The sequence below is a fragment of the Lepidochelys olivacea genome, assembly GCF_965140295.1.
Source record: "Lepidochelys olivacea isolate rLepOli2 genome assembly, chromosome: 15".
NCBI lineage: Eukaryota > Metazoa > Chordata > Testudines > Cheloniidae > Lepidochelys > Lepidochelys olivacea.
The window spans coordinates 10,717,739-10,839,552 of NC_140425.1; the positions used below are offsets into that span (position 1 = coordinate 10,717,739).

Below are 121,814 nucleotides of genomic sequence, written 5' to 3' on the forward strand. Positions count from 1 at the left end.
GCTATTTCAGTGCAAAACTCCATAAAAGTGACAAGCCCTAAGAGCCAGAAGCGGGATCTGGAGCACAAGAGACAAGCATTCCGTGGCAGCTATTCACAGCAGGAAGGCTAGCTGCCACATTCTGGACAACTGGAACATTACTTCCACCCCGCAGTGAATTACAGTCATGCAGTCCAAAAGGGACAAATGCAAATCATTGTGACTAGCTCTGTTTGGGAAGGAGTGGGATGGAAAAAGGCATCAAAACTATTCATAAAGCACTCACTGATCTCCACTAATGTATTTGCTCCTCTACCCTGAGATTTTTTTTCAAACAATTTTAATTTACATTTGTTAAGCAAATCGTCCATCTACTTACCTGTAGGAAAAAGCAGCAATAAGAAGAGTGCATGGTCCCTCCCCAGCTTAAGTGTCTTGCTCCCGATGCAAATGATTTTTAAAAATGAATATTAGCATAGTTCAGCTCCGTAAGGGCTATTTCAGAAAAGTATGGTTGCCAAGTCAAGAAGATAAATGCAACAAATTGGAGAAATCAGCAAGGATGGCGTTAAGAGTTTTGGAGAGCCATAAGCAATAGCCAGAAGCTTGGCTTTCCCATTCCTGCCTTCAGTCCCAGTGCTAGAAGAGGGAATTGGACTTTGTGCACAATTGTAGCAGGTTGGGTGAGGGAGGAAAGAACTCAAAACACAACATCAAGACAAAATTGCTGAGGATTCTACAAGGAATCTAGAAGCAAGAGAGCCCGTGTAGTTACTAGATTTTCTGGTACTTAAGGCCAGCCATGGACACTAGTAAGCTGCTTTGTTTTTAGGGTCTAAGGCATATGCTTTAGAAAACTGAGCTTAATGTTAAAATGGAACTCCTGTCCACGTTGTAGAAAAACCTATTTTATATGCCTAATCAGACATACCAGAGAATGTAAAAAGAAGCATACCATATGGTTTCTTCTATTTCTGAAAACTCTTGGGGCATATCTTACCTATGGCATTCTTTACCCTTAAAAATGTTCCTAACAGCCCTTTGTGATCTGTTTTAAAACCCCACAAGCCTCTTGGTTTGTAACATGGTAGGTGGTCTGCTTTAGACGAAAAACAAATAGCCAAATTTTTAATCAATTATTTATTTTATTGGGATTTTCCAAGTCATAAGGGCCACAGGACATGGGGGGAAAAGTTGTCCGCACGTTGAATAAAAAAAAATTCAGGAAAAATACAAATTGGGAAAAATCAGAGCACCTAGAGAAACACGCGGATCATTAGGTATTGGACATTCCTTATCCATTATAAGAGAGATATGTAATGCTACGTTTCAGTGTTGTACAAGTGAAACATTGGCAAGAATCAAGGCCATTGCAGGCAAGTCTCAACATCCCCCAGATCCACTCGCTATCATCCTCATGTACCATGAAGTAAAAGTTACATAGCAATTTGAGTACTAGCATCCAGAACTGAGGTATCCAGTGCCCTGTCCCATCAGATAAATCAATACAAGAGTAAATCAGAGAATTCAGCACCAAGCATTTTATAGGTTTCAGAGTAACAGCCGTGTTAGTCTGTATTCGCAAAAAGAAAAGGAGTACTTGTGGCACCTTAGAGACTAACCAATTTATTTGAGCATAAGCTTTCGTGAGCCACAGCTCACTTCATTGGATGCATACTGTGGAAAGTGTAGAAGATCTTTTTATATACACACAAAGCATGAAAAAATACCTCCTCCCACCCCACTCTCCAATGTGATATATGCCATCATGTGCCAGCAACGCCCCTCTGCCATGTACATTGGTCAAACTGGACAGTCTCTACGTAAAAGAATAAATGGACACAAATCAGACGTCAAGAATTATAACATTCATAAATCAGTCGGAGAACACTTCAATCTCTCTGGTCACGCGATTACAGACATGAAAGTTGCTATATTACAACAAAAAACTTCAAATCCAGACTCCAGCGAGAAACTGTTGAATTGGAATTCATTTGCAAATTTGATACAATTAACTTAGGCTTGAATAGAGACTGGGAGTGGCTAAGTCATTAGGCAAGGTAACCTATTTCCCCTTGTTTTTTCCTACCCACCCCCCCGACGTTCTTGTTAAACCCTGGATTTGTGCTGGAAATGGCCCAACTTGATTATCATACACATTGTAAGGAGAGTGATCACTTTATATAAGCTATTACCAGCAGGAGAGTGGGGTGGGAGGAGGTATTTTTTCATGCTTTGTGTGTATATAAAAAGATCTTCTACACTTTCCAAAATCCACTTTCTAAAAAAATATATAAGTGCCCAAATAAAAATGTACACAAACAGGCTGTATGGGCTACTTTAGAGCTCATTTCATATCACTAAATTATAGCATATATTTAAAATGTGTCTCAATACATATTTACAGTTATAACTTGAGGTTAAATTTTTGTTTTAATGTTACCTTTGAAAGCAAAAGAAAACCAAGTCACACTGAAACACGCTGCTGAAATAAACTCCTATGTGACCAGAGCTTGTGTACGAGTTTAATTGCACGTGTACCATTGATATTCAATAACAGAATAAGAGTTTGCATTTATAAAGCACCTTTCAGCAGAGGATTTCAAAGCGCATTCCAACCATTTGCAAAACACCCTTGGGAGGTACTATAGGTAAATATTAGACCATCCATTCTGCAGATAAAGTGAGGCAGAGAGAAGTCACTTGCCCAAGGCCACACAGTGGGTAGTGGAAGAGCTGGGAACCTGGAAATCCTGACTCCTAGTCATCCGCCTCTTTCTACTAGATGTTTAAGAGTCAGATGCACAACAGCCTAGAAATTAAAACTGAGGGCAGTGTTCCCTCGTTTACTCAACTAGCAGAGTCCCTCCAAGCATGGGCAATTTTACAGGATAGGCCCTAAAAATTACATTTTCAACCCCTTAGAGACAGAGATTTGGAGTTTAGTTTGAAGTTTGCAGAGTTTGCACAGGGATTTAGCTACATTGCTCTCAAATCAGTGACAATTTTGTACCTAAATCCCCCTTCAATTCAGCTGGGATTATCAGAAAATTTATTGTAGCGTAATTTTATTCTTTTCTTTTTATTAGCACTATTAGGTTTTTTTCTGCTGCCTCTCTAAAGCGTTGAGGAACTTGCAGATCACGACAACTTTACTGTTGCTTGTTAAATATTTACACAAGACTGCGTGCAAATCAATGATTATCTTAAAAAGAAAGGTGCACGTTAGTGCACAGAGACATTTAAAATGTTAAAAGAATAAGGATTTCATCTTACTCTAAGTCTTCTCTCTATAACTATGTAAGTACAGCACATAGTAACTTCAGTAATTAGAAACAATGACTGCAGCCTGCCTAGAGTTATTAATTTAGAAACTAAAGTACTGTAGATATTCAATATCTTTGTAAATACTTTGCAACTTCACATCCAATTCTTATGTAACCCTAAAAGAACATAACCATGTACTATTTTTCTAGGCTTTGCAGACTCTACAGTGGCAGCCCCATTACAATTCAAGTGTCCTCAGTTTCTGAAGCACCTCCCTTGCAGAAGTCAGAATTTGGACAAATAGTTAACCCTTTTAACCCCCTCCAAAGGGCAGTTTTCTTTTGATCAAAAGAGAGAAGGCATCACGATATAGGAAATAAGGTCTTTATGTCTTGTTTGCCAGATGCTGGTGTCTATTGGCTTTCATGGCACAATCGCAATCTGACAGTATAGATAACGGCAGCTCACTAAATAAAGACTTCAGCAGTTTGCCATCACAAGATGGTGGTCCTACTAGCAAACTACAAAGTTTTAACAGTTTCAGCCGGGTAAGAGGAGACATGTAGAAAAATACATGTATGACCATATCACAAATTCAACACCATGAAGGGGACATAATGGAAGAAAAAGTACAGGTAGGAATCAGGGTCCCAACAAGAAGTTTATTGGGGCGAGAAAATTGCCAGGATCTTATTTTCTGTAACGATGTGTTCGTAACAGGTGGAAGCATTACACGGAGGAGGTCCATTTAAGTTACTGCTGAACTCACCATCATACGGTGTCTCATGATTCTTGTTCGAGAAAGTTGCCATGCCACTGCCAAGGCTGACAAGCCATTTCAGCACCGGAATGCTAGCAACACCAATCGTTGTCAGGGTAAGAGGAAAGTCAGAATCGAGGAAGCTATTGTGGAACTTCAGAGAGACCTTAAAACTACCACATACACAGAATATATACATATAAAAAAAATACTGCAAGTATGATCAATCTCCTTATCCATAACATGGGATTACTCCAGACTCCAGCTAGAGTCGTAACATGCTCAGATCCTAAATATGAAAAATAGATCATAAACACATGAGTGGTAAATGCAAGCACTCAAGGGGATAATACACTTCATTCATTATCTTGAAGTGACAATCAAAGTATGCCTTGTCTGGAATACCAATGGATCCCAAATTAATTGACTAGTGTTGGCAGATGGTGACTGAGTGGGTATTGGACTATTACAGGTTACGAAGTGTGATGCAATTCCTGGGGCATAAGCCTGAAGATCATTGTGAAAATTGGCTTCCATAATACTGTCCACAAAGAGGACACAGCAGCAGCTGTGATAAACTCTCTTCTGTCCTTGTGATCCAGTTACGCTCATTCCTTGACTGTACTGTAGATCTTTTGGACGGCTGCACAAGTAAGTTCCAAATCCTCAGGATACCTCATCTCCAGCTCTGCATTTGCCAGGTAGTGAGTGCCTGTAAATTCTGAAAAATAGCGGCCGATATCAGGGTGAGGGATTTCATTAGGCTCCAAGTTATATTCCAAGTTCTCTGTAGGGAGAAGAAAAAGCAGTTATCAGCACACTAATGCCCAGCAATGAAGAAGCTATTTGTCTCTGCCTTCAGTTAGTCAGGCTTCTGTTTGAGGGTTTTGCCTGCTTAGTTTTCTGAGCAGAGCGGATATATTTTTATACTACCACCAAACTACCATGCCTGAGAAGAGACCCGCGGGAATTAAACTAGAATGTCGGAATGCCAACCGGCTGTTGCTGTGAAGTCATTAATGGATATCAGTTCACTATGCAGAAGAGAAGGGAATGGTTCATATTGAAGAGAGAACAAGGACATCTGGGAATTAGGGCCCAATCCTATCGGCACTCCATCTATGTAGAAGCTACACAACTGGGCTCTAACTCCCACAGTCAGGAAGCCAATTCCCAGAAGAGGTCCTTACAAACTGCCAAATTGTTTGAAGAGCAAAGGAAAAGTCAGTTGTCTCAAACATGCACAAAGGAAGAACTGTATCTTCCCCCTTGAAGGCTCCCGAGGACCTGCTGGGATTTGAGCTACGTCTAGCACACAGAGATTAGCATTTAAAATTCAAATTTTCTGGAATAGCAGTCCTATCAGAAGTAAACGTTTACTCCTTACCACCACAGTATTTTCATGTTCTTTCCTATTTTTAAAACATGACCATTTAATCATTGCACACACAGAGATTAAAGTAAGATCAGAAGCAATGGTGCTACAGTAAGAAGATGAACCAAATGACTACTCGTTTATTCTGTCAGAGAAAAAGCTCTCATTTGTGTAAAGCAGCATTGCTGTGCAGTGGCCATTAGTGACTCTCAGGTGTATGATCCCTGTGGAGGTCTTGAATGATGTAATGTATACTTGGCAGCAACTGGAATACGGGTGAATACAAGCTATGCACAGCACTGTTTAGCTTATTTATAGTTCTTGGGGAGGATGCTGAGATCACTGCTTAGGAACAATCCATCCATCCCTAGCTCTGAAACTAGCTACAATTAAACTGATCTTTCACAAGCAATATGGTGAAAATCACTTAGAATTATTGGTAATGCATTTAGTAGTTAATTGTGACCCAAACCATATAAATCGCAACTGTTAAAACTTTAAAAAACAAACATATTTGTTTGAAATTCTCCCCCTCAAAATCCCACACTCTCTCCAAAGCACAAAACTGAAATTGATGCAACAAGCAAAAAGTGACCTGCACAGAGTTTGGAAGGGACAGGAAGCATGGGTGAGATATGGGATGGAAAGTAAGGACAAAACAACTGTAGCATACGAGATTGTGCTCCAGAACCAAAACCCCTGGAACTCACTAAAGATGAGAACTTGGGCTCTGCGACCAGCCAGTACTACAGTTACTAATTTAGATTACAAAAAGGGAAACAGATGAGAATATAACACATATAGTAAGATACTGGGGAAGATATTTTATTCTCATCCTAATAATGTGTGCAGAGAGAAGAAAATGTCATTTCTTAGAAAAAGCAGGACCTTCCAAAAAGTCTGCTTCATAAACACACAAGCATTGGGGCAGAGGCACAGATTCAAGAATCCCAAATACTACTTATTTTTGGACTACCAAGTGCAAAGTAAAATATTTGGGGAAATCTAGAACCACTAATCTCCCTGTATTTTACACCTACAAGTGTATCTGACCTTTACATTTAATTTTTAAACTTACCCTCATGTACTGTACTGCAAACTATGTTAGACAGCACCCTCTAGTGAAAGCTGAACCATATTCAGTCAAAATAAATTTTCATAATCAAAGTGCTTCAGAAACATTTAATCAATCTTTGTAACACCCCTGTGATGAAGGTATTGTCCCCATTTTATAGAGAGTGAGAGGAAGGCAAGTGAAGTAATCTGCCCAAGATCAAAGGGGAAGTTAGTGTCACAGGAAGGATCAGAATGCAGGAGTTCCTAGCACTCAATATTCCTGTGTTCGGACCACCACCAGATTTATTTTTTTATATAGTACAGTGCATTAAAAATGGCCAGAACAATTTCTATAAAAGGCATAGTGATCATAAAAATGAAACCTTCCATTACACAATGACTTTACTCCTGATTTTTGACCAAATCTCCTTAGAAACCTGACAAAAACAAGAAAAAAAATCCTCACAAAAGCCAAAAAATTCAGGGTTAAGGCTGAAATTCCATCATAGAATATCAGGGTTGGAAGTGTAACAGAAGGGACCTCAGGTGGTCATCTAGTCCAACCCCCTGCACAAAGCAGGGCCAATCCAACACTGAATCATCCCAGCCAGGGCTCTGACAAGCTGGACCTTAAAAATCTCAAAGGAAGGAGATTCCACCACCTCCCTAGGTAACCCATTCCAGTGCTTCACCACCCTCCTAGTGAAATAGTGTTTCCTAATATCCAACCTAGACCTCACCCACTGCAACTTGAGACCATTACTCCTTGTTCTGTCATCTGTCACCACTGAGAACAGTCTTGATCCATCCTCTTTGGAACCCCCTTTCAGGTAGCTGAAAGCAGCTATCAAATCCCCCCTCATTCTTCTCTCCTGCAGACTAAATAATCCCAGTTCCCTCAGCCTCTCCTCATAAGTCATGTGTTCCAGTCCCCTCATCATTTTTGTTGCCCTCCGCTGGACGCTTTCCAATTTTTCCACATCCTTCTTGTAGCATGGGGCCCAAAACTGGACACACTACTCCAGATGAGGCCTCACTAATGTCGAATAGAGGGGAACGATCACGTCCCTCCATCTGCTGGCAATGCCCCTACTTATACAGCCCAAAATGCTGTTAGCCTTCTTGGCAACAAGGGCACACTATTGACTCATATCCAGCTTCTTGTCCATTGTAACTCCTAGGTCCTTTTCTGCAGAATTGCTGCCTAGCCACTCAGTCCCTAGTCTGTAGCGGAGCATAGGATTCTTCCATCCTAAGTGCAGGACTCTGCACTTGTCCTTGTTGAGCGTCATGAGATTTCTTTTGGCCCAATCCTCTCATTTGTCTAGGTCCCTCTGTATCCTATCCCTACCCTCCAGCGTATCTACCACTCCTCCCAGTTTAGTGTCATCTGCAAACTTGCTGACGGTGCAGTCCACGCCATCCTCCAGATCATTAAAGAAGATATTGAACAAAACCAGCCCCAAGACCGACTCTTGGGGCACTCCGCTTGATACCGGCTGACAACTAGACATGGAGCTATTGATCACTACCCGTTAAGCCCGACGATCTAACCAGTTTTCTATCCACCTTATAGTCCATTCATCCAGCCCATACTTCTTTAACTTGCTGGCAAGAATATTGTGGGAGACCGTAACAAAAGCTTTGCTAAAGTCAAGGAATAACACGTCCACTGCTTTACCTTCATCCACAGAGCCAATTATCTCCTCATAGAAGGCAATTAGATTAGTCAGGCATGACTTGCCCTTGGTGAATCCATGCTGACTGTTCCTGATCACTTTCCTCTCCTCTAAGTGCTTCATAATTGATTCCTTGAGGATCTGCTCCATGATTTTCCAGGGACTGAGGTGAGGCTGACTGGCCTGTAGTTCCCAGGATCCTCCTCCTTCCCTTTTTTAAAGATAGGCACTACATTAGCCTTTTTCCAGTCTTCCGGGACCTCCCCCGACGGCCATGAGTTTTCAAAGATAATGGCCAATGGCTCTGCAATCACATTCGCCAGCTCCTTTAGCACTCTCGGATGCAGCGCATCCAGCCCCATGGACTTGTGCTCATCCAGCTTTTCTAAATAGTCCCAAATCACTTCTTTCTTCACAGAGGGCTGGTCACCTCCTCCCCATGCTGTGCTGCCCAGTGCAGTAGTCTGGGAGCTGACCTTGTTCGTGAAGACAGAGGCAAAAAAAGCATTACGGACATTAGCTTTTTCCACATCCTCTGTCACTAGGTTGCCTCCCTCATTCAGTAAGGGGCCCACACTTTCTTTGACTTTCTTCTTGTTGCTAACATACTTGAAGAAACCCCTCTTGTTACTCTTAACATCTCTTGCTAGCTGCAACTCCAGGTGTGATTTGGCCTTCCTGATTTCACTCCTGCATGCCTGAGCAATATTTTTATACTCCTCCTTAGTCATTTGTCCATTCTTTTTTGTGTTTAAGATCAGCAAGGATTTCACTGTTAAGCCAAACTGGTCGCCTGCCATATTTACTATTCTTTCTACACATCGGGATGGTTTGTTCCTGTAACCTCAATAAGGATTCTTTAAAATACAGCCAGCTCTCCTGGACTCCTTTCCCCCTCATGTTATTCTCTCAGGGGATCCTGCCCATCAGTTCCCCGAGGGAGTCAGGCTGCTTTTCTCAAGTCCAGGATCCGTATTCTGCTGCTCTCCTTTCTTCCTTGTGTCAGGATAAGTGCAGGGTCCTGCACTTAGGACGGAAGAACCCAATGCACAGCTACAGACTAGGGACCGAATGGCTAGGCAGCAGTTCTGCGGAAAAGGACCTAGGGGTGACAGTGGACGAGAAGCTGGATATGAGTCAGCAGTGTGCCCTTGTTGCCAAGAAGGCCAATGGCATTTTGGGATGTATAAGTAGGGGCATAGCGAGCAGATCGAGGGACATGATCGTTCCCCTCTATTCAACATTGGTGAGGCCTCATCTGGAGTACTGTGTCCAGTTTTGGGCCCCACACTTGAAGAAGGATGTGGATAAATTGGAGAGAGTCCAGCGAAGGGCAACAAAAATGATTAGGGGACTGGAACACATGACTTATGAGGAGAGGCTGAGGGAGCTGGGATTGTTTAGCCTGCAGGAGAGAAGAATGAGGGGGGATTTGATAGCTGCTTTCAACTACCTGAAAGGGGGTTCCAAAGAGGATGGCTCTAGACTGTTCTCAATGGTAGCAGATGACAGAACGAGGAGTAATGGTCTCAAGTTGCAGTGGGGGAGGTTTAGATTGGATATTAGGAAAAACTTTTTCACTAAGAGGGTGGTGAAACACTGGAATGAGTTACCTAGGGAGGTGGTAGAATCTCCTTCCTTAGAGGTTTTTAAGGTCAGGCTTGACAAAGCCCTGGCTGGGATGATTTAACTGGGAATTGGTCCTGCTTTGAGCAGGGGGTTGGACTAGATGACCTTCTGGGGTCCCTTCCAACCCTGATATTCTATGATTCTATGATCCTGAACTCTACTGTCTCAGGGTGACTGCCTCCCAGGTTCCCATCCACTTTTGCTTTCCCTACTAATTCTTCCCAGTTTGGGAGCAGTAGGTCAAGAAGAGCTCTGCTCCTAGTTGGTTCCTCCAGCACTTGCACCAGGAAACTGTCCCCTACACTTTCCAAAAACATCTTGGATTGTATGTGCACCGCTGTATTGCTCTTCCAGAAGATATCAGGGTGACTGAAGTCTCCCATGAGAACCAGGGCCTGCGATCTAGTAACTTCCGTTAGTTGCCGGAAGAAAGCCTCGTCTACCTCATCCCCCTGGTCTGGTAGTCTATAGCAGACTCCCACCACAACATCACCCTTGTTGCTCACACTTCTCAACTTAATCCAGAGACTCATGTTTTTCTGCAGTTTCATACCGGCGCTCTGAGCATTCATACTGCTCTCTTAGGCCTGGTCTACGCTATGAGTTTATGCTGATTTTAGCAGCGTTAAATCAAATTAACCCTGTACCCGTCCACACAAAGAAGCCATTTTTGTCAACATAAAGGGCTCTTAACATCGATTTCTGTACTCCTCCCTGAGGGGATTAGTGCTGAAATCGACATCGCCGTTTTGAATTAGGGTTAGTGTGGACGCAATTCGATGTTATTGGCCTCCAGGAGCTATCCCACAGTGCACCATTGTGACCGCTCTGGACAGCGCTCTGAACTTGGATGTACTGGCCAGGTGTACAGGAAAAGCCCTGGGAACTTTTGACTCATTTCCTGTTTGGCCAGGTGAGCTCATGAGCACAGGTGACCATGCAGTCCCAGAATCGAAAAAGAGCTCCAGCATGGACCGAACAGGAGGTACTGGATCTGATCACTGTATGGGGAGAGGAATCCGTGCTATCAGAACTACGTTCCAAAAGACGAAATGCCAAAACATTTCAAAAAATCTCCAAGGCCATGAAGGACAGAGGCTACAGCAGGGACGCAACACAGTGCCACGTGAAACTTAAGGAGCCTCAGACAAGCGTACCAGAAAACCAAAGAATCACACGGATGCTCCAGGACAAAGCCCCAGACATGCCACTTCTATGCTAAGCTGCATGCAATTCTAGGGGGGGCCGCCACCATTACCCCACCCTTATCTGTGGACTCCGATGATGGGTTACTTTCCATCATGCCTGAGGATTTTGCGGACGGGGAAGATGAGGAGCACGACGAGCTTGGGGAGAGCACGCAGCACATCGTTCTCCCCGACAGCCAGGATCTTTTTATCACCCTGACTGAAACACCCTCCCAACCCAACCAAGCTGGAGAAGGGACCTCTGGTGAGTGTACTCATTAAAATATAATACATGTTTTAAAAGCAAGCATTTTTTAATGATTCATTTGCCCTGAGGACTTGAGATGCATTTTTGGCCAGTACAGCTACTGGAAAAGTCTGTTAACGTGTCTGGGGATGGAGCGGAAATGCTCCAGGGACAACTCCATGAAGCTCTCCTGGAGGTACTCTAAAAGCCTTTGCAGAAGGTTTCTGGGGAGAGCAGCCTTATTCTGTCCTCCATGGTAGAACACTTTACCACACCATGCCAGCAGCAAGTAATCTGGTATCACTGCATGACAAAGCCTGGCAGCGTATGGTCCCGGTGTTTGCTGGCATTCAAGTAACATCCGTTCTTTCTCTCTCTGTGTTATCCTCAGAGAGCGATATCGTTCATGGTAACCTGGTTGAAATAGGGGAATTTAATTAAGGGACATTCAGAGGTGGCCGTTCCTACTGGGCTGTTTGCCTGTGGTTGAAAAGACTAACTCCCCGCAGTTAGCGAAGTGGTGGTGGGAGGACATTAGCATTGAGCTGTTCGCATTTGGCTAGCAGGGGGTAAAGCGATCATCACAGGGAACTGGATGGTTGGGGGGGTTAGTTTGGTTTCTGCTGCTGCATGTTAACACAAAAACCAGAGCACTAAATGGCCAACTCAACGGGCTTTGCTTGTATGGGAAAGGAGGGCGCTGCTGTTATGAAGGTTGCAGAAGCCAAAAGACCATGGCTTACCATGGCCGCCTGCAAGCCGAATTCTGTTGCCCGGCACTGCGTGTGTGATCTCTAACACCAAAGCCGCAGGCACTCAATATAAGATGCAGAATGCGACCTTGTACCAAAATCACACGTGCTATGTAATGTGAATAGTGTTGTTCACCGTGAAAGAGTATAGCTGTTGTTCTGCGAAATATATCTTTTTAAATACTTCACTCCCTTTTTTTCCCTCCCGCAGCTGCAAATGTTTCAAGCCTTCCTCCTCCGTCCCAAAGGCTATTTCAGATAAGGCGGTGAAAAAAAATGCACGTGCGATGAAATGTTCTCTAAGCGCATGCAGTCGTCCGGCACTAACAGAGCTCAGCAGAACGTGTGGAAGGACACAGTAGCACAGTATACGAAAGCGGCCAATGAACGTGAGGACAGGAGGGATGATCGAGATGAGAGGTGGCAGCAGGAAGATCAGAGAAGGCAGGATGCAACGCTGGAGCTACTGTGGGATCAAACGGACATGCTCCGGCATCTGGTGGAGGTTCAGGAACGGCAGCAGGATTACAGACTGCAGCTGCAGCCCCTGTTTAACCGCCCTCCCTCCTCCCCAAGTTCCATAGCCTCCTCACCCAGACGCCCAAGAACGTGGGCGGGGGGGAGGAGAGGAGGCTCCGAGCACCCAACCACTCCACCCCAGTGGACAGCCCAAGCAACAGAAGGCTGTCATTCAACAAGTTTTGAAGTGGCCTTTTCCTTTCCTCCTCCCACACCCCACCTGGTCTACTTTGTGAGTTCTCTCTCTATTTTTATAATCAATTAATAAAGAATACGTGGTTTTTAAACGATAATGACTTTATTTCCTTTGCAAGCAAGCTGTGATAGAAGCGGGGAGGGTGGGTTGCTTACAGGGAATTAGAGTCAATCAAGGGGGCAGGTTTTCATCAAGGAGAAACCAACAGAAGTGTCTCACGGTACCCTGGCCAGTCATGAAACTAGTTTTCAAAGCTTCTCTGATGCACAGTGGTTCCTGCTGTGTTCTTCTAATCGCCCTGGTGTCTGGCTGCATGTATTCAGTGGCCAGGTGATTTGTCTCAACGTCCCACTCCGCCATAAACTTCTCCCCCTTACTCTCACAGAGTGCTTGTGGAGCACACAGCAAGCAGCAAGAACAATGGGAATACTGGTTTCACCGAGGTCATAGCGAGTCAGTAAACTGCGCCAGCGACCCTTTAAACATCCAAATGCACACTCTACCACCATTCTGCGCTTGCTCAGCCTATAGTTGAACAGCTCCTTACTACTGTCCAGGGTGCCTGTGTATGGCTTCATAAGCCAGGGCATTAAGGGGTAGGCTGGGTCCCTAAGCATAACTATAGGCATTTCAACATCCTCAACAGTAATTTTCTGGTCTAGGAAGTAAATCCCTTCCTGCAGCCGTTTAAACAGACCAGAGTTCCTGAAGATGCGAGCGTCATGAACCTTTCCCGGCCATCCCACGTTGATGCTGGTGAAACATCCCTTGTGATCCACCAGTGCTTGCAGCACCATTGAGCAGTACCTCTTACGGTTTATGTACTGGCTGCCCTGGTTCTCCAGTGCCAAGATAGGATTATGCGCTCTGTCTATAGCCCCACCACAGTTAGGGAATCCCATTGCAACAAAGACATCTACAGAGTCACTACCTTTGATAGCAGCAGCTCAATGATTGCGTTGGCTACTTGCATCACAGCAACCCCCACAGTAGAGTTGCCCACTCCAAATTGATTACTGACTGACTGGTAGCTTCCACAGGGCTATTGCCACTCGCTTTTGAACTGTGAGGGCTGCTCTCATCTTGGTATTCTTGTGCTTCAGGGCAGGGGAAAGCAAGTCACTAAGTTCCATGAAGCTGCCCTTACGCATGCGAAAGTTTCGGAGCCACTGGGAATCATCCCAAACCTGCAACACTATGCGGTCCCACCAGTCTGTGATTGTTTCCCGGGCCCAGAATCGGTATTCCACGGCATGAGCCTGCCCCATTAACACCATGATCTCTAAATTGCCGGGGACCGTGGTTTGAGAGAAATCTGTGTCCATGTCCTCATCACTCTCGTCACCATGCTGCTGTAGCCTCCTCACCTGGTTTTTCAGGTTCTGGTTCTGCATAAACTGCACAATAATGCGTGAGGTGTTTACAATGGTCATAACTGCTGTGATGAACTGAACAGGCTCCATGCTTGCCCTGTTATGGCGTCTGCTTGGGGAATCCAAGGAAAAGGGCGCAAAATGATTGTCTGCCGTTGCTTTCATGGAGGGAGGGTTGACTGACGACATTTACCCATAATCACCCGCAACAAATTTTTGGCTCCATCAGGCATTGGGAGCTCAGCCCAGAATTCCAATGGGCAGCGGGGACTGCGGGATAGCTACCCACAGTACACCACTTGGAACGTCGACACTTGCCACAGTACTGTGGATGCACAAAGCTGAATTAATGTGCTTAGTATGGATGCATGCACTCGACTTTGTACAATCTGTTCCCAAAAATTGACTTCTGTAAAATCGGAGTAATTTCGTAGTGTAGATATACCCTTACATACAGTGCAACTCCCTCACCTTTTCTGCCCTTCCTGAACAGCTTATATCCATCCATGACAGTACTCCAGTCACGTGAGTTATCCCACCAAGTCTCTGTTATTCCAGTCACACCATAATTCCTTGACTGTGCCAGGACTTCCAGATCTCCCTGCTTGTTTCCCAGGCTTCTTGCATTTGTGTATAGGCACTTAAGGTAACTCGCTGATCGTCCCGCTTTCTCAGTATGAGGCAGGAGCCCTCCCCTCTTGCGCCCTCCTGCTTGTGCTTCCTCCCCGTGTCCCACTTCCCCACTTACCTCAGAGCTTTGGTCTCCTTCCCCTGGTGAACCTAGTTTAAAGCCCTCCTCACTAGGTTACATCCTTAACATATTCTGTTTAGACAATGAAGCTCACCTGCTACGTGTTCAGACTGTTCTGAGGCCCCTTACAGAATTGCATCAACTGTAATACTACCAAATAATTTTCAGATTTAAGTAAAAGTTGGATCTATTCTTCCAAACACAGCAATCAAAGTTTTCAGCAGTGTTTTCTTATCATGTAAACTATTAAAGGTATTTCAAAATAAAATTGGAGGGTGGCAAGTTAAACTGAAGTTAACTTTTCAGTTCATTCCTAGTAGTACTGATCTCATTGAGAAGTTATGGGGGTGTTCAGAAGCAAGGTAGGTCAATTTAAGATTTGAATATCAGTTTCCTTCTTGCTTTAATCTTGATTTTCAGAGTACATATTAATCTGTTTAAACAATAATCCCTAGTGTTTTAATATCCATATAACTTTAGCGTAAATATTAACATTGTTCAAATAGTAAGCAGAACAGATCTGATATACCACACATGTACAAATAAATGAAATGCACACGTATCACATCTACAGGCTGATTTATTTGCTCACCTTGAGCAGCGTATCTGCAGGATCCATCCTCCACCAGCACATTGTAAAAAGGTTGATGGGGGCCATGAGGTAGGCTATGGACATTCATATTTCTAATCCATTCTTGTCCCATCATGCAGGTGGGATCCCAGCCATAGATGACACAGTTATAGCCGTATCTAATTAGAAGTATTAAAAAAATTAATCAAAATCTTGGAAAGGTGCACAGCTAGATACTCTTCTTGAGAGAGGAAGACTACCACTAAAGGGTATGGGATCTGCATGCTGGCACTCATGAGCTCCTGGGAGAGATTCTGTATAAAGAACACCATTGACTGAAGTAGATTAAGAAATTCATGTTCTACCCTCAAACCGAAGACACAGCAAATAAAGAGTAATTCTGAGAACAAAAGATTAATGGAGTTCTCATGGTGCCAATTCTAATCCAATCCACCTGAGCATGGGACTGCAAGTGGAAGACTTGTTCAAAGAGATCCTTTTACAATATTCCTTCGTATGGGACGGAATTGGAACAGTCATCCCGTACTTTAACTCCGTGGTCAAAGAAAATATTTTGAATAATAAAGCAAACTCACATTTGTTTAACTGAACACAAACAGCCATTCTCTCCCCATCTCTGCTGATAAACCAGTAATCATTTTCACCATGGTTCTTGCCTCACACCCATCCAAATCACTTCAGAGATGACAACACCTTCTTTCCATTTCCTCAATGGCTGATCAGTCCCAGCCTATCCTTCACCATAGTATTTGAATGCCCAGAGCAGGACAGCATCTACTAGCTCACAGCCCATACACCATAAATCTTACTTTGCAGCAAATGGTCATATGGGATCATGCCACAACTTGTAAGCCCAAGGGCAAAATTCCAATAAAGAAGTTTTTTATGCAGAATTAGGTTACAAGAATTTCTAAAGGGTGAAGTACAACCTTGTAAGAGCCTCAGGTATGTAGTTCACGTATACTGCCCCCAATCCCACCTTCCTTGGTAACAAACACCTTGCTGTCATATAAGCACATAGGGACCACTGTGATCATCTAGTCTGACCTCCTGTATAAAACACACGCCATAGAACTTTCCCAAAATATTTCCTATAGCAGATTTTTTAGAAAGCCATCCAGTATGGATTTTAAAATGGTCAGTGATGGAGAATCCACCATAACCCTTGGTAAATTCATACTATGGACCTCGTCAAGTTTCCTTCAAACGAACTAACTCCCAAATGACAAATACAAATCATGAGTTAAATACTAAAAGACAAACAAACAGTTTGTGGCACAGATTAAAGTGAATTTGAAAACTACAGTGAAATTACAGTAAAACAGAAAAATTAAGAATTGGGAAGGAGAAAAGATGTAGTCTAAGAGTAAATTTGGGGAAAAAGCATATTTAGTTGCTATGCTCTGGTCAAATATTAAAACTGCAATCAAACCTATTACAATGCAAACTGACCTGCAGCTTACATTTAACACTCAGTTTAGAAGTCATTGTATGGGGAGGGACAATTATTGTCTATTCCTGCCATGTGACCCTAGGATTTCTGGGCAACGAGTTTCCAGAAACATAAAACCTATTATATTTTTCTAGCGTTATACGTGATTGTGTGGTACCCTCTGAGAAGTCAAAGTGACTGTGTCTGTCCTTAAACCTGCTCCTCATGCACTTATCAGGAACCGGGCCAGAAAAGCAGCAGAAGTAGCACATCACCAGCAGGTTGCATCCCCCAAAAATAAAGGCAGAAAAATGAAGTCTCCAGTGAATGGGGGGGGTGGAGGGGGAGGAGGAGAGATATTATGGGAGAAAGATGATGTATAAGATTTTCTTGTTCCTTCCCACTGTCCCTTCAAAGAGGACAGAAGAGCAAGAACAGAGGAAACAATGCGATATACTCATTGCTATCAGTACTATTCCAAGAGCTTAGCCATATAATCCCTGCCAACACATTAACACTTAGGGTTCAGATGGCTCATCTTCATGGTCCTCTTACTAAGCAAAGAATGGACAACACACTTGCGATCCATCAAAGGACAGCGAAGTATACAGAAGTCAGGCTTCATATCTCTAAAAGGATACATAAATAACTACACATAGGGGCAGTATGTTCCTTCTCAGACACTTCTCTAACCCTTCCTTAGCATGTAATAAAAATGATGATCAATCGCAGCAAGAAGGAAGCAGCTGAATGCATTATTCCATACACAAACAAGAGCACACAGTGTTACAGTAAAAAGAAAAGGAGTACTTGTGGCACCTTAGAGACTAACCAATTTATTTGAGCATAAGCTTTCGTGAGCTACAGCTCACTTCATCTTTTGGACACTGAAAGGTTCAGAGTTGATTACCTCTTGTGTTTCATGACCAGCCCAATAGAAAAGCAGATATCTTTGTGCTTCTCATCAGAACGGTGCTTCACCTCAGGTCCCACTTCCTCCTTACGGCGTTCAATATGCTCTAAGGTATGCTGAACTAAATATCCTACTGCCCCATGCTGGGATGGATCCAACACCTGAACATGCTGCAGGATATCCAGAACCTTCAGCAGGGAGAGAAAGACAACTAGGTTTATAAACAGTGTCTATAGTAGCTTTTAAAAGAAAAAAGAAAAGAAAACTATCTTCTCCATAGACCCTAAGTGCCCAATTCTAGATGTCTGCTCCTCTTCAGATCAGGGTTCTCAAAACTTTTTCCATAAGGTGAACCACATTTTGCTACAGATTTTGGACCAGTTGCCATCTATCCACCACGGCACAGACTACCTCCTGTCCCATTCAGCATCATGTAACATGCATGTGACAACTACTGCAATTACTTACCGGAAAAGTAATATTAGGAAAATATTTAACAAATCAACTGCCTTTTATTGCAGTTTAGCAAGTGAAAGTGAGGAACCAGCACCCTGCAACCAATCTTCAAAAACCAGCGTCTGCTCCAGACTGCCGAGCTAAAGAGCCCTTCAGAGTTGTTTCTCATTACAAGCACCCTTAATGCCCACTAATAGTCACTAGCCTCTTAGCCGGAAGGACTGGAGATAGTCCCTTCAAAGCCAACAAACATCACTCCTAATTTCTCAGAAAGGTCAGCGTTGCAAAACATGAGGTACGCCCCTGAAACGAGTGCACGAGCTAGGACTCATAAGCCTTACAACCGTTGAGAGCCAGGAGAAGGGTTCAGGATTCCAAACAATGTTTCTGAGATGGTGGGAGCTTGTTGTTGCTAGACTACCAGATCGCCCTTGTGAGACTATTCTAGAAAAATCTATTACCCAGACATGCGTTACAAAAATGGGATACTCAGTGGGGCCAGAGTCATCTTAAGTAGTCTGATTTGTCTTAAAGGGTCAGGGGAAGCGAAAATGCATCCCATTCCAGTATCAAATGCTTACACACCTCAGCAGCTGTCAAATACCTCAATTATCCCCTGCCCAGCATCCCCCTAATAGCTTCTGCAACATTATGCATTTTCATTACAAAAGCCTGAAGCACACTAAACACTGAAAATCTGGGATACGATAACAAGTTAATATCAAAGTAAACATTGACCTGCTTGACATATACTGACTCAGAGGCAGAGAGGGGACAGGCAATGATCGAGGGCATAAAAATACTTAGACAAGTAATAAGCAGAGGGCTTGGAGGGCAGTGCTGCATAGTTCAAGATCCTCTGCCACCTAATTTCGGTCAAATGTGCTGCATAGGACATGGGGTCTTATTTCCCATTTAATGTCTCAACCAGGAACATCAAATGCAAGAAATCTCTACAAAAGCAAAGTCCTGGCACCGTGATCAAAGCTGTCTCGGATCTTTTGCTATTTAAAAGCGACCTGCTCAATTTTTGTTTTAAACCTTATCTAGGAAGGGGAACTACACAAAAATGAGGAAGTTAGTTAAACAGTAACTAAATGGCACGGTGCCAAAAGTGAACTCCCTGCAAGCTGCATGGAAATTTTTTAAAGACACCATAATACAGGCTCAAATTAAATGTATACCCCAAATTAAAAGACATAGTGAGACCAAAAAAGTGCCATCATGGCTAAACAACAAAGTAAAAGAAGCAATGAGACGAGAAAAGGCATTCTTTAAAAAGTGGAGGTTAAATCCTATTGAGGAAAATAGACAGGAGCATAAACTCTGGCAAGTGAAGTATAAAAATATTAGGAAGGCCAAAAAAGAATTTGAAGAACAGCTACCCAAAGACTCAGAAAGTAATAGCAAAAATTTTAAAGTAATCAGAAGCAGAAAGCTTGCAAAACATCAAAGGGGCCACTGGAAAATCGAGATGCTAAATGAGCACTCACGGACACTAAGGCCATTGTGGAGAAACTAAATGAATTCTTTGCATCAGTCTTCACAGCTGAGGACGTGAGGGAGATTCCCAAACCTGAGCCATTCTTTTAAAGTGACAAATCTGAGGAACTGTCGCCGACTGAGGTGTAACTGGTGCATTAATTTTTCCATAACCACAACCTCATTTTTTTGAGCCATTCCTCTATGGTTGTGTTGTTTTCCTTTTTCTAATGAGAGGCTATTAGTAGCCGGAGCCGATAAGAAGTTAATTCTTCATTTCCTTTTGTGTGACCATTTCCGCTAGGAAGTCCAAGAAGGATTGCCAAAGGTAATAAATATTCAACACTTTGTAACCTTTGGTTACGAATTACAAACCAGTAGTCTTCAACGACTGGACACGTCCACCATATAGGCACGAAATCTGCACTTTCACCACAATTTTTCAAACATTTATCTTCAATCTATATTTCATATACATATATTATACATACATATACATTAACCTGACTGGTATGAGGTACCATTGAAACAGGATTTTAAAGAAATTTTGATTGCGTTACAGGCTGAGGCTTGCTGATCCTCTTTTCCAGATCAAATCCTATTCCTCTGGGGCAATCTTTCTATCCAGATCCTTTTCACAGCATGTCCTACATAGACTTTTTTTGTTAGGAAAGCTGCCGGCAAAGATTGATATAAATTAGTTATATAAAAAATTTTTGTTTCCCAACTGACCAGACACCATTACTTCTATTAAAGTTAACTTTCTGCATAAAACAGCTAAACTGAGAAACAATGCCTCATTTGAAAATACTGATACCATGGAAGAATGGGCCAGTTAGAGATAAAAAATTAAGTTAGAGAAGTTTCTTTACTGAATAGCCAGCCAACGTGGCACACAGTCTTTAAAGCTTTGTAGTTTGTGATCTGGGTTAAGATCTGGATTATTTACAATGGGTGTCATAGAATATCAGGGTTGGAAGGGACCTCAGAAGGTCATCCAGTCCAACCCCCTGCTCAAAGCAGGACCGATCCCCAACTAAATCGTCCCAGCCAGGGCTTTGTCAAGCCTGATCTTAAAAACTTCTAGGGAAGGAGATTCCACCACCTCCCTAGGCAACACATTCCAGTGTTTCACCACCCTCATAGTGAAAAAGTTTTTCCTCATATCCAACCTAAATCTCCCCCACTGCAACTTGAGACCATTACTCCTTGTTATGTCATCTGTCACCACTGAGAACAGTCTAGATCCATCCTCTTTGGAACCCCCTTTCAGGTAGTTGAAAGCAGCTATCAAATCCCCCCTCATTCTTCTCTTCTGCAGGCTAAACAATCCCAGCTCCCTCAGCCTCTCCTCATAAGTCATGTGTTCCAGACCCCTAATCATTTGTTGCCCTCTGCTGGACGCTTTCCAATTTTTCCACATCCTTCTGGCAGTGTGGGGCGCAAAACTGGACACCCTACTCCAGATGAGGCCTCACCAATGTGGAATAGAGGGGAACGATCACGTCCCTCAATCTGCTGGCAATGCCCCTACGTATACATCCCAAAATGCCATTGGCCTTCTTGGCAACAAGGGCACACTGTTGACTCATATCCAACTTCTCATACACTGTAACCCCTAGGTCCTTTTCCGCAGAACTGCTGCCTAGTCGCTCGGTCCCAAGTCTGTAGCAGTGCATGGGATTCTTCCGTCCTAAGTGCAGGACTCTGCACTTGTCCTTGTTGAACCTCATCAGAGTTCTTTTGGCCCAATCCTCCAATTTGTCTAGGTCCCTCTGTATCCTATCCCTACCCTCCAGCGTATCTACCACTCCTCCCAGTTTAGTGTCATCTGCAAACTTGCTGAGGGTGCAATCCACACCATCCTCCAGATCATTTATGAAGATATTGAACAAAACCTGGCCCCAGGACCAACCCCTGGGGCACTCCACTTGATACGGCTGCCAACTAGACATTGAGCCATTGATCACTTCCCGTTGAGCCCGACGATCTAGCCAGCTTTCTATCCACCTTATAGTCCCATTCATCCAGCCCATACTTCTTTAACTTGCGGGCAAGAATACTGTGGGAGACTGTGTCAAAAGCTTTGCTAAAGTCAAGGAACAACATGTTCACTGCTTTCCCTTCATCCACAGAGCCAGTTATCTCGTCACAGAAGGCAATTAGATTAGTCAGGCATGACTTGCCCTTGGTGAATCCATGCTGACTATTCCTGATCACTTTCTTCTCAAGTAAGTGCTTCAGAATTGATTCCTTGAGGACCTGCTCCATGATTTTTCCGGGGACTGAGGTGAGGCTGACTGGCCTGTAGTTCCCAGGATCCTCCTCCTTCCCTTTTTTAAAGATGGGCACTACATTAGCCTTTTTCCAGTCATCTGGGACCTCGCCTGATCGCCATGAGTTTTCAAAGATAATGGCCAATGGCTCTGCAATCACATCCGCCAATTCCTTTAGCACTCTCGGATGCAATGCATCTGGCCCCATGGACTTGTGCACGTCCAGCTTTTCTAAACAGTCCCGAACCACTTCTTTCTCCACAGAGGGCTGTCACCTCCTCCTCATGCTGTGCTGCCCAGTGCAGTAGTCTGGGAGCTGACCTTGTTCGTAAAGACAGAGGCAAAAAAAGCATTTAGTACATTAGCTTTTTCCACATTCTAGGTCACTAGGTTGCCTCCCTCATTCAGTAAGGGGCCCACACTTTCTTTGACTTTCTTCTTGTTGCTAACATACCTGAAGAAACCCTTCTTGTTACTCTTAAGATCTCTTGCTAGCTGCAACTCCAGGTGTGATTTGGCCTTCCTGATTTCACTCCTGAATGCCCAAGCAATATTTGTATACTCATCCCTGGTCATTTGTCCAATCTTCCACTTCTTGTAAGCTTTTTTTTTTTGTATTTAAGAGCAGCAAGGATTTCACTGTTAAGCCAAGCTGGTCGCCTGCCATATTTACCAATCTTTCTACACATCGGGATGGTTTGTTCCTGTAACCTCAATAAGGATTCTTTAAAATACAGCCAGCTCTCTAGGACTCCTTTCCCCCCTCATGTTATTCTCCCAGGGGATCTTGCCCATCAGTTCCCTGAGGGAGTCAAAGTCTGCTTTTCTGAAGTCCAGGGTCTGTATTCTGCTCCTCTCCTTTCTTCCTTGTGTTAGGATCCTGAACTCGACCATCTCATGGTCACTGCCTCCCAGGTTCCCATCCCACTTTTGCTTCCCCTACTAATTCTTCCCAGTTTGTGAGCAGCAGGTCAAGAAGAGCTCTGCCCCTAGTTGGTTCCTCCAGCACTTGCACCAGGAAACCGTCCCCTACATTTTCCAAAAACTTCCTGGATTGCCAGTGCACCGCTGTATTGCTCTCCCAGCAGATATCAGGGTGATTGAAGTCTCCCATGAGAACCAGGGCCTGCGATCTAGTAACTTCTGTGAGTTGCCGGAAGAAAGCCTCGTCCACCTCATCCCCCTGGTCTGCTGGTCCATAGCAGACTCCCACCACGACATCACCCTTGTTGCTCACACTTCTAAACTTAATCCAGAGACTCTGAGGTTTTTCTGCAGTTTCATACTTGAGCTCTGAGCAGTCACACTGCTCTCTTACATACAGTGCAACTCCCCCACCTTTTCTACCCTTCCTGAACAGCTTATATCCATCCATGACAGTACTCCAGTTATGTGAGTTATCCCACCAAGTCTCTGTTATTCCAATCACATCATAATTCCTTGACTGTGCCAGGACTTCCAGTTCTCCCTGCTTGTTTCCCAGGCTTCGTGCATTTGTATATAGGCACTTGAGGTAACCTGCTGATCGCCCCTCTTTCTCAGTATGAGGCAGGAGCCCTCCCCTCTCACGCGCTCCTGCTTGTGCCTCCTCCCGGTATCCCACGTCCCCACTTACCTCAGGGCTTTGGTCTCCTTCCCCCGGTGAACCAAGTTTAAAGCCCTCCTCACTAGGTTAGCCAGCCTGCTTGCGAAGATGCTCTTCCCTCTCTTCGTTAGAGTGTCACTGGTGAGGGAAAAGAACTTCTCTCTAGTTCTACCCCAAACCACAGAGTAGCCTTTGTTAAGGGTAAGTATAAACTTCTGGAGGACACGATTTTTTTAAAAATCATCATCCATGGTAGCCCAGCGAGGTTTGCATTGCCACGATTTTCTTGTTCAATAAAAACCCGGTGTTTGGCTGGGTTAGGGCATCACCAATCCACTACTACTTTGAGCTGGCTGGCATGTTAGTACCATTGACTATTTGGAACAGCTAGTCCATCCTGTTTAAAGATCTGTACAAAGTATCGGCACTCAGTCTTTCCTTATTCCATATAAATTCTAACAAACAGTCTCCTCTGTATTCCTGCGAGGGTTTTATCTGGGATGATTACAAAAATATTTTGAAACAAGACCATGCTTGGCAAAACATTCATTTTCATTGTGACTATTCTTCCCAACCAAGAAATTGCATATTTCCCTCAGCACTCCAGCTCCCCCGTCCCGCATTTACTGCGGTTCCAGTTTGACACTGAAATCTTACAGCTCTTCTAGGGTGTTTGAGATTTGAATTCCCAGGTATCTTATAGGACTTATTGCCCATTTGTATTCAAATGTTTTGTGGAGGAATGACTTCTCAGAGTCTGGCAAATTTATAGCTAGTATTTCAGATTTGGTATAACTTCCTTTAATACAGATTTCAGAGTAGCAGCCGGGTTAGTCTGTATCCACAAAAAGAACAGGAGTACTTGTGGCACCTTAGAGACTAAACACATTTATTAGAGCATAAGCTTTTGTGGGCTACAGCTCACTTCATCGGATGCATAGAATGGAACATATAGTAAGAAGATATATATATATACACACACACAGACAGATAAGTTGGAAGTTGCCATACCAACTGTGAGAGGCAAATTAGTTAAGATGAGCTATTATCAGCAGGAGAAAAAAAACTTTTGTAGTGATAATCAAGATGGCGCATTTAGACAGTTGACAAGAAGGTGTGAGGATACTTAACTTTAGGGAAATAGATTCAATATGTGTAATGACCCAGCCACTCCCAGTCTCTATTCAAACCCAAGTTAATGGTATCTAGTTTGCATATTAATTCAAGCTCAGCAGTTTCTTGTTGGAGTCTGTTTTTGAAGCTTTTCTGTTGCAAAATTGCCACCCTTAAGTCTTTTACTGAGTGGCCAGAGTGGCTGAAGTGTTCTCCTACTGGTTTTTGAATGTTATGATTCGTGATGTCAGATGTGTGTCCATTTATTCTTTTGCGTAGAGACTGTCCGGTTTGGCCAATGTACATGGCAGGGGGCACTGCTGGCACATGATGGCATATATCACATTGGTAGATGTGCAGGTGAACAAGCCCCTGATGGCGTGGCTAATGTGATTAGGTACTATGATGGTGTCACTTGAATAAATATCAGGGGGTAGCCGTGTTAGTCTGGCACCTTAAGGTGCCACCGGACTCCTTGTTGAATAAATGTGGACAGAGTTGGCATCGGGCTTTGTTGCAAGGATAGGTTCCTGGGTTAGTGTTTTTGTTGTGTGGTTGCTGGAGTGTATTTGCTTCAGGTTGGGGGGCTATCTGTAAGCGAAGACTGGCCTGTCTCCCAAGATCCGTGAGAGTGAGGGATCATTTTTCAGGATAGGTTGTAAATCTTTGATGATGCGCTGGAGAGGTTTTAGTTGGGAGCTGAAGGTGACAGCTAGTGGCGTTCTGTTATTTTCTTTGTTGGGCCTGTCCTGTAGTAGGTGACTTCTGGGTACTCTTCTGGCTCTGTCAATCTGTTTTTTCACTTCAGCAAGTGGGTATTGTAGTTTTAAGAATGCTTGACAGAGATCTTGTAGGTGTTTGTCTCTGTCTGAGGGATTGGAGCAAATGCGACTGTATCTTAGAGCTTGGCTGTAGACAATGGATCGTGTAGTGTGTCCTGGATGGAAGCTGGAGGCATGTAGGTAAGTATAGCGGTCAGTTGGTTTCCGGTATAGGGTGGTGTTTATGTGACCATCGCTTATTAGCACAGTAGTGTCCAGGAAATGGACCGCTTGTGTGGATTGGTCTAGGCTGAGGTTGATGGTGGGATGGAAATGCAGAGGCTTTCCCAAACTCTCACATTTCTTTAGATACTAGTTTTAGGGACATATTTGGTTTAGATTAAAATATTACATCAGCAGCATATAAAGCATAAAAAGCAATTTTCTGATGTGTTCCTGCAAGTTTTATTCCTGTGACAGATTCATTGCTCTTTATCCTCTGTGCAAAAGGCTCCATGGCCAATGCAAAAAGTAAAGGAGACAATGAATATCCCCTACCTAGCCTGTCTGTGTAATTCAAGCAGGGAGATTTAATCCCATTAACTCACACAGCTGCTTTTGGGCTGGTGTAAAGAGTGTATCCATTGGGCTGGTGTATCCATTTAAGGAACTGGGGACCAATGTCCATATGGGACATGACTTAGAAAAGTGTGGAACTTTACATTTAATCAAAAGCTTTCTCTGCATCAAGTGACACCAAAAGAAAGGGATCTTTTCTTCATCTGGCATTATGGATGTTTATAAGCACTCTCCAATTTGTCTATCCTTAATTAATCCAATTTAGTGACTTAAGTCATTTGCAAAAGGCACACATTTAAGCAATAGTAAAATATGCATTCTGGTTAGCTCTGTTTGGCTAAGATTTCACATTTATTTCTACAAATGTGACGTACTCCACTGTTGTTGGTTTATTTTTTTTCTATGCTGGCTGGACACTTCGCTAAAAGGGAGCTCTTAAAAATAAAAATTCCACGTCACAGAGACTAGGTGAAAGCACATTCTCAGCTGGAGAAAGATGCTGGGCCCTCTGTCAGCTGTTAGTAACTGATCCTTGGTCCAGAAGTCTGGAATTAACACATGCACAGATGGATGCAGTGCAGGAATCCTCAGTGATCACTGAGAAGGTTGAGGATTTTCAAGGTGTTTGGCAAATTTGGAGCAGTAAATTAGTGATACAGGGAATACAACTTAAGGACCACATCTGTACTTAAGATCAACAAATTGCAGGATAGTAAAGTGGAAACTGAAAATAAATCAACCATAAACCTTCAAATCACTGGCGAGAGGAAGTAAATTGATGGTCTGGGGAATCTGCCACAGGTAGGTCATAAAGCTTAGCTGTCCCATGTTACAGTACATCTGTCATTTCTACTGGAAGATTCCCAGGGAGAATCTTCATTAGCTTGTACCATTTTATTTGTGGGTGAATCTCTTAAATCTGATATTTCCTTCAGACAACAGCAAGCTTGGTGAACAATTTATTATACAAAGGTAGACTCTAGTTACACTACCCAAGCTTACTGAAGAATGCCTGCCAAAGAGGAATTTAGTTATATGGGCCTTTGATCAATAGTTTTGTAGTCAGATCACTTGTCTTTGTAATGAGAAGGGTGTTTTTATATACTCCAAAATTGGTAATGGACAGGTGGTCACTTTGAAGTCCATGAAGACAGGAATTTTTTGGGGGTGGGGTGGGGGGGGGGGGGGTGTTGGAAAGGAAGTGATTGCTTAGAAGTTGATGAAACAACCGCAAGAGGAATGATATGAATGCTATTGAAAGTTTGGGCTCCTTTCGTACATTCTTCATAATCTGAACATGCAGCTATTGAATTTTTATTTTTAAAGGATACTGCAAATAAAGACACGTGATAGAGTTTGGGGAATCTTGTTTTGTTGGATTCCCTTTGACTCCAAGAAATGAACAAGAAAAACCACAGTACACATGTAATGATCCTCCTAATTTAACCACTAACTTTCATCACCTCACTTTGACAATCACTATGTTGGGTAACATTGTGCTGTGCAGAAGTGATTGACGAGATCTGTGGAATATACAGCCACGTATTATTATCCATAATCATCCACGATTGGGGCCCATTGTTCTAGGCACTGCACCAACATATAGGAAGCAACAGTCCTGGCCCAAAGAACAATCAATATGGGTTTAAGATCTAGTAGCAGAGCTACTAATGTAGTGAATGGGTTTATCTTGAGTGGGGGTGTGGGTAAAGTTCCAATGGTAAGTCCCTGATGAGTAGAGATTTACATTTATTTTGATTTAAGAGGTATCCCCCTTCACTGACATGAACTGAATTTTGCTAAGTTATATGCAGCTGCACTGTAACAACATGCTCAACGTAATTAAATGGTTTCCCTAATTATGTGCTTTATACTCAGCTTGATGGAAGGCTTGAGTGACCCAGACAATTTATATGTCCAAATCCTTTCTCCACCAAATTATTTGATATCCTGCCTTGATTGGCATGACTGAAGCATCAGCCCCATTATCCTCATACTTAGGATTCCTTTTGCAGTTCTTTTATTGTGAAAGTAAGTGGGAATGGGTTGAGAGCGCCAAAACACAGTTTTAGTTTAGTTTATAACAGGTAATCCCAAAGATTTACTTTTTTGGGCAATATTTTTCCTTAATCCAGTAAGAGCTCTTACACCCATGGCCTCTATATCATAGAATCATAGAACATTAGGGTTGGAAGAGACCTCAGGAGGTCATCTGGTTCAACCTCCTGTTCAAAGCAGGACCAACCCCAACTAAATCATCCCAGCCAGGGCTTTGTCAAGCCGGGCCTTAAAAACCTCTAAGGATGGAGAATCCACCACCTCCCAAGGTAACCCATTCCAGTGCTTCACCACCCTCCTAGTGAAATAATAATATCCTAATACTTTTCCTAATATCCGACCTAAACCTCCCCCACAGCAACTTGAGACCATTGCTCCTTGTTCTGTCATCTGCCACCACTGAGAACATCCTAGGTAAAACACTTGTGTATTTTACAGCTCTACGGCTGTTTAAGTCTACCTAGACACATGCAATCTTGGTTTAGAGATAAAGTACTAGATATATCAAGAGAATCTGAAAGCCCAAGTTAAAATGAAAAAACAGTTATGGGCAGGAAATCCTAATTTTTGTCTCAGGTCAGAGGCTATCCACAGATATGCAGTGGGAATACAAAAAGCAAAATCTCTTCTATATGCGGGAGATACTGATTTTTGAAGTGTGATAATTCTTTACATGGTTTGTACAACAGAAAAAGCTCTTGGCTGACTGCAACACAAGGTACTGTAGCCCAGAATCAATCTACTGTTTTTTAGCTTACCCCCTATGATAAAATATATGACCAAGTTTTAGTGTACCTTTTCTGGCCAGATTCCCAGGTGGAAGTATAACCTAGCCTGGAGCATTAGATGCTGCACATTGTCCGGATACATGGCCAGGTATAGATCCAAGGAGTCTCTCAAGAGCTGGTAGGACTGATCAGTGCTTTCCCTACCAGCAAAGAAGAAATTCAATTTTAAGGTTAAATCTTCATTTCCTTTCCCTATTACTTCAGCATCCAGGAGACACTGATCAATAAAGACATTACACAGTACTGGTACACTCATCCAATTGGAGCAACTCCAGGGGCTTATTGTTGCTAACAGTACCCACTACTCTGCTAGGATGGAATTGCACTAAAATTGCCCTACCAAACTCTATTCCTTCCCCCTGGGGGGAAAAAAAAATCTCCTGGTTCCAATACCCCTTTCAGAGAATGCACTCTCCAAGCTGCAAGCTTACTTTCTCTCAAATTGTGATATGGTTCTCCTGGCTCATTCATGCTTGGAGCAATTCTTTTATGTTTGTGCTTTTTTGTCTTCTATAAGTAACAGTGAAGACTCCTTAAACAATATGAAGAAAGGTGTTCATAAACAGAAACAGAATTACAAGTCCAATCATGACAGCCCCAGTGTAACCACACGAAGTTGATCATGTGGGATAAATCCATCAGATCTTTTTCTCTACCGGATAGTGAAAACTCTAATATGCCCTAAAGGAAACACAGTCCCTTGATTTGCTTGTCTGAAATATGGTTTACTAAGTACTTTCTATGATACAAGAATATTCCTTTAGAGTGAGTAGAATCATTAAATAATGAGAAATGATGGGTAGAACTGCCAAGTGAATAACTGGTATGGTTTATACCTCATAAAGCCACTCATGACTGCCATAAAGAAGCATATGACTAATCAAAGCAGCATTTTTCAGGTCCACATTTAAGTAAGGCTTTACAATCTTCATGAGGTTTAAGTAAATCTTACCGCTTTCCAAGGTTTAAGAGGTTTCCCACCATACGCTGCAAGACCTCCTTTGAGGTAACCACTCCATAGAACTCCTCTGTTACATGGTGGCCAATCAGGTACTCACATTCTTTCACAGTTAGCTGCTTTCCCTTTCCAAAGGCATCTATGTACATGTAGTCAAAGATGTCTGTGCTTCTAATGAAACACCAAGAAAATAAAACTCAGACTTGGGAGTCTCACTTAAACAGGATTATATATGTGTCCTTTTCAGATGCCTCTCACTCTTGTGTTTAAGTTTGAGGTGAATATTGTCAGTACCTCAGCTCCTTTAGTGACAGAGTTTAGTTTCCTCTTATTTACCTTCTTACAAACACATGGCAAAAGACTACAAAAGTCAAATTATTTTATCAATAGTGCTTCTTCTCCCCAGAGAGGCTTGCAAACTATTCTCAAATTTGCTTTACCTGATGCTATGATATATTAGAAGGCCATGTTTGGCTAACAACAGATTGTTGCACAATGCAGCTATCGGGATGGGAGTCAAATACCATTGGGGTATGTGTAATCAAGTTCACTGTATTGAATGAGATCATTAACATTACCCCTGAAATTTGTACTTCTGGGAGTAACATCACTGCTAATAGCCAATCATTAGGTCATTCGAAGAGTCGCCAACACTGATTCCGAGAGCAGGTGGGTACATGACACAGTAGCGTCAGCTTCTATCAGTTGTGCTGCACAAAGGTTTAAATGAAATGCCTTTAAAAAAAGCTATAAAATGATGAAAAGCAGAAGTGCTACCCCAACTACTGTTATATTTATTCAGGAAGTCTGTTGCCATTCAGAACCCTTTGAGTGAATACACAGCTGTGTATTCACTTGCTGGCTGATGTACAGATTTAGCAATTAAACTCATAGATCTATATTGGACAAGATGCTACTGCATTTATGGATTATCTCAGAAAATACTTCTTGTTTCAGCATTGAAGTAACTTTTCGATTTGCGTCAGAAACAAACATACAATGCTTTCATCATGTGAAAAAACAGTTAACTAGGAACTTTCAACCTGACCTATTTTAACATCTTGTCATCAGAGATGGTTGCGTTACTTGACCTCTCTGCCAACAGAGTTTCAGGTTGGGAAAACTGCCTCCTGGGGGTAAATGGTTTATTGGTCTTCCCAAAAGTCAAACGGAATTAACAGAAATCTTACCCTTCTTTCCCCTGACACCATCTCAGCAGGAAGTGACTAGGAAAGTTGACTGGCTCGAGTCTGACTCCCAACTGCCTGGCAATTGTTAAATAGAGCACAGACAAGCTGATAGGGATTCCTGTCCTACGGATTAACACCTGAAAAATGAGATTAAATCAGAGGGAAGCTTACAAATCATAGGTTATTTAATGCAGGACATTAAAAAATTCAATTTCTAGAGTACCAGGATTCTCAGCGGAGATGCAATTTTATTCAAAATGCCTCAAAATCCACTGACCCAGCAGCAAGTGCACAGAGAGTTAACATACGATACTGTTTACAGCAAGCCACCCCTTTGTGACATTCATAGAATAGAATATCAGGGTTGGAAGGGACCTCAGGAGGTCATCTATTGTCCAACCCCCTACTCAAAGCAGGATTGGTGCATACAGATTTATTTTATTTACTCATCCATGCAAAAATGACAAAAAAGTGTAAGTAGAATTCTCTCTCAAACTTGTACTAGCAGTGGCTTCCTAGGCTGGTTCAGTAAATACACACTTGCCTGGTGAATGTATGAATTCAAGGAGTTGTAGTAATCCATCTCATTTCCTTTGTATTTTAACTGTTCATACAGGACACAATTCACAGCATCCAGTACTTGTCTTTGAAACTCCACATCAGGAACAATCAAGACCTCTCCTAAAATGAATACAGAGTGACAAGACAGAGAGAAAAGATTACTACTTAAGTAATGATACACAGACTGGCTGCTCATTCCTTGAAATAGAACAAACTTCACAGAACACTTCATAACGTTCATTGGAGAGAGACTCTCCTCTTTCAGATCTTAGAGGACACTCAAAAGTGTGATTTGATTGCTGTTCAGTTTGTAATGGCTCCAAGAAAGAAAAGGACACCTCCCAAGCCCCATGTTAGGGCTATTTAAAAATTATGGAGTAAGTTAAACAAAATAAACATTGTTTAGGCAACATAAAGACGAGCAACATCACTCTGAAAGGGCCAACTAGATCACATTTACCTGCCTTTGGAGCCAAGCTTGGATGCCTAGGGTTTCTGGTCCGCAGGGCTTTGCGAACTTTGTCTGTGATATCGTCAACCTGCGCCTGGACACTCGTTAGACAGATGTCTGAGAGAGGATTACAGTACTGGTCAATTAAAACAGCACCTGGAACAGATAAACTATTTAAAAACAGGATTTTGGTCTGTTCTTCACTTTCCAGCTCTTTGTTTAAAAGCACATATTTTAGCAAAACACATTTTTTTAAAATGTTCATTGGTTCTGATATAAAGTCATACCCAAATGCATAAAACATGGAGACAGACACAAATTATATGAATCCTTTGACTTTTAAAGAGACATGTATTTACGTCTTGCAACCACTTCTCAGACTTTCAGATTTTGAATCTCAAGTATGCAACCTCCTTCTCTTTAGGGCTAAGTTGTCCCCCAGTGTCTTGAAAGCAGAAGTAATGGAATCTAACATAGAATAGGGGAAGCTGCACTAAATCAATTCTGGACCAGTCATCTCTCTTCCCTTCCTCTTCGAATCTTTTCAGCAGTTGCTAACTCAAGAATCTCACCTGTAAGGTCTTCCATACTCGCAATCCAATTCCATTTCTGCTCATATTTAACATGTCCACTATTCTTAGAACAGTCTCTCATTTTTGTCCAAGTGTCCTCTGTCAAACTCCTGGAGAAAAAACACTTTTTCCGAGAATCCTTCCTTGGTTGCCTTGTCGCTGCTCTTTCCAAAACCTTCCTATTGTCCAACTTCTTGTCCTGTCTATATTCAACTGCAGAAGATCTCTAAGATCTCTGCAAAAAGGATCATGTCTGTTCTAGTTTTGCAAAGTGCTCTATACATTAGCAGACTAATATGCATGACAAACACACCTCCTGCAATATCAGCCACAGAGTTCTCCTCCAAAAAAGCCCATAAAGTGGCAGCCTTTGGCTTTTATTGCCTGCCCCAACACATTCCCTTCTCTAAAGTCTACCACCACTTTTAACTCATAACACCAAAATAAACTCTCTAAACTGGGTTTTAACTTTCACATTTACTATATTTTTAGAGTACACACCAAGACTGATTGCTTCTCCCCCAAATCTTGGGAAAACCCTGCACTTCCAAAGTCTAAACATATTCTCTCCATAGTTCTCTATTTCAGGCTTACATGACGTAGCTCAACTTTGGGGAAAGCAGGTGTCCAGCAATACTGCAAATTTTCTTTAAAGAGCACTTTTCCCCCACTATTAGAACTTTAAAAGGAGGTTGTTCAGGATTTTATTTTAAATAAACTACACCTAATTTTTAAGAAGCCTAGTGTAGTTTGAGTGCCTGACATTATGCAGCTAACATGGTACTGAAGTAGGCTGCTTGATATTATATAAATACTGTCCCCTGTGACAATCACATAAGTGCATCTCCTAAGACTACACTGGTGAGCAAACATTTTAAAGAAAAATAAGATTACTTGATAATTTAAAGAAATGACAGCAAATGCCTTTTGCAAAGAGTTACCCTGAGGAACAAAGTTGAAAGATAGTTAATAAATGTAGATTTCATTTGTACACAGAAAGAGGTTACAAAACATGGTGTAAACAAATCTTTCATAATGTTTAAACATTAATCTTCATTCTGTGAGCCAAATAGGCATGGAATGTAACTATTTATTCTAAAACATTTGAGGACAAAGTGAAAACACACCAGAAATACTTTTCTAGACAAAATATCATTAAACATATACAGAAGCAAAACTCATTGCAATTCTCATTAAAGCACATTTACTTTGACCAATTACAACAATGCAGCTACAAAGCACATCCCTGCAGCCCCTGGTGGGGGGGGGGGGGAAGCGGGAAGGGAGGGGGCTCCGCATACTGCCCCTACCTGCAGGCACCGCCCCTGCAGCTCCCATTGGCCGCAGTTCCTGGCCAATGGGAGCTGCGGAGTCAGTGCTCGCGGCGGGGGCAGCGTGTGAAGACCCTCCCCGCCTAGGTGCTGCAGGGACGTGACGGCAACTTCCAGAGCAGCGCAGGGCCAGGGAGCTTGCCTTAGCCCTGCTGTGCAGCCAGACTTTTAGCAGCCTAAAATCTCCCAGATTGGCTTTAGTAACCACTGGGAGGTACAGCCTGATTCCGGGAGACTCCCGGCGAAACTGGAAGGGTTGGTAACCCTATCCAGAAGAGACAATGGAAATCCCAACGGCCTGGAAAAGTCACACCCAAAAGACAGCCAGAAGGAGGAGACTCCCCCTACCTTTCTGCAGGAAAGCAGAGCAAAGGTCCGAAGTTGGAGAACAAAGGGGGAAGGTGTCAGGTGTCTGAATTAAGAGCAGGGTACACTGATACAGGAGAAGATTCTCTCCTGGCACTGGGAGACAAAAGGGGAGCAGGGCATGGCAATGCCCTGGCTCCCATCAATAGGAACCATATCCTCTCATGCTAACCTAAAGACTTTCAGACTCTGTATTGCAGGTGATTAATCAATAGTTACCGTGTTCTGAAAAGGCTGCCTGGTGTTACTGCAGATACTTAGAGCACTGTGCCCTAAAGGGGTGGGAATGAGTCTCTCCCAGGACCCTGGCTTGGCTGGATTCAATGCAGGGAGCCCCAGAGACAGGGATCACTGGTGCCTGAAAGCCCAGTTTCTGAGTTGTAGAGGCCACAGCTCTGCTCCGTGGATCTGTGTGGATCCTTGGTTTGGCACACTGCAGAAACACTCACAGGACACTGGTTACAGGGTAAGGCATAGACCAGACCTCGTGAATCCATCACAATAAACCATGAGACTCCTTTCAGGCCAATACTCACCTTCCAAAAATGACAATTGGTCCCCAGGTCGTTCAAGATATGCCTTCAGATTTTTTAAAATATTCTGTTGTCGTAGAAAGTAAAGAATTTTCTTTGCATAGTACTTCCAGGTTAGACACTTCCTGTAGAATTAAACATAAAAATGTAAAGGCCCTATCACCTACTAAATTAACAAGCAATGGCAGAATCTCTGCAAGCCCGGTCATTTCAAAGATCTAATAACCATCGGGGATGTTTAAGGAGGTGATCTTGAATACAGCCAAGGCATACATGGTTAGGGGATTTAAATGCCAACAGTTCCAATTTACAGACACTCATAAATCACATCTATCAGGGTCACCACTGGCCTTTGCCAATTTACTACTAAATGCCTCCTCAAACTCTTCTGTTCCAGAATGTTAACAAGTGGACAGGTCCCAGACCCAGAATGGGAAGGCAGAACTCCATTAATTTTCCACCATAGTTTTATTTCACCCACTATTACTGCCATGTGTTTATCGGACCCAGTTCTGATGGTGGAAGCTGCAAGCTTTCAAGCCTCACAGAGTGTCTGAACTAAAACACAAGTTGGGACAGATTTTGTTAAGCGAATCGGTTTCTCCACACTGTAGGAAACTACCTAAAATGGTTAGCAGGCAGTGTGGTGTGTTACAAATTGTTGTAATGAGCCATAAAACCAGTGTCTCTATTGAGTCCATTATTTTTGGTGTTTAGCAGAATTTGATGTCTAGCCAAGCTCGTCTTTGGAAGGTGTTCTGCAGATTTCAGAACAAGGGCTGAGAGGTCACATATAGAGCAACTGTTTTGTGAAAAGTGTTTGGCCGCACAGGATAGGGTGTTTTTGTCTTATTTTTCTGTGAGTTCATTTCAGAGCATAGCAATAGTCTGGTTTCACCTACACAATTGTTGCTGGGTCATTTGATACACTGGTTGAAGTACACCGCATGTGACAGACGTGTAGGAGCCATAAATCTTGAAAGGTGTGTTGTGGAGGATATTGATCATTGTGGTACTGAGACAGTACATCTGAAGGTTTTGCATCTCTTGTTCTGGCAGGGTCTGGTGCAGTTTTGAGTTGATGTGGAGCTTGCTTCTGATGATGAGACTGGAGAGGTTGGGGAGTTGTTTGGAAGCCAAAAGAGCGGGGATGGGAAAGATTTCTTTGGGGATGTGGTTCCCATCAAATACGGATTGTAACTGTTTGAGGATACCCAATATGGGTTCCAAAGTGGGGTTGTAGGTGACAACTAAGGGTGTGCAGTCAGTGGGTTTTTTCTTCTGTATTGAAGCAGGTTCTCCCAGGGTATTTGGGTGGACCTTTCCAAGATGCAATCAACTTTTCTGGTGGAATGCCCTTGTTTAGAGAAGGCAGTTTTAAGTGTGTTTAGGTGTGTATCTTGAACTTTCCTTTCTGAACAAGTTTTGTGGTATCCGAGTAACTGGCTGTAGATACATTTCTTGGTGTGTCTGGGGTGACTGCTGGATCTCTCAAGGCAAGTGTGGTCATCTGTGGGTTTCTTGTATAGTCCTTTGTAGGGTTCCACTGTTGAAGCTAATCATGGTGTCCAGGAAGTTGATGCTGGTGTGGGAGTGCACAAGGGAAAGTTTGATGGAGGGGTGATGGTGGCAGAAGTTATGGTAGAAATCTATGAGGGAGTTTAGGTTGTCTGTCTAGAAGATGAAAATTATTGATCTATCTCAGGTATATCATTGGTTTCATGGTGCATTTTCCCAAAAGTTCTTCCTAAAGTGGCCCATAAAGAGTTTGGCATATTGGGGAGGCATCCTAATGCCCATGGCTGTTCCCATGGTTTGTGCTAAACGTTTGTTAAATATGAAATTGTTGCAGGTGAGAATGAAATGGATAAGTTTGATGCTGCGTTTAGGGTGGATTTCTGAGTGTTGTAAATTACCTTGTGGGTATCTAAGGCAGACAACAATGCCATCATTATGAGGGATGTTGGTATATAGGCAGAGGACATCTACGATGGCAAGGATGGTGTTCTCAGGAAGGTTGTTAATGTTGTGGGGTTTCTGGAGGAAGTCAGTTTTGTCTCGGAGGAAGCTGAACCTTGTGTCATAAGTAGTTTGAGGATGATTTCTATGAGTCCTGATATTCCTTCAGTAAAAGTGCCATGGCCATTTAGGATGGGTCTGCCTAGGTTCCCTCATTTGTGTATCCTGACTCTGTGTGGGATGAGATTGTAAAGTTTTTCTTGGAGCTGTCTGAGGAAGGATTTGATGGTACTGTATCATTTAACTCCTGTGTAAACGGTGGTATGGGGTCTTTTTGAAATACTTTACAGTAGGTAGTGTCTGAGAGTTACCTGTTTTCCTCTTTGATGTAGACATCACAATACACAGACTATCATGGCACCCACTTTGTCTGGTGGTTTGATCGCTATCTGGTGGTTGGAATTTCAGGGCCGACGAAGTGAGCTGTAGCTCACGAAAGCTTATGCTCAAATAAATTTCTTAGTCTCTAAGGTGCCACAAGTACACCTTTTCTTTTTGCAAATACAGACTAACACGGCTGCTACTCTGAAACCTATAGCTATCCTGTCAGTGGTAGGGACTGTGGCAGATATAACATTTGCTGAGGATTTCAGAGTCAAATTTTTTTCTTAAAGCAATTGATGTAATGATCCGTTGGGTGGTTTTGTCCATTGGTAGGGCACCCAATCAGATTATTTTTTTTCTTATGGACGGTCAGTGGGGAGGTGGTAGTTGTGGGTAGTGTTGTTATGGAGTAAGCAGAAGATTTCTTCTAGTTCTCCACATGCTCGTAAGGTATCAGGTTCTGTGGTGGGGCAGAAATTCAGTCTCTTGGAGCGTACAGATATTTCAGTTCCGGTTAGGAGCAGTCTTGATAGGTTGATGATGCTGGGTTGTCGTTCGGTGTCCATGTGTTTGATCATGGTGTCTGTGGTTTCTCCTGGAGGTTGTACTCTGTGCATTGTGGAGTTGTAATAGTTGGTTCCACTTTTTGTTTTTGTGTTGGATGGCTGTCAGAAGTGGGGTTTGGTTTTGTTTTTAAAGTAGTTGTTTTGTGTTTCCTGCATGATCACTAGGTAGGTCTCCTGGTTTTTTTTTCTTCCAGTGTGTGGGACCATAAGATAGATTTCTTGTTTGAGATGGTCTCTTCTGGAGTATGTAAGGTACAGAAGAGGACTTCTGAGTTTTCTGAGGTCCTTCTACAGAGCTGTTCAGCGTATATGGAGTTGTATGTGGTGGTCAGAGGGTTATAGATGGGAGTCCTCTGGAATGTGCAGTTTCTTACATTTGCTCAGAAAATAAATGTTACTGTTCAGTCTGGCTTCCTTCTTCATGCTGTGGAGTTTCCATTGAAACACATTTGAATTGCTTCCTTGAAGAGAATTCCCTTCTCTTCCCCTGCTCTTCCTTCTCCCCCAAGCCACAGACCAAGCAATTCTTCTCCATCCTGCCAACTGAAAGAATCAAATCTCATAATACTTTATCCTCCACTAATTAATCAGGATGCTCCATAGGGACAGCCCGTTTATTGGGACATTTTCCAGGGAAACAATTTAGCCTAATGATATTGAATGGCAAGGACTACAGCTCAATCAGGCTGTAATTAGCATGAATTCTGCTTTATGGGAATGCATTTGGCGAGTGTAAAAGCTCAAATTGTGTTTAACCAGTTGTCAAATACAAAATGAAAGCCACAATTTTCAACCCAGAAGTTACAAAATAATGTGAAGAGAAAATTAAATGAACAGTTTCATTCCAGTTTGTCTTTTCAAACAGTCCCTTTAATCAGGACAACAGGCAACCAGGAAACATTAAGAGAAATCTACTGTCATTTCAATCACAACAGAAGCAGCTTTCGACTGTTTGTATGCCACTGATAGCACAGCACTGTAATGGAGTCTTGTTTGAATGATAATGCTCACCTCTTCACTGCTCCAGAGATTAACAATGGCAACAAAAATATTTACACAGACAAGAACCAAAGGTGCATTGGTTTGTTTCTACCTTTAATTTAAGTGATCGATGTAACGCTCGTATTTATGCAATTTAACCAAACAGTGCATGTTGTAGTGGCTCAAACAAGCTGATTTCAGGACAAAAGAAGTTATAAGCTGCAATTCCCCACCAAAAACCAGAAAAGCAACAGAAAGGACTACAAGCACATTGTGCCAAAAGCCATGCTTATTGTAGAATATTTAAAGTGTTTTCCCTCTGGAAAGTTATTTCCATTATGCTTGTTCTGAAGTTTAAAAACAAAGAGACAGCTAGTACCTAAGGGAAAGAAAGGTGAATATTAAGATAAACTTCATAATGCTGAGATTTATTAGGCTGTGACATTTATCTGTTTATTTTAAACAAGGGAGGATGAAATGACCCTGAATATGACCAGAGTGCATTCAACACTGTAGGATTCACCTCCACTCAGCTAACATGAAATTAGTCTTTTCCACTTCCATTTCTAACGCCTTTGATTTTTTTCTCACCTTCCTTCCATGTTAAGGATAGACATCAGCTCGTCCTCAAAAAAATGACCCGGGCACCCAAGAGTCTCAATGTCACTGAAGCCATCACAGGGGACCTGGCAAACAGGACACTGTGTTATACACTACAGAACAGTTTACTTTCTCAAGCAGAGATAGGTAATTTCAAAGAACCCAATTTAATACTTTGTATACACAAGTGAAATTGAACTGAAAACAGATTTTCCAGGCCTGGCAAACAAACAGAGTTCTCACTGGAGGGTGCTTATCTACAGTACTTGGCCTCCAATAATTCAAATGACCTGAAGTTTTGCAGTCTTCGAGCTACGATGAAAGATGCATCTGAGTAAACATCAATGACCAGCCATGTGCCCCAGTAAACAAATAACAGGGCAGCAATTCTTCATGTGGGTGACATGGTGGTCCTGTTAGTTTTACACTGAATGTAAAGTTCATAAATGCTACAGAAATGGACATGGAAAATATTTACGTTACTTTTACTTAACTGTAAAACATAGTGCTTTGTGTGTCTATTGATTATATCCACATTATTTCTTAAAAAATGCTTGTCTATCCCCAGTACCCTCCATTCATGAGAGCACATTGTCACACAATCTATAAAAACGGCAGAGCCAACTAATCTGAAAAGAGAGAGAGCTGATTCTGAAGGACCAGTAGGTTTCCAGCTTCTGTCTTCCTGTGCCCTGTGCTGATTGGCTGTTTGCTCCTATCCTCACCCCCCCCCCTAAAGTCCCTTGACATCAGCTTCAGTCCACACCTGCCCCTCCTCCCTTGCCTTATTCCCTTCCTTTCCCTTTAGCTGTTCCCCTCCTAAGTAAACCCACCCAAGGGGGAAAAATATTATGGAATTAACATGATATCTACCACCATCACATTCTTCACTCTGCTTGTGTGTTACACTCCTTCCCCCACCCTACATCCATCTTGTCTATTTGGTCAATAGTGTCTCATTGTTTCCTCATACTTCCCCTTGTATCCATCTGTTCTCTCTTCTCTTACACTTAGATTGGAAGCTTTATTGGACAAGGACAGCTTTCTTGTTCTATGTTTGTGCAGCACTTAGCACATGAGGTCCTGGTCCATGACTGGGGCTCTTAGATGCTACTGCAATATAAGTAAATAATAAGAACAATGGCTAGTAGAAGGAAATGTAAAGATTCAGCCTCTGAGTGAGAAGATGACAAGAAATATGAGGTCAGAGATACTAGTGCACAAACGGCTAGGTTATTTTCAAGTGTATAAATAAATTAGAAACCTTACATGTTCTGAGAAGAATCTTTTGGAGAATGATGCTACAATTCGTTGAGTTTCTAAGCCAGCATTGTGCCGTGCTTTATATTCCTTTAGCCAATTAACGTTGTCTGTCTGGCTATAGTATTTCAGAAGCGATGGCCACCTATGTAACACACACAGGAACAGGTTCAGTGGTTAATACTGCGGCCTCCACAAGACAGTTTAATATTGTAAAATATGTTACTTATTGTTAGGCAGTTAACCATCTGTGACTTGGGTACCTGAGACTAAGTCAAGATGTTATATTTTAAAAATTTATCCACATACTGAAGTAAAAGCAGCAGAGTAGAATTCCTATTCCCCTCCAGTCTGATTATTTCTGGTTAGATTACAGTAAACACAAAGTAAGCATTGTGGGGAAAAGTGCTGAAGAAGCACAGATAACAGAGACTTGAATGGGATTTATGTTCCTAAATACCTTAGGCACTTGAGAATCTCCCCCTAAAGCTTTACAAAATAATTTTAAGTCCTCAGATCAATAAAAGAATAAGCCTATAGTTTAAACTACATATATTTTCTAATATTAAAGACAAAACAGCTTAAAGGTGACGTTGTTCTCACCTAACAGGACTTGAATTCATTGCCCTATGTTTCTCCTGCTACAGCTGAAATCTCTAACGAAAAGGGTATGCAGAATATAGCTCTGGACACTGAGTTAGGTGTAAACAAGGACAACAACTCTTGCAGGAAAATCACAGAATTATGAAATCAGATCTTACTAACGGCTTCTGCAAGTACTTTTAAAGTACACAAACACACACACAAACTTAAAGATGCACCTGTTTTGATCAGCCCTTCAGTTTGAAAGTTAACAAAGTACAAAGCCCCTCTCACTATCTAAGGCACAAAATGTTGTATTTGAAATGAAAACTCAATTGCAATTGTTATTTCTAAGGCTAATATTGACAAAAGCACTTGCCCCAATAAACTGGCATCATTTGAGACACCTTGCTGAGTGGCAGCCCCAGTCTAAGAGAATAAGAACTAGCACAATGATACCTATGACAACTCAAAAGACACAGAAAAATCAGCTGCTTAATGAAGGTGTTTAAAAGATGAAGCAGAACTGCACTCAGTACAGCTGAAATACTGTGTGCCGTTTCTTAAGATAAGAGGTCACTTGTAACTTGTAATTTTTAATATTTATTTTAAAAATTGTATCAGAATGTTACAAGTTTTCATGCACCCTTGTTTCCCATCACAAATCCGAAAAGTAAAGATCTAGGTTTTCTTCAAGCAATGACATGACTTGCCTTAAATAAAATGTGTTCAGATTCTTAAAATAATGAATGACATGTTTTATTTCTATTTAATAGATATTAACCAAGTCAATGTGTAACTATACTATTTGAACTAAAACATATGGAGAATATTTTACTATTAGTTAAAAGTAACGCTACCCTGAATTTGCTGGCACACAAATTTAGAGGCTAGCCAAATACACTTGTATTTCTATAGTATCTTTCATTCTAATGGATCCCCAATTACTCACCCATGACTAAAATGCAGCCACATTGCAACAATACTAACAACTGTTTATTTTAGGGTGGTAAGTAAAGAATAATTTGTCCAACTAAAATTACAGTGAGAATTTGAGAGAGAGAAAATGTAATTACTCAAAATGGAATCTGGCCAGGATTACAAGGTCAATATCTAAACTCTAGCCAAAAGTTCTATTATCAAATAAGTGGATGCTACTGCAACATGAGCATCTACTAAACACTCACCATAATCAATTTCAAGAATGGCTCTGAACCATTCTAAAAGTTCAGGCTCGCTCCTGAAATTATAACTACTGAGTTGATGAACATATCCGGCTACCTACCCAAAGTCATAGCTTGCTGAACTGATGAACTAACTATTGTTCAGTAGCCTCTTTCACAGGTGGAGAAAGAATAGTTTCATTTACTAACCTAAATTTTAGAAGCCAACTGGCAGTTAGAGAAAGCAACACTGCCAGAAGGATGTGGAAAAATTGGAAAGAGTCCAGCGGAGGACAACAAAAATGATTAGGGGACTGGAACACATGACTTATGAGGAGAGGCTCAGGGAACCTGGATTGTTGAGTTTGCAGAAGAGAAGAATGAGGGGAGATTTGTTAGCTGCTTTCAACTACCTGAAACGGGGTTCCAAAGAGGATGGATCTAGACTGTTCTCAGTGGTAGCAGATGACAGGACAAGGAGTAATGGTCTCAAGTTGCAGTGGGGGTGGTTTAGGTTGGATATTAGGAAAAACTTTTTCACTAGGAGGGTGGTGAAGCACTGGAATGTGTTACCTAGTGAGGTGGTGGAATCTCCTTCCTTTGAGGTTTTTAAGGTCAGGCTTGACAAAACCCTGGCTGGGATGATTTAGTTGGGGATTGGTCCTGCTTTGAGCAGGGGGTTTGACTAGACGACCTCCTGAGGTCCCTTCCAACCCTGATATTCTATGAAGACAACTGGGTTTTTTTTTGTGCCAAGACATGAACAAAACCAAGTATCAGATTCATTTATTCTAATCTAGAAAGCCCAATAGCTGTAGTGAATTATAGAGATTCATCACAGATTATATAGTGATTTTAGCCCTTGGAACAGTAAATTGTATGTTCAAACTGAAATTTTATATGTTAAAAATTAATTTGAGAACATTTATCATCTATTGAGTTTATGATTTCTGAGAAAGTGAAACGAGCAGATGTAATCTCTTGCACTATCCAATTTGGCAGCCCTCAAAACCAATTTTATTGACAATAGCTTATATTGAAAGCCTTCTGAACTACACACATACTTATTTCAGAGTAGCAGCTGTGTTAGTCTGTATTCCTTTTCTTTTTACACATACTTATCTATTTCAACCAATGCTTGTGACTGACAACATTATTTTCCTTGTTTCACCAAGCTAGAATCTCGATGGGGCAGGGCAGAAGAGTTCCCTAATTTGCCTTTTGTCCTTTCCATCAGAGATCAGCAAAAGATATTTTACTAGCTTTGTTTGCCATTTTGAGCTACAGTTGAGATGCAATACACATTATGGACTCCCGATTACAAAAACAAATGTAACATTTCTTATGTTACTAAAAGGGCATTAGTCTATGTGTACGCTTCTTCACATGAAATCATGTTGAGTATGATGCTTCTGATTCAGAGAAAATAGGGTCACCTAAGAATAACATGTCCTGTTTATTGGATTTTACCACCAAAATTTCTGGAGTGAGTAGCACTGAGTCACATGCATCTGACAGGTGCATCATTGCCCTCTAATTCTCTCTCTCTCTTTCTCCAAACTAGAGCTGGGCAAAAAAATTTCCAGCAAACAGTAAACTTGCCAAAAATACACGTTTTAAGACAAACTATTTATGAATTCAGGTCAAATTAGATGAATAGCTTTGGCAAAACAAAATGAAATATTGAAAAGGAATTTCATTTAGAAATTTAACTATTTTTTAACAGACAGCAGCAAAACAGAGTGCAATCTAAAAATGACCCAAAAAGGAAAACCACCACCACATTCTGGGTCCATCAAAACCTTTTGCTGAACCTAAAACAAAAAATTATGGGGGTGGAGGCTGACATGAAAAAATTGAACTAGTGAATATTTTTAAATATTTTTTTCCAGATTTTTTTGGTTCAGCCCCAGAAACAGAAAATCAATTATTCACTCAACTCATTTTATTCCACATTTCAGCACCCTGGAAGTACATCTACATTCCAATTAAAAACACACATGGTTGACCGGCGTCAGCCAACTTGGGCTTGCAAGGCTAAAGCTACGGGGCTGTAAAGCTGCAGTGTAGATGTTTGGGCTGGAGCCTGAGCCCTGAGGAGGGAGCATCTACACTCCAGTTTTACAGCGGTGCAGTCCCAGTGTGAGTCAGTGAAGACAGGCCAGCAGCAGGTGTTTAACTGCAGTGTAGATATATCCAGGATACTGTACACAGGGTGTTCTCCCAGGGAAGCCTTGACTGGGTGTCTACACAGCCTCCTAAACCCAGGCTCAGACTCAGGTTTGAGCCCAACCCCCAGTCTGTCCACACACAGATCAGTCTGACTTGAGTCAGCAAATGCCCAGGGCCAAGGACCCGACTGGAGGGTAGGTCAGAGCCTGAAACTCCGCCCCCCCGGCTGGGTCAGACCCGGCGCCCCCCGGCTGGGTCAGACCCGGCGCCGGGTCTGCCTCTGCGCCCCCCCGCGGCTGGGTCGGAACCAGCTCCGCCTCTGCGCCCCCCCGGCTCTGCCTCTGCGCCCCCCCGCGGCTGGGTCGGAACCGGCTCCCCCCCCGGCTCTGCCTCTGCGCCCCCCCGCGGCTGGGTCGGAACCGGCTCCCCCCCCCGGCTCTGCCTCTGCGCCCCCCCGCGGCTGGGTCGGAACCGGCTCCCCCCGTCTCGGCCTCGGCGCTCACCGGAGGCGGAAGCGCTCCCGCCAGACCTTGCCGCGGGCCTGGCACGCCTCCCGCAGCCGGCGGCAGGTGCAGGAGACGCGGCCGATGTCGGCGGCGCTCAGGACCCCACAGCACAGGATCAGCTCCAGCAGCTCCCCGGGCAGGTCGGTGAGGCCCGTCCCGCCGGCCTCCGCCGCCGCCATCTTGGCTGTTTACCTGGGCGCGTGACCCGCACGCCGCGCCGCCCCGCCCCCTCGGCAGCGCGGCCGGGACCCGCAGGGGTAGGGAGCGTCTGCAAAGTCCGATTCCAAGAGAGGCGCAGAGCAAAGGCTGCGTGCCCAGCCGCGCCTCAGGGGCAGAGGAGTTAGGGAGCATCTGCAAAGTTCATGCTCCCCGAGAGGCGCAAAGCAGGGTGCAGGGCCCACCCACAAGCAGGCAGAAGAGCTGCTCAGGCTGAGGACTGCAGGAGGCGTTCGCGTTGCCCATTGCAACAGCGCCTAGGTTCTTGAGCTGAAAGCGAGTCCAGGGTTCTGGATCTGACTTCGAGTTCCCAACGTGAGCCCGGGTTCTGGATCTGACTTCGAGTTCCCAACGTGAGCCTGGGTTCTGGATCAGAATTTGAGTTCCCAACGTGAGTCCAGCTTCTGGATCTGAATTTGAGTTCCCGACGTGAGCCCCGGTTCTTGATCTGAATTTGAGTTCCCGACGTGAGCCCCGGTTCTCGATCTGAATTTGAGTTCCCAATGTGGGTCCAGGTTCTGGATCTGAATTTGAGTTCCCGACGTGAGCCTGGGTTCTGGATCTGAATTTGAGTTCCCGACGTGAGCCCCAGTTCTCAATCTGAATTTGAGTTCCTGACGTGAGCCCCGGTTCTCGATCTGAATTTGAGTTCCTGACGTGAGCCCGGGTTCTGGATCTGAATTTGAGTTCCCAACGTGAGCCTGGGTTCTTGATCTGAATTCCAGGTCTAGATCTGAGCCCGGGTTCTCGATCTGAGCTCAGGTTCCTTTTTCAATATGTTCTGCCAGCACTAAGGTTGCCAGGCCTCCAGTTTTCGACAGGAACGCCAGGTCAAAAAGGGACCCTTGCGGCTCCTGTCAGAACTGCCAACTGGGCCGTTAAAAGTCCGGTCAGATGCATCCGATGAAGTGAGCTGTAACTCACGAAAGCTTATGCTTAAATAAAGTTGTTAGTCTCTAAGGTGCCACAAGTCCCCCTTTTCATTTTGCGAATACAGACTAACACGGCTGCTACTCTGAAACCTGTCTCTTGCAAGAGACTGCCCAGTGTGCACCAGCAGGAGGCTCCCCCGCTAACAGCTGAAATCCCTGACAGCTGTGTTGTGGGGGGCCCGGAAGACATCTGGGCGGCTGGTGGAGAGGTGTGGCCAGTAGGGTGGCTGGCGGAGAGGCGTGGCAAGTGGCCAGCAGGGTGCCTGGTGCAGAGGTGTGGCAGGTGGCCAGCAGGGAGGCTGGCAGAGGGGGCCAGAGCAGAGCCCCGCAGAGAGGCAAGGCTATGGGCTGTTGGGGCGACGAGCGAGTGCCCGAGCAGCAAAGCGTGTAAGGGGCCTCCTTACCCACCCCCTTCCACGCAGGGTGGGAAGTGAACTCTGCAGATGAACCTCTGAACTCTGGGGCTGCGCTGGCCAAGGACAGCAACTGTGAGTGGGGTGCGGAGAAGGGACAGGCACGTTAAAGGGACTTTTGGGTTGCTGGACTTAAGACCCTGAGGGGAAATGGACACTGCCCAACTTACTTGGGAGTGGGTCTTTTGCTCCTGGTTTGTGTTTATGAACTCTAGTTGTGGTGTTTTCCCAAATTAATGCTGAATTACTTCCCTCCTTTTATTAAAAGTTTTTGCTACACTCAGACTGCGCTAGTGAGAGGGGAAGTATGGCCTCTTAGAGGCGCCCAGGGGGTGGTGTGTAATTGTCCCAGGTCACTGGGTGGGGGCTCGAGCCGGTTTTGTGTTGTATTGATGAAGCGGAACCCCTAGATACTGAACCCAGCCCTTGTTGCTGCTGGCTTCACCTGGCAGAAGGGTTACACATCAAAGGGTGGTCACCATCAAACCCCTTTCTTTGACCCCGTTTGACTCCTTCCCAGCCCAGTAATACCTGAGCTCAGGGAACGTGCCCTGGAACCCCAGTAAACCACCCTGGGAGGGGAATATTGGGAATGGCTGAATGTAGTTACTTTGGCCCAGGGATCTCTCAGTGCCTCTGCCCTACAGCCCTGACACCTGATTCCCATTAACATGCAACTGCTAAAAAGCTTTATTTTTTTCCTGGGCTGTATGATCTCCAACTCGACCCTGAAGACTACAGCCCGTGAATCCACTGCCTGGGCCCTGTCTCAGGCCTGTTTTTCTGGGTGGGCCAATTGTATGAAAATGTGGCCCAGTTTTTGGAAGACCCAGCATTTCTCTTACTGCTGTTCTACCTTTCTCAGGGTGGGCTGGAGCTGCTTCAGGCTGTGGCTTCACTGATGATCACTGACCCCGTAACCGGACCTGCCCTTATGATCCTGTTCTCTCCCCACCTCCATTCATTCTTCCCAGGGTTTTATGGACAAGTCCCACTCTGCCAGCTGAGCTGCCGCTTGGAGGAATGCACCCTTCAAGAGGAGCCCTCAAGAGCTGCTCTAGGAACTGTCCATTCCCCACTTCCTCCCCATGGTGTCATACACTACTGTACCCCTAGCTCAGGGCGCCTTTCCATGGCCCCCTTTCTGCACCTAACTCACTCATCCGTCATGAGCTTCCGTGGGCATTCGGTACCTTCATAACAGCCCAACTCTCAGCTGCGTAGGCACTTTGCCCCAGTCCTGGCTCTGTCAGGAGGAGGCCTCTAGCATTTCCCCCTGAAAGGATGCAGGAGAGATGAAGGGCCCACAATTCCACCCCCCTTTGGATTGGCTACAGTTTCTCAAGTTCCCAGGACCCACTGTCTGCCTCTCCTTGCTCAGGGTGTTGAGGGGGGCCATTTGACAGCAAGGCTGCAGCTGCACCCATCCCCTCATTGCTGCCCTACCTTGAGTTTTTAACTTGTTCTTTATCACCATTCTGCTCTTGCTCGGTTTCCCCTCTGGGGAGCTGCTGCTGCTGCGCTCACTGCTCTGACGGGGCTGCTTTCCTCTCCTGGGTGCTGTTCTTCAGACTCCTTCTCCTCTCTGTACTCCTCTCTGTAGCCTGAACAGTCTCTGCCTCGGCTGATAATGCTCCAACTCTACGGGCTAGCAGCTGATAGCGGCAGGATTCCTGGGTTCTCTTCCCAGCTTTACCAGTGATGCACTGGGCTAAATTCCCCACCCTCTGAGCCCCACTTTGTAAATAATGAGAGAGAAAACACAACTCACTTCAGTGTCTTCCAAACAGATTTTATATGACCAATTCAGAGCCAATGATCTTCTCCTCTTCTCAGTCCTCAAGAAACTAAAGTGTTGTGACTCCATCTGAAACAGGAGGTGCCGAAGTGCCACCAGTGCCTGAGGCCTCAGGGATGGCAGAGAATTGATTAAGCAGGATAGGTCCAGATGGTCCTAACAGGTGATCCCTGGTCCATGCTTCAGAGGAATGTGAAAGAACCCCCAGGGTCCCTGCCAATCTGCCTTTGGGCAAAATTCTTTCCCAACCCCAAACCTGGTGATCAGTGTGACCCTCAACATGGGCCAAACCTCTAGGAATAGAGCATTTGCTGTACTGTCTCAGAGCACTGGTCCTTTTCATCCAGTGTTCTGTGTGGCCCAAACCTGATGGTTCAGAGGAAGGTGAAAAAACACCTATAATGCAGCTGGGAGGCAAAATTTCTTCCTGTCCGCTACAGTTGGCCGGCTGAAGCCCTGAAGCATAAGGTTGATTATACAAATTATCACACTCACGCTGTCTCTCTCTCTCTCTCATGTATAGGCTGAAGACTTTCATGCACTGTGAGGCCTGTAAATTTTCACTATTATATCACAAATGTTACACTACTCCAGGACATTGTCAGAGTGCCCCCACCCCGACACTCCAGCCAGCCTCCAGTGGCAGGTGTGAGAGGGAAAGCAATGGGAAGGGGGAGCCGCCCCCTTGTGACACCCAGTGATGTCATTGCCAGTTCGACACCACTTTTCAACTGCCAATGAGGCTGCTGTGTTTCAACCGCTTTCGCCTTCTAAGAGGAGGTATTTGGGACTAGTCATCTACCCAGCTCCCATCAGAACTGAGCCCTTCTCCTTCTCATTTACCCCAAGGCCAAAATTTTCAAAATAGATTGCTCAAAGCTGAACAGCTAAGTCCATATGTAGGCACCTGAAAGAGTGGCTTGGTTCCAAGAATTGCTGACGTCTCATTGACTTCAGTGGGAGTTGTGCGTGCCCATCCGCTCTGGAATCAGGCCAAAGTTACTTAAGTGCTTAAATATGAATGAGTGTCATAACAGGGCAGTTTGTCCAGCCACAGCGCAAAGGGCCGGCTAGGCACACGTAGGTCACTTTTTTACTTCTTACAGTTTGGCCCCTTGATCTTTTCCTTGTTTCAGTCTTTTTAACGTTAGTGCCCTTAGTTACTCCCCACCTTATATTTTCTTTCCTGATGCCCCATTTCAATCAAGAGAGACGTGCTTTTTGCCAGACCAAAATCCTGGATCTCAAGCCCCTGGAATTTAGCAGAGGTTTTGAATCCGAACCTGGATCTGAATTTACTCACCAGCTCCCATCTGTATAATGAGCTGAAAGAAAGTCACAAGGCCAAACATCCCTTGCCCTTTGGGTATTTCAAATCCAAATCAGAAATTTGCTGGATGGCCCCCATCTCTGGTATCGACTCATCATGCATGCGATAGATCAAGGAGCTTAGGAAGTCTCTCTCTTGCTCTCTCTTTCACCCACACACACCTAGATTTCGTCCACTTTTTTATTTTGACTGTAATGCAAACAGGCATAGGTATTTCTGAAGAATGGATCCCACTGTCCACTATCCCCTTCTTAGCACCTTCAGAAGACTCACTGCACGTACCCACTAGGAGGTGATGTGCTTTGCTGCCAGGCCCTGTCCCCTGTGCTATTAGCATCTCTGGGTCCATTAGCGATGGACCTGAGACCAAACCTCATAGCTCAACACCCCAATCTTTGGGGAAAGGGTAGAAATCCAGCCTGGGATCAGAGTTCTGTGCCCCAGGCCCATCTCCAATAGCGACCGGTTCCAGTGACTGGGAAAGCCCTGGTGGAGCTGGGGAAGCAGCGTCTCTTGTGGGGTAACAGCGCTGACCGGCCTTTGGGTTATTGGCCAGACTGTTCAAGCCTCTGCCGGGACTGAAGGGCAGGGTCTGGTCCAGACAGAACATCCTGGAGAGATGCGGTTATGGGAATTGTGACACCCCATTAATGAGCCCCGCCCCCTCTAAATTGTTGACCATTGAGATCTCTGCATCAGAGCCCACAACCAGTGCCAATCCCCCTTGGGGCTGGTTCTGCCCTTTTTATCCTAGTTCTTTAGGTTTCTTTGAAGCTTCCCCATGATTAGCAGGCAGCCCTTTGTGGTGTGAGACTCCCACTAGCAAACACACTGCCCTGGGGATATGGGCACTGGCTCTGGATTTTTCTGGCCTGAAAGGCTCCATGGGTAACTTAATTGTTTTGGAGATCAAGTCCTGAGTTGCAAAATTTGGATCTAGATTCTGATCTTGAACTGAATGTCCCCGAAGTACAGGCATGTTAGGATCTGGGCTTCAGGCGTGTGTGTGTGTGTGTTTAAAAGCAGTTGTATCTAAGTAAAGGCAATATATATCAGCAGACAGTACAGTATGCATGGGCAACATTACACCTACACAGTGATTCTATCCATCTCACCTGCCCCCAGCCACCATTCTTCATGCCAGACAAGCATTCCAGTTCTCTCTGGCATTCACTGCACTATGATTGTGCAGCTCCAACAATGGATGGTGTCCAACAGACAGAGTAGGCCTCTCACCCTGTTCAGCTTAGATGTTTTTCCAGTGTAAGTACCCCGCAGAGGTCTCACACTGCAAACGGGGTTATGATGTAATGCTCAGAAACCAAGCAGCCCTGCAAGAAAGTGAGCATCTGTCACAGAGAAATACAAGAGATCTCACGGTGTTCTTTTTTACATCACCAGTATTTTCTACTATTGTTAGTCAGTGGAGGGACAGTGGGATGTGGTGAGGTAGACAGGGCATTTCCAGTGTCAAGAGAACAAGAAAAAACAACTAACAAGACAGTCCACCGGATTTCGTCCACTTTTTTATTTTGACTGTAATGCAAACAGGCATAGGTATTTTATTCCATAAAATCAAAAGATTGGAACTATACAGAGAGGTGCATGCTTTAGAACAGTGTGGATACCTTGCAAACAGAGCAGGAGTCAGTCCATGAGAGAGGTGCTGGAGTACATTGTATGAATGGCAGAGATTTTAGCAGCATTGAGAGCTCAGAGGTAGGGGAAACCATGTTTCTGACTGCTTAAAGCACTGATATGATCAAATACAACACCTGCCCACCCTCACTCCCGCTCCCAACCCCCACCCTCCTTCCTCAGAAAGAAACCTACATTTGAATCACATTTAATGCTACAAAATGTACCAATCTGTCCACCCACCTCAGGAAACACAAAGTGAGAGTCAAGCTGATGCTCCAGTCTTAACTCATGGCGTCGTTTAAAAAATAAACGGAAGGCACAATGATACGAGGGGAAGGCGAAGGGTCACTAGGCTGAGAGAATTTGGAAAAGATGGAGTTCCAGCTAACACGGGAAAACCCAGGACAGTTAGAGGATTCAGGAAACCTCTAGAATGTAGAGGTTTCGCCAAACCTTTGTCACATTTCACAAATGTCTCCATTTCACTTTTGCGCCTTTGCTCTTCATGAGACAAGTCATTTAAAAACCTGAGATTTTCAAATCTGCCTAAGGGAATTGGATACCCAGTTCCTTTTAAAATCAATTGGAATAGAGCACCCAAAATCCTTTGGGAGCTAGGAGAATTTCAGCCTGTGTTTCTAACTAGATGGGAGCCAGTGCCATTCAACCAGTCCTGCTTGAAAGGCACTCTTGCCCTGCTTCCGGGGAACCACATACAGCCCAGAACTCAGACTTTGCCAGAAACAAGGAGAACTCAATCTTCACCATTCTTCAGTTCTTTTCAAAATATAAGAAACCAGGATTTCTGAGGGGCTTCCCAAACGGGCCAAAGCTATTTCTTCCAGGTCAGGAGTTGACCCAAACTTGGGAGTTCCTGACATTTGTCTATTTTACAACACTGTAACCAGAATTGATGTTTGCCCTGCATTTTCTTGGCTTTCAAACGGTCACTTCAAGGCTGCATATCAGCAAACCTCATTTAAGGAAGGGTCTGAAATGCATTCCTACATCAGAAGCATCAGAGTGAATTTTGTTAATACTCCATTCTATACCCCACACAGACATGAATAGCTGCTTTGGAGTCATGCAGGCTTGTTAGTTAAAGGTGGATTTAGATACAGTTTTTTAAAAGTTGTATTTTTCCTGAAGCTGGTAGATGTTTTTTCAAATTTTGATTTTTTTCAAGGATTTTTTTGGACAAAAGATTGAATTTTAACTAACCCCCTCCCCCCAACTCTTGAAGACATTTTTACAATCTCCCTCTCCCGCCCTGCTATATGTTTTTTGACTGGATAAAGTGCTGGTCAAAACTCGGTCTAATTTTAAAATGTCAATGAAAAATTTCAACAAAAATGTCCCCATTTTTTGGTTTTGCATTGTTCAACCAGCTGCAGTTGTTTTTGAAATGAATGGATTCTGCTATGAACTCAGCACTCTTTAGCGGAGTCGAACACAGCCTTGGATGGGTCAATCAGTTCACCCTGGAATCGACGGGAGCAGTTCACACACATGCAAAATGTCTGGAACCTCATTAGTAAAGCTAAAGCTGCTTGTTGGTTGGCACTTGTGGAAACACAAACTTTTACATTTTTTGAACACACGACTTAAAAACCCCCAATTCTTTCAGACTCAGGGTAAACTCCAGAGCAGATGGGGCAGGGGTTGCTGCATTTATTGTCTGTTTTGCTACATTTTCAAGTAGAGCTAGTTGAAAATTTTCTGTCAGAGCTCGTTTTTTGGTTGGAGAATTGATTTTTTGACTAAACTTTGTGTGTGGGGGGGGGAGTCTCAAAGTGCCCACTTTCCATGGAAATTTTTGATTTTTCATCAAAAAACCAATGCCTCAAACCCCAAAGATTTCAGTTTTCAGGATTTGCATTTCCACCCGCCCACTTCCTGGATCCCAACAGGACCCAAGAAAATCCACATTTTCCATGGAAACCCAGTCCCACCCCCACATATAGACCATTTTCCAACTAGCTCTATTCAGTGGTGATTCAGAGCAAGCTGCTGCAAAGAACTAACCTGTGGGATCCCTTAAACCAGCGGGGGACCCATACACAGCTGGGTTTACTGCCTCTGAGTCGTGCCCACACAATCTGACCCACACTTTGTGACACAAATGAGAAAGAAAGGTACCTTCTTGTGTGATCAGCAACTCACTGTGAGCAGCTCTCACCAGCAGAGAGTTTATAAACGACTGTGTTTGAAATGAGCTTTGCAGCTTCTCGTCATTGGCCCTTATAGGCAACAGTACCCGCACGAGGCATTTTAGAGTCCAGGCCGTGTCCATCCTGTTGTAATACTGTCTAAGCAGGGAGAAGAGAGGCATGTGCTGTGATGTGTAAATAGTTCACATGCCATCCTCATAGCTTTAGCAAAACCCAGAAAACTCTGACCCCACTAGAGCCCATTTCAGTCCTGGAATGAAGCGCTTTAAATCCACGATCTCATTAGCTTTTTCCATCACCCCTGAAGTTTTAGTAAATAAAGGTAGTTGTATGGGAGAAGCCAGAGCTGAAATCCCACAGCCTGGGATAGATTTGGAACAAGATTATTAGGGAATAATGCATTGGGGGTGAGTGCAGCTTGGTGCATGCAAAGTTATAATCACTGTCCAGTTTTGGGCCCCACACTACAAGAAGGATGTGGAAAAATTGGAAAGAGTCCGGCGGAGGGCAGCAAAAATGATTAGGGGTCTGGAGCACATGACTTATGAGGAAAGGCTGAGGGAACTGGGATTGTTTAGTCTGCAGAAGAGAAAAATGAGTGGGGATTTGATAGCTGCTTTCAACTACCTGAAAGGGGTTCCAAAGCGGATGGATCTAGACTGTTCTCAGTGGTGGCAGATGACAGCACAAGGAGTAATGGTCTCAAGCTGCAGTGGGGGAGGTCTAGGTTGGATATTAGGAAACACTATTTCACTAGGAGGGTGGTGAAGCACTGGAATGCGTTACCTAGGGAGGTGGTAGAATCTCCCTCCTTAGATATTTTTAAGGTCTGGCTTGACAAAGCCCTGGCCGGGATGATTTAGTTGGGGATTGGTCCTGCTTTGAGCAGGAGGTTGGACTAGATGACCTCCTGAGGTCCCTTCAGACCCTGATATTCTATGACTGTAACCTCTCCTGCCCTCAGGCTCAATGCTGAGGCGTGATGATCGCCCCGTCTCCCAACGAAGCCCATGGAAGTTGGGGGTCCTTAGTACCTCACGAGAATCTGCCATCTCAACGCAGGTGATAAACAGTGCTGACTGGGGATGGGCTTTTATAAGCACTCAGCGTGGCCTTAACTCTGCTCACACCGATGCCAGTGCTGAAACTCCCCGCAGAAGCAAATGAGGGCCATGCTGAGCGCCACCCATCTCTGTCTGTTCTGAGAAGGGCCATGATCCTCAAGGGAACTATGCGAGTAATTAAGAAATTATAATAATAATGCCAAACCTAGCAACAGATCTCACTCTAGCAATAGCCACACCTGTGTAGCCTGACGGGAGCAGCACCATTAGCCTAGAGCATAAAGTTTTCCCTCTCAGAATATCAGCAGCCCCTGGAGAAGATCCTCCATTGGGGTAAATCAGAGCAACTCCATGGACTTCAGTGGTCCTAGACAGATTTACAGCAGCTTAGCATCTGGCCTGGTGTATTTGGCTTAGCTCACGGACGCCTCAACAAGGACACCCCCTCTACCCCCATCAGTAATAACTAGGCCTCCGTGCACCGTATGTGTTTTATGGAGATTGCGCCCAGTGTGTACACACTCCTGCTTCTAAGGAGTTGGTCCTGCAAACTCTTCCTAGTCACATCGCGCTCGGGTAAATGATCTCAGAACGGGGCTCAGAACAGAGGCCAACTTCCGCTGCCATTTAGGCGGGTATACATTGACTGCCATTGATTCCTGTGGGAAGTGCCCGATCGATCTGAGAGCAGAATTTGGCTCTTTAAGGTGAAGTTCCTTGCTCCCTGCATCCCTCAGTCTCTCCTTGGGCTGGAATCATCGCTGGAGAGAGCCATCTAGAAGGGGAGCAAGTCCCCAGAGCATTAGCATCCTCCTAGCTTTAGGTTCTTCATGCCCCACTGCCATCTCCAGAACCTACCTTTCCTGAAGTGCTACTGCCCCCCTTTTGCATGGCTGAGCAAGGGCTGGATGCTGGGAAGGCCTCTCCAGTGGGAGGTGCAGGCACAGGCTAGGGGTGTGAATTGATAAGGGAGGGGAAGAATAGGGAAATGGGCAATTGACAGAGGTCAATTACTAATCAATATTGAGTATAGATTAGGGGTAAAATATAGCAGGGAGAGGCTTCTTGTGCTGCAGCCTGTCCTCAGCTCTGTTTCTGCTTTCTTTGGGGGCAGAAAGTGATTTTGTTATTTGCTCCCCTCCCCTAGGGTGCTGTACATTTGTAATATAAAGACTGGCCAGTATGTTGCCCCCTGTCTAAACTTCCAGGCAGCTGCTGTGGGGAGGCAAAGTCTTGGGGACAGTTGCTGTGGAGCTGAGGATTAGCCGGCTCATCAGTCTAAGGTAAAGAGTGGAGCTGGTCAGGAAAAATGGGGAGCATTTTTTTCATGCACACTTGGCAAATTCAAACAGTCTTGACCAGATTTAGTAAGGAACCACCTGGCTGTTAACCCTTTGGAGTAAGAAGTGAGCTGAGGCCCTGTGAAGCATTTTGGTGGTGGTGATGGCAGTCTTTGCCATTCATGGGAATTGCCCGACCGGATCAGCCCACTGGTCCATCATGACCACTCTCCTATTGCTACAGGAGCTGTTTGGAGCGGCTCAGCCGATTGGAGCGTTGGAACTAGCCAGGGGGGACTGGACTGAATGGACAGAGAGCAGGCAAAGCCATCAATTGCACAAGATACATTCAATCCATCACCTGGCTATCTCCATTCTCCACCACCCATGTGCTACGTATATATTATACATACACACCCATTTCACCCAGCTGAACTGTGTCCAGGTGGCAGATGAAAGGTCTGTGTTTGTGGAATGACAGAGGAGATTAGCAGGATCATGTCCCCTTTTCTGGGGGAGGAAATTAAGCATATGAAACCCTTGCAGGTGAGGAGAGCAAACTGGCTACTAAAGTAAATGGAACTTGCTCAGTTAAAAAGAAAGCCAGCCCGGTATGTTAAAAGTCAACTATCCCAGCGAGGCAGGGCAAGCAGGTGACAGCTTCTGGAGCCCTTGAATTCAACTCACTCACTTGTCCCTTCCCCCATCCCTGTTCTGTCTCTTGGATGCACCAGGTGAGCAGGCTGGATGTAACACAGCTTTTAGCTCTCTAAGGCTGGGATTTTCAAAGAGAACTAAAGGAGGACTTTCAGAGTAGCAGCCGTGTTAGTCTGTATTCGCAAAAAGAAAAGGAGTACTAAAGGGCCTAATCACATCAGCCACACTATCAGAGGCTTGTTCACCTGCACATCTACCAATGTGATATATGCCATCATGTGCCAGCAATGCCCCTCTGCCATGTACATTGGTCAAACTGGAGAGTCTCTATGCAAAAGAATAAATAGACACAAATCAGACGTCAAGAATTATAACATTCAAAAACCAGTCGGAGAACACTTCAATCTCTCTGGTCTCTCGATTACAGACCTAAAAGTTGCAATCCTTCAACAACAAAACTTCAAAAACAGACTCCAACGAGAGACTGCTGAATTGGAATTAATTTGCAAACTGGATACAATTAACTTAGGCTTGAATAAAGACTGGGAGTGGATGGGTCATTACACAAAATAAAACTATTTCCCCTTGTTTATTTTCCCTCCTACTGTTCTTGTCAACTGCTGGAAATGGCCCACCTTGATTATCATTACAAAAGGTTTTCTCTCACCCCCACCCCCCGCACTCCTGCTGGTAATAGCTCATCTTAAATGATCACTCTCCTTACAGTATGTATGATAACACCCATTTTTTCATGTTCTGTGTGTATATAAATCTCCTCACTGTATTTTCCACTGAATGCATCCGATGAAGTGAGCTGTAGCACATGAAAGCTTATGCCCAAATAAATTGGTTAGTCTCTAAGCTGCCACAAGTCCTCCTGTTCTTTTTGCGGATACAGACGAACACGGCTGCTACTCTGAAAAGAGACCTAAGGAACTCAGGTGCTCAACTCACAGTTAATTTCAACAGGCTTTGGGGGCCTAACTCCTCTAGGCACCTGGGGACATTCCAGCCTCTAGCAATGGGAGAGGCTGAATCTGGATGCCATGCCTCCTCCCTTGCTGCGCTTTTTCGTGTGGCTCATAGGTATTTTGGGCAGGAGGAAGAAGAGACACAACCCATCCTGCCAAAGCCAGCCTCTTAGTCAGATACAGACAGGGAGCTTTGGTACCCGCAAAGCTAATTCCAGAGCGGGGCTGTCACAGGGGCACAGGACTGAATGGGAAAATGAACAGCAGCAATGAACATGAAGGACACAGGTGGAAAGAGGAAGGGGTAAAGGACATTTCTTTGGGCATTCCTTTGCTTCCAGGCGGCATTGATATTTCCAGGAAAGATGGGCCTGGGGCAAAGTTTGGATCCAAATTCAAACTCTCCCCATGGTTTGGGGGAGGTGGGGTGTTGAAGGGAGAAGCAGAGTTTTGCTCTGGCACCTTACAGGAAGGTCAGCCATAGAATTCTGAGCTGGATCCGGATCCAAACTTCCCCAGTGTGTGGGATGGTGTGTGTGTGGGGAAGGGTGGAGTAAGGGCTCTCTCATCTCTTCCCCCACCCCCAGGGACTGGATCCCTACACAGATTTGTGAGGCACAATCTCTAGCAAAGGCATCCTTCTGCCCTTAATGCGCTCCTCCCATCAGCTTCCAGGGGACCAGGACACGCAGCTGGAAGGGTCGCTGTCTGCCTGAGCTCTCGGCCCCACGAAAAAACTCCCTGAAACTGGTTAGAGCTCTAGGCCCCAGTTACACAACAGCCACCAGGGTTTGTAATCAGCACATGGTACTGATGGCTCCAGCTGTGGTTTATGCCTGCACACCACCTGGTTAGTAACCGCGGCAGCTGCCCCCTGCCAGGGACCTAGGCTGGTGCACCTTTGGGGTTTGCAGTATGGGCAGGAGCCCCTATTCTCCCTAGTCGGGCTGGTCTCTTTCACCCCATCACTCTGTGCAGTGGGACAGCCCAGAATCCATTTCTCCATGCGCGGCGCTGTGCGCATGGCCCCTGGGCCCGGCAGTCCTTGCAGAGGCACTGGGGGGCAAACACTGTGAGGCAGCAGGGCGGGTGCAGACATACAGTCCTTGCTGCAAATTGAACCATGTCACTGTAACCACGCTACAGCCGTGATTTTGTAACCGAACAGGGGCTTAGCCAGGGATCTTTATTCATCCTCACAGGGCAACACATTGGGCCACCCTCACAGAACAGCATGCATGCAAATTACCACAAGGTGGCAGCATTTGTGCATGTCCCTATTTAAGGTCCGGCAGGCTCGTTGAGCAATACGCTCCGAAGAGATGGATTGGGGCAGCAAAAAGCCTGGAGCCGAGCTTTCCCGAAGCTCTGGGGCCTCTGGGCCCAGGGTTTTGGGTCAGATCCATCTGTGGTGGGCAGGGAGGGTAAAGACCAGGGACGTTGCTGTGGCAGTAGGCAGCACACACGAGCGCCTCCCAACCTTGGAGGGTCTAGGCAGCAAAACCAAAGCAACCACGTGGTCACTGCACAGCGTGAGACCAGTGAACGCGAGCTGAAGTCAAGCAACCCAGCTGCCAAGTCGCACTTAGGCCGGGGGAGACTTCAGACCTGGCTGGACTCACTTTGTTAGAAGCTTGGCTCAGGGGGAGTCAGTGGCAGATCCTGGTCTCTGAAAACAACCCCTCGGTGACAGCGGTTGCGGGGACCTTCTCCCTTTGCCGCGCCCAAGTCCTGACCCCTCGCTGGTAATTCCCTATGCTGGCGGCAGGAGGGGGTCCAGTGCCTACCTGAAGGCACCAGTTTGCTCTTGCTGCCTGCAGTCGAGCCACAGTAGATGGCTATGTACAGTGCAGGTGGGGGAAGGGACGAGGGCTCCCAACACCCCCAAAGAACCTGGCAACTAGAGAAAGCCCCTCCCCCTGAGAGAGAGAGAGAGAGAGAGAGAGAGCGCGCGCAAGCATGTGCCGGTGTGTGTGTGGGGGGGCGCAGAGTTTCTACCTGGAAAAGGGGAGCGACCGCGGGGCTGCCAGCACGGTAGCCGTCCCTGTAAGAGTCTCTCGCGGGGCTGGATTTGTGCAGCGGATCTGAGCAGTCAGCACCGCAGAGCCTGGCGTTAGACAGCACCGGTGCCTCTCTCCTTGGGCTTGCTCCCCCGCTCTCCTGAGAGCTCCCGGCCCAGAGGCCTCATGCAGTTTGAACGGTGGCACCGAGTGTGCAGCAGGCAGAGTGGGCAGGGAGAGGATTTGGGAGGTTTTGCAGCGCGGAGGCACCTGTTGCAGCCAGCCTGGCACCACGAGAGCTTTGCAGCTCCTTGGGGGGGCTGCTGCTGAGAAAGGACATCTCACAAGATCGCGCTAGGACAGACTTGCCATGCTTTGAGTATTCAAGGCAACTGTTACTCATTGAAGGGGGCGTTCTGCGGGGTCAGAAACGCCCGTAGCAGACCCTATAGAGTGGCTACTTGCTGGCTTCCGAGCAACCTTTTTATAAGCAGGTGTCGCTTGGACCTGGGCAGAGATGGCTTCAGAGCTACTCCGACTCCCAGCCGTGTCACCTTACATGTTCTCTGGCCTTGCTGGAGAGGACTCACGTGCCCACTGCCAGGGCCCTGTTAATCCAGGGAAGCGACAGGACGCAACCCACACCTGATTCACAATCTTTCCTCCAGGGATCTCAGCTAACCTGTAGCCCTCTCGTGCCGGCTGGCCACGTTTACCCTCAACTCCCAGCGGAGGCTGGGAAGGTTCGGATGCAGAGTGGGCAGTACATCCCATACTTCCCCGGGACCAGAGAGCACGCATGGGCTGCCCCGTTGCAGAAACACCAGCCTGCATATATTGTGCTTGCACACTGCCCGCGAAGACTTTTGCACCAGCAGGATCAGCACAGGACACAGAGGCAAGAGAGGACTGAGCCAAGAGGGGGTGGGGTATGGGACTGACAATACAAACAGCACAGAGCTCACTTAGGTGAATTGTTACCCATTGAACACAGACGAGCCCCACCCCTCAAACAGAACAAAGCTCTGGGGCCTCCATCACCAGCAAGAAAGGGGGCGGTACTTCTTTTCCATCCAACTTCCACATGGGCCAGGCCCGGAGAGGCCAAAGCAAAGCGAGGAAGATGCAGCCATTCAGCCAAGTTCCACGTCGAGGTGGGGAAAGGGGTCTCTCCAGTCCTCACTACCTGATCCGGAACGGCCAGCTCCCTGCCCTCCAGCCCCATCCCCCCAGATACCAACGAATGCAGATGATCACGAAGGTGGTGATTTCATGCAGCCGCAAAACACCCTCGTTGGACCGAGAGAAGAAGAAACGTAGTTTCGTAAGAGCCACTGCGGGTTATAAAGCCATCGCACTTCAGCGGGGGACTCCGAGGAGGGAAATAAGGAGTGAAAAGAAACCGCCACAGGACAACAGAGAGAGAAAGGAAAGGGAAACCATCATCATTGGGACACGACGACAGGACGAGAGACAGAGCACTTTCCGTGGGCAGGCCCCGCAGAAAAGGAGCTGCCGTGTCCGTGTAAATACAAAACCCAGCGCCCTCCAGCTGGAGGGGGGCAGCTGCCGCTGCAGCTGGTTTGGCATCCCATCTGGGGCAAGGGGTTCTGGTTATGAGCAGAAAACCCTGCAAGGGAAAGAGGAGAATGACTAGCTACCAATACTCCCTTCCACGCTTAGCCCAGCAGTCCCCCTTACTGGCACGGGACAGTTAGCCTTTAAATGCCATGAGCACATCTGGCCACCAGCCAGTTGAGCTTCAGCATGGAGCCAGTAAAGCCACCTTGGATCCCAATGAGTATTCTGCCATTTGGTTTCAGTGTGAACGGGATCGGGCCTTCAGTTAGCTCCCTTGGCTGGGGAACTGGCCGTCTGGCTCCCCGGGTAGCCGGCAAGTTTGCCCCCCTACCAGGTGTGCAGCCCAGGCATTGGAGAGCTGTGGCTCCCAGGGAGCCTGACAGCTGGCTGGTCTGGTGTCCATTGACGAAATGGACACATTCCCACAGAACAAGTCAATTCCGTCCAATTGGCGCGTTCCCACTGAACTTTATTCCACCGGGAAATTTTCAACCAGCTCCAGCTGTGCCTGCCCACTCACGCGCTCTAGCTTGTCTGTTGTGCCAGGGGCTCGTGGAATGGCAAAGGCTGTGTTCGCGGATACAATGGGTCAGATTCACCTGGCCAGTTCCTTCTGGAATGGATTTAGCCCACTGAGTTGATCGTTCTCTAAAAGAAACTGTACTGCAGCTTTGTCTGATTCGACCTTTCAGATCAGGGGCCTGTTCCTGTCTCTGCTATTCCTGGCTTCATACATGCAAATAAATAAAAGGATCCTTCCGAGTTTTATTCCACCACCCACGCGCGACTAAGAAACAATAGCGCAGGTTAAAATAAGCACGTCAACTCACTCATCCGTGTCCTTTTTGCTTTCCTCAATGAACGCAATTGACTCAGATCTAAGGCGGTTAGTCACTTCATATGTACGCAAGGTGACTCCAAAAATATCCTCGTGGTATCGGTTGTCATCCTGAAACCAAGGACAACAGAGGCATGGCACCGGGAGAAGGGTGTGGTCACAATTTCTTATGGTATTTCTGTAGCACCTAGAGATGCTAGCTGAGGTGGGACCCCATTGTGGTAGGTGCTGTGCAAACACAGTGTGGGACAGTCCCTGCCCCGAAGAGCTTACATGCTAAATAGGCAAGAAAGGAAAAGCCTACAAGGGGAAACTGAGGCACAGAGCGGGGAAAGTGGCTTCTCCAAGATCACCCAGTAGGTCAGGGACAGAGCCATGATAGAATCCAGGTCTCCTGGCACTCTGTCCAGTGTCCACTACCCTGCGCTGCCTCTCTAAATGGCTACTTGTCCACATGCCTTAAGGTTAAAAGAGAGAGAAAGAGGGAGAAAGCCCAGGGGAATTGGAGACTGCACTACAGCCTCACAGGAACATTGCCATAGCGAACAGACGGCAATGCATGCGTACCAGTGCCCTGCACTGGATGGAATCAGAACCGCCTAACTGTATGTCATAGGCCCTATATTGCTAACAACTAGAGAAGCTTTCCTGTTAGCTCAAGTGGCATAGGCCTGTGCTTATGCAGCAGTAGGATCTGCATGGCCGTATTGTACAATATGTGACAACCATGAAGGTGCTAGGTGGCCACAGATTTGTTTTATTCGCTTATTACAGCGAGGACGCTGTAACCAATTTTTAGATAGGTAAATAACACGCACGGGGGGTAAAGGCTATTAGCCGGCTGGACATTGCCGACTGTTCCAGAGACGTCTCCTGGGTAGGGCCAGCATTGCAAACGGACCCGGAACTGCAGCTTGTCCTGGCATTTCGCTGGCACCAGAGCTGCACCAGAGCTAGGCCAGCAGTGGGTGAAGTGCTAGTGTGGACAAGGCTAACGGGGTTAATCTGCAGAAGCCGAGCTCCCCAAGAAGCTGTCCCCCAACGGACAAGAATTCTTCCAGGAACCAGGCCTTTGCACAGACTTGCTCCCTCAGACACACTCCCTGTGCTGGACCGAGGCCGGCTGGTAACAGCAAGAACCATTCTGCCGATTTACAGATTTGAGGCAAGTCCCGGGCCCCTATGGTCTGCTGCAGGGGCCTGGTCCTCTAATAGCTCACCCATCACCCAGCTCCTTTGGCAAGCGAGGGGCCCTGGAGGGTCGGCAGAACAGGACTGAGCTACCTGGTCAGAAAGCCTGGGCCCACGAGGTCAGGTCAAGAGGCTGGAAGGGGTGGTGCCTACTGACCACTCCCAGAGCTCATGGCCGCAATTATCCCTTCATCCGTGACCGTTCAAGAGGAAGCCCTGACGCCCTTGGCCCAAGCTTTCGCTGAACCCTGCGGCAGGCTGGGGAGGGGCTACTCACCCTCAGCTTGCTAATGAAAGCACCGGCCTGCTCCACGGACAGCTTCCCCTGCTGCTTCACGATGCGCTGAATGGCCTTGAAGACATCCCCGGCCATGGTGACGTCCCCGCACACGTAGATGTGGCCTCCCTGCTCCTTCAGCGCTTTGTACACCGACTGAGCCAGCTGCTCCTGCAGCACGTCCTGCACGTATTTCTGGGGGAGACAGGAACGGACGTTGCACAGCACCTGTCACCCACAGCTCCCAAAGGGCCAGCCCAGCTTTACACGTCACTTCACCCCTCCACCCATCGGCGCAGGGCAGCCATCTCTGGGGTGGAACACAGCAGCCATTTAACAACGCATGGCAATGCTGCACAACTGTTTGGGAAGAGAACTGAAGACAATCAGGGCCCGCATGTTCGAAGGTGCTAAGCGCCAGAAACTCCAGCTGAAGTCAGTGGAACTCCCCAGCTGCACAGCACCCCTGAGAAGCAGGCTCCCGGTGTGACTGTACCTATAGGGGGAAGCAGAGACACAGCGGGACTCAGCCAAGGCCCTGGGGTCAGTACTCGGCTAGGGGAAAGCGCCAGAGGATTGTTAATGTCCACAAGTGGCTTTAGGTCTCGTGGACATTAACAAGATGGAGAGGGCTGGTTAACGAGTCCGAGGGCTATCGTGCTGAAATTGCCTTGGCTGCTTCCTGTAAGCAGGGAACACCCTGGGGATTCTTAAATGGGAGATTCATTGGCCCACATAGCTGTGAAAAGCTCGGGCCAAGCTCACGTCTTCAAACTAGTGCAGGCAAATCCCTCCAGGTGCGTGCACGAGAGGTCCGAAGACATTTCCCCTACGTGGCTGGGAGAATCCACAGCCCTGGGGATGCCGGAGCTCCGCTCACCATCTGCGTTAGACTGGTCACGGCGACTCAGGGCTGGATGTAGGTGGCGTAGCAGGGTTACCTTTGGTTTGTCTGGTTCCCGGGAGTAGGCTGTGTACAGCTCTTTGAAGATGCCTTTGTTTTTGGCTAGGAGGGTCTCCTCTTTGTAAATGTGGTCGATCTTGGACTGTCGGCACCCAAAGACCAAAATCATCGGACAGGGCTTCAGTGCTGGAGCAGAGACAGGTGGAATAGCCGTGAGTCAGGAAACCATCCCCCGCACCCCGGTTCCCAAGCCTGGGTTCGCGCACACCCTCCTGCACGGAGCGGAGACAGGCTGTGCTTGGATTCCCTCTTTGCCGGCTGCCAGCCATTCTGTGCACTCTGAGGGAGGCTATTTTGGATACATAGCTCTGTTCCCTGGGACAGCAGATGGCAGAGGGGGAAGGGTAGAGGGTAGAGGAGATACTTGGAGAGATTGTGTAACCCCTCAGAGCCGTGCGCATGGATCCAGGCTCCCAAGTAACTAGCGCTGGGTGAAACAGGTCAGGGTTTTTGGGTGGGAAATTTAAAAAAAAACAAAACACTTTTTTTTGTTTTTGCAATAAAATATTATTTTTAACCCATTTTGTAATTTTTCATTGAAAAACCAGGAAAAATGGAATGAAGTGTAATCTAAAGAAAATAATTCATGACATTTTTCATTAAAAAAAAAAAAAAAAAAAAGGCCAGTGGAACAATGTCAGACCAGCTCTAGGACAGGTCATCTCACGGTCAGCGAAACAGAGCCACGGCTACACGTACGCACCATCTGCCACTCAGCTGGACGCCTCGAGTGCTGAACACACAAGGGCCCACCCCTGGAGCTAACAGAGCGAGTCTATTAGCTGCAAGTAATAGGCTCCGGTCCCCACCGGGACCAGCCACTGGAGGGCGACACGGTCACATGCCCGCAGCAGGGGCATTGCCCTCGGCTTCGCTCAGGATGCTGTGGAGGCCTTCGCTCGCCCCCTACTTACCAGAGGCTGAAGCCCCCAGACCCACCTTTGTGCTCGATTTCAAAGAGCCGCTGCTGCCAAAAGCTCCGGAAGGGGGCGATTCCCGTACCTGGGCCAATCAGGATGCAGGGAACCTGGGGATCTTGTGGCATATGGAACCCAGGAGCTCTGGACAGACAAGTTGTCAAGTTAGTGATGCCCCTAATGGGACAAGGCCCAGGCTGGGTCACTGAAATCCTTGCGGGGGTAGAACCGTAGCGCAGACATGCGAGCGCAGACGTTTGAGTGGGGAAGGTGGGGGCAGAAAGTGGCGTTCGAAGCAGAGCGCGTGGTAACAGTCCCCACCTGCAGTCCCCACCGCGCTCTCTTCTGTGCCCCCGGCTGTTCAGGGGCATCGGGTACCACGCCCCGCCCCATGGTCTGTACGGTGCTGTTGCAGACTGCTCTACGGAACAGGGCCTCAGCCCCTACCCCGTTCAGGGTGAGGAAGCAGTTCATTTGTAGAAATCCCTGTTAGTGCTGTGAGTGCACATGGCGGGCTACAGACAGGGATTCGGGGGCTCTCTGCTGTGAATAGCCGACAGATCAGTCAGTCTTGGAATGGTCTACACCCTCCCTGGCTCTCGGGGACTCCACATGCAGTGAACATGCCACTCACCCTCTTACAAAACAAGGCACAACTTCATCAGCCTGTATCCGGTTGAACCAAGAGGAACAGACCCCGTGGTGTATCGGTCCTTCCCCATCTAGGAGAGGAAAGGAGGAGAGGGTTTGTACCTGCCCCAGTACTGCTGAATGGATCGCTGCAGAATGCCCTGGCCATTTACCTCTCTGCCCAAACCTCCCCCAATCCTCACTGCGACGTCAGCCAACCTGTGACTCAGGGTCAGAATGGCCAGGCACTGGGTGGTCCCTGGGACCAATTCTGCTTTTCAGGGCGGGCTGGACCACTGCAGCACTCAGCACAGGCTGGCTTCTCCCAGGCAAACATCAGGGAGGTGCCGTTGGCTGGAGCAGGGCAGTTTGTGAATTTGCTGTGACCCTAAGATACTCCCTCTGCTGAGGGCCAAATGGGATCTTTCAGAGCTGTCTCCAGATGAGTGAGTGCTTGCAAAGAAACCTTGGCCACAGGCTCCTGCTGGAGGTTTATCAAGCAGGTACCCCCTCCCCAACTAGGGTTCCTCCCACACGCCTTGAGAAGATGGCAATAGGCTTCTGTGCCACACCGATATTCTCCTGACAACACAAGCAGGCTGCGGGGCTGCGTGGAAGATGAACTTTCTGTAAGCTGTCCAGAGGTGGGAAGCAGGAGAGACACATGCCTGCTTGAGGGGGCCTGGCTGATCCACCCGGGGGCCAATCTGGAGTCTCTTCTCCCCACCTCCACTGCTGTGAGGCAGCCAAGACAAGCGCATGCAGCCTGTGTGCTGCGAAGTACAGAGCGGCCTGGAAGAGCTGGAAAGCCGCCGGTTTCTGCTGCTGCGTCTGGCTGCCACAGCCCCCAAGCCCCACCCCGAGGGAGCCCCACGTGAGCAGGCAGCAAGGTTTTAACAAGGGATTCCCCCGTCCCCAAACACTCACACGTGCCCCCATGTGTTAATGGCCATCACCCACAACGCAAGTGGAGATGAGGGCCCCCATCTCAACGCTGCCTGGGGCCTGCGTGTCCACCTCGCCCAGCGCTATGGGACGGCTCTAGCCAGTCGCCACCATGCAAACCATGAGCCCCTTGCAGCGCTGCTGGCATGGTACCTCTAGTCCGGTAGGAGAGCACGGCCACGGTGAGGTGCACCTCGTCCGGGGACATGTCGGGGGAGGAGCTGATAGAGTAATAGCGAGGCTGCAGCACGGGCAGCTGGGTGAGCAGCAGGGTGGAGGGCATCTGCACGGACGGGAACTCCTCCAGCACCTCCACCACGGTGGGGTTCTTGGACCATTTCCACTCCTCGTATTCCTGCAAGCCCTGAAGCGCGGGAGGGAAAGGACGGGTGAGCGCCGGTTCTAAGCCAGACACACTGCACCACGCGGGCCCCACGGCAGGGTGGAGCCGACGAAAGAGAGCTCTGGCTGGGGATGCCAGGACGGGTGGCTGCGACTGCCTCTCACAGGGCTCCAGGACACCCAGGGCTCTAGCCCTGATTGCCACCCATCCTAGGGTCTGCTCCTCAGGGCTCAAACGTTCCTGATGGAGCCTTCAGTGGATTCCGAGCTTCTCCCATTATAAGTCGCACGTGCTGCACAATCACAAGGGATCCCAGGCTGAGAGACTCTCCTACACAGACACAGCAGTAGTGGTGCCAGACACCCATGCTGATTTCAGAGGAAGGAGGGTCTAGAGATCAAGACAGGGAGTCAGGAGCTGTACGCTCAATCCCCAGCTCCACCACAGACTCCCTGTGTGATCTTGGGCACGTCACTTAATTTGAGAGCCCTCCTCCATAAGACAAGGAGCTGCGAGGTTAAATTCACTGAGCATAAAACACGCTGAGGGGGCTACATCAGTGCAAAGACGTTGACCCATTAAACTGTCTCAGTAGCCCTGGGTAAGGAGCCAGTGCGGGGGGAACCACATTGGTCAGGGTGAAAGAATGTATCTTGGGGACATGTAATTTCCACAGGTTGCATTTCGGTATGAACCGCTCCAGGATCTGAGAAGGCAAGTCACTGACAGCAGTTTACATAGACAAGCTGCTTTCTTCATCCTGATTCATCCTAAGACATTCAGGAGGCAGATAGAGAGGTGGAGTGTTCACCGAGAGGGAGCGGTTTCTCTCTCTTTCTCTCTTTTATGGGGAGGGAGCTCTCTCTGGTTACCACTGTCTAAGGTTAAGCAGAAGCATGGGGCAAGTAAACCTCCTACATTAGGAAGAGGCTGCCAACCAGACCTATGGATTTACCTTGCTAAGGACCTGCAGACGTTTCTTCTCCTTGTCGCTGGTGGCCAGTAAGGCAAATTGCTGCAGCAGCAGCGGGGTGGGAGGCGTGGTGATGTCCAGGTAGCACTTAAATGCCTGGAAGATGGTGCAGGGTGGGATGCGGTTCTCATCCGTCCAGTTACTGATGACACCTGACGGGAGAGAAGCCAGTACAATGCTGTGATCAGCTGAGCCTGCCAGCCCACCCTGGGCAAGCCAATGAAGGCTCAGACTCCAGTGGGAGACAATGAATGAGGAAGGGCTAGAAAGAAGAGTCTGGCATGATCTCCTGGAGCTCGCTATGACCTCACCTTGTACAATTACCACACTAACGATACAAGACTGGGAGAACCAGATGCTGTATCACTTTGGGGAGAGAGCACTGGCCATCCGCTTAGCGCAGAGCAATGGAGCATTAGGCCCATAGAATGTCCAGTATGGAAGAGCCCGGCCAATCAACACCCTTCAACTCTACTTTCCATGGACCAGTTGTTCAGGTCTTGCATCCTGAAGAGGTTTCAGCTGGCCAGAGGGAACAGAAAACCCTCCCGTACAGCCCTGCTCTTCCATGACATGGCTGCTCTGAGCATCCCACAGCCCCAGAGCGCAGCTCAGCTGTGGATCTGGGCACCCTCTCTCATGACGGGGAAGCTAAAACCAGCTACAGTCCTTATGGGAATGCACCAGGGAATGTGGTCCAACCCCCCACCCCCAACCCCGCTAGGATCCACATGGCACCCAGAGACTCTGCAAGGGCAGGGGGGAAATGGGGTCCAGCCAGCCCCAATCAGGGTGTCTGTGCTGGCCCTGGTTACCTAAAGCTGTGCTCCTCTCCTCCAAGAGCTCCACCTTCACCAGCTGGTTGGCTGGGGGTGCATCCTCAAGTCTTTCCATCAGGGCGCTGACCAAGTCCTCGTGGTTGCCTGGAAACACTCCCAGGTGGTCTCCAGGCTGGTAGCGCAGCTCCTGCTGCCCGTTGGTGTGAAGTCGCAGGAAAATCGTTGACCGACTGCGGGGGGGAAGAGGGGCGTGAAAAACCAAACAAACCCAGCACTGTGACGAGCCCTCTGGACAGCTGTAAGCCCGGAGCTAACGGGGCCCAGCTCTGGGAGCTGTTTCGTTAGGTGTGATTTTCTAAGGAGCAGGAAGGAGGGCACAGGAGCAGCCCAGAGGCTGCCCAGATGATCGTATGTTTGAACTAACAAAAAGGAAACAAGAACGGGAGCTTAGGAAAGAATCTGCCCTCTGTTCAGACTAGCCACCCGCCCCACTCTCCTGTGGTGGCGTTCTCCGCTCCTAGCCATTCTTCTGCACCCAGCTTGGAAAGCTGAACCCACTGGCCCAACATTGTCCTTTGTGGAACTTCCACGTCACCTGGCATGCCACGAATGCAGCACCCTGGGTGCAGGGCACTGCCCCTTTCTCGGCACGAGCATGGTTGGTGTCAGCAGGAACGTCTCAAGGAAACCGGTCAGCCCCCGACCGGCTGCAGCGCTAGCAGCAGGAGCCCATGTACTGGTTTGGTGTGTCACGTCAAAAGTGGGGGCCACAGGTGTCCATGAGGAGAAACGCCACTGAAGTGCCTGGGGCCCTACCGTTGTAAAGCACGTGGAAGTGAGGCCAGGTCTCCACTACACCCTGACTTCGGTGGGGGTGTGGTGCACAGGCAGTTGTACCGAACTAACCGCCGGTGTGGACCCCGCTAAGTCGACGGCTTCTCCCACCCACATAGCAAAGGTGAAGCATGTTCAGGTGCATTACTGCTGGGGATACTTTGGGGTGGTCTGCACAGACAGGAGCATGCCCGAGATCTCCATAGAGGATTCACTGCATTAGATGCTAGGGAACATTCTCCACCAAGCTAGAAGGAAGGTTTGTAACGCAGGGCACGCTTTAGGCCTGGCCTGGTTGATGGATAGCGGAGATGCTTGGAATTAAGAAGTTGGAGAGTGCGGGGGATGTGGGTCACGTGTATGCACAAGGGCAGACTGCGTGTGTGCATTGCTATCAATCCTACCTGGATTTTGGGCTCTGCAGATTCTGGCGCGTGAGAAGCCGGGCGGCATAGACTCGCTTTTTGTGAATGCTGTACAGACCTGCGGATGAGAAGATTCAATCAGATGAAAGCGGCAGAGACTGGCGAGGGCAGGCTGCCTGCATCCCCGCCCCCGGGGGCTGGCTGGGCACCACCACATTCAGCATTTCAGAACCTGGTCTGGCAAGCATCAGCTGAGTGATTCCAGGGCTGCTCTGGCTTGGGCCCTCCTGCTCCACCCCACGGGAGACCCACAGTGAGTGCCTTTGCTGGTAAGCCTCAGGGAGCCTTCGGGGCCATGTGAAAGGAGCACATGATTGCAGCAGCTCCCTGCTCTCAGCAGGTGGGTAACCAGGGGGATGGAGAAACAACCACCCCGCCAGCCCCAGGCACATACACACACTCTTCATTCCTCTCACCACCCAGACCATCTGGTTGGCAAGTGGGCGTCTGAATTCAGGAGGAGCTGAGGCAGCGCTCCGTATACCAGCTGCAGGAGCCACGCTATTGTGCTGTGTTTTAGTGGGTTGGCCCCATCCTGGATGGGAGAGTTTTAAACAGGTGGCTTAGAGCACTGCGGGATTTCCACTTCTTCCACTTGCTCTCAGCAGTGACTGCGTCTGCTCTGCGAGAGGAGGCAGCAGGCGGCAGTCCGGATTCAGCGCCGCCCTAGCATACCACTGCCCTGGCACAGGCCCGCTGCCAGCTCGAGAGGCTGGCAGCTGCCTGTCGCCAGCCCCTTCCTCCAGCCGAGCGTGGGCTTCCGACCCTGACTGCAGCTGGAGCGGGTGGTGAAGAGGGAAAACCAGACAGAACTTCAATGGAATTCTCCTCCCAGGCCACAATGCGCCATTCGGGGGGACAGGAGGGGCTTGAAGTTGAATGAGGGGGTGGGGACAAGGGGGAGTTTTCTATCCAGCGATAGGGTTGGACGTCGGGTGAAGGATATGGGAAGAAAAGAGAGCGGGAGAAAGGAACCGGAAGGAGGGAGGTGACAGAGCAGGAGGAAGAGAATGGAGGGAGCATGGGAAGAGCAGAGGCAGGACACATCTGAGAGACGGTGAGATATGGAGAAGAGAGAGTCAAACACCCAGAGAGAGGCATGAGAGGGTCTCAGCAGAGCTCTGTCCAGGGTGACCTGCACCCTTCCCCCAGGCAAGCCCACCACTGGCCCCGAGGATTGTCATCTGCCCCGGCGTCTGCCCCTTGCTCAAAGCCCCCCGGTGACCAAGTGGCCGTACCTTGGGTGAGCTCGGGGGCCTCAGCCACATAGGTCAGGCGGAACTTGCTCCTCTTCCAGCTCCGGTCGTTGCTGATGAGGGAGTTGTTGGCCTTCTCAATGTTCACGTCGTCTCCCACACAGAACACATCGCACGCTGCCTGCAGCGCACACCAGGCTGTCAGGGGACCCCCCAGCTCAGCCAGGCCTTCAGCCCAGCCTGGCTCCTAGGAGGTGCCCCCGTCTGCTCTCAGCCAACACCCCTCCCGCCCACATGCTTATGGAAGGGAGAGCGGGATGGCACTGACTAGGGTGAAGCACAATGCACGGAGGCTGGGCAAGCATGGGCACATGTTCTGCATGGGCACATCTGTTAGTGTCAGTGTCACCACCCCACCCCGCCACTCACACGCACAGGGGAATATTCCCTAGAACTCGCCCTCCTCTGTTGCACATGGGCTTAAACCAGAAGCCCGGTTCCGATTGCCCCAGAGTTTGGGGTGTTTGGAATCTGAAATGGCCCCTTCTTTTTATAATGGGCCAGACCAGAGCCTTGGTTCCCACCACCTCCAGAGTTTGAAGGTCTCCAGATTCCACACCCAGGTTCTTTCACCAGCTTTTGTGATTTGACCACGAGTCTCATGGTGTCTGAGGTTTCTCTTTAATGCCCCAGCTCCTGGAGTCAGGTTATTATAAGAGACAATCAACTTTTCTTAAAAATAAAAGGAGTAAAAGTCTAGTCCTCATGGGGTGGAGGAAAGCTTAAAGCCATGACCACTAATGGCTCAAGAAGCAGAAGGCTGGTAAATGGAACTCAGCACTGACTATTGTTAACTTGGTCTCCAATTTGTTTTTACCTGACATGATTTTTGAACATGTGGGGCTGGCAATACTGGATTCACATCCCCATTTGGCCAAGGGCTCCCCTCCTTATACATTGGCTGAACCAAAACCCGGGGTCCAAACACCCAGCATACTGGGCAGCTCACGATCCAGACCCAAAGCTAGAGCCCACCTCCCAGAATGCACTTAGATACCTCCTCCAAACCCTCAAAGACAACCCAGCCCGGCGAGAAGGCTCTGCATTATCCTCAGCTCTGCTCTAGGTCTCTAGTGGAGCTCCTAACTGCCCCCTGTGCCACCTGAACCAGCTTGGTCCCCACGCCCTGTCCAGGCCCCCGAGGGCTGCAGGGCACGGGCAGGAGGCCTGAGGAGCCCGGTCTCTGAATCTTTGCTTCGCTGCAGGACCCTCACAAGAGCAGGGGTGGCTAAAGATGTGAACTCCAAACGGCTTGCATTGTGCCAGGGTGCTGGGGACCCCGGGGGCGAGCTCAGGCCCAACTAACTGAAAGCAGATTTGACCAATGGCAGCCTCCCAGGCTCTTTCCCCCACCCCCCGCTCCCCTTCCCAAAGACCAAGGAAGCAGACTACCTTGAAGACCTTTTTGGCCCATGTCCTGAAAGACTCTTCCTGGCCACAGAGCTCATCCCCCTCCCCCATGCGGAGGATGCGCTCCCCTCCCAGCTCCTCCAGCAGGGTGTCGACGGCACGGGCAAAGGCGCAGAAGTGGGGGTAGGCACGCGATCCTAGGCCGAACACCGAGAACCTGCAAGCAGACCGGAAAGCTGCAGCTACCCGAGGGCGACAGCAGAGACAAGAGGCAGAGCGGGCAGCGTCTCCCTGCAGAGGCAGGGCTCGCACCCACACGGCATTGCCCAGCCTGGGGGCCCAGCAGCGCCAGCAGAAAAAGAGAGGCACGGAAACTCCTCTGCAGCCCTCAGGGCCCCCCAAAACCAGGGCGTCAGGCCTCAGCCTTCCCCTGTCTGCAACCAAGGGAGGAAACCTTACAGAGGCAACCATGCCTCACCAGTTCTGGGAGGAAACAGCCACGGGGGCATCAACCACCACAGGCATTGCCACCCCATGCCAGGGCAGCAGGGACACGGCTGGCTTTGCCTGGCAGGGACTGGTGGGGTCTGGCTAGCAAAGTGCCAGGCAGGAGAGGCCGGAGCCAGGGCTGACGCCCCATGGGAAGTAGATGAGCCAAGCACAGAGAGTCGCAGCTTGTTAATCTGGCGGGTCTGGGGTGATGCCTTGTGACTAGAGACCCAGGAGGTCAGGGTGCACTGACCAAGTCAGTCAGGAGAAGGGGGTGAATATAACAGAGACATCGAGCCAGGCTAGCTCAGGGAGCTGGGGTTATTTACCCGTTGCACAGCTGCTTCGAGGAGATCTTTGCTCCAGGGAGCTGTGGCTCTGACAGACCGGGTGCCAGCTCTGGCCCAGGTCCCCGTGCCTCCACTGAACCCGGACAAACACAGAGCTGGAGCCGGCCTGGCAGGTGTCAGAATGTGTTTAGGCCTTATGGATTGTGTGTGAGCTGCTGCCTGCATTAATCTCACTTGTAACAGCTGTAGCCCTTGTTCTAAGGTAATACTTGAGCGTTCTGCGTGGTGAGCCTCTGCAAATCCCCAGACAGGAGACAGCCGTGAACTAGGGTGAAGTGCCGATCTCCAGCAGAAGGTGTGACGGCCTGGCCAGCAAGACAGGCCCATCAACGCCAGACTACTGCGGAACACTCAAGGGGACGAAAGACTCTGCTGATTGTTCTCCTCCCCTGTTTTATGAAGAGGAGTCATGACAGTGAATTCCTCCCATCAGCTGGGTTTGCAGCTCAAAGCGCAAGGGGGAAAGGAAATAAAAAGCCCCAACAAGGAGGAACTGTCTCTTTATGCTGCTTGGGCTCTGGGGGGCAAGGATTACGAGGCGTAACTAAAAGATCCCCAGTGCTTAATTTGGGTCAGCCCTAGAGGACATATAGAGCTTGCTTCTTATAGAAGCTTCTATTACTTTTTGAAAGTTAAGCTTGTAACTCATTTGTCTGTGTGTGTGTGTTTACCTGCTTTAACCTGTGCATAACTCTCTTGTTTCCTTTTCCTATATAATAAATCTTCAGATCGTTTATTATAGGGTTGGCTTCATGCGTTGTCTTTGGTGTGAGATCTAAGGTGCAATTGACCTGGGGTAAGTGACTGGTCCTTTGGGACTGGGCGTAACCTGAATAGCGCTGCGATGGCTGGTGAAAGAGCCTATCTATCACAGAGGCAGGCTTAGCTGGGTGGCAAGACCGAGGATTCGGAGTAGCCAAGGGAACGACCTGGGACTCCATGGCTAGGCTGTTCTAGTGCTTGAGGAGTTCACACTTGATGGATGGTTGGTTGGTGAAATCCAAGTACAGAACTCACACCCAGTTTGGGGCTTGGGCCCTGGTTCTCAGACTGCCCAGAGGTTTGTGCTCACCGCTTCTGAGGTACTGCAGGACCGCTTGGCAGATATCATGGGGTTGCTGGCCTCTGTAATGGGCCCCCGGTCCAGGCTACCCCGACCAGCTAATTTAAGGGGAAGGAACCCATCTAGGTAGTTAACTGAACAACGAGCACCTGAGCCAGATAAAAGCCATCCGGGCTCAATTCCAAGGAGGGGCGCCCAGAGCGAGGAGCTCCCAGAGCCCACAGCTCTGAAGAGGAGGACGGCAGCCTCAGTGGCTCTGCGACCCCTGAGCCCAAGGGAGAGTCTTTATTTCAAGTTTATTTGGGGATTTAATAAAGCAGAACCCAGCAGGGGAACTGCATGTTACACCCTTCTGGACTCTCTGGAATTCTTAAGGGGCCCCGAGAGAAGGGAAACTAAGGCAGGGAGTGCCTCCAGGGCCACATTAGGCCAAAAGAGAGCGCTACAGGGCAGGCATGCCCTAAAACATGGGTACTGGGTCCTTTGCAGCAGCTGCACTCTCCCGTCTCTCTCCTTGCCTGCTGGAGACAGGCTGAGCCCTCAAGAAGCTAGCAGCTCCCTCCCTCTCCATCCTGCTCACCTGACGTTAGCCAGAGGCCCTGTGCTCTCAAAGTTGTCCCTGGCTTCGGGCCCGTCACTTGAAGACTTCCGTGCGTCCAAGTATGAGGAGACGCTGTTAAAACGGACCTTATAGCTCCTGCAAACAGCAACGACAACAAGCATTACGGCAACCGCGGCATCTCTACACCTACTATTGGGCCACCATGCCAGCGGTAGGATGGGCAGGCGAGTGCTGGGTACTGGGGCGCAGCTTGGACAGCTCTCACCAGTCAGGGCCGGAGTTCAGGGCTCTGCTGTTTGCCTGCCCCAGGGGAGGCTGTTAGTGATGCCAACAGCGGAGCAGGGAGCTGCCCTCCCTTCCCTGCAGTGGGTGCAATCCACCCTCAGTGTACGTTACATGCCTCCCGATGCACAGAGGAAGTGAGTCTGTGACAAGCCCCAGCTGGCCAGCCTGGCTCAAGCTGCAGAGACTCACACACTCTGGAGGTCCCCAGTTCACGGCATCTGCTGCGGTGGGGGAAGCAGAAACATTGACCTTAGCGCATAAACAAGTGCTCTTTACCTCCTGATCTGAAGTTCACTGTCCCTGGGTTCTGGTGGCTTCCCCCAAAGGGACAGTGGTCAAGCTGGGAGTGTCCTGTACTGAAAAACTCCAGCCACTCTTACAGGAGAGGTCCATGCTAACAGCAAGAGTGTCCCCAGAGCTCACTGTGGGACATGGAGGACTGAGACGGTCTGTCAGATAGCCAGGCTCTAGGACGTTCAGGCCCTTAAAGATAGTAGCCAACAGCTCAAATTGTTCTTGGCCGTGACTGCAGCAGCCAGTGCCGAGCTCAGACGCTTGAGTTATATGTTGCTGCCCACCTCACAGCTCAACTACAACCTCCTGCCAGGACACCCCGTAATATGGTGTATCGCAAGCGTCCGGCGTGGAGGTGACACACACGAACAACACAGCGGAATCCTTTTCACGGAGATACCTCTGGGGGTGGCCTATTGTCCTGGTTCATCAGCTGTCCAGTTTAGGGGAAGAGGCCACTAAAAACCATAATGGGTTTTCAAATTGCAAGCCCTGTAGGGATCTGTCACATGACATGTCCGCATAGCGGGTAGGCTACTTTGGGGCTGCAACACCACCACAATCAGTGTGCAAATAACTAACATTACTGCTCTGCACAAGCATGTTATCCGCTGCACTTGACCACCATTTCTTAACTTCTGAAGGAGAAGACCAGAGCCAAGACTTTCCTACCTCTTTAACATCTGATTAAAACACACTTACCACTGGCCAGATACTAATTCTGTCCTGACTAAGCAGCAGATGCTACCATTCACTATCCTCATTACGTTAATTCAAGAGATTCATAGGGAGTGGATGTCTCAATTAAGTGGAATATGCTGTACGTCACCCCTGAAATAATAACCACCACCAATAAATGTTTAACACTTTGCCATTCTGCAGCAACCTGGATCTCAAAGCTCTTTACAAATGTTTAACTAACTCTGGCAGATGTCAAGTGACTTGCCCAAGTCTCATCTTGCTTCAGTAGCAGAGCCAGTAACAGATGCCAGAAAACTGACTCCCAGTCCTCTGCTCTAACCCCAAACCATACTTCCTTCAAGGAAGGACACAACCTTAGCTTGACCACAGCACTCGTGCGCCTTAGAGGTGTTTTTGCACAACACGGCAATAAACTGAGGCCAGGCCCCTTTAACATCCCCAGGCCTTTCAGCCCACCTAAAGCGATTTTATGGGGAGTTTTTCTATATTCGGGGTCTCCCTTGAAGCCCCAGCATCTGGATCTGTGTGAGAATCTCAGCATTTTAAAGAAAGTTACTAGCCCTTGTAGTTGCAGAGAAGAGCTGAAAAGGTGATCCTTCAAGGCTTAAAGGCAAATAAAAAGAACACATTTACCATTTTTAAATAATCTCAATGTTTAGGGTTGGCAGTACAAAGATACAGAGCTGCCTGGAAGAAGAGAAAGCTGTGAAACATTGCCACCTAGTGGTAATCTGATTTAACTACTCCTGTATGTTCAAAGCATAGCCACACATCTTGATTATCACTACAAAAGGTTTTTTTTCTCTCTTGCCGGTAATAGCTCACCTTACCTGATCACTCTCATTACAGTGTGTATGGTAACACCCATTGTTGCATGTTCTCTGTGTATATAAAATCATCCTACTGTATTTTCCACAGCATGCATCCGATGAAGTGGGCTGTAGCCCACGAAAGCTGATGCTCAAATAAATTTGTTAGTCTCTAAGGTGCCACAAGTCCTCCTGTTCTTTTTGCGGATACAGACTAACACGGCTGCTACTCTGGAAGCTACACATTTGTGGTTCCTGGACCACCGGTAGTTCATGGGGCACTTGCTGTTGGCCCACAGACACTTGGCTGGTTGCAGGGTGCTGGCTCCTCTTTGTTTGCAGCAGCTAGTTTGCATTAAAAGAAGCTAAAATACATGCCATAGTTTCTTGTCCTTTTCCATGTAAGCCATTGCTGGGGCTGCCTCAGGGATGATAGCCCATTATCGATAGCAGGGGAGAGGGCCGAGAGACAGCGAATGGGAGGGGAGAGAGCCAGGAAACTCTGTGAAGATGCGGTCTATGCTATGAAAAGCAGTCCATGCAAAGGCCAGCAGTGAGCCCAGTTTGGGCTCCATTTCTGTGTTAGTGGTGTTTATCTGTATGGCATGGTCGCAGGGTGAGCTGGCCCTTTAAAAGGTTAGCCCACCTTCCCTGGCAAAGAGAATGAGAGTGCAGGGGTCACGTGTGACTAAGAACGAGGCCTGCTGTGAGATATAAGGGTGGCCGGTGACTAATCAGGAGAAAGACTCCAAGGACAGCAGACCTGGGAGATCAAGCAGGAAGAGGCCCCGTGCAGGGACGACAGGGCAGTTTGGGTTATTGCTTGGAGTCCTATGGCTGGGGACCTGTAATAGAGGGTTGGCATGGGTGCCCCCCAAGCTGCCAACCTGCAAGTGGCTGCAGCCATCAGCAGTTAACAAGGGGAGGAAGGGACTGGTAGGAGCCCAAGAGGGCTGGAGCTGAGCCCAGTAAAGGGCTAAAGACTTGTGAAAAGGACAGAGGGGCCTTAGAGGTCCGGCTTTGCCTCAGCAAGAGAGAACTCTGGCTAAGCCCGAGGACTGAGTGACCTCAGGGCTGCAGTGCATTGAAGGCTCCTGCATAAGAGCACAGCAGCAGCCTATGAGGCTGAGGATGACTGCACTGAGGGAGGAAACTGAGGCAGCAGACAGGCCTGATGCCAGACCAGGTAACTCCCTGCTACAGCTGCTGTTAAAGAAAGACACAACTGCCAAATCTGAATCCACATTCTGAACCCCTGGAGAAGCTGGATTCTGGGTTTGCCTCGGGCCCATCTTGAGTTCACAGTCTCTGCGTTCAATCTTGCGGCAACAGGAGTCTGCCTTGTGTCCTCACTGCCACAGGATCTGAGCACCTCACGGTTCTCAAAGTCTCTCTCCGCTTCACCGAGGCGGAGAGCCGGTACGGCTACAACGCAGAAAAACCTCACAGCAGCGAGTCTCAGAGCCCGGCTCAGCCCACTTGGGTTGTGGGGCGCAAACTAGTGGTGCAGATGTTGGGGCTCTGCATGGAGCCTGGCTCTGGGACCCTTCCGCCTCCCTGGGTTTCAGAGCCCAGGCTCCATGCAGAGCCAAACATCTACACTGCTATTTTGGGCCCTGCTGCGTGAGCCCAACTCAACTGACGTAGGCTCTGAGACTTGCTGCCGTGTCCTGTTCTGTTTGCCATGGAGACGTACCCTAAGTGACTTGCTCAAGGCCACATGGGATGTCTGTGGCAGAGCAAGGGATTGAATATGTGTCTTTTGAGCCCCAGGCCAGCACCCTCCCCAGTGGGCCATCCTTCCTCTTTCTCCAGTGCGCTTCTCCCAACAAGTGCTCTCCTGCCCAGACCAGAGCCGTACGATTCTGCAGGGGTGACCGGCTTTGCCCCCATGGCAAACTAACCGAAAGGAATGGTATCCGTCAAGGAGAGTGTAACACCCCTCTCCCAGCCCCATCTCTTACCAAGCCAGGAACTTCTGCTGGGCTAGACCCAGTGTCTTGTTGGAGGGAGGAAAGGGGATGACATGCAAGGGGATTTCATGCCAGGGAAGGTATATAGACTCATTGCCCTAGAGCCAGGCCTGCACTGCAATCCTCCAAACTCTGGAATTCTGGATCAGCTTTACATACAAGCAACTGTCCGGAGTCCTGTTCTTCTGGGAGGGCCACCAGGCAGCTCTTGACCTGGTTCTCCCCCTCATCTAGCAAAGCACAGGATATACCAGGCCCAGTTCCACACTCCCTCAGAAGGCTGCATTCTTCTCCCTCAGCAGAGCCCACCTGACCTGGTCTCTTGCTTGGGTCCCTACAGACCCAGAAGCCAGTTTTGGATGGCAGTGGAGTGGAGTGAAATTGCCAAGGTTTGTTTCACCTGTGACCTCAGCCTGGTCCAGAGGGGAAAGGCCAGTGCTAGGACCGGCTGCCTGAGTACACACGAGTCCCTCCCCAGGCCATAAACGTGCAACCTCTGTTGGGATAGAGGCCAGCTAACCCAAGGGATGGATGTGGTGCCTGGTTCCCCAGGGACGGGCCAGCTTTGCTGTGGTGGGAGTGAGGCAGGGCTCTTGTCTGAGTCTCTTACTTCCTCTCTTCCAGGTGAGAGTTGGGATTCCTCATTTCCATCATCGCGCAGCCGAATTTCTAGAGAGAGAGAGAGAGAGAAACACAGCAGGGCCGTCACTTCCACAGACTGTCATACAGGACACCCAAATGTAAGTGTGGGTCCGGGTGGCTGCACCATCCTGCTTTAGAGGCCCCCACCTGCTTTCACCAGTGGGACCCAGCCGTGGGGCATCTGCCCCGTGCACTGGGACTGAACTCATCTATTGCTCTGTAAGCCCACTGGGGCCAGGACCAGAGCCTTGAGGGTTCATACAGCACCAAGCACATCCGCAGGTTAATAATAATTTGCCCTTGTATGGTGCGGTACATCAAAGGGTCTCTAAGCATTGAGGGCCTGATCCAACCCACTGAATCTGACTTTGATGGACTCTAGGGCCTGATCCAACCCCTTTCACTGACTTTGATGGGATCTAGAGCAGGCTTTTAATTAATTAAACCTCACAGCCTCCCTGGGGGCAAGACAGATGTTCTCCCATTCTACAGATGGGAAAACTAAGGCAAACTTTAGGTCTCACAGCAAGTGGGGGGCAGGTTTGGGACAGAACCCAGGTCCCGTGATGCCCAGCTATGTACTTTGACCACTGCACTATGATTCCCGCTCTCCGCAATGAATGGGCCTACAGGTGGGTGCCACTCCCCCTGGCCCACCATTACTGCCATGTGCGGTACTGGGATAGTTCTTAAGTCTTTCCTACCTCCCCATTCTCTGGTGGGTCTCCGTTGCCAAAGGTGCTTGTGACCACCAGGACGAGGGTTTCGTGTTCCAGGTGGACTATGTCGTACTCATCCATGGACATCACCTGAGACAGACAGAGATGCTGGTAGTAGCCCCTTGCACAGGGAGACTCACTGCCATTCAGCTGTCTGGGCTTTACAGCTAGGGGCCAAAGCCTCTGTGCAGTTCTACCATTGGCCCGAGGATCTGGCAGAGAACTTGCCACTGAGATCCCATCTATAAGGCTAAGGGAGGAGGCCCAGAGACTTAAGAGAGAGACAAATTCTGCTCTCCTTGGGGACTTCCATGGGGCTAAATGGGTAACAGAGGGGAAAACTGGGCCCACAAGCCTCTCCAAACGTGTTCAAATTGAAGGCAGCTTCTTTGGCATCCAGGCCTCGGTCCCTTAACCGGTCCCACGGCCCAGTCCTGCAAGGTGCTGTGGGTCTGCAATTCCTAGGAAAGTCCCTGGGAGTCAAGGGAGCCCAGCAACTCGTTGCATTGGGCCTGGTGTACGTAAGCCACATAGTCCCGTGCACTGTTCTCCATGGGCAGAGAGCTGGTAACGCTACCTTGGCATCGAAAGCGTGCTTGAAGATTTCACATAAGGTTTTTGCATAGACCTGGGACTTCCCCGTTTCCGTGGCATAGAGGATGGTCGCTTTGACCCTCTTGGCCATTGCCTGCCCCATCAGCTTGGCAGAGAACTTCACGGCTCTGGGAAGCAAGTAGAAGCCTTGATAAGATACTTGGACATGAGAAGCCCAGTATGCAATTCCCCCCCATCTCCCTCTGTCTCTCTCTCTCTCCTGGATTTCAAGCATGGCTGTGTGATCACGGGGGAGTTATTAGTTCACAACATGGGGTGAGAGTTCTAGAGTCTGGGGAAACGTAAGAGGAATGGTTTTAAACAGCCACTGCGCCCCACTCAGCCACGATTTACAGCCATGCGAGGCGGCTGGAGACCCCTGCCTGGGTGGAGAGCACTGTTCCCTCTAAGCTGTGCACGTGTGCAAACGCACAGATCCTAAACCCCGCGCACACGGCAAAACACTGCGTGCACAAAAATTTGCACAGAAGCACAACAATTTGCACAGAAGAAATTTTTTGCGCACACGGCCTGTCAAAAATTAGAGGGAACATTGGTGGAGAGGCAGCCTTCGACGCTCTGCCCAGCTGTAAGTAACTGCACAGGGCTCAAGGCAGTGGGAACCAGTCCCCTGCTGCCTGTGGAAACACACCAGTGTGCTGCTGGCTCTAAGGGAAGCCTGCCAGCTTGCGCTCTCATGTTGTCAGATCTCAGACCTCCAGAAAATGTTTTGTATCTTGCACTCGTGCACGCCCAGACAGTATCTGGGAAGTGGCTTGTTTCTTTGTTTCCGAGAACAGGAAAGTCAACAAGGCTTTTGAGTTTGTTAGAATAAGAAAAAACACACACTTCCTTCCCGGTGCACAGGGCCCAGGACTTACATCTGGCCTGGGCTGCTCTGGGAATAGTGTGGATTATTAACTAAACTGAACCTGCACCTCTCCCCAATCAGCCAGGGTGTCTGTTCACTTAAAACCCTGCATTTTGATCACCGTCATGTCCCAGTGGACATGTCCCAGGGATCCGGGGGGAGGGGAAATTGGGGATTGGTCCTGCTTTGAGCAGGGGGTTGGAGTAGATGACCTCCTGAGGTCCCTTCCAACCCTGATCTTTCATGAGTCTATGCAGTGGTGCAAGTAGCAGGAGGGGCTGGGCATCTGGAGTACCATCCGGTCTGAGACAGCACGCACGTATTTGGGGTGACTCGTCCCGCTTGCTACTCTCCATTCTTAGCATGCTAGCTTGATCAACGCTAGCACGTGTGTGTCTTCCCGACCTTCCAGCTCCCATATAGACACACCCAGCATGACACCGCACCTACCACATCAGTGGCCATCACCACTCTGTCCACACTAGTGCTTCTGCCCCTGCCAGTGCTGGTAGCAACCGTGGAAAATATGGGGCAAAAAAAGTGTAGCAGAGACAGATTTCTTATTGCACTGTAAGGCCATGAATACAACGCTGTCCACGCTTGTTTGTTATGGCAGAGTTACTCATAAGAGCTGGGTTGCAGGGACTGGAGTTCTGCTTTCAAAAATATTCAACATTTTCTCCTTTTTCTAAAGTCACACCAAGTTTGTAAACGGATCCATCAAAATGGCAGGCTAGAGCCGGGGCCCCGATCCAGCCAGTGTCTCTTGCAGCACACCAGGCAGAATCAGCCACGGCATCTCGGTACGGAGACGCCACGGAAATCGTGGCAGCTTGATTTAGTTTGTTGACATTTGAGAGGTGGGTTGAAAAAGTCTCGGTTGCCCAAATTGGAACACAACGTAAAGTCTGATAAGTGTCAGCCCTGCTCCAGCAGCCTGGTGAGATTCTAGTGCCCTCATCAGAACAGACGTGCATTGATGGGGAGCCAGCTGCAGCTACATTGGATGCTTCAGGGAGAGACCCGTCAATGAGAATTGATTAGGGAAGCCCAGCCCTTCCCCTCCTCCCCCACCGACGTGGTTACAGGTGAAGGGTGTCCACTATCAAAATCTGCCCTGGTTTCAGACAGAGAGGAGATTTTTTGGAATGTGGTAAAGGAAAAGCCTGAACTGGATTTCTTTGCCCCCCCACAATATAGTCTCAAGGTACTCGCCTCTGGGCGGTTCCTATCCTGCTTTCAGTCTGATTCATTCTGGTTGTTACCTGCTGCTACAACATGGCTCCTGAGTTCACCCTTCCATGTCAATTGCACCCACTCATTTCAGATGCCACTGGCCTCCCCCCGGCCCTGGCACTGATCAGATCTTAGCAAAAGTACAGATGGGTCTAGGAGGAAGCTGAGAGATGAACTGTCTGGCTCCTTTTCAACCAGTTCTGGACAGCATCTAAATCATCTTGTAATGAAACCCCACCTGGTCAGGAATGTTTTGCTCGCTCAACCGTTCCCATCTTGTGCGCGGGAGCGGGCAAAAAGCAGATTAGCTCAGAGCCAGGCGGAATTAATGGTAAATTGACCAAAAAAAATTGAAACCACCTACACACCAAGAACAATGGAGGGGATATTATTTAAAAATCCTACCTGCCAAGTTCACATTTTATAAAGCTGTTTATCAATTACGTACTCACACACAGAGCAGCTATAATTAACAGCCATTGTGTCCTCTTCTAACTTAATAGCTCACTTAATCTTTTCGAACCCTCTACCTCCCCCAGACTCCCGCTGAAACCCATGTGCCAGGCACTGGCCCCAAGAATGTATTCATGGTGCGGTGGCTTCATGGATGCAACCATGGAAACTAACTTAATGGAAGGGCTGGGGGACATCGGATGAGAATAGAATCACAACAACAGGGGCACCGGCTTAGCAGTGTCTAGATGATTGTGTAGCATCATTGACCATGGCCAGGTTGCCTGTGACATAATGTGCATGTTACTGGCTAATAATAATATCACCTAGCTCCTATACAGTGCTTTTCCATCAGTAGATCTCAAAGCACTTCACAAAGGAGGTCAGTATTCTCCTCATTTTATAGATGGGGAAACCGAGGCACAGAGGCATGCCGTGGCTTGCCCAAGGTGACGCAGCAGGCCAGGAGTAGATCCAGAAATACAATACAAGTCTCCTGAGTCCTAATCCACTGCTTTCTCCACTAGGCCACTCTGCCTCCCCTCTTGGGACATCTCCCCCAACCCAACCCCCATGGTGGGGAGGCTTCCAGACCAGGAATAAAATACCAAGATTGTCCAAAGTTGCTCAGCTCAGTTGGGCAGATCCCTGCTCAGCATTCCAGGGTATCCAGCTCTAGGGGGCTTGTTCTGCCCATGGAAGGGATGGGGACTAGCTGTGAAATATGGACCCAAGTTTCAATTCCAAAATGTCAAGGGCTGTCCAGAGCCAGGATCCTAGTTTGAGCCCATCTCTTATGTCCATATGTATAAAGGCTCTGCATGCCATTCTCCTTTCACACTGACAAAGGGTTCGGCCCCCACGAACTGCAGGGGAGTGATTGGCTGAAGCATCCCAAATAGCAAAGAAAAGGATTCTGTGGGCACGAGTTTCCTCTCACTTATACCAGCGCTAACTGGGAGTATCAGCAACAGAGTTACATCATTGTCATAGGGGGAGAAGAAAGGAGAATCAGGCCTTATAACCCCAGAGAGAGGAAGGAAGAGGAGCCATTTGAAGTCTCTCTCCAAGTGCTGGAACAACTAGAGAGACTTTGCTGGAGAATGAACTGATTTGTGGGAAGAGACCCGATGAGGATTTTTAGCTATTTTATACCTTCACCCTCCCATTTACTGCTCCCGTGGCAGACCCCAATTGCTGCCCACCTCTCCAGACACCTCTCTCCTGGGCCACACAAGATGACATTGCAAAAGGAGAGGCCTTCAAAAGACAATGGGGGAATCCTGGTGGGCGAGGAGCTGCCCACGCCGCAGTAATTCAAGTAGCACACGGCAACCCCACCTCACAGAATCTGAACAGTAAATGATCTGTGTGCCGCATCTCAGTGCTCTGGCTCCTGGTGTGGGGGGATAGCTACTCCTGGGCACTTACTTGGCCAGCTTTTTAAAACCGATGGCTCTCTTTTTGGTAGGCGTCCCATTGACCCCTTTCCAGATGTGCGTGTTCCAAGGGTCAGGCTAGGAGGAAAAAGAGGGTCATCAGCTGAGGGACAGAGCTGTGTTATTCAACAAGTGCCAGGTCTGTGGGGCCCGGCAATGGAATTGCATTCGCTTGTAAAGACTGCTTGTTTAGAGACATTCACAACACCCGATTGCTAGGGACCAGCTGGCCTCAGACCCTCTTCATTGGTCTTTATTTTGGGGGCTGGTCTGTAGCCCCATCCTGCCCTCCACAACCCAGCTATTTAAGCTTGGAGATGCCCCTCTCTAGAGATGCCCATGTCTTTGAGGTATGGCTGGATGCCCCAGGGTTTCAACATGCTGTCGCAAGGCAGCGAGGGTGTTGCTGGCTTGTAACAACATGGTGGAGGACCAGGCCCTTTGTGCCTCCTGGAAATGAGGCTGTCCCAGGGAGTGTTGTCAGAAGGGAGATGCAGGAATGCACCCCTCCACTTTTCCAAAGGGCCTCAATAAGGGGTGGAGGCTAGGTAAAAGGATCAATGGCTGCGCAGTTCCTGTGGACCGAGTGCCATTTCCACAATCAAGGCAGGGAATGCTCTGGGCTCATGGGAGATGGAGAATACAGATGAACAAATGGCTCCCTTTCCTGGTGATTCCTTATGGGATCTAGACTAATGGCCACACTGAACGAAAGCCACAGGTGCACAGACATTCGGTGAACGAAGGTACATCTGCTCAGGGTCCCTTGTCCCATTCTTTGAAGGGCTCAGTGCTCTGTTGCTAACATTGTGGCCTAGTGCTTATGCTCTGCACACCCAGGCGGGAGACCAGAGTCAGATTTTCCATCCCCAAGCTGGCAGAAGCAGCTTGCTCGTTTGCTAGATGGCGGCGGAAGGGAAGGGGTGACTGGCAGGGGCCGACAGCAGCCCCCCGCGGCTGACTGAGGAGCAGGGCCGATGAGCTCCAGAAGGTGCTCTGCTGGGATGAAGGGCTCAAGATGGGACCGTGATGATTCTCCGGGCTCTGGCAGAGATGCAAAGAGCCACCATCCCTGGGGGAAGGCAACTTGTGCAGGGGGGCTGCACACCTGACTCTGATTATACCTTGATGCCTTGTAACAATCAGGCTTGTTAACAAGCACCACCGCCTTGCAGAGGAACAACTGTTGGAATGCAGAGCCAGTCCACAGCTGGGGTGGAGAACGTAGACCCTGCTGCCCCTGCCTATCATGGCACCCTTGTGTGCGAGGGGCAGGGTGTGCGGCACCGGCAGAAGCCCGGCTATGGATAGTACCTGGTACTCGAAGGAGGGCGTGAGCCGATAGTTGAGCATTTCCTGATGGAAGACCGGGGTGATGCTGCTGGACATTGGTGGGACGATCCACACCCAGTCAGCCGGGCACCCCCCACGGCAGCGATACTCATTCTCCATGTGCTTGATGAAGGACTCTGTGGCTGAGTGATGGTCCACAATGGTCACCTTGTCGCTCTGTTGGAGGGAGGAGAGAGCCAGTAGTAACTGCAGGCTAATGCTCCTTGGGCAGTGAGGACAGGAGTCGGGAGGCAGCATGAGGACCCTGGGCTGGGAGCCGAGTCTGCCGTGAGGGCTAAAAAGGAGCATCCCCACCAAGAACTGCAGGGGACATTAGGACAACAATCGGCTTCTGTCTAGGAGAAGTCAAAGGCTGAAAGCTCAGTTCCTCCTTCCAATGGAAGATGTCCAGCAGTGGCAATGGGGCGTGAGGAACCAACTGGAAGGGCCCATTGGCGGGGTCTGATTGAGGAGACAGCCTTCACAGTGGAACATTTGATTATGCTGAGCTGGTTGACAGGTAGGAGGGACCCTGAATCTCCTAAGCTCTGCTGTGGGCTGGTCAAAGGTCATTGTTACCCTTGGAGTCCAGCTCTGGGACCAGCCACTGTTCCCTTCCTCTAGGACTGTTCTCCCAGCTCACTCGTATAAAACTCCCAGGAAAACAGCTGCTGGAAGATGCAGCTGGCTAAGAGAGATATTACCCGTGTGTATCCCCTGCCCTCCCAGAGCAGACACACTAAGGTGGAGAGATATTCTCCTTGTTCGCCTGGTGCCAAGCAGTATTCTGCCCCAATCACTAGTTTTGGCTTGGATGAGACAAAATCTCAAATCCCTTTAAATCAAAATGTGGATACCCAGGGCCAGATCCTTGACCCTTTTTGTGCCACTCATGCCATGTAAAGGAGCTGGAAATTCCCCCAGGGAAAAGCTTGCACAGGGCTGATGCAGACAGCCCTACACCACCCGTCGGTGCCGGGCCCAGTGGCCGGAGCGTGCTAAATTCCATTGGGGGCAACCCCGGCACCTGGAACAACCCCAAATTAGGGAGGGCCCAAAGGTGGCATAGCCCCTCCTGAGCAGCACTGCCCAGACTTTAGTCACCCTCACCTCCGTGTCAGGACAGTGCCGCATGAAAGCACGTTAAACCACTAGTTGCTGAGGCCCTGGGGCAGATCTCTCTATGGCCCCTTCCCACGCCAGTTCCTGATGGGGCCAGTCTCATCCCCAACCCCAAAGCCTTGGGGATGCCTGTGCTGAAGCTCCAGCAGCAGCAAGTCCTGCCCCTCGAGTACCTGGAAGCTGTACAGAACAGCGATGTTAATCTCCACCAGCGCCTGGTCTTTCCACAGTGACGAGGTTTTCCTCATGTCCAGGTTCATCTTTTTGGCTACTTCCTGCAAAGACGCGCAGTAATCGGTGAGCGTGGGCTCAGTCCTGGCCGCAAGGCAAGGTCTGAAAAGGTCTCTGCCCTAGGGAGCGAGCTAAGGGAAGGCAAGGCCCCATCTCCGCATCTGATGGAGAACTTCCATGACTGGAGGCAAGGTTGCTGGGTATGAATCAGGGCAAAGGACCTGCTTGTCTCACAGAACCTCATCCTGCTGGCCCGGTTCCCTCCTGAACAGTCAGGGCTTGGCTGTGCCCAGCCTCGCACAGGGGCTCTGGGCAATCGCAGCGGGGAGGGCAGGTGTGATGCTGGCAGGCCAGGTGCCAGCTCATGCCCAGGTACCCAGGCCTCACTGGAATACTGACAAATACAGAGCTGGAGCCTGGCTGGTTCGCCTGGGGGGTAGGGTTGTTAAACCGGGCGTTAGTTCTAACCCTGTGCCGAGTGTTTCGACGTTACGGAACGCGTGTGAGTCGCTGCCTGCACGAATCTCACGTGTAACAGCTGTAGCCCCTGGTATAAGGCAACAGCTGAGCCTTTTGTACTGCAAGCGTTTGTGGCTGTTACCACTGCCAGACAGGAGAGAGACATTAACGCGTGTAAAGTGCTGATCTCTAACAGAAGACGATACGTCCTGCCCCACAAGCAAGGTCCATCGACCCCAGATGAACTACCGTGGAACACTGAAGTGGACAAAAGGCTTCGCTGGTTGCTCTTACTCCACCATGAAGAGGAGTGATGCCAGTGAATTCCTTCCATCAGCTGAGTTTGCTGCTCAACGAGCAAAGGGGGAAAGGAAAAAAGGCCCTAACAAGAAGGGACTGTCTCTTTATGCTGCTGGGACTCTGAGGGGCAAGGATAACGAAGCATAACTGAAAGATCCCCAGTGCTTAGCCCGGGCTATAGAAGTCACAGCCAATTTGGGGTTTGTGCCCTGCTTCCCCATGCCCTGAGCCACTGAAGGCCATCTTGACAGCAGGCACGGCTCCACCATGGGGCAGGGCACCTGAAAGAGGATGGGGAGAGGAGTGAGCCGGGTGTGGCACCCCCAGGTCTCCAAGGGAAGCTGCAGAGCTGGCCGGGTGTGGGGGGAGGAGCATCAGAGTTCCCCCCGGGGACTCCTCAGCATGGGGTGGGGAAGCCCCAATCTGGGTGTGTTTAGTACCAACATTTCTTCCACTTTCCCCACCCCAAGTAACATACCAGGGACTTGCTGGGCTCAGGGCTCCCCGGGGCACATTGCCCTGATGTGGCAGCATGGCTGGAATTCACCTTTATCTTCAGAGCTTATTTAAGGCAGCCCTTCAGTTTCCTTTACTGTCCCCCACAAAGCAGGGACGCACCCAGCGTGGTGCTCTGCTCCCAGTAGCTCTGTACACCCCAAAGCCCCCCCGCCAGCCCCACAGCTGCCCCAAGGCAAGGCAGGCAATAGCCGAGGGCAGGGTTACCTCCAGCATGTTGTAGCGAGAGTTATCACAGTAATCGCGGACTCCGATCTCAGTGCCCATGTACCAGCCGCTGAAGGGGCAGGCAGTAAACTCCAGGCCTCCGATCTCTAGCAGCATGTTGGACACCGCCGGCAAACCATACCACTTCAGCCCCAGGTCCTTAAACCAGGCAAACCTGCCGAGCACACAGTGGGGTCAGCCGGATTGCTGGATCCTCACGGGGAGGGGAACAAAGGGGGCATTTACCCCTAACAGTCATTCCACAGAAGCCTGAAGGCAGCTTTGTCTTATTGCAACAAGTCAGTTCTCAGCAACCATCAGAACCTTCCTGGGAACGAGCACAGCAGGGGAGTTGTGGGGCGGGGCGGGGAGAACAGGCGAATGGCAGGAGGCTCAGGGCAGAGGGACAGGAGAAACTGAAGTGATGCGAGAGCAGCCCTGCCATCCATCCATGAGAAAGGGACCAGGGTCACTGGTTTTCAAGCCCGTGTCAGTTTTTCCATACCGAGGGGAAGGAAGCTCTAAGGGTTGCACCAACTGGCAGAAATGGGCACAACTCCATGCTGGTGGGACTCTAGGTCTGAATGTGCGCCCCATCCCATTTAGCCCCCCGGGCAAGGCCACAGGAAAGGCCGTGCCGTACACTGTGAGAAGGCGTAGGTGGTTCCAGCAGAGCAGAATTCTGCAGAACCTCCCCCGCAGCGGCACCCGGACGTGCTCTAGCTTACTTGGGATGCCTGATGAGTACTTCCAGCACCAGCTCCGGGGGGATCTCAAAGAGCTCGGGATCATTGCCGTTGGCCTGGAGGAGGAGCGGCAGGACATCAAATCGCCCCTTGGGAGCCTTCCACCCTTGCTGGATGCAGATCTGCAGCCAAACAGAGTTCACGTTAATATTCTCGCCAAGCTGGCTGCCCAGCACTCTCTCAGGCACTGTGGGCCGGATGTGGGGGTTGCAAAGCGGTAGGCTGTTAAGTACAACAGTAGTCTCTTGTACTTTTTTGTTTTAATAAGGGATGTCTCCACTGAGTCTGAGCCACGTGTGAGCTAATAGGAGAGTGTTCTGCAGTCAAGAGGTAGGTGATAAGCACATTCTCATTATGGTGCACAGAGACTGACTATGGGAAGAAATCCCCGGCCACTTAGGACTTCACACTTGTCACTGTGTGGTGTGCCATGAGCCACCTGGGACCTGCAGGTGACAGCAAGTTTAGAACCTGGACCTCCTGCTCCAAACCACTGTCTGAGCTACAGTGTTGTTAGTCTGTAGCAGTACAGAGTCTGTGAAACACAAGTGAGAAGTTCTGATTCCACCCTGCAGAGGGCAGTGGTGCGTGAACACACAAGCACAAATACAAGTTCACACGGCAATACTAAGGGTCCCTCTAGTGGTACTACAGAGCATCTCATGACCTGTCTTGGGAAAAGCAAAGCAAATCAGAGTGGGTCTCCTAGATGGACTAAAACACTGTAGTAGAATATCGCAGCTGTCCCCATCCTATCTGAGCACCCTGGGAGGTCAGCTGTGGTGCACTCCCCTGCTGGACACGGACCTGGGAAGGATGGATTTTTTTCCTTTTTTTTCTTTTGCACTGCTTACCTCTGTGAGCTCCACGTTGGCTGGGTCCCCCAGAATGGTACCGTCTGGCTGCTTGTAGCCAGCATAGCGGATGAGCTGGGCATTCCAGACTCGGAAGTCGTGCTTGCCATCCGTCCTCTGGGGGAATATGGTGATAGCAGACCTGAAAGGAACGGATGGGAAGGCGCTGGCATTAGCGATGTGAAAGGCGGCAGCCGGGAGGGCATGTGCTCGTTGCAGCGATTGAGCGGGGTTGCATGGGATGATGGACAGCCCTTGCCAGCATTCCCGCTATGCTTTCTGCCACATGGTTTGTGCTTGTGAACATGCCCGAGACCAGATTAACCTCCGTACCTGCCAGGGAAAGAGAAGAGCCCGCTTTCCAACTGATTTTCCAGCTACTACCATTGTGCCTTATGGATGTGGGTGTGCCCCCTGAGATGAACAGTCCTGTCTGCAGACCAGGTACCGAGGTGTGGCAAATAGGTAGTGGGGGCAGAGGGAGAGTTCTGTTTCATTGGCAAATTCATCTCCTTTTCAGTGGTTTCCCTTCGCTCCAGTGACCTATGAGCCTATAGCTCAAACAGGCCACCAGAAAATAAGGGGGAGGAGGAGGGGGAGGTCCATCCAGCGGGTGAGGAAAGAGAGAGGAGCAGGAGACAGCAGGAGAAATACATTGTACGTTTCTCTACAGCTCAGCAACTAGAGACAGAGTGGCCCAGCAGACCTGGGTTCTGTTCCCTTCTCCACCACTGATTTACTCCATAACCTTGGGCAGAGTGAGTGAGTCTCTCTCACTGGGAAGTGGGGATACTGATACTTCCCCTCCTTGGTAAATCACAAGCACTAAGTGTCATGATCGCCAGGATACTGATCGCTTGGACACTGCGATTCACTCTTAAACACGCGCAGGTTTGATGCAGAATTCAGCATTAGTAGCCCAGGAGGGCCCTGGGGCTACGTTTTACTTCCTGCCCTTAGGTGGAGTGGGTAGAGGGGCAACAGAGAGGTTTAATTTATTGCTTCTCTACAGTTGGAAGAAATACTGGCCCAAGGGCGAGCAGGCAAGATGGACAGGAGGGACACTCCTTCCGTCCCCTCAGCAGCTCCTGCCCCCGGCATCCGGACACTCCAACTCGGAACCTGGGACGCTCCAGCGATTCAGTCACAGGCACGTGGTAGCATTCTGCCGGAGGGAAGTGAAGGACGAGCCTGCATGCTGCATTTGTAGCAGTTCACAGGAAGGCCCTTCAGTCTGGCCCGAGTTATTGTAGAACCTGGTACGGCAGCTCACAGCCGGCCAGAGCAGGGAGACAGTCTGTCCTCACGCTTGGGCTGGTGGCTCAGCCCACTTCCACCCCCCCCAGCTGAGTGGCGAGTCAATGGTCTCAGGGAGTATGCCGTTGTGCAAAAGGTGAGGCTGGGCACATGGAAGGCGCGGTTAGAACTGCAGCAGAAACACGCAGCACAAAGGAGCCTGTGACCCCGAGTCTCCGACTAATGGCAGGTCAGAGGCTCCCAGGGCCAGGTGATTGGGAGAGAGCACTACTGTCACTCCAAGCCATAAACACAAACGTTAAGTAGATCTAAAAAGTTAACAGCCCCCTCCCATTGAGAGCCAGGGCTCCCTCCTTTGGCCCGGGCGGGGGACTCACCTGAGGTTCCCTTTGTTGGTGGCGTATTTGATGTGGTTGCAGATGTAATTGAACATCCCATGAGCTGTGGTGCAGTCTCGGGCATCAAACACCTGCAACAGTTGAAAGGGATGGTCTGCAGAACTCGCTCGTTCTTAAAGAAGCCTGCGTCTCCTCCAGAGCAGGCCCAGCTCCCTGGAAAGCCCTGGGGCTGACGCGATAGAAGAGACGAGGATCTAGCGAGCTGTATGCAGTGTCTAGCACATACATGCTCCCTGCCACTGAAGTATCTCAGCACCTCGAACCTCAGCCCTTTCCACTCTGGGGAGCCAAACTCAAATCCTGGGTGAGCCAGGCTTGAAATTTGTTCAGTGCTGTCAGCCTACTGCAGTCCCCAGCGTCAAAGAGCAACAGACACACGTGGTCAGCAAACCAAAGCCACCATCAACTCTGGCTCTGGCAGTCTCTTCTTAAGGGAGCCCCAGGGCCGAAAGATCAGTGATTGAAGCCAGGATTGAGGGGCAGTGGCATGACAGGGGAAGGGGGTGAGTGCCAATGTAAGCAAGGACTGACCTTCCTTTGCAGAGCCGTGCAGGGACGCTTGCAAGCATCTGCCTGCACTGTGCCTGGCTGTAGCCAGTCCTTTCCTTTTCACAGTCACGTGCTCCCCCAGACATTAATTAAAACAAAAGCAGCAGGAAGCTTCACTTTGTGTGAGAGAGGCTGGGCCTCCTAGCTCCAAACCGTGTTGAGGCCCTGTATGAAATTGCTCATCAGCTTTGGAGTGACGGCTTCATGTGTGTGCCCGCTGGCGTCTGGCTTCAGACTGCAGCCACTGCCCAATGTCACTGGAAGAAATGCACTCAGACAACGCCTCCCTCCCAACTCTGAGTCAAAAGTACATTGGGGCTGGGGCTCCATACAACCCTGGCATAGCTTCTTTGACTTCACCAGAGATTTCCCCCCGTGGCCTCCATCCACGGCAAGGCTACAGATTTGAAAGTAGCATGTGGCAAGTAGGAGCCCAGAATATTGCGGAAGATGATAGTGTTACCTCCAAAGTCTGCTTTGCAATTTCAAATGCAGACACCTCCACCACCATCTATGCAATGCTCCCCCATGAGCACCTTTCCTTCCAAAGCGCTCTCCTCCCAGAGCCTCCAAACAAGCTTCTGCACCTACAGATACCCTGGTGAAAGGATGGCATGTTCCTTACATTTACTGCCCAGAGCCACAAGCATGCGTCACTGTGTCCTTAGCATGCAGAGAAACAGCCGGGTCTCCCTGGATTTACCTTCCATACTCATCAATCCCTCTAAGAGCAATCTGCCAGCTGTAGCCAGAGCACTCTGCTGCTTACCTGTAGCTTGGACCATTGAATCCTGCCTACGCAGCGGGATGCATTGCGCCAGCCATGCTTTGCTCCGTAGATCAGCTCTGTGTCCCGCAGCTGGTAGGTGTCTGTGGTTTCAATCTCCTTGGTCACTTCTTCCAGCCTCTCCATGTGGGCCTTGGAGCCAAACCTGTGAACATGGGGAAAGGGGAAGTGACCAACTCCAATTTGTAGGGCAGCGGATAGCGCTGGATGCTGTTTGTACACAAGTATGCAGTCTGGTTCCGGTACACGTACACACGTGCCAGCTGGAGGTAACTCTGGACCAATCATGATTATTATGGGGTCAAAAGTTCCCCTCTGAGCCACGGGTCCGATTCTGAGATGCCACATTGTAGGATGGAATTCTGTGGAAGGGAATCTCCCTGGCTGCACCTGTGCATGACGGTCTCCAGACAGATCAGTATGCCACATGCATGTACACCTGCTTGCGTACCCAGCTAGACATACACACAGAGCACGGATGCAGACCACTGGAAGCACAAGGTTGTCCAACATAGAGCAGCACCATTATGGACCTATAAATGCACGTCTGCAGTCTTGTGCTCTTTGGAGGCTAGCACGGATTTCAAATGGCCTGGCCGTTGGGTGTGCACGGAGCTGGTGCGTGCAGAGCTAGTGATCCGACTATCGGCTAACTCTGGGCACTGCAATTTGATCACACCACCAAGTCTGAGTTTGCACCCAGCTTTGACGGTAACAAGTCAGAGGTATTTTACTGCACTGCGTAGCTCCCGTTAAAAACCCACCAGCAACACCACCCGCGAGTGCCAGAAGACTTGCCTCTTTATGGAGGAGTAGTATTGATCAATGAAGTCCTTAGCCAAGGGGAGCAGCTGCTCTTTTGTCCTGGTGTCTTCTGGTTTCCGGACATGCTGGGTGGGTGTCATTATTGAGCCCATGCAGATCTGCTCTGTGCACGCACTGGCCTGCAAGGACGGAAGGGCCGCATATGAACCATAGATTACTGGATGCACCACTGGTTACGCTGACATGGCCAACAGGATGGGCTGCACGAACGCTGATGAAATGCCAGCTCTGGATTTGGCACAAATGGTGATATTTCCAGTGTGGTTGCTTTCACATGTGCACTTTATTTTGTGGCGGGGGGGAGGGAGAAGGCACTGATCTCAGGCATACGACTGAGGGATGTTCCTCACCCTATCTGACCTATAACCGTGACTCGGGCAAGTGAGATTCATAAGAGTCCAACCTAAATCTCTGTTACAGCTCCATGTTCACCCTCTCTCCTGCAAGCTGGTCTCCATACCATCCGTGGAGGAAACAATCGCATTGCATCCTCCTTTCTGCCAGCAGCAGGCAAATGCCTTCTTTTCAATGCTTTACATCCAGCCACTGGCAACTGCTGGGAGGTAACAGACACCCACCTCCATACCTTACTTTCCCATCTCCACACTCTATAGTAGCCCTTCCCTTACACCATACCTCCCCCTACTGTAGGGGTAAGCACCTCTGCAACATTTCCCTGCGGAATCTACAACCGATCGGCCTAGAAGTCTACCCCACAAGCCATTTCATTTACTGCTATTGCCAAGAAAAGAGAACACCGGGACTGAAAGAGGGATAATGCAGGTGGCATTTCTAATCATCCCCACCCTCATGTTCCACCAGCATTTGAAGGTTCAGAAGAGCTGAGTTGCCTCTTTTTGATTCATTCTAGCCTAGCCCACGACAGAGCAGCTCATTGAAGGCCCCATGGCAGCCCACAAGATGGGCTCACTTATTCAAAGCAACTCTAATTCTTCCAGTTAAATCGGGTTTAGAGACATTGATTTGGTCAACTACACTCAGAAAACATTGGCCAAAACAGTCAGTCCCACTCACCATGGCTGTCTTGAGTTGTAAAGTGTCATGAAGCACTGAGCCAGTCTCCCAGTTCTTGACTTTGGCAAATCGTGGGCACTTAGAAGGGCTTCCATTCACCAAGTTCTTTGTTGGGGACTGTCTGCCAGATGGTGGTGGCTGGAGGAGAGAAAAAATGATGATGTGTCAGACTATTGTTCACTGATTAGTTACAGGAGAAGTGTAGGATGCAACAGCAGATGGATCTTGGATTAATGGACTTCTTCACCTATGGAGGCCTGGATAACATAAGTGAGACTTGTGTGGTCTTGACCTACACCCTAGTGAATATTGTACACAATAAAATTATTTTCAAAGTCTGCTTTGCAGTTTCAAGTTCAGACACCTCCACTTCCATCTACGCAACCCTCCCCCATGAGCACCTTTCCTTCCAAAACCCTCCCAGAGCCTTCAAACAAGCCCCTGCACCTATAGATACCAAGGTGAAAGGATGGCAAAAAATTTACTCTGGATAGCTGCAAAGTTAACTCTGTTCAGAAGAAGCCTAACCTTGAAAGAGGAAAGAGTCACTGAAATTAATTAATAGATCATTTAGTCCATTCCCTGTCAATGTCAGATTTTCTCCCTACATTACCTTCACTAGTGGATTATCTGCCATAGTTTTAAATGCACCAAAGCCAGTGCTGGTGGGTTTGGCTTCTCTAAGGAAGGTTGTCTTAATATCTGACAATAACTCTACGGGAATGAACAGAAAGCAGGCCTCCCCAGTGTCCCTTTATGCTGGAGAAATGTAAGGCTAAGGAGAAGCATCGGGAGGAAGTGAAAGGACTTCTGAATTATGTGTACTTGGACCACGCCCCTCTCACCCCCACTTCCTAAGTCTCCTTGATATCCTATGTAGGTGTGTGCCAAACCAGGATCTCAGAGGGAACCTCATTGTGCAAGACACAGCAATGAACACACTTGGCTTGCAGAGATCCTGTAGTGACACCAGGGAAAAATGAGTTCTAGTGAACTTCAGAGGAAATCTGCTTTGGCAGACAAACTCCATGAAGATGTGAAAAGCTCCACACCAGATTGCTCCTGGAAGGGGAGATATGCCATCTTGGAATTAGATCTTTCAGCAGAGCGCAGTGTTATCACGCAGTATTACTAAGGCCTGGTTGGATGTTCCACGGAGAAAAGATCTGGTCCCAAACTGGGGCATCCTATCCAAATCCACTCAAGTTTGGGGAAAGTTTGGAGCCACAGCAAAGCTTGGCATCTCAAGGCATTCTCTGTAAAATAGATCTGAACTGCCGAAACTTTGGGGAAATTTGGATCTGGATCCAGACATTGAATCTGAACTTTGTGGTTCAGGTCCATCTCTGAGGTTATGTCTACACTATAAAATTATGTTGACTCAAGTTATGCAAGTCAACATACAGCCACTGCAGTAATTAAATTGCTTTTTTCATGTCCATATTATGCTCCTTGTATCACTGGTGTACATCGTCATCGGGAGCACATGTATCGATTTAATTGTCAGTGTGGGGCATTGTGGGATGGCTTCTGAAAGCCAGCAGCGGTCAATGTAAGCAACACAGTGTCTGACACTGCATCGACCTCACTAGATCAACCTAAGCGCTATGCCTCTTGTGGATGTAGAGTTATTAAGTCGGCCCAGCGGGCAAGTTACATTGATGGCAATGACATTTTAGTGTAGAGGCTTACAGAGTTAGGTTGACGTAAGCTGCATCACGTCAACCTAATGCTGTAGTGTGGACCAGGGCTAATTTATACCAAGATTTAAAAAAAACAAAACTCTTTGCATTGATAATAAAAAGAATATGGAAAAATGCAGGATATTCATGCTCCTTCTCCATGATCCTGTAGAGATGCTGGAGTCCTATGCTCGTGACATCTATACACATCATGAAATGGTTGCGATGGCACAAATTTGGCATTATGACCTCACTGAATGGGGGAAAGATCAGCTGTGATGAAGAAAGCCCGTTTTTCAACATGACTAGCTTTGCCGGTGAGCACACACTGGAAGGAAAATGATGGAACCCATATGAACAACACGTCGATTAAATATTTTAATCCGATGTTATTAGAAAGCCCTTTAAAGGATCTAGTCACTTAAGATTCATCTGCGGCTCTGAGATCTAACTTTTCCTCCCTTCCACATTGAAATGCAGACAAGGAAACTGCCTTCACTCTTCAGAGGGGGTCACTCACTTGACACATTTCACAGGCCAGATAGCTGTGAAGATAACTGGTGAAGGACCCCCAGCCATCACTTGACCACCACAAGAAAAGGCTTATGTACTAAAACCCACCAGGGAAGGCAAGTCATCAGACATTCGAGCAGCATCCGCTCTTAGAGCTGCGGCAGGAATTAGAATGAGAGCTCCAACTGTCTCCTTGGGCCTCAGCCTGCTTTGCATTTCGTTGCACTATGCAGAATTCTGCTTTCTGTCGCACTGATGAAAATCCAAAGCCAACCTCCCTCTTCTCAGTGGAACAGCTCCAGCAACCGAGAACAGCATTTGCCCTGAATGTCCTGCTAGATCACTTTGCTCCATGTGAAAATGTATCTGCTTTACAGAAAGGCGGAAGTGTTTAATGGAGAACAGCAAAGCCAAAGCTTCTTCCCATGCGTCTTGTTTAGGAATGCTCTGAAACCACATTGTGGCAAGTGCAGGAGTAGCCATGTATGACCTGGGTTCCTGAGGCAGGCTAGATAGCAGCAGCCACATGACCATACTGTACTAGCTCGATCTGGGCGGCGGCGATTTCACAAAAACCTTCGACAAGTTAAGTTTTTAAAAGTGTCTTTGATGCCGGAAAATGGGGATTTTGCTACTCACTACAATGACAACAGGATCAGTCGCAGCATCTGGTACCTTCCTCCATGTGCACGTGTCGGAGGAGAAAGGTAACACCATCTGATACTACCGTATCATATTCCTTAGTTCTCATGGACTCTGGAGTCTCTCGCTTTCCCTGCTCATGCTCTGTTGGGCAGCATGTGGTCGCCTCAGCTCCTGGAGTCACGTGATTAAATGATGCTCTCTGCTTTCATTGTTTTAAAGTGAGCCTCTAGCCCTCATGGTTGCAGAATACAATTTGAAAATGGGAACCCTAATGGCACAAAACCTGTAGGCAAATCAGAAGAGCCCCAACATTTATCATTTTCAAAATTTTGGATTTTTAAGCCAAGCTCATGGCTTTTGGGGGCCTGAGTCATAATTTTTGAATGCTTGGGGATGGCCACGCTGTAATCTTCTTTCCTACACACCTGCCTCCTTCAACAAAGCTCAACCATTTGTGGGCCAGCAACACTACTGCATGCCAGCTGAATTAACCGGAACTGCACCACTGAAATGCACTGAGATGCGAATTTGGCCCTTTATTTCTCTGGGGATGAATTTCCCATGAAATCCATGGGATTCATAACACTTTAATTAAAATTGACACTTGAAACCTCCCAAAATTAAGGTTTCTCCCCACCCCCACCAGACATAACACATTGCAGCGAACGAGCAAACACCTTATGCATTACTGTGACATTCATGTTTCCTGACTGCAGAAAGCAGATCTTTAACCAGATCCATGGAGCTAAAGTACCCACATGTTCCCAGAGCATTATAAAGGCAGTCGTACAAATGTTCCGATCTTTAGCAGTGGCCCCAACTAAAAACCTGCTGCCAAGCACGAGTGAACTTTGGGTTATTTGAAATTTGGATCCAGCTGTTCAAGCTTGAGCCCACCTTAGATACTCTGTTCTGCTTGATGTTTTCCCTTGGGGCATTCTGTGAGGTTAGTGAAGTACTTGAAGGAGTGTGTGAGTGTGTTAGATGCAGTGGGGAAGCATATGTGAAAAGACAGCGGCAGTGATTCATTATGCCACGCTAAACAGGGAAGGATGTGTCCTCTAACGGCTTGGGAGAAAGCACCCAAGAGAGGCTCTATCGCTTGGATTGGCAATTGTGTGCGGTGCGACGGGAAAGAAACTGATGACCAGCAGAAAAATGCGAAGTGCTTTTTGCCTCTCCACTCAGCCTCATTGGTTTGCATGCTTGAAACCAAACATTACCCGGGGTTCTGTCAGGGGGGTGATATTATCACCTTTTATGTTTTAATTAGGTAGCACTGATATTAGCCACTCAGGTGTGGGACAAATGGCGAGATTAATGTAGCAGTCAGGGGCGCACATGCATTATGCAAAGGACTTTTTACAACAGAGCATGTTATCATAAGTACTAAGTGTGCAGATTAGTGATCCTTCTGTGGTTATTACATATGTATGTGCGAATGCAATCCAGCCCCCGAGTGTTTGGATTCCTCGGGTGTGTGGAAAAAACAGGGGAGTTTATCTGTTGGCACAAAGGGGCCGGACTGCAGGTATAGGTACCCCACGGCCAGGGAATACCCCTGACACAAGGGGGCCTCTACTGCAGGGGCTGCCTTTCCCCTCTACAGATGGCCCTAGTGCAAAGGGCATTTCAGAGTGGGCCAAGGAGCGGTGGTTCTAGGGCAGAGCCAGGCCTAAGAAGGGAGGGGGTCTGGCTGGACTGGTCTTACTCCTTGGCAAGCAGGGTTTTAGGGACCACTGTGGTACAACTTCAGGGAGCTCGGAGAGCTGGGTCAGGGGCTGAACTTCCCCCCGTAGTTCTGGAATCAGAGATGTGCAAGTTGGGTCCTTTCTGTCCTGCACAGACCCTAGGTACCTGCCACCATTAGCATCAGTGAGTGGAGAATTGAGACTTGGGGGCACCTCATACCCACTTTGCACTAACCTAGCAAGGACATAAATGACGGGGCATGATGGGAGGTGAATCAGGCCCAATATTTTGTCTCACCAAGCGGCTGGCTGCAGCTGAAGATTGCCTCTATGTACAACCAGCTTAAAAATCAGTTAATTCTTTCAGAGACTCTTTTTATGAATAATGATTTGTTTTACACTGTTCTAGGGCCCTATAGCCCTTGGAAGCTTGAACCCAACATTCTTCTCTCTATCATACAAACAGATAGACCCGCCCCCCACCTCTTGTTATTGTAGGGTTCCTCACAAGAGCTAGTATTGACTAAAGACAGTGCACTGAGGACCCAGCCCAATGAAGTCAGGGGGCATCTTTCCATTGACTTCAGTGGGTCTTGGACTGGGCTCTGACACCTTTGATCTGGGAATGGCACAGGGAAGGAATTGCATGAGTTTGCACAAAGGTCAGAAGTGAGAGTTGCTCCCAATCAGCTTCGACATTGTGCCATACAGGTATTTTGATGAGCGTTCACTCACCTGGTGAGCTACTCAATCAAATCGAGCTTTGAAAAAAGATTGGTGCAAACTTCCTATCACTTGCGTTGGCCGAACGAGGGCCCAGTGTTGCCAGCGCTATCGAGCGTGGTGCTGATTCACAGCCCTTCCCACTGAGTTCTTCCGGGGGAAGGACAGCTCAGTGGTTTGAGCTTTGGCCTGCTAAACCCAGGGTTGTGAGTTCAATCCTTGAGGGGGCCATTTAGGGCTATGGGGCAAAAATTGGGGATTGGTCCTGCTTTGAGCAGGGGGTTGGACTAGATGACCTCCTGAGGTCCCTCCCAACCCTGATATTCTATAAATCAATGGAATTGCCCATGGCAGCAAGCGCTATGCTCGGCCATGTTCGCAGCACTGGGCCCCAAGAGACCACTCAGTCCAAGCACTTGGCTCGGCACCACATAACACTGATCATCTAAACGAACGCCTGACCCTTGGTAAGCCCCAGAGAAGCTTCAGTATCTGGGAGGAAACAGACATGGCTGTGAGGAAGACTTTGAGTGCAGACTGCAGTCAGGGTCAGCACCAGGGACGTGCATAACAAGCAGGCATGCGGCTGTGTCATGGGGTGATCCTCCGTGAGTCTCTGTCACCTTAGACACAGACCACTCTCACTCCAGGTCACCGTCACCACCACCGTGTTTATTGTAGCCTTCTAGCAGACTGTAGTACAGATACACAGGTCCCAGTCAGCTCCCCCTCTTACCTGTGGGGAGAGAGGGGGCAGTACTAGCCGCAGCCAGCTTTGCTCTCCTTCAGGTTCTCCATCCCCCTTTCAGGGCTTCCTTCCTCTCCATTTATCTGCTCACAGGGGCTGGAGTTGCTTCCCCCTCTAATTAGCCCTCCACATGTTAATGTATCCTCTTTTAGGTCCCAATTAACCTACATTGGTGGGGAGTTGAGTGGCAGGGTGCTGAGTCAGCTCCTGTCACAGGCTGTAAGGTCCACCTTCAGATGCAACCCCTCCCGGCCCTGAACCCACACAGACCAGCCTTGCATGGCACAGCAGAAGTTCTCAGGGTGGCTGTTGCGGGGGGGGGGGGGTGGGGAGCAGGGAAGGGAGGGAGAGGAGATGTGGAAGTGGTAAGCGTATGGAGAGACCAAAACTGCAAGTGGAGGAGGATGTATAACGACAGGGATAAGAAGGATAAAAGGGAAGCCTGCACATCGAGTGGAAAAAAAATGAGTTTAATAGCAGCTTAAGGCTGGGGATTGTAGCAGCACTAACATGGAGAGAAATTAAGCTCTGAACACAGAAGGTTACAAAGTGCTGATAGTCACAGACCCATGCAAGGAGCTCAGCAAAGAAACAGAGAGACGGCGCTTACAGGCACAGGGGAAAGGAGCAAAGCAGTAACTTGAGCTTGGCTGGGAGAGGAGTCACAGCACCTACTGACAACTAAACGGAAAGAGTGAGGTTTAAACAGGGAGGTCACTCCGGCGACCGAGTGAGGTGTGTTGTGGTTCTTGGACTCACCTCCTTGTGCCTAAATATTACAGCACATATGGCAAGATCAGCTACACTGTTATGAGAACCAGATCATCTGCAATACGGGGCTGCATTTGCGTGAGATAAGGACAGATTTTCAGACTTTACTCTGAACTGTCTGGCTTTCCTCACTCTAAACCAGCCACTGAACCTCAGGGAAGAGCAGTATTTCCTGTGTGCACGCCCCCCTAGATTGTGTGCTGGGGTGTTTCTTGTATTAATAAATATTTAAAAGCCCTTACAGTCTATTTTTAAAAATCTTTATTTTGGGACTCGACAGGGGATCTTGCCCTTAGAAAGATCATAGCAGATGTGGCGGAGCTAAAAACCAACCCATGATCATGCGATTTTGGCAGGTGTCACCCATCCTGGATAGGTTTAAACTCCAGGAACAGGTTGAGATGTTTAGAAAGGTCTCCTAGGGCCCCTTATTTCCTGGAGGCACAAGAAAATACCACACTTCTAAATCATTGTCCCCCACAATGCCTGCCTGCACTGCATCACTTCACGAAGTGTGCCCGAGGACTCAGTGGAGAGTTAAGCTCTCCACAAAGGTACCAAGCACCCCTGCATCTTAGTCACTTCAGTGGGAGTTAAGGGCACTTGTCACTGGTGGAAGATGCTCAGCACCTTTTAGGGTCAGGTTATCAATGAGCAGGGAGTGCCCCAAGCGATGGAGACCCTGTGTTGTACGGACAGAGCAGCACAGAACGAGGCTATTTTAGCAAGACTTATCCAGTAGTTCGGGCACAGGACTAGGAGTCCAGACCTCTGAGTTACGTCCCTAACTCTGCTGCAGAATCCCCATGTGACAGGAGCAAGTCGTGCCCCCTCCCAGGGCTGGATAATGGCTCGGTGGAAGGACCGTGCCGATCGCAGCTATTTTACATCTTCTCCTGTACTGTGAATGTTTTGGAGCAGGGACCATGTCACCCTGCTTGTTAGTACAGCACCTAGCACAGTTTGGCCCTGATCCTGATCAGCACAGCAGGGCCCTGATCTGGACTGGCACTACTGGAATATAAATAATGGATATAAAAGATTAATAAGACTTGGGCTGGCGAGAGTGGTCTAACGCCAGCCCAGAGGGCAGGAGCCAATCAATATAGGTATGAAAGAAAGATAGCCTTATGTGCACGCCATCAAAAAGTGCCTGCCCTGCCGATGTTTCCTGGACGGGAAGTGGGGGAGGAGGTCAGGCCCTTGGTTTCAGGAAGTGACTGAGCTGAGCAGGGGCAATACTGGTTTTGCTGGACTTCTTCATTTGAATGTTCATCTGTTTTTCCCTTTGGAAAGTGTTCTTTGACGCATGGCCGACCGTGAATTACAGCTGGGGGAACCTCGGGAATGGGATGGTCTGAGCACGGGGCTGGGTGCCAGGAACTGCCAAGTTCTAGCCCTGCCTCTGACACTGGTCCCACCTGAGAACTGCATATGGCCCAATAAGTCCAGAAGCCAAATTCCACACCACAGAATTCATAGAATATCAGGGTTGGAAGGGACCCTCAGGAGGTCATCTAGTCCAACCCCCTGCTCAAAGCAGGACCAATCCACAGTTTTTGCCCTGGATCCCTAAATGGCAAGGTGGTGTGAGAAGCAACGAATGGTTGCAAAGTGCTAGGAGATGAAAAGCACGTTTTGAGCATTGGCCTGCTAAACTGAGGGTTGTGAGTTCAATCCTTGAGGGGGCCGTTTAGGGATCTGGGGCAAAAATTGGCGATTGGTCCTGCTTTGAGCAGGGGGTTGGACTAGATGACCTCCTGAGGTCCCTTCCAACCCTGAAATTCTATGAAATACTATCTGAAGTGCTACATCAAATTATATGAATGCAATGAGAAACATGCTTCACACCACTAAGGGCTTTGCTGGCAAGATGCCTGTTGTTAAGAAGGTGCCATCCCTTTCGGCTCTTTTCTTGTCCCGCTCTGGACACTGATTGGAACAATGGGGAATCTTCAGCTCTGCTGAGGACTGGACTGGACACAGCTCTTCTGCCACTTATGCTCTACACACCGAGGAGAACCTTCGGCAGCGACTCCTACCCAGTGTAAGCTGCAGCCCTACCGTCAGCAATGGGATCCCATCAGCTACATGGCTTCTGGACTGAACGGGCCAGACTTAGCTCGCAGCTGCACAAGTGCGATCCCATTGCAGCAAATGGGGTTGCTCTGGAGTAACCGGGCCACACCGTCGAGATTGGGCCTGTGCGGTCACTTGCTCAGAGAAGGGCTTGAGCATTGCACCTTGGAGCACGGAAAATGCTGCTCCTATGGGGACCCGACCCAAAGGAGCGATTCAGGCTTCAGTGACCTCCTCCTATGCTACCTTATACCCAGGAGCCAGACCACGTCTGACTGTGGCTTTACGAGAAAGGAGACTTGCATTGGCTGCTGTCAGCTGAGGTATAAAAGCCCACTGCTCTCAGGGCACACCCCACGCCCCACCCTGCTGAGCTCCTCGTCTCCCATGGAAATCAATGGCTTTTGAGGGAGCAGGATCAGTCCCTGCATGTGCTCCCTTCCCACATGGAGCAACCATTACAAGCGGATTGCAGCCAGACTTATGCTTCTACACCGGCTCCCATCCCCGCCAATCACCCCACAAGACATAGGCACCTACCTGCTCCTTTTCCAAGTAGGGGTTGTTCAGGACGATGGGCGTGTCACTCTTCCCCCACAGGTCATTGAAAACTCGGTCATTTTCCGCCCCGGCTGGCGCAGGTTTCTGGGACTTGTCCACTTCCCTGAAACTGAGGGTGGGGAATATTAGTCATTTAGTTCCCAAAGCCACGTGCAGCTTGTTCCCCGTCAGAGCCCTCAGACTGCTCAGCCTTAGAGCAAAACTTCCCTGCCTACCGCATGGGGAACGAACCGGAGCCGGGGTGCACCGAGCAGGCAACCATTGCTACCCTTTGCCAATTGCTTAGCTACAGGGCTGGCTCTGGGCAGCTTCCCGCAGGATTGAAAACTTGCAAGAGTTTGAAGGGGCGGGGTTGAGGGGAGGAATTGAAAACTCCCCACACTGGCAAAGGATCACCCTGTGTTAGCGTGACAACAAACAATGGGAGTTTTGCCAGTTCCTAAAATTGGCAGGAAGCTGAAGTCCTCACTAGGCCAAGGTAGTGAAGTGATAATCATCCAGTTTACACCTTTGCACTCCCGGGAAGGCGTATTCCTAACCCTATCATTCGCTACGCCAAGTGCTACCACTCCCAACCCCAGCCACCGTGAGAACCAATAAAGAGTGGAGAACCTTTAGCCAGACCTCATTTTAAGTTATATATACAATGCTCTCTGCCCCATGCTGTCCAATGGAATAAGAACAAAGAGCATAATCGAAGTGCTCTTAATACACAAATGCATCAAAACAAATTAGGGGCCCTAGTTTATAAACAGGATTGGAAGGAAAGGGGATAGAATATCGGGCTGATGGCGGTTATTCTAAAATAGCTTTGTTGGGGTGGAGGGAACTTGTCGCTTAAGTGGAACATAAGTGGGAAGCAACAAACTGACATGGCTCTCAGGGAGGTGAGTTTGATGCTTTCAGAGCCTGATCTTGCAAATACTTGTGCATGTAAGTAACTTTACACAGTGAATTCCACTGAAGTGAGACTGCTCACATGTGTAAAATTACTCGTGTTTCCAGGACTGGAGGATTAATGTGCTAAGAGACAAGTACTGCAAGAAAAAGAACATTGCAATTGTTACCTGTGCTGGATCAGACTTAATTTAAGACTGACACAAAGAAATACTGGTTTTGTTTAAAAAAAAAAGAAACAAAAAAAAACCACAATGCAGAATTGACTTGTGGAACTTGCCACCACAAGATATCATTGAGGATAATTATTTAGTAGGCTCCAATAAGGTGTCTAAGCGTTACTGCAATAGGAATACTAAAACAAAGATAATGAAGAATTAGATAGTTATACGAGTTATAAGAATATAATCCAGTCAAACCAGCTAGGATAAAAATGTACAAATGACATCAGCTCTCATGATTTAGGACAGAACCCAGCTGTTTACAGCCCAGGGTTGGGAAGACATTTCTTCCGTAAGAATGCTATTATTTAGTTGCCCACTGTTACAGTTTTATAAACGACTGGACTATTGTTCTAATCCGCTCTGGCAATTCCTTTCTTTCTCCATAGGACTGATCTGTATTCCCCTGACAACATCGAGCACTGAAAAACTATTCCTGTTGCAAATCTGGGGCCTCATCCAAAGCCTACTGCAGTCAGCGAGAGTCTTCCCATTGACTTTAGTGGGCTTGGGATCCGGCCCCTCATCAGGAATGAGGCACTCAAAATGTAATGTGAATAGGTGCCCTGATCACGAAGCCACTTGCAGCTTAAAAAGAAGGGAAACACCCCGAGCAAATTAACTTTCAGGAGGTTTTCCCCATGCATGTGGTTTTTGGTATACAGGAAGTAAAGCAGCTTTCAGTTTAATTCTTTGTCTTCCAACTGCTCCAGAAGTTCCTAGTTCATTTATGGAATGAAGTTGAGCCCTCCAGCAGCCAAGATGTTACACCACATCCCGGGGCTATTTTCTAAACACTGGGTAGCCTTTGGGTAAAAGCCTCCACTTTATATTTCCAACAGAATTCAAGCCCAACATGGGGTTGGATTTTTAATTGAAATTCCCATCTGTCATCTCTTCAAGGACGGAATTGTTCTTTTGCTAACTTGGCTTTTACGCACATGTGAAAGGGTTTTGATCAGATAAAATAACCTCACCCGCCATTAATCTGGTCTATTCAAAGTCAAAGACCAGCGTAAAAGGATGCGTACGTGCTACATGCAGAATATCGCATGCACCAAACGCACTGCGAACATTCTGCATTGGGCTGTTGCCATGCCTGCCAGCCAGGCTGGGGCCCTGCTCCTGAGGCAGTTTACACCTATTGGGCCATGCCACAAACCCCTCTGGGGCTGTACAGAAGAGCTGGTATCGCAGGAAGAGAATACAACAACTCTTCAGAGTAGGGACTGAGCTTTGGTAGTTATATGGCCCCCCCATTACTCTACTATCCAAACACCCTTCTGGGCACTAGTGTATTTACCTTCACAATACCCCCATGAGGCAGGGCAAGGCTGTTATCCCATTGTAAAGATGGGAAACTGAGGCACAGAGAGGCTAAGTGACTCACCCAAGGTCACACAGGAAGTCAAGCTGAGCCAGGAATTGAACCCAGATGATCTTTTGAGTCCCAGGCTAGTGCCCCTAACCATTGGACCATACTTCCTTTTATTCTCTGTTTGTTAGCACAATCAAGCCCTATTAGTCTTACTGATGCCTCCAAGGCTATTATTATTATTTATTTGTATGCATGTCGCACCAAGACCACACAGAGGTTTTTGGGGGACCTAGGGCAAAATCTGAAACCGAGGGCTCCCCCCCTTCCAAAATTACTACCATAGAATCATAGAATATCAGGGTTGGAAGGGACCTCAGGAGGTCATCTAGTCCAACCCCCTGATCAAAAGCAGGACCCATCCCCAATTAAATCATCCCAGCCAGGGCTTTGTCAAGCCTGACCTTAAAAACTTCTAAGGAAGGAGATTCCACCACCTCCTTAGGCAACGCATTCCAGTGTTTCACCACCCTCCTAGTGAAAAAGTTTTTCCTAATATCCAACCTAAACCTCCCCCACTGCAACTTGAGACCATTACTCCTTGTCCTGTCCTCTTCCACCACTGAGAATAGTCTAGAACCATCCTCTCTGGAACCACCTCTCACGTAGTTGAAAGCAGCTATCAAATCCCCCCTCATTCTTCTCTTCCGCAGACTAAACAATCCTAGTTCCCTCAGCATCTCCTCATAAGTCATGTATTCCAGACCCCTAATCATTTTTGTTGCCCTTCGCTGGACTCTTTCCAATTTATCCACATCCTTCTTGTAGTGTGGGGGCCCAAAACTGGACACAGTACTCCAGATGAGGCCTCACCAATGTCGAATAGAGGGGGACGATCACGTCCCTCGATCTGCTCGCTATGCCCCTACTTATAAAACCCAAAATGCCATTGGCCTTCTTGGCAACAAGGGCGCACTGCTGACTCATATCCAGCTTCTCGTCCACTGTCACCCCTAGGTCCTTTTCCGCAGAACTGCTGCCTAGCCATTCAGTCCCTAGTCTGTAGCTGTGCATTGGGTTCTTCCGTCCTAAGTGCAGGACCCTGCACTTATCCTTATTGAACCTCATCAGATTTCTTTTGGCCCAATCCTCCAATTTGTCTAGGTCCCTCTGTATCCTATCCCTGCCCTCCACAGCATATCTACCACTCCTCCCAGTTTAGTATCATCCGCAAATTTGCTGAGAGTGCAATCCACACCATCCTCCAGATCATTTATGAAGATATTGAACAAAACCAGCCCCAGGACCGACCCCTGGGGCACTCCACTTGACACCGGCTGGAGCTAGACATGGAGCCATTGATCACTACCCGTTGAGCCTGACAATCTAGCCAACTTTCTACCCACTTTATAGTGCATTCATCCAGCCCATACTTCTTTAACTTGCTGACAAGAATACTGTGCGAGACCGTGTCAAAAGCTTTGCTAAAGTCAAGATACAATACATCCACTGCTTTCCCTTCATCCACAGAACCAGTAATCTCATCATAGAAGGCGATTAGATTAGTCAGGCATGACCTTCCCTTGGTGAATCCATGCTGACTGTTCCTGATCACTTTCCTCTCATGTAAGTGCTTCAGGATTGATTCTTTGAGGACCTGCTCCATGATTTTTCCGGGGACTGAAGTGAGGCTGACTGGCCTGTAGTTCCCAGGATCCTCCTTCTTCCCTTTTTTAAAGATTGGCACTACATTAGCCTTTTTCCAGTCATCCGGGACTTCCCCCGTTCGCCACGAGATTTCAAAGATAATGGCCAATGGCTCTGCAATCACAGCCGCCAGTTCCTTTAGCACTCTCAGATGCAACTCGTCCGGCCCCGTGGACTTGTGCACGTCCAGCTTTTCTAAATAGTCCCTAACCACCTCTTTCTCCACAGAGGGCTGGCCATCCATTCCCCCTATTGTGATGCCCAGCGCAGTAGTCTGGGAGCTGACCTTGTTCGTGAAGACAGAGGCAAAAAAAGCATTGAGTACATTAGCTTTTTCCACATCCTGTGTCACTAGGTTGCCTCCCTCATTCATTAAGGGGCCCACACTTTCCTTGGCTTTCTTCTTGTTGCCAACATACCTGAAGAAACCCTTCTTGTTACTCTTAACATCTCTCGCTAGCTGCAACTCCAGGTGCGATTTGGCCCTCCTAATTTCATTCCTACATGCCCGAGCAATATTTTTATAGTCTTCCCTGGTCATATGTCCAACCTTCCACTTCTTGTAAGCTTCTTTTTTAGGCTTAAGATCCGCTAGGATCTCACCGTTAAGCCAAGCTGGTCGCCTGCCATATTTACTATTCTTTCGACACATCGGGATGGTTTGTCCCTGTAACCTCAACAGGGATTCCTTGAAATACAGCCAGCTCTCCTGGACTCCTTTCCCCTTCATGTTAGTCCCCCAGGGGATCCTACCCATCCGTTCCCTGAGGGAGTCGAAGTCTGCTTTCCTGAAGTCCAGGGTCTGTATCCTGCTGCTTACCTTTCTTCCCTGTGTCAGGATCCTGAACTCAACCAACTCATGGTCACTGCCTCCCAGATTCCCATCCACTTTTGCTTCCCCTACTAATTCTTCCCGGTTTGTGAGCAGCAGGTCAAGAAAAGCTCCCCCCCTAGTTGGCTCCTCTAGCACTTGCACCAGGAAATTGTCCCCTATGCTTTCCAAAAACTTCCTGGATTGTCTATGCACCGCTGTATTGCTCTCCCAGCAGATATCAGGAAAATTAAAGTCACCCCTGAGAACCAGGGCATGCGATCTAGTAGCTTCCACGAGCTGCCGGAAGAAAGCCTCATCCACATCATCCCCCTGGTCCGGTGGTCCATAGCAGACTCCCACCACGACATCACTCCTGTTGCTCACACTTCTAAACTTAATCCAGAGACACTCAGGTTTTTCTGCAGTTTTGTACCGGAGCTCTGAGCAGTCATACTGCTCCCTTACATACAGTGCTACTCCCCCACCTTTTCTGCCCTGCCTGTCCTTCCTGAACAGTTTATAACCATCCATGACAGTACTCCAGTCATGTGAGTTATCCCACCAAGTCCCTTGCGGCGGCGAACCAGCTGAGCAGCAGGGGACTGCAGAGCAGCATACAGCAGGAGTTTGCCTGGGTTTGGTGAGTATCCGAGTGCGTGTTTGCTGAGTAAGTATCCGAGTGTGTGTTTGCTGGGAGGGCAGTGTGAGAGCCTGAGCGAGTGCCTGATTGGCTGGTAGCCTGGGCGGCTAATCTTTCATTACTACCTTGGTAATGAAGGATTTCAAAAAGAATACTCCCCACTGAAATCAAGAAACCAAGGGTGCAAAACCAATTAGAGGGGAGGCCTGAGGAAAGCGGGGCACCGGGAAGTAAGCGCGCCCTGTATTCACTCCACAGTGGCAACTCCTGTCCTTGCAGGGCTGGGCATTGCAACCTGGTGCATGGGATCGCAGCGCAACTCAGGTTTGGCCAGGCTGCCCTTCCCTCAAATTCAACTTGGGGGCCCTTTCAAATGGGAGACCTGGGGCAAACTGCTCCTTTTGTCCTCCATCCCTTGCCGGGCAGCCCTGGGTTGCACCAATGAGGTCCCAACCGGAACTGGGACCCCACTGAACTAGGTACTGTAAGGACACCTAGGCCAGGTCTACGCTACATACTTAATTGGGTAGAACTACATTGCTCAGGGGTGTGGAAGGGGAAACAGAGGCACAGGAAAGTCAAGGAACTTGCCTAAGGGCACACAGCAGGTCAGTTGCAGAGCAGTAGATACTACCCAGGGCTGGAAAGCTGCCCCACTGAAGTCAAGGGGAGTTTTGCCATTGACTTCTCTGGTACCAGATCTTCTGAGTCCCAGTCCATTCACCTATTCGGTCTACTGAGTTTGCTTGGCAGTAGGAGTTCTCGAACTTCCCTTGCAATGACAAGAGAGAGAACTGACTGCTCTGATTCCTAGCAGCTCATTTGGATGAGCCAATAAGAGCTTGGAAGTCTAAAGTTTTGCACCGATGCCGTAAGTAACACCTAGTGCAGAAAGCAGAAGGGTAGGATGCTGTTGGGAACAGGCAGAATGCAGCCAAAACCCTCTGTGAGCTCTCTGTGCATGAGGAGGAGAGAGAGTGTGTGTTCTTCTCGGCTATGCAAGAGAAATAGGTTTCTTTTCCCACCTCACTTTGCCCTGGGGCATTGCTTTCAGCTTTCCTCTGGCCGAATCACCCACCACCATCAATAATATGGGCCACAGGGAAGTTGGTAACTGACTCTCTTTCACTCTCTCTCTGGGTCTTCCACATTCTCAGGTGGCGTTTCCGGCTGTGGGGAATATTTCCAGCTGAGAAGGAGTTGCCACCCTCAGCTCCAGTCACAACCAGCCGTGCCAGGTAGCGGCTTACGGTCTGCAGTGCTGAAGAACTGACTCCCCAGTCTTTCCTCTCCATTACCTGGGGTCAGACCAATGTTGACCTGCTTTTCTACACAATCAGGCCAAAGGATCTCAAAGCATTTTACACACCAGCAGAAAGAGGCGATCCCATGCTGCCCAGAGCAATGAAATGCAACCGCCCGTGGGGCTGAGGAATTTTGCTAAGATTTTGGATTCACAAATAAGTAACTGCGGTGGCTGCGTTTAGAAGTTTGTGAGCCGTATCTTTGTATTCAATAAGAGTTTGTTAAAGGTACTGAATAGATTCTGAACATGCCCTTCACTAGTTGGTGTTAGAGGAGAACAGACATCGGGCCAAACCCTAAAGCCTTTACTGACACAAAACGCCGTTTGTCATTGGTTGGGGTTTGGCCAGGTTCAGAAACCGCATCATAGAATGTTCTCCCCAGCTGGGTTTCCAATGCACAAAGAGCAACCAGAAGATCTGGTCAGCATGGAATGTCTTATTATAGATTAAGTAAGTCAGCACACAAAAAGGACAAAAGTAAGATCTCCATGAAAGAGCTAAGAGAGAGCGAGAGAGAGTCCCCTCTCTAGAGAGAAGAGTCCTTGGAGACTCAAAGGGGCAGAACAAAACAAAAGAGAGAAACAGTCATATCACTGCAACACCGCATCAGTCAAGGAATTCTCCTCGGGTATCAGTCAAGGTCTTTTTCCCTGTGGGGACATCCAATAAATATATGCTCAGTCCTGCTGGAACATAAGTTGCAGGGTGCGGTGATCTTGTGGCTTCCTGTCAGCATCTCCACCTGCCTTAAACTTGGGCTAGGGTTGCTACACTACATTCTATTTACATTCCTGTGATGGGTATGTTCCATATAATTACTGGTGCCTGGTGACTTACCGGCTGTACATTCTCCTCTCCGCAGCCCAGTCATCAGACCGCGAGCAGAACAAATGCTGGCTGCCACGAACAGGAGCAGCTGGCTGCTCTTCTCTTTAAAGACAATGGTTCAACATACCCAAAGTTTCCACCTTTGGTTACCCTCTTCACTCCTCTTAGGATCCTAAGAGTTCTGTATGCTCAGGGGACGTATTCCTGTGTTGTTTCCCGGGGAACCGAGACCTTGCATATTCTCAAGTGTCCCTTATTTTTGGTCAGTGAATCATCATGAGCTGTATCAGCCCCAGGGCTAAAGCCTGGACTCAATTAAGTAAAGAGCTTTGCCATGGACCTCAGTAAGAGCAGCCATAGGTTCCTGGGAAGTAAATCAAGCCCCTCGCTCAGCCACATGACACTACATCAGTGCGCTCCAATTTTTCCCTCCCTGGCAATTTAATGATGCTGCTATGAAGTATTTTATAGAGAGTTTTATCATTTGAAAGGACTCTTCAAACAGGATCTAATTAATGGGGAAATGGAGGCACCAAGAGGTCAAATGATTTGTCCAAAGCCACTTGGTGAATCAACAGCAGAGTCTGGAATAGAACCCAGGTGTCCTGATGACTCACCCATATCAATAGAGCACATGATCTCCCAGCTTGCAGGAGACTGCACAGAGTACCTTAAACACATCAGACAGCACACTGAAGTCATTCCCGTCTTTGACACAGAGCTGCAGCTGGATAGACCCCCGCACGCAATGCTCCCTTCTTGGGCACAGCAGCCTGGCTGCAATGCTGCCTGCTGGCAGAACATCTGCCCTAAAGAGGACAACCCACACTGTAGAATGTATCAGGCCATGTGGACCCACGCACAGGATTTTGGATACCCCTGCTCCAGTGGGTTTCTCAACTATTAAGCAGGTTGGACATTTGAATAGATGGAATTCAAGGCACAAAAACAAATGTAACCGTTCAGGGAAAAAACACTACAGCATCTTGTAAGACTAGTCCTAAGCAGTCTGCCTTTTTAGGGCTGGTCGGTGAAACGTCAACAGAACACTGCTCGGTCAGATTGTGCGGTTCCCTCAAAATCAAAACACTTTACGAACGTGGGTAATTTAGACTGGCATTTAGTTTTAGAGGAAAAGCCATTCTGACAACCTCAAAACATCCCGTTTCAACACTTCCAGAAAGAAGTGTTTCCATTTTTTGTTTGTAATTTTTTTTTAAAAAAATGTGTTTAGAATATTATGTATATCATAGTACAAAATGAAAAAGTCAGAATCTGAATGTTTTGACTGCCCCCAAATGAACTTTTTCCCCCCAGAATTTTCCTTCATGAAGAATTTTTAAAATGTTGCATGTCATTCAGGTACAGAATGAAGCCAGATTTCTCAATCCTTTGTAAAACAACTTCCGTCCTCCACACCAGTCTACCTCTTACTATGGTGTTACTCTTCTTTAGGCCTTTACTGCCTAAAACTACCATCTTTCTATCTAACTACGGGTGACTGGATGGCATCTAATAACTGAGGCATCTTCCCAGGTGAATACAGACTAAGGAAGCTTAGGACGCAATTTAGTCACCTTCTGCCAGGTGCAGTCTTAGTGACTTCTTGTATCACTTACGTAACCCACACACCTCCTGGGTGTGGTGTTCTGTCCCATCTAGTGGCACCAAGACCACTTAGAACCCGGGGGGCCAATCTGAGCCTGAGAAGGAGCCAGAATTTACCAATGTACATTGCCAAAGAGCCACAGTAATTCGTCAGCAGCCTCCCCATCAGCTCCCTGCGCCTCCTGCCCACCGGCAGCCCCGCCAATCAGCGCCTCCCCATTCCTACCCGCACCTCCTGATCAGCTGTTTCGTGGCTTGCAGGAGGCTGGGAGGGGGAGGGGGAGGAGCAAGGGCATAGCAGGCACAGGGGAAGGGGTGGAGTGGGGGCAGAGCCAGGGGTTGAGCCGTGAGCATCCCCCGGCACATTGGAAAGTTGGCGCCTGTCGCTCCAGCCCCGGAGTCGGTGCCTAGACAAGGAGCCGCAGATTAACCTCTGAAGAGCCGCATGGGGCTCCGGAGCCCCAGGTTGGCCAGCCCTGACTTAGAGAGAGCTCAGTGAGTCTGCTCTACAGCCCTAGCTAAAGGCCATGTGGCTTTTAGCTCATGCAATAGAGGCTTCAGGGGTCCCAGGTTCAATAACCCGCTCGCTGACGATCAGGGTCTGTTGGTGTCAAAACCCTGAGGTCCTTACTCACTTTTTACTCAGGAAAAACATTCACTGATTTCAGAGGGAGACCGTCTTGAGTAAGACCCTCATTACTTGACCCATGATTAATGAACTCCACATTTGCGCCATTCCTTTCCTGCTAAAGAATCTCCAAAGCTCCGCAAAAGGGAACTGGCTTCATCCTGAAATGCCACCATCTCTGGACTACGGAGCAACTGTCGCTTAACAACATGTGCAATAAGAAAAGGAGTACTTGTGGCATTCCTTCTCGTTTTGCAGATACAGACTAACATGGCTGCTACTCTGAAACATGTGCAATGTTACACAGTGGTTCAGGAAGAGAACAACATGGCACCCAGTTACAAAGGCGGGAGGGAATTAGGTAGGCAGAACACAATTAGTAACACTAGACTCTAGCTGAGACTAACACCTTCATTCTGAGACTGCATGCCACCGGACCGTTAGTGACCGTGAGTGGTCGGCACCTCAGCTTTAGCTCTTGTCCAAAAGATGGCCTCTAACATCACAGTGCCCCCTTAACGCCACATGGAGGCATATGTTCAGTACTGACCTCGGACGAAAGAGCAAACATCAGCACCTGCAATAATTGGGATTCACCTGGAGATCTCCCATTCCCACTCTGACTAGGACCAACTGGAGATCTGAAGAGGTCACAGCTGCACTTAACCACTGTCTAATTCTTCTAAGGGTTACTCATTTTATAGGCATTTCAATGGGGTCTGCCACTACAGAATCTGTCCAGTCTCCCTGGGTTTTCTGTGCTTGTCCCTTTCTCCATATGATCAGGCCTCCCCAGTGCACCAGCTCTGTTTTAGACTGAGCAGATAGCACAGGACATGAGTTGACCATCTTCAGCCCAATGTAGTGGTGGGTAGGGACTGGGGTGACTGTCCCACATCTCTCTCGAAGGTGAAACCACTCTTTGACCCACAGAGCTGCTCTCTGCCAGTTTCCCTGCAGAGTTTCTGCTCTTCTATGTCGGTCTAAAACCTCTAGCATGACCGCGCCCCAGGATTTTACCCCCAATGCAGTGCCCTTTTCGTTTTTACAGGACTTCATGCTCCCTCTCAGCCTTATACTAGCCTCCGAGTGAAGCCTGTGCCAGAGTTTTTCTCCAGAGACCCACTTTAAAGCGACCCAAGGATGCTAGTGTGCTCCTTGAGGTGTAGTTAAACACTAACTTCTTCAGGGCCACTAATTCTTGCTGGTTCTTGGGATAGCTGCTTAGGACAGATTCCACTGAGGAGCTAGGATTGAAGCACCCTCAGCTCCCACTGACTTCAATGAGAGTTGAGGGTTCTTACTACTTTGTTGTAGGTGGGGCTCAGCACCCTCGGGAATAAAGTGGGAGACAGCTCTCTCTGCTCTTTAGCCTCTCTTCAGAAGCTGGAGAATTGAAGCCGTTCACCTTCCCTCACCATGATTCTGCATGAAACCTACTGATTCAGCATTTAAAAGAAAACATGGGCATTTTATCATGGAGTTTATTGGAGCTGGTTGGACTTTTTTTTTTTTTTGCAGAAAGTTAGGTACTCCAGCTAGTGAGCCCAGCCAGAGAGGAGAACAGAGGCATGAGACAGCCAAACTGTAACTCCCAGGAGGCACCAGGGAGTGCCATTTCCAGGTAGAAATATTTTTTTTGGTTTCAGGTTCGTGTTTTGTCAAAAAGTTGACGTTTACCACAGACAGCTGATACTGGTCTCAAAAGTTTCAAAGCCACCGTTTTCCTTAAACAATTTTTACAGAAAATTTTCCACTTCCTTTCGATCCTTTTACAAGGACAAGGCTCCTTTCAGCTGCATGGCTTTCAGTGTCTTTTGTCTCTTCCCCCTCCCCTACCCTGCTCCCAACCCTTGCAAGCTTTCAAACTTAGACTAATTCACCAGCCAACTCCCTGGATTCACCCTGGCTTATTGCCATCCTAGCATGGCAAACCATTCATTGGGTTTATCCTCAGGTGCGGTCTCCTCTACAATCAGCCTTCCCTTCCTCTTCAGCAATATCACCGTGAGTCTTTGTGGCGTCACAGACCATTCCACAGAAGTTGTTGCAATGTCACAGTCGCGAACAAAGGAGGGACATAGAGAGAGACTGATGTCTAGCAGGTCAAGTAGGCGTATAGGGGTCAAGATTCCTGGGATCCACTGCTCCTGATTCTGCCACTGACTTTCTCTGTGATGCCGGTGACTCCCTTAGGTCAACAGGTTTCCAAAAGCGACCGCTGGTTTTGCATCTTTCTGTTTCTGAGTGCGCAACCTGAGACACCCACAACTTCGTTTTCAGAGGAGTGGAGTCCTTGCAGACCCCACGAACTACAGCTGGAATTTAGGATGCTCAAGACCTCTGAAAATCAGGCCTGCTGGCATTTCAAGCCATGGACCCAAACACTGGGATTGCCAAAATCAGTGACCCGCTTCTGAAAACATTGGCCTTCACTGCTCTGTGCCTCAGTTTCCCCAGCTGTAAATTAACAATCACCACCTCACAAGGGGCCTGGCAGACTCAGAGTATGTCCACACGGCAAAAACCACTCTGTGGCAATGAGTTTCAGAGCCCAGGTCAACTGACTCAGGCTCACGCTACCAGGCTACAAATAGCAGTGTAGACATTTGGTCTCAGGCTGGAGCTTGGGCTCGTCTTACAAGATTTCAGAGCCCAGGCTCCAGCCTGAGACCAAATGTCTACACAGCTATTTTTAGCCCCAGAGCGCAAGCCCCTCAAGCCAGAGTCAGTTGACCCGGGCTCTGAGACTCACTGCTTTGGGGTTGTTTTTGCTATGCAGATGTACCCGAAATGTTTGTAAAATGCTTTGAGATTCTTGTGGAAAGGGGCTAGAAAAGGGCAATGCATCATTGCTAATAAATGGCCAGGAGGAGAGAGCTAATTGGGAAGGAGCCTGCTACTGTGAGCACACAAACACCAGAACAATTAACAACAATTAAAAACACAGGGGGGGAATTACGCAGCTCCTCAATTACATTCTAGTGAAATGTAGTTTTTCAAGCCCTCAGGGGCCCTTTAAAGATTCTCGGCTTATAGCATTTCTCCTGCTTGTGTGAAACTAGAGAAGCAGAGCTCCACATCTAGGATCCAAACCTGTTCTCACTGAAATCTGTGGATGAACTCCCACTGCTTTCTGTAGGAGCAGGACTGGACTTCTGACAGCTGGGTCTGGGTGCCAGAACAGGCACAGAGCATTTTGAAATACAGTGGCCGTTAGAAGCTTCATTTACAGCAAGCTGAGCTTCCCTTCTGGAAGGTTTGGGTTGTCATAATAAAAGATTTAGCTCTTATATGGCATCTTCTATGAAGAAAACTCAAAGCACTGTACTAGAAGGGCCAATATCATTGGCTGCTTTTTACAGATGGAGAAACCGAGGCACTGAACTCTGCTTAAGGTCATGCAGCACGTCAGTGGCAGAACCAGGAATAGAAGCCAGGTGTGCCGAATATCTGTTCAATGCCCAATCTCATATACCACACTGCTAGCTCTGGTGTCCGTGGAATTTTATTTTCCCATCCCTTTGTCCTCTTCCAATCTCCTTTTTCTCCCCTTTCCATTTTCCCATGCTTCCTGCCCACTTCTGGTTTTCTCCCCCACTCATCTGTCCTCCCCTTACCTCCATTTTCCTCTCTCCCACACTCTGCTCCCATTTGTTCTCTCTTTTCCCTTTCTAGCGGTCTCTCTCTTTCCTGCCTCCTCTCTCCTGAGCATCATGCCTTAGTGGTCAATAGGTCTGTGACCTGGAGAAGGCTCTAACCTGACCCCACCAAACCCATTTGACTTGTGTCACCATAATCTATACCAAAGGTAAAAAATGTACATAGGTACCTACCAGTCCACCTGGACTTCTATATCTCTTGTCTCCACCTTGGTTGGCGCATCTCCATTGAGTTCCTTACTGCCGCTCTTCAGGAGTTTCAGGACTGGCTCTATTTCTTTTAGCAGTTCGTTGTTTTCGACCCCACCGTTCAGGCAAGGATTGGCACCGGCATTGTCCCTTCCCTTCCCGTCCTCGCCTTTAGTGCTGGTAACCACACCATTGACGTGCACAAGGGACTCCGCTTCCTTCCTGTTCTCCCTGGCCCATGCTGAACTAGCCGAGCCCATGGTATGGTCTGCACCCTGCTGCAGATCTCTTGGATTGGACAAGTCGACCGCTTTGGCAGTTGGGCACAAAGGTCTGGTTACTCTAACAGTCTTTGGCATCCCATCACCGGCAAAAGTGGTCTCCAGGTGAGTGGTGAAGCCCTCAGGACCTCTCAGGATCAGAACCACATAGGTTTCTGAAGCGATGCTCCTCAGGATCTCCAGGGCACTCTCATAGCTCATCTCCACCAGGGGCCGGCCATTGACTGCCAAGATAATGTCCCCAGCCTGGATGAGGCCACTTTGCTCAGCTGCCCCTCCCCGAATCAGGTCGGAGATGATTACCGGGGGCTTGTTGACTCGTTCCTTCACCAGGAAACCGAGACCGCCAACCTTGCGCTTGAAGAGTCTCACCGAAATGACATTGGGCTGTATCTGCTGCACACTGAACACATTCTCTTCCATGGTAGCCCTTGGTCTTCTAGCCTGCAGCCCAAGACCTCGAGACCCACTGAGCACAGACTAGCCCGCAGCTGAGCAGAGAGATTAGCAGCTGAGAAGGGGGGACAGCTTAGCTCTGCTTGCAAGGAGGAACTTGTTGGCTCTGGAATGACTTGCCTCGTTGCAAAATCTGCAGAGCATCAGTCGTTGCACATCAGTTCCAGCTGTGTCTTCAACAGCATAATTTCATTCATTCATTCCTCCCTCCGCTCTCTCTTTTGTACGGGAATGATGCCAGCAGCCCGGGTAACCTTCACTGGGACAGCAAGAGTGTGTCACCAACAGGGGGCTGGGCTGGCGGGAGCAGGCAGAGAACTAGGCATCTCTCTGCTGAAGAGGGGCACAGGGACAAAACATTCGAGAGGAAACATGACAGCCTCGGATCATCCCTTGATCTTGTGCTTGGGAACTGGCTCACTTCACAGACATCTCCACAGTCTAGTTTTTAGGCTCTGAATGGATCTTGAGCGTCTCTATCTGTAAAGGGGGATTTAGAGAGAGAGAGAGAAAGACATGATCATGGACAGAGCTAAGTATGGGCCCCATAGAGAGATCTGAAGGCCTTAGACACCCTGATACAAAACATTCAACAGAGCTCTCCTCTCCAGAGGTGTGTTTCAAGGCCTGGCTGTACCCTGAAATCATCCCAAGCTACATTTCCTCTGTCCCTCTGCAAACTCTCCCCCTGTCTAGTTCTTTCGGCTTAACTAGAGCAGGTGTGGAATAAAGTCCTGGTTAGGAAAATTGGGGGCCAAATCTTTGATTGGTGTAAATCAGCATAATTCCACTGAACTCTACGGAGCTACAGTGATTTACACCAGCAAAGGCTCTGGCTGCTGTTCTTCAAAGTATCTTCACAAGCCAAAGTCAGTCTGGCAGACACAACTGAGGGCAGGTCTATGTGTAAAATGCTGCAGCTTCTCCCTTTGGTGTAGTTAATCCACCTCTGTGAAAGGCAGTGGCTATGTCGGCGGGAGAAGCCCTGTGCTGTCTACACTGGGGGTTAGGCTGGTATAACTGCGGCGCTCAGGGGTGTGGATTTATCCTGTAGTTATACCAATCTGAGAGTGTAGTGTAGACCTGGCCCCAGGAGCAACCTAATCAAAAACAAAACAAAAAAAATGTAAGGGAAACCTCAGCATTAAGGTAAAAGTAATATTAACAAAACGTCAATTTCTTATTTGGGTTTTTATAAACTTGTTTGCAGCTTATTAAATATATTGTGATCACAACGTCATAGCAAAAATGTTTTAAAAACAAAAATTTACGCATAAAGCTAACCAAACCATTTCAACAGGTTTCTGCCTGTGTCACCCAAACACAACCAAGTGTAATCAGAGTTTAATACCCTCAAAATATTTCCATAAAGCTGTCTTTAAAATTCACTTCAATTTCATTTTTATTCTGTTTTAAGTTACGTTAGAGGAAAGTAGTGGTTAACGTTTGTGCCTCCAAACAGTTAACAAAAGTGACATTGGTATCACGAGCAAATTAACTCTAAAAGGCTTGGGTAAAAATTATAATATTAACTCTTTTGCTACAACAAAAAGCTCAGCAGGGGAAAGCAATAAAAAAAGCTAAGCATTAATTTAAGCAGTTGAACATTCTATGTAGTACATAAAATATCAATAATGCACCGCAAGTGAAAAATGAATGTCTGTACAACAATTGCAAAAGGAGAGCTTGTTTTATAAAAAGCTTGGTCCCTATTGCATTGTAAACACACAAAGTTAAGTGTATTCAATTTGGGTTACTAAAAACGAGAAAAATGTTAAACAAAAAACTTTATGATGTTAACTAACTTAAGCTGTTTAGGGTTGCATCCCACAGACCAACCCCTCTCCCCCCGCCAAATATCCCACCCCAAAGACATCAGAAGATATTAATACACAGTAAAGAAACCCCCCAGCATCAAGAAAAGAAAAATAAAATGCTTTATAAATAAATAACTGGTCAACTACACCTCAGTCTACCATATACGAACAATTACGTTGGCAATCAGCTAGAAACCACTCGCTGAACCAGGTTAA

General features: G+C 48.1%; 2 protein-coding genes across 4 annotated transcripts; both read right to left on the reverse strand.

Annotated features, from left to right (window-relative positions):
• Positions 1 to 1,104: 1,104 nt before the first annotated feature.
• FBXO21 (F-box protein 21) lies at positions 1,105 to 45,460 on the reverse strand. Of its 2 annotated transcripts, none has more exons than XM_084648806.1 (12): positions 44,938 to 45,460; positions 40,527 to 40,662; positions 39,249 to 39,343; positions 34,771 to 34,892; positions 31,975 to 32,082; positions 31,498 to 31,634; positions 30,954 to 31,090; positions 29,758 to 29,934; positions 28,813 to 28,945; positions 17,705 to 17,895; positions 15,363 to 15,520; positions 1,105 to 4,793 (listed from the first exon to the last, which is right to left on the reverse strand). In XM_084648806.1, exons 1-12 carry the CDS (start codon positions 45,117 to 45,119, stop codon positions 4,615 to 4,617), a joined length of 1,755 nt encoding a protein of 584 aa, XP_084504932.1. In that variant the 5' UTR covers positions 45,120 to 45,460; the 3' UTR covers positions 1,105 to 4,614. The 2 variants fall into 2 exon arrangements, with proteins under 2 accessions (XP_084504932.1, XP_084504931.1); XM_084648805.1 differs by having other exon boundaries at positions 31,975 to 32,121; positions 44,938 to 45,459.
• A 5,682-nt stretch (positions 45,461 to 51,142) lies between these two features.
• Positions 51,143 to 120,255, reverse strand: NOS1 (nitric oxide synthase 1; the record flags this gene model as incomplete). Of its 2 annotated transcripts, XM_084648803.1 has the most annotated exons (28): positions 119,030 to 120,255; positions 105,208 to 105,337; positions 95,816 to 95,953; positions 94,754 to 94,899; positions 93,938 to 94,100; positions 92,599 to 92,690; positions 90,965 to 91,106; positions 90,093 to 90,232; positions 89,365 to 89,539; positions 87,825 to 87,926; positions 86,512 to 86,706; positions 85,190 to 85,275; positions 81,182 to 81,326; positions 80,590 to 80,694; positions 79,854 to 79,912; positions 75,199 to 75,315; positions 72,759 to 72,933; positions 71,349 to 71,487; positions 70,090 to 70,168; positions 68,888 to 69,081; positions 68,055 to 68,224; positions 66,910 to 67,120; positions 65,816 to 65,903; positions 65,204 to 65,325; positions 64,242 to 64,390; positions 63,301 to 63,495; positions 61,825 to 61,943; positions 51,143 to 61,043 (listed from the first exon to the last, which is right to left on the reverse strand). In XM_084648803.1, exons 1-28 carry the CDS (start codon positions 119,746 to 119,748, stop codon positions 61,028 to 61,030), a joined length of 4,311 nt encoding a protein of 1,436 aa, XP_084504929.1. In that variant the 5' UTR covers positions 119,749 to 120,255. The 2 variants fall into 2 exon arrangements, with proteins under 2 accessions (XP_084504929.1, XP_084504930.1); XM_084648804.1 differs by lacking the exon at positions 51,143 to 61,043 and having other exon boundaries at positions 61,821 to 61,943.
• Positions 120,256 to 121,814: the final 1,559 nt, after the last annotated feature.

Bases quoted from the DNA above. Each gene is read 5' to 3' on its own strand.
- FBXO21 (XM_084648805.1), bottom strand. From the start codon at position 45,119: ATGGCGGCGGCGGAGGCCGGCGGGACGGGCCTCACCGACCTGCCCGGG. The intron at 32,122-34,770 runs GTGAGTATTGGC...TATCTGTTCCAG, and splicing joins CCAATTGTCATTTTTGGAAG to GTGCTGTTTTAATTGACCAG. The intron at 4,794-15,362 runs GTGAGCAAATAA...TTCTCCCTACAG, and splicing joins CTGCAGATACGCTGCTCAAG to AGAACTTGGAATATAACTTG.